Source organism: Candoia aspera, chromosome 11 (assembly GCF_035149785.1).
Source record: "Candoia aspera isolate rCanAsp1 chromosome 11, rCanAsp1.hap2, whole genome shotgun sequence".
NCBI classification, from domain to species: Eukaryota; Metazoa; Chordata; class Lepidosauria; order Squamata; family Boidae; genus Candoia; species Candoia aspera.
In genome coordinates, this window is record NC_086163.1 from 1,450,355 (window position 1) to 1,585,454 (window position 135,100).

At 48.7% G+C, this 135,100-nt stretch overlaps 6 protein-coding genes across 6 annotated transcripts; 3 read left to right on the top strand and 3 right to left on the bottom strand.

The window, feature by feature from the left end:
• Positions 1-548: 548 nt before the first annotated feature.
• CFAP263 (cilia and flagella associated protein 263) lies at positions 549-29,648 on the bottom strand. Its single transcript, XM_063312984.1, has 10 exons — positions 29,118-29,648; positions 25,227-25,350; positions 21,936-22,097; positions 21,449-21,604; positions 19,810-19,890; positions 13,090-13,245; positions 12,496-12,603; positions 2,852-3,007; positions 1,192-1,293; positions 549-900 (listed from the first exon to the last, which is right to left on the bottom strand). Exons 1-10 carry the CDS (start codon positions 29,384-29,386, stop codon positions 892-894), a joined length of 1,323 nt encoding a protein of 440 aa, XP_063169054.1. The 5' UTR covers positions 29,387-29,648; the 3' UTR covers positions 549-891.
• A 252-nt stretch (positions 29,649-29,900) lies between these two features.
• Positions 29,901-63,281, top strand: CSNK2A2 (casein kinase 2 alpha 2). Its single transcript, XM_063313034.1, has 11 exons — positions 29,901-30,290; positions 32,149-32,260; positions 42,963-43,064; positions 43,670-43,720; positions 46,572-46,631; positions 49,084-49,167; positions 50,560-50,670; positions 51,988-52,089; positions 56,835-56,935; positions 59,784-59,932; positions 61,986-63,281. The coding sequence occupies exons 1-11, from the start codon at positions 30,187-30,189 to the stop codon at positions 62,060-62,062; spliced, it is 1,053 nt and encodes a 350-aa protein (XP_063169104.1). The 5' UTR covers positions 29,901-30,186; the 3' UTR covers positions 62,063-63,281.
• CFAP20 (cilia and flagella associated protein 20) lies at positions 50,487-75,054 on the top strand. Its single transcript, XM_063313035.1, has 7 exons — positions 50,487-50,492; positions 70,693-70,789; positions 71,005-71,084; positions 71,351-71,462; positions 71,621-71,809; positions 73,460-73,570; positions 74,644-75,054. The coding sequence occupies exons 2-7, from the start codon at positions 70,706-70,708 to the stop codon at positions 74,647-74,649; spliced, it is 582 nt and encodes a 193-aa protein (XP_063169105.1). The 5' UTR covers positions 50,487-50,492; positions 70,693-70,705; the 3' UTR covers positions 74,650-75,054.
• A 16,764-nt stretch (positions 75,055-91,818) lies between these two features.
• On the bottom strand, positions 91,819-108,909 carry MMP15 (matrix metallopeptidase 15). The gene is made up of 10 exons (XM_063312695.1): positions 108,710-108,909; positions 108,154-108,302; positions 103,872-103,994; positions 102,503-102,810; positions 101,639-101,800; positions 100,405-100,589; positions 98,965-99,103; positions 97,259-97,409; positions 96,532-96,647; positions 91,819-95,256 (listed from the first exon to the last, which is right to left on the bottom strand). Exons 1-10 carry the CDS (start codon positions 108,806-108,808, stop codon positions 94,769-94,771), a joined length of 1,920 nt encoding a protein of 639 aa, XP_063168765.1. The 5' UTR covers positions 108,809-108,909; the 3' UTR covers positions 91,819-94,768.
• A 2,617-nt stretch (positions 108,910-111,526) lies between these two features.
• On the bottom strand, positions 111,527-121,934 carry USB1 (U6 snRNA biogenesis phosphodiesterase 1). The gene is made up of 7 exons (XM_063312711.1): positions 121,783-121,934; positions 120,345-120,505; positions 116,837-117,020; positions 115,755-115,808; positions 114,812-114,917; positions 114,344-114,427; positions 111,527-113,692 (listed from the first exon to the last, which is right to left on the bottom strand). Exons 1-7 carry the CDS (start codon positions 121,920-121,922, stop codon positions 113,588-113,590), a joined length of 834 nt encoding a protein of 277 aa, XP_063168781.1. The 5' UTR covers positions 121,923-121,934; the 3' UTR covers positions 111,527-113,587.
• Positions 121,935-127,634: 5,700 nt separating this feature from the next.
• ZNF319 (zinc finger protein 319) lies at positions 127,635-132,559 on the top strand. Its single transcript, XM_063312894.1, has 2 exons — positions 127,635-127,757; positions 129,903-132,559. Exon 2 carries the CDS (start codon positions 130,128-130,130, stop codon positions 131,874-131,876), a length of 1,749 nt encoding a protein of 582 aa, XP_063168964.1. The 5' UTR covers positions 127,635-127,757; positions 129,903-130,127; the 3' UTR covers positions 131,877-132,559.
• Positions 132,560-135,100: the final 2,541 nt, after the last annotated feature.

Here is a 135,100-nt window from a genome sequence, read left to right on the forward strand (position 1 = left end):
GCATGGGGGACAGTCCAGGCCAATTCCTCCCAGTCACCCTCAGGGGGCTCATCAGCCGCTGACCCTGGTGGGGTCCCTAATTGGCCAGACGCTCTCGGCCTGCCGGCCGGCCGGCCCATCTGGAGAAAGGTGCCTCCCCCAGTAGGCTGTTGGCTTGACTGGCTTCCTCCTTCACCTGGGTCCACCCCAGCAGCCCTTCCCTTGAAATGCAAAAAGCCCCAGGATCAGGCCACTATGGACATGCACCTGGACTGGGACCTGCCTGGCTCAAAGGTCCCTTTGCTCCCAGTCTTGGCCACCCTTTCCGCTTTTTCCTCAGGCACCAGCACCTGCCCAGGCTCCTGCAGAGGAATCCTTCCAGCAAGCCTGAATGCGCAGCAGTCCATCTGCTGCTGGTGGTTGCAGCTGCACTTCCTGTTTTGAGTTTGGGGAACCTATCTTTGGAAAAAGTACCGCATTCGGGTTTGTCAGGCTTCAGGCCCCCCTCTCCACTTCTCAAGATGCTAAACTTGAACCCAGTACACACAGATGGTCTGAATGCACCAGTGTACTTATCACTCTTTTTATTCATTCTCGTATTGCTGAGTTTGAACGTACCTCATACTCGGTAATCAAGCAGATCTGCTAACAGCTTAAAATAGATCAGTTCACTAACACACTTCAAAAACCAGTTTGCAGAGACATTGAAACAGAGGCCTTGAGATGGAAAAAGCCTCCCTTTTGGGGACATACGGGGCTTTGTGCCTGTCTGGAAGCCAGCCCTGCTGATATGCAGAGGGGCACCTCTGGCCCAGAGGGTCGTTAGGGCCAAAGCTCTGCACCAGGACGATGGGGCAATCGGTGCAGACAAGTTGGCTGGGTTTCTTTTCTGCCCCCTTTCTCCTCATTCCTCTAGAGGCCCTGTGGAAAAAAGATGCTGGTTGTGACTAACTCTGCTGTGCAGCGCTGCCCCCACTTTCTTTAAAGGAAAGAAAGGAAAAGTGCCACAGTGGGACAGGGGAGAGGGAAAATGCAGTAGGTGGAGGGGGACTAGAAAGAGAAATGGGGGGGTCTTTGGGGATGCTGTGCAGGCAGCAGGCCCCTAAGAGACAAAGCGGGGCCATGGAAGGCCACAGAAGCCCCACTGTGCTGGTGCGGCTCCTGCTCCCCTCACAGGCCACACAGGGGGCTGGTCCATGACCCCCTTCCCACCTCTCTCCCTCTGAGGCTCTCTTGTTCCGGCAGAAGAGCCTGCAGCTGACGACTGGCCATCCTAGCCTTGTGCCAAACGCTGCGGTAGCTCTGCAAGACCATCTGCAAGACAGAAAGAAGAGGAGGAGGACAGGCTGTCTCTCCTTTCAGAGCACTCCTACCAATAGAGGCCTCCTCCATGCCTCTGAAGGTTCCGGCATCATCCGAAATTCTGCCTCTATGAAGGACAGAGTCCGCCTCCACAGGAATCTCCATTTCTTGGGGGCAGGAGGGCTGATGCGCGTATTTCAGATTCTCAGAACACCCTGTGGATATTCTCACAAAATGGCTGGCAGATAACCAGTTAAAATCAATTTACCAGAACGTTACCCATCTGCCCCTATCCTAGAATGTTGCAGATCACCCTTTTATCCTTTCCCAGGTAGGGGGACAATTTCCAAACAAAGCAAGAGTTGCAGCTGCCCACTATTTCCATTACCCAGAAAAGCCCAGGGGACCCATTTGGAGCCTAGAGGAACACTTGGGAATGGAGATGTTCCTGCAGGTCGGCACTCTGCTTTGCTGCATGCCAGTTTGGTTTCGTGGCTTAAGGCGCTGGCCTAGAAAACAGGAGACCGTGAGTTCTAGTCCTGCCTTAGGCATGAAAGCCAGCTGGGTGACTTGGGCCAGTCACCCTCTCAGCCCAACCTGCCTCCCAGGGTGGTGGTTGTGGGGAAAAGAGGAGACGAGAGTATTAGATATGTTCGCCACCTTGAAAAGGCAGGATAAAAATATAATAATAATAATAATAATAATAATAATAATAATGCCAGCTTTCCACTTTCTGATTACAAAAGTGTTCTAAAATGTAAATGGTAAGGTAGACAGGGAGACCAATCAGCACCAAAGCAAGCATGTCACGTTGGAGACCCCAGGCCTAGTTCAAGGAAGACCTCTGCAAGGTGGGAATCCCCTTTCCCCTTTCAGCAATTGGCTGATCTCCCTGTTACTCATGGCTTTCTTTGTTGCACGGGTGGTATGAAGATCTCTTGGGTTCCAAAGTAGAAGCCAAAGGTCACAGGGACGATGGCCCAAGAAACTTCTGCAGGTCCTTCTCATCGACAAATGGCAATTGGCTCTTACAGACGATTAAAGACCATCTTGTCTTCGTTTTATTCCTTTTAGACCTCAAGCTGAGCAACTAACTTTGCAACTCCCATTCCAAATTTCTTTCTTTCTTGCATCTGTAAATGTTGGAGGATTTGTCGGGTGATGTCTAATCAAAGTACCCAGATCAGCCACGTCTACCTTTCACAACGAACACAAGTAAACACCATAGTCAGAACTTACCTGCCTCTTACTTTTCTCTGTTACTGACCTCTTCCAATTCTTGGAAAGTTTAAACAAAAGCTGCTCTACAAAACAGTGGAAACCAAGTTCCTGTCCGCAGTCACCAACTAGGAAACACAGTCCTTCGTAACACTAAGCCCGACACCTATATTTATTCCCATGATTTTCCTATGCTATTTAGGAACTTTCTCCAATAAAGATTTTTGCTTTTCTTCAACAGGATGCCATGAACTGTCCTGTGGCACATCAACTAGGCTGTCCTTCTGTGAAGGACACAGCCAAGCATCCAGTGTGCTTCCAACAAAAAGTAACCTACTCCTCACAGCTATACCTCAGCAATTTCCACCTTCCTCTCCCAGATCTTGAGGGTATTTTCTAGTTCATAAACTGCCATCTTCTCATGGACATAGCTGAGAACAGGAGGAACTTTGTATTCTGCCAGCTGTCTCCGTAGTTTTTTGTTCAGGATCTCAGCCATTTCCCATTCCTGTGAAAGAGAGAAGGTATTTTGATAGGAATTCTCATCTTTGGTCTGATCTTTTCCCTACCACTGGATTACCATTAACTGGGAGTCAGGATGCTTACACCCAGAAAATGGCACAGGGAAAGGATTAAACCCATCCCCCCTTATCTTACTGCTTCCTTAAAATGCTGAGCCCCTTCCTGCTTCTTTGAAGAAACGACATTAGTAGTACATAGTCTGGCCCTTCATGGGTCCCTAGGAAGATCTACTCTTAGTGACCTATGTCATGTTCTCATTCTAATGTCTGGTTAACATTGTAATGTTTCACATGTCATTCTTGGTTCCGTATCCCTTCACCCGGGGTTTTTCCATTCTTTCGCCCTCCCTTGTTTTGAGGGCTTGGAATGCATGTTTGGGTTTGCGCTCCTGTTCAAGGTTACTTTCCCAGGCGCGTCTAACGGCTTTCAGCACCTGGGAGGGGGAGCGTCCTGACGGGCGACGGGGCGGGACCTGCCCACAAGCAAGGCTTTTAAGTTTGTATTTGGCGCGCTTTTGCTCATTCTCAGCTTTCTCTGTATTTGCATACTATTCCTTTAATAAATCAGTTATCTTTAAGCCCGAGCTTGTGAGACTGAGTATTTGGGTTTAGGCAATCGTTACATAAAGCTGAGAATCCTTTTTATCCATTTTCCGCTAGCCCCATCCAATCATTGGATAAGAGGGAACGCTAGCGATGACAGAACCTCAACCTCAACTTCGCGCAAGTGAGGGAAGCGAGGAAGAGCGGGAGGCGGTCAAAAGCCGGCCAGTGCTAACTTCGAGAGCGCAAAGAGCAGCCCGTCGAGAGTTGCAAGATATCCAATTGGACGAGCTGCTGATATCCATGCAGGAGAGTCTCAGGAGTGAACATAGAACTGTCATGGAAAGAGCACAGGGGAGGGGGTCTCCACAATTGACCTGGGAGCACGAAGTCCCCTTGTCACCGAGGGTGGTGGTAACCAACCAACCCTCGGAGGAGCCGGTCACTCCGGCCCGTATGAGGGCATTAGAAGATAAAATGGATTTAATTGTGACGATCCTCAAGGATCTACCCAAAGAGGATCTACCCGGAGAGGCAGAGCCCACCCCGGAGGATTGGGAGGAAGAGCCGTCACAGTACCCCAGGCATAGTACCATGGTGACCCGGGGGAGAAGCAAGACTCGATCAGCCCGTCAAGGGGGGGAGCGAGAGGCAAGACCTCCTAGGGATCGACCACCCATGGGGGCTCGGCGCACGCTGACATTAGCGGCACCGCCACAGCCAGCTGAGCCGGCAAGATCCTTCCCACCATTTGGAGTGAAGTTCGATGGGGATCCCACCACGCTCTCCTTCTTTATTACTAATGCCAAGCACTACATAGAAGATTGGGGTCGAAATTTTCGGTCTGAACATGGCAAGGTCAATTTCATTGCTAACAAGCTGAGAGGAAAGGCAGCGGATTGGTATGTGCAACTATGCCAAGCTGAGGCAACTGAGTTAGAGGACTTCGATGACTTTTTGTGGGCACTTAAAGAGCATTTCGAAGACCCCTTAGCTCAAGAAACGGCCAAAAATGACCTGCGGAAACTTTACCAAGGGTCCCTCCCAGTTGCCAAATATGCGTTGGAGTTTAAAGCTTTGGCAGGAAAAGTGGAAGACTGGTCTGAGCCAACAATCATCGAATTGTTCAAGCAGGGGCTTGAACCCGAAATCCTTCGATGGGCTCTGGGTAGAGATGATCCTAAAACGCTATATGGGTGGATTCAGTTGGCGGGAAGCGCAGAAAATGCCCTACGAACCTATGCCCATACCAAGGAGCTTAGACAAACACGTCTCGCTAGAGGAGCGCGCACATCTGGACTTGCCAGCCGCCCTAAACCAAAAACCTGGGAAGAAGAGAGGGAGCAACGGTTCTCCAAGGGTCAGTGCCTCCGATGTGGGAAAGAAGGGCATCGAGCCACGTTGTGCCCGAGACGCCGTCCAGAGGAACGACAGACTAAACCCACGGTAAAGACGCCTGCTCCTGCTCCACCACGAAAACTGAAGGCAGCCCTCGCGGAACTGGACCCCCCAGACCTTCCCTTCGGTGAAGAGGAGGAAGAGTTGCAATTCGAGCAGCCGGCGGGAAAAGCCTACCACCTGCCCTGAAGGGCGCCCTAGGGCAGGTGGAAGAAACCGGGCGTAACCATGATTCGGTGAGTGGAAACTTCCCCACACTGACTGTTAAAGTTAAACTAAGCTCAAAAACCAAAACGGTGGAAGTGTGGGCCATGCTAGACTCGGGTTGCTCCCGTTCCCTGATGCACCCTGATGTCGTAGCGGCTCTGGAACTGCCCACGTTCCCTTTGCCAAGACCCATGATTTTCACCCAATTGGATGGAACTATGGCGGGAGGGAAAGCAGTCAATCTTTCCACGGGACTGGTCGCCTTGCAGATGGGCTCCCATCAGGAAAAGCTGCCATTTGTGGTAGCTCCAGTGGGGGGGCCTCTGGTAATCTTGGGGATGCCTTGGTTTGTGCAACAAAACCCTTTTATCAACTGGCTGCATAGAACTGTGACGTTTGCAGATGGATTTTACAAAGTACCCGAAAAGGACCTACTGGAGGACATGGAGGGTGGAGGGGTAGCGTATACCACTGTGCAAACGCTTCAACCTCTTGAGGGGCTACCCAATCAGTACCAAGATTTTGCTGAAGTATTTGGGGAAAAGGAAGCAGATTGCTTGCCACCCCACCGAAAAACGGACTGTGCCATTGAGTTTTTACCAAATGTAAAATTGCCTCACCCAAAAATATACCCCATGTCTCCCAAAGAGCTTACCACGCTAAGGGAGTTCATTGACAAAAATCTGGCTAGAGGTTTCATTGAGCCGGCAAATTCCCCGGTAGGAGCGCCTGTCCTATTCAGGCCAAAAAAGGATGGGTCATTAAGGCTTTGTACCGATTTCCGCGGGCTCAATGCGGTCTCAATATTAAATAAATATCCTTTGCCCCTGATCAAAGATATGTTATCACATCTGGCCAGAGGCAAAATTTTTTCAAAACTGGATTTGAGAGAAGCCTACTTTCGCATTCGCATAAGGGAAGGGGATGAGTGGAAGACAGCGTTCAACTGTCCTCTTGGGGCTTTCCAATATAAAGTCTTACCATTCGGGTTAGCTGGGGCACCTGGGGTATTTATGCAACTAATCAATGAGGTCTTGCATGACCACCTATTTAAGGGGGTACTGGTATATTTGGATGATGTATTGATTTATACTGAAACCATGTCAGAACATATCCACCTGGTGCGTCAGGTACTGGCTAAATTGCAAAAAGCACAGCTGTATGCAAAACTGTCGAAATGTGCCTTTCATCAGTCGCAAATTGATTACCTAGGGTACCGAATTTCAGCTCAGGGCATTGAAATGGACCCTGCAAAAGTAGAAGCCATCGTGGCATGGGAACCTCCCCGTACCAGGAGACAATTACAGAGTTTCCTTGGATTCTCTAATTTCTATCGGACATTCGCCCAAAATTTTGCGGAAATCGCCCTCCCCCTTACTGAACTGTTAAAAACTAAAGGACAGGGGGATACGCGACGTTCAAAGAACCCAGGCGCGCTCCTTAAATGGACTCCAGCCTGTCAGCAAGCGTTTGAAGCGCTCAAACAAATCTTTACCACAGAACCGATTTTACAGCATCCAAACCCCTCTAAACCCTTCGTTGTACAAGTCGATGCTTCTGATTTTTCCATAGGAGCAATTCTATTACAAGCTGACCAATCTGGCGCTTTAAAACCCTGTGCCTACCTCTCTCGCAAATTCACAGAAACAGAGAGACGATGGCATGTTTGGGAAAAAGAGGCTTTTGCTGTAAAAACAGCGTTAGAGACATGGCGACACCTATTGGAAGGCACTTCAAACCCTTTTGAAGTCTGGACTGACCATAAAAACCTGGAAGCTTTAAGCACCAGTCGAAAACTCAGTCCCAAACAGCTGCGCTGGGCTGAGTTTTTCAACCGCTTTGACTTCACCCTTAAATTTATACCAGGCAAGAAAAATTTCTTAGCTGATGCACTCTCGCGCAGACCCCAAGATGCTGGCCCAGGGCCAACGGTCCAAGGCACAGTCTGGACCGACAAACAATTAGGTTTGGCAGCAATGACTCGCAGCCAGACCCGAGCGCAATCAACTCCGCCTCCAGCCGCTCCGCCTTCCAGCCGCCCGCCTCCCTTGTCAATTCCCTCCGATTTGCAACAACAGTTGCTCTCCCACCTGAAAACAGATACTTGGTTGCAAGCCAATAGACACATGTTAACTTTCACCGATGATCTTGCCTGGCGCAACGATCGTCTCTATGTACCCGAACCAATGCGAAAAACCATACTCCAGCGCTGCCACGATGACAAGCTAGCTGGACATTTCGGCTACGTGAAAACTTTGCACCTCGTTCGCCGCCAATTCTGGTGGCCAACTTTACTCAGAGACTTAAAGGAATATGTCACTGCGTGCCCTGTATGTGCGGCGATAAAGCGCAAACCGGGCAAGCCCCAGGGTCTCCTTCAACCCGTGGCCACACCATCTGTCCCTTGGCAGGATATCTCCATGGATTTTATCGTTGATCTACCCCCTAGTCAACGTAAAACTGTCATTTGGGTCGTCAAAGACTTTTTCTCCAAACAAGCCCACTTCATCCCATGCGCTTCTATCCCCACCGCACAACAGCTGGCACGCCTCTTCCTCATCCACGTGTACCGCCTCCACGGTATCCCCGCCCGTTTGGTGAGTGACAGAGGCACACAATTTACGTCACAATTTTGGCGGGCATTTTTGAAACTTTTGGGTACGAAACAATCACTTTCTACCGCCTGGCATCCGGAAACGGACGGATCTACAGAGGCGGTTAATTCTACATTGGAACAATACCTCAGAGCTTTTGTTAACTACCAGCAAGACAACTGGGTCGATCTACTCCCATTTGCTGAGGTCGCTTACAACAATTCCATTCATCAAACCACTGGTCAAGTTCCCTTTAAAACAGTTTTTGGACGTGAATTTGTTCCGATTCCTGAACTTCCTCATCCTCAACCGCTACCAGCCACCCTCGCTGGCTGGGCAGACTCTCTCAAAGACTCATGGGCTAATATTCTACTCGCTCTCCACCATGCCCAAGCTACCTATAAACGCCATGCTGATGCAAAGCGTTCCCCAGAACCATCCTTTGCTGTCGGCGATAAAGTCTACTTGTCAACTAAGTTTATTAAATCTCCACAACCCTCTAAAAAACTGGGTCCTAAATTTGTCGGTCCTTTTTCAATTGTTGCTCAGCTCAACCCTGTTACGTTTAAACTTGATTTACCTCACAACCTTAAACGTTTACATCCTGTTTTCCATTGTAGCTTACTCAAACCCTGCCTGTCGTCGGACCGTTGGCATCCACAACCCGCTCCTCCACCTCCCCTCATGATTGACAACCAGCAACACTTCGAGGTGACATCTATCCTCGATTCCAGACGCCAGCGCTCCACTCTACAATATCTCGTCCGCTGGAAACATTTCCCTCATCCTGAATGGGTTGCTGCTCCAGACGTGCATTCTCCTCGTCTCGTAGCCCAATTTCACTCTGCCTATCCTGACAAACCGGCTCCCTAATTTCTTTTGGGGGGGCAATATGTCATGTTCTCATTCTAATGTCTGGTTAACATTGTAATGTTTCACATGTCATTCTTGGTTCCGTATCCCTTCACCCGGGGTTTTTCCATTCTTTCGCCCTCCCTTGTTTTGAGGGCTTGGAATGCATGTTTGGGTTTGCGCTCCTGTTCAAGGTTACTTTCCCAGGCGCGTCTAACGGCTTTCAGCACCTGGGAGGGGGAGCGTCCTGACGGGCGACGGGGCGGGACCTGCCCACAAGCAAGGCTTTTAAGTTTGTATTTGGCGCGCTTTTGCTCATTCTCAGCTTTCTCTGTATTTGCATACTATTCCTTTAATAAATCAGTTATCTTTAAGCCCGAGCTTGTGAGACTGAGTATTTGGGTTTAGGCAATCGTTACACCAGTCACGGTAGGGAATTTCTCCACTGTCACAATTTCTCCACTGTCACTATTTCCACTTCCCAACTCCCCGTAAAGCAGTTTGAAAAAGATCCACAATTGTCTTCACTTCTGTCAACTCAGAAATGCTGGGAACAAGGACCAAAAACCACTGGCCTGCTCCAAGCTGCTACAGTTCCCGCAAGAACAGTAATTCTTGACCCCCTTGAAAAAATGAAGCAGCTTCCCCAGTACAGGAAAGAAGGAAACGGAGAGTCTTCTCAACTTCGCCCCACTTGCTTGCTTGCTTGCTTGCTTGCATGAGCTATTGAGCAAAAGATGCCAAGCTGTCAAGGTCACATTTCCATTTCACAAATTGCCAGGGAGGGGAGCAAAGTAAGAGTTCCCTCCAGGGACTGAACGGGCCACCCCAAGTTCCGCAGAGCTCCAGCACTTCCAGCCAAAAACTGGCTTTGGAGCAGTTTCTCTTGTATCAAGTCTGAGAAGTAAAGGGGCAGCTGAGGCACAGGATCAGATTGCGCCTATGCAACCTCTTCCCTCTTGGGGATCCCATCACTCCCTATGGTTTACGGAGGAACTGACAATGATGAAACAAGAGACAAGATGCCTAGAGCGCCACTGGCACTCAACTAAGGACGAACCTGGCCAAACTCAGTTAGAGCTGCTATTAGGGCCTACCTTGTGTGGTAAGGGCAGCAAAGCAACAGTACTTCTCCACCCTTATTGCATCCGCAGATTGCTGCCCCACAGCTCTGTTTCGGGTGACACAAGCCCTCTTGGGTAGAGGGGGCCTGGGGAACCTTTTACAGGGACGTGCAGAGGAATTTGCTCAGCATCTGACAGATAAAATCACTGGGAATCGACTGCAGTTGGATGCTGGCTTTGCTGAAGGTTCAAAGGAGATGCCTAGGGTGGAGTCTTGCCTGGTTATCTGGGAACATTTTGAACCTGTTGGACCTGAGGAAGTTGACAGGGTCCTTAGGACTGTGAGCTCAGCTTCCTGCTCTCTAGATCCATGCCCCTCCTGGCCTGTGAAAGTGGCCCGGGGGTGTCGTGTGCGTGTTCTAGCAATGGTTAATTCTTCTTGGGTGAGGGGGTTGTCCCTTTACCTCTTTAAGGAGGCTTTGGTTCACCCCCTCCTCAAGAAGTCATCGCTAGACCCCACCATACTGGACAATTTCTGCCCAGTATCTAACCTTCTCTTTTGGGGGAAGGCGACTAAGAAGGTGGTTGCGCAACAACTTCAGAGGGCCTTGGATGAAGTGGATTATCTGGATCCTTTTCAGTAAGGATTCAGACCAGGGCATGGGATGGAAATGGCACTGGTCACACTTTTGGATGACTTCTGGCATGAGCAGGATGGTGGCAGTGCATCCATCTTTGCCTTACTTGGCCTCCCTACTGCTTTCAATACCATCAACCATGGTATCCTTCTAGATCGACTCAGAGGACTGGGGGTGGGCAGCACTGTGTTGTTCTGGTTCACCTCCTTTCTCCAGGGCCGATTCCAGTCAGTGGCGATTGGGGAGGAAAGATCCCGCCTTTGGCTCCTAGTGTGGGGTTGCACTGCCCCAAACAGACCCTGTGCACAACATGGGGGTCCTCCTGGACTCACAACTCCTGCTCAAGGAGCAGGTGGCAGTCGTGGCTAAGGAGGGCCTTTGCACAACCTTGTCTTGTGTGCCAGTTGTGCCCGTTTCTGGACCTAGAGGCCTTGTGCCCTGGTCACCTCCCAGTTCGACTACTACAATGACCTCTACATGGGGCTGCCCTTGAAGAGTATTCAGAAACTTCAGCTGGCGCAGAATGCTGCGGGGCGGGCAGTTATGTGTGTTTCTGACAGAACAAATGTTACAACTCTGCTTCGTGAGCTGCATTGGTTACCAGTTTGTTTCTGGGTCCAATTCAAGGTGCTGGAGTTGACCTTTAAAGCCCTTCATGGAGTGGGACCAGGTTACTTGAGGGACCGCCTCTCCCCGGTATCATCTGCCAATCCTACCAGATCCAGGAGGGAGGGCGTGTTGCAGGTTCCATCATCTAGAGAGCTGCATTTGGCGGGCCCTGGTGGCAGGCCTTTTCCCTGCGGTGGTGCCCACACTGTGGCACCTTCTCCCCCCAAGGATGAGGTCGGCCTCATCACTCCTGTGCTTTCTAAGGTCCTTTAAGACCCAGTTATGCCAGCAGGCCTGGGGACCCCAGGGGATGGGGGAACTAGTGAGGTGGCTCCATTATTAACATCCCTTCACCTATTCATTCATTCATTCATTTTTCAAATTTCTATCACTGCCCATCTCCCCTGAAAAGGGGACTCTGGGCGGTTTACAATCAAAATTAAAACACATAAATTACAATATAATAACTCTTTTCTTTTCTGTTTTTGGTTTTGCCTTTATACTTTTTAATGTTTTTATATATGGTTTTAGGTAATAATCGTTTATATATTTATTGTTTTATCAGATTGTTGTACGCACCCAGAGTCACTTTCATGAGATGGGCGGCTATGTAAATTTAATTAATAAATAAAATTAGCTTAACAGACAGACAATGGCACATGACCCAGGAAGGGTGCTGAAGTTCCCTTGGTCTTATGCCAAACGCTGGAGCTTTTGCTGGCAACCCCCTCTCCATTCCCTTTTCTACTCTGGGGAGTTCCTCTCTTTGATTATCCAGGTTTGCCCTCTAGAGTTTTTAACCTTTTATCCATGTCCCTGGAACATAAAAGATAGTGAAGCCAAGGGTTCCAAGGAGTACTATTTTCATTTCATGCCTGGACTTTACATAAGTGGTTCATACATTAGTATACATGCACATGTTTTTTTCCTTTTAGGGCCAGGATTTTTTTCCCCACTGGAACAATTTGATCTACTTTGATTGAGGTACCTGGGAAATCAAAGGCAACTGTTAAAAAAAAAGTCGAAGTGCAGTAAAAGCCAGCCACTCGGCTGGCTCCAAATATCCCATGGTGTCATGTTCGCCGTTTCAATGTGTTTGATACATCGTAACGTTTCGCATGTCATTAGCTGGATGCGTGTTTCATCTTTGACGGGAGGATGGTTCCTGTTGGGAGGGGTTTATCTCTTGGCTGTGATTTTGGAATGTATTTGGGTTATCTCCTGTGTTCAAGGTTACTTTCCCAGGCTAGAAGATCTGACAGTTGCCAGCACCTGGGACGGGCGGCTCTGCTGGTAGGGAGGCGGGGTTACGTGTGCAACGAAGGGTTTAAGTTTGTATTTGGCGCGCTTTCTGCCATTCTCAGCTTTCTCTGTATTTGTCCTAAGTTCCCTAATAAATCAGATTTCATTTAGCAACCTCTTGTGAGTCTGAGTATTTGGGCTGGGCAACCATTACACATGGAAGCAATAAGGCTGCCTCCACAGAGTAAACCAGCAGACGTCCCTGACGTTTTTCTTCTCCTAGGAACAGGATCCCGGCCCCTGCTGGGAGCCTCCCTCTTAATCCTACCTCTTCCACAAGGATGGCTTCACGTGCAATTTTGTCCAGGGATTCCTTTCTCTGAGCAATGTCTTTCACCAGGTAGGCGGCGAAGGTGGTTGCATGCTGCAGCTTCTTCTAAAATGTAACATGACCCAGAGGAGATAGACTCAGAGGGTGGAATCATTGTCAAAGTACAAGAATTTGGATGTGCCTTGATTTGACAAAATCCCATGAGATCCATTCTGACCAGAGGACAAAGGTCAAATGGGTCAGTCTGATGGCAAAATATGGGTTGGGCTCTGCCTGCTTGGGGAGGGACGGCAGCCTGCATGCCCTGAACCCCTTTCAGGCTTCCATTTTCCTCCTTCCAGTCATAGGAATTCTACTAGTTGGAAAAGCTGCAACCAAACTCCCAATGTCTGGCTATCCTAAACTAACGCTGATCTCTCCTACAGGGCCGAGGGGGGAGGGCCAAGGTTCTTCTATAGCCGATGGACAATGAGTACGTATGTGATGCGGGGACGGGGAGCATGTGGTGGATGGTATTTCAGGGCCCCGTCAGCAGCTCTCCTGAGCTACAGATGAAGGGCCTGAGCCAGGCGGATTATTACTTTGCCTTACTTTGTAGAAGTTGAGGATCTGGAGGGCGTTGCCAACCGTCAGCTTCAACTGTAGCAAATCCTGGTTTCGTTCATCTATTTTCTCCAGGAACTGAGCATTCTCAATCTTGAGCTGCTGGAAATCAACCTCGTGCAGCGCCTCTCCCAGCTCCTCCTTCTGCAAGTCAGCCACAAATTGGGGCAGTCAGTGTGACAGGCATCCACCCGAAACGTTCCAGAGCTGCAGCTCCATGACCTGACCCTTCGCTGGATAGTCCCTTACCACTAACGCTTCGCAGCAGTAAAGCCAAACTGCAAGAAAAGGCTGAAGAGCCAAGTCAAGAAAGGCCGAGAAAACCAAGACGGTTTCTGGGGCAGGGAGGGAGGAACATGGGGTGAGAGACAGCACAGCTTTAAGGTGCAGACCCAGGGATGATGTGCAAGTGCACTGCTCTTCCGTCCTGCAACAACGGAGGCTAGGCAAAGTTTTTGGCGAGCTTTATTCAAGCCTTAACTACTCTTGCTAAACTTGGTTAGTTTTAGCTCTGATTAGCTTTTTCGTGGTTAGTTTAGTTAGTTTGGGTTAGGTTTTTTGTATGATGTGCAAACTGGTTAGTCTACAGTTGAATGTATTGTGTAAATCCAGGAAATGGGTCAGTTCAGTAGCCTAGTAATGCATGTCCTACAAACACAACCCCAAACTGTGAGGCATTTGCAAGTGTCGAGGATCAGAGCAACACGGAGCTGCACTCCTAAACACGCCTATGCCCTGTAAGCATTGCAGGTTTTGATCCAGCATCGTTACCACAAGATTGCCAAAATTCTAGACAGCTACAGCTGTTACCTGATCTGTTCCCCCACAAACTGCACCTTCAATGGGCTCAGTCCTTGCACAAACTCCAGCACTTTTAACTAAACCCTACAACTCAAAATATTAAATATGACTTTTCCAAACAAGCAAGACCTCAGGTTGTATAAACATGCTCTCAGCCTCCCTAACTACATGGTTGATGGTGAGCTCTGTAAGACAAGAGTAGATTTAGCAGACATTAGATCAGAGTTCTCAACAAGGGTTCCGTGGCACCCTAGGGTTTCGTGAGAGGTCATTAGGGGTTCCCGGGGAGGTCGCAATTTATTAAAAAAATTATTTCAAATCCAGGCAACTTCACATTGAAGAGGGAAGTTTCATTCTTTATTTTTAGTTTAAGGACATCATTAATGCATCTATACAGGCCTACCCATGAAACGAATATAGTAATTTTGTAACGTCTGGCCGATATTTGAGCCTGAATGTGCAGGGGCTCCCCAGAGATCAGATTGGCGCCAACCCTGCTGGCCTTTCAAGACCCTGAAAACGTGATTTTGCCGACGGGGACCAGGAATTGTGGCAAAGTCGGCAGAGAGGTTGTATTGAGTATTACTGTGATTACATCAGCCATGAATGTTATGGTTTTTATATGATGGTTTTATATGCTTTTGTATTGTTTGCACCGTTTTTAATTGTATTATCTGGTTGTTTCATATTGTTTTATCTGTTTGTTAGTGGCCCAGAGTTATATTTATGTGATGGCTATATAAATTGGATGGATGGATGGATATAGATAGATAAGCAAGCAAGCTACAGAGAAAAGGCAGTTCACCTAATTGACCATTTCCTAAATTCTGAAGTGAAAATTTGCTTTTGTCTTCTTGGGACATTTAACCAATCAAAAGAAAAGTACAGCGATCGTGGCCCTCCATCACCTGCTCAGCCAGCCCTTTTCTCTTCCCCCAAACTCAATGGAGTCGGCTTCCAACCCGCACCGTCAGCAGAAAAGCACAAGCAGCTCCTTGTCCCTCTCCTGATCAGTCCAGGAGCTACGCAACCTTAAGTTCTCCCCCAGGAAGCCGCCCTCCTAAACTTGCTTGTCTGCTTCTCCTGCAGTCAGTCAAGGGCCTTGACCATCAAGCCCCTTGACCTCTGCGCCAGACTCATTTGCCGATTGCCAAGGGTTTTTATGTCAGCCCTGAGACTGGGAACGTCTCGGCAAGAATCTTTGTATGATTTGCTCTTCATCTTTCTCTCGGTGAAGCAACTGTATGAAATTCCCCCCAGACTGCTACCTGCCTGAGGTGTCTGTGCTAACCTTTAGACGGTTAAGACCCGATTCCCTGTAAATTGCTACTGTAACTACTGAATACCAACTCATTGGATGGCCTGGAATGCCATTACTTTCAAATACTTATAATAAATTGTAGTAATTAGTTACTAGTTACTAGTTTCATTTTTGGTCTCCAGGAACATGCAAGTCCATTTAATAAAGACCCAACAGAACTAATGCCTTCAACTCTAAATTCCCTTGAGTTTAGCGATTACGCTTCCCCCTTTTTCCCCCTATGTCAGAAGCATCACCAGATCTTCCTATTGGGTAGATTTTGCCTTCCGGCAAATGCACAAATCCTTTCCTGGGATTGGAAAGGATTTAAGTGGTTTCAGGTTTGCCTTCCTGAATCTGGGAGCCCTGCCCAAACTTTTGCTTTACTTCGTCCCTTGGTATCATAAGCCTAGTGCCCCAGTCCTGGAAATATTCTCAGTTCAAGGACAATATACGGAATGTAGGAACCCCAAGCATAGAGAACTGGTGAAATCATCCTGCCTTGGTCGAGCTTGTTAAGCCCTTTTATTGTTAACTTGGCTTTGGAACCTCTAGCCGCTTTGATTCAGCAATCAAATAATGTTTTGGTTATAAAGATGGGAGTTAAACATACATTGTTAATAAATGTAGATGGTATTCTCTATCTAACTTTGGGGTTGTCATAAAACAATGTGGTAAATTACCAGCTTATCTCAATTAACTAGAAAAAGTCCAATATTCTTCCATTTGGATTTAAGGCAAAACAGTGAGTTTTGTCTATTATATGAGGGAAAATACCATCATTTTTTGCATTTAAGTCAAATTTTGATATAATTAGATACTCAAAAATTAATTTATGGCAGAATACATGTTGTTAACATGAATCTTAGTTCTAGATTAATATTTTCTAAGGGGGATTCCTATGCTAATTACTCTTAAATACTCAACAGATTGATACATTGAGAAAACATTTATAGGAAGACATACACACACAAAAAGCTCCCAGGTTTTCTCTGTCTAAATTGTGGCTTCCATATAAAGATGGCAAATCTGAGTTTCCAGATTTTCAATGTACCACCAGGCTTATGTTTTTACTTGGTTTTTTTCCCAGAGCCCAGCGATTTGGTTGAAAAACCATTATTAGTATAACTAAAAAATTATGACCTGACCTCTCCAATACTTTGGCAAGGCTCGATTCCTCCTTTAGCAGCAATTCAGTTGTTTTTCCAGTCAAAGCTACAAGATATATTTGGAGGATTTTGGATGGAAACCGAAGCCTGATCCCACTTCATTAAAAAAGGACACTTTGGAATCATCCCAATTTAAACATCTAAACCTACAGTTTATTTCAATAGATCATTGAAGAATATTGCTAAAATAGAGACTACTGAAATATGCAGTTTGAGTATCTTATTCTAACAAATGAATAGTCTTTTATCTGGAAGAATGTCCAATGTGTTTCTTGCCATCTTCAGATTAGACTCAAGACTTTTTCTACTTTGCAGCTTCATTGCCAGCCTGCTGGACTCCCAGGCTGGCAATGAAGCCTTTTCCAGCTCTCAGCCACTCAGGCTGTGAGGCCCATCCACACTACGTTTACCCTGACTCTGACCGCTGGCCTTTATCACCTCTCTTGCCACAGAGGGGAAGGAAGCAACAATGGCTTTCATTTCCGGGGACGGTCCTTTAGGACATGTGATTTCAACAGAGAGCCCTTTGGATGAATCCCCCTCCCTTGTTTTCCCCTGCACTTCACCCCAGATCACCAGTGAACCACTTAAAGGAAAAAACACCCAACGTTTCACCTGTCCTGCAGCCCAGTGTCAAATTGCCAAAGAGGGTGACTACCAATGATGGTAGGGAAGGGGTGCTCCTGTCACAACACACAGTAACCAGCTGCGGTGGAGGGATTTCCTTACAATGAAAGGAAGCGCAGGTGGATTGGAGAGCCTGCCTGAGCCGACACAAATGGGAAAACCCTCTTTGAGGTGTAGCAGGAAAGATGGGCAGAACTTGCCTTCCTGGTGCATGTAATGGGCAGTAGGAATCACCACGAGGAACAAGAGGAAGAGCCACAATAAAGACAAGTCAGACAAAAGAAACTTGAGCCCCAGGCAGAAACATAATTTGAGAAGGAATCTCAGACATGACCCTCCCTAGTTCCCACAAAGATAGAGGGAGGGAGTGGGAAGCATATCCAGATTTGCAAGGTTCTGTTACTGTAAGCTTATAATAAAAGTAGTTTTAGTATTCATGACTCTGGTTTACCTCGAAGAGCTGACAATGCAGTAGGGGCAAGTAGAGGACACTATGTGTCCCTGCCCTTAAGGGGTAGTTAGTGGCCCTCATTCATGCTGGGACAACCCAGACCTGGGGATCAGTCCTAACTCATCAGAAGATTCTTTATTATTTTATGGGGCACATTACAGGTTGGGTGTTAACTTTTTTATGCTGGAATTTTGAGGGGATTCTAATACATATGATTTAAGCTATCCATATGGCTGTTCCATTTTTGGTCTAATGTTCACATTATTGTTGATAAGATTTGGGAAAGAGAAATAAGAATTTAAAATGTTAAGGTGATGTTCAATTATATAACACAATCAGGAATTTATCCATTTATGAAGAACTTTGTCTTATCAATCAATATTTATTCAGTCAATCACCAGCAAAATTTAAAAAGATAAAAGCGAAGTGAAGCAGTTAGAAACAATAATATACTAACAACTGGCAAAATAAATCACATAATAATATAGCATCCACTCCTCTATTCCTATATTGATACATTTATTACCCAGGTAATGTAAATCTGAAACATTAATAGGTATAAAATATAAATATACTGTATATCTCCCAACACACCTCGCCTGGCACAGGGTGGTAGGCGGCAGCATTGCAACCAAAAACTCTCCCCACGACCCGAGTTCAATCCCAGCAGAAGCTGGATTCTCCGGTAGCCGGCTCAGGTCGACTCAGCCTCCCATCCTTCCAAGGTCGGTAAAGTGAGTACCCAGCTTGCTGGGGAAGGTGACGGCTGGGGAAGGCAATGGCGAACCACCCCACTCTATAGTCTGACAAGAGAATGTCGCAAAAGCAGTGTCCCCCCAAAGGGTCAGACATCACTCGGTGCTTGCACAGGGGACCTTTCACCTTTCACCATATATCCCCTAACACTTTATTAAGATATAACAAACCAAAAGTAATATTCAGAACGACGGTGAATGCATCTTTAACTGGTTTGGCTTACTTGCATTGCGGCAACCCAAAATTTAGCTGCTGCACACGTAATGAATGGTTTTAAATCCTGAAGAAGATCGTTCCCATAAAAATTATCTGGACTCCCAGGAAATTTATCCATTGGGGTCAAATGTAGATTGACCGAATGTCCCGGTAAAACTCACAATACACGTGAGATGGTTTCACCTTCTTCACCACGTGAGCAGATATGCTCAGCTATACGGATTTTACTACACCTGCCTTGAAGAAGTGCAGATGGAAGAATTTTAGAGAATGCGATTCTCGGCCGAGGGAAAGTTAGCTTTTGCAAATAACTTGCTGGTTCCCATCCGCCCGTTTATCCAGATTCTATCGTGTTGGGGCAGCCTATTAACTTGGAACGCCGTGTCCCTTAGTTATTCTTTGAATAACTAATTGCTTGGCTTGATCGTAGTCTAATGATATTAAGAATAGTGGAGAGAGCCCATACAAACTCAGCCTATGCGCCTGCCTCCAGGGTGATGAAAATGTGTGTTAGCACTAGAGGAGTCAGTCCAACTGGGAAGAATTGTGTTTTGAGCCCGTAAGTTCTCCTCCTCCTCCAGGCCCTAACCTGAATTGACGGCATTCCTGTCTCGAGTCTTAACTGGGCATTAGATGTTCCATTGGGTGCAGCTAAAATTGATCACAGGAATTTTGTTTGCACTGTTTCTTCACATAAACTCCTGTTTGTGCCCCATAAACGATTTGGGCCAACGTTCTGGCTCAAAAAGTTTTAAAGCCGCAGGGACTAATTGTCCTCTGCCAGTGTAAAAGGAACTTTTAATAGCATTCATCGCCCTAAGGGGTGACTGCACCACCTAATTCTGGTGTGCATTCCAGGTGCCCTTACGAGTAGAAAACCACCCCAAGGTATTTAAATGTATTTCCCTGCTCTAACTTGTGCCTGTCTCCTCTCCAGGAATGTTGAGTAGCTCTTTTAGTGAAGACCAGAATTTTCAATTTCTCAAAGTTGAGAAACAAATCTGGAACTCTAGCTAAAGCAGTAATTGAACTCTGTGGCAAAAGGAATAATCACTCCAGATCTGAAATTGGAAAATGTTCATACTCCCAACCTTTGAAGCCACATTACAGACTGACCTATACAATTCCACCTTGGGCAAGGTTCAACTGGTCCCTTTTATGTATTTATTTTAATACATATACATTTCCTTTTGTTGGATTCCCCCCTCCCAACCATTTTTTTCCTCCTTTGTCCTTTTCTGTTTGCTGTTTGAGCTTTTAAAAAATATCTACTATATATATGTTGCGTATCTTGTAGGGATTTTTTACTTTCTTTTTTGTATGTTATATAAAAAAATTAAAGACATGGTTGCTGGAATTGTAAAGAATGTCTTGTGAAAGGACTGTACCTGCTTGAGCTGCATCTGCATCTTCTTCTTCTGAACTTTTAGAGAATCGTTTTTCAAACGAATTTTCTCTTTCATAACATCCTGAAAAATAAAGCAACTTGACTGATTTTTCAGACTTCTGCTTGCTTTGGGAGGATCACTTTCACTCCTGTGTTTGATCAAAATTCCAGGACATATCAGGGACCTAGGAAGCATTTGTACAGCATGCTAAACCAGAAAGCTGTTTGACCTGATTGGGGCCTGCATGATCTGTGCAGTTTAGGATTATGTCATATGAACCATATATGGATTTATATTAGGTCGTTTTGGTTGGACAGCCATGTAAATCGAATTTTAAAAAATATAAATAAATAAACCAAGTCACCACGGCTTTGAACATGGTGAAAATGAATCCTACTTATGCGCCAGGACTGTCTCATCTCAGTCATCATATATGACAAAGAAAATCTGCCTTTTAATTCTGCTATCCATATGACTACCACTATAATTTTTGAGTTTTGGAACCAATTACAATGTCCTCATTTTCTGTGAAATAAAAATATGTGAAACGTATCTATGTAAGATTAGAGAGAGAATATAACTAGAATTCATGAAACAGAAACCAAATACACCTTAAATGGACGGTTAAATGAATGGCTTGCCTTATGTTTTGATTTTCTACATTTTATATGGCAGCCACAGAAGTACTCTTAGGAAGACAGGACCTCCTAAGTGTAAAAGGAAAGGACGCTCGTTATCCCAAGATACATTACTTCCATTGATGCAGGGGTTACACTACTTTGCACAGCTTATAAATTTAATAAATAATTAGTACACATCAAGGGCTGCATTCCCATTTTGGGAGGGTGTTTCAGGAATTTTAAGGGGTGACACAGGCTTATTGCAATTTTGCAAGGCTTAAGGCACCCTGAAACCCCCAAGCCCAAACTTTTGACCTCCCCCGCTCTTGGGGCCACAGAAGGAATGCTGGTGGACCACACTTTTTGGACGCTTTATGGCTCCAATGAAAATTTCCTGTCTCTCCGAGCTGTGAGTTAAAGAGGGAGAGAAGCTGTGACTTCTATTAGAATACAGCTAAGAGTGTACATCGTATTCACTTTTTTTGGTTTAATCAATTTATATGACCAGTTCACCAGTTGCAACTCTGGGCAGCTTACATAAGATTAAATAAAAAAAACCACAGAATATAAAAACAGAAAGCAAAATACAATTAAGGCCAATCACGGTCATAATTTCAACCAGTACAAAAACTGTCTCATCCAGCGCCCTATCCTATGAATTCTGCAATGTCAGATGTCTAAGCAATATTGCTTGTTTCTATCCTGATATCATTTATACCCAATAAAAGAGGCTCAACTGAACCTAAGGGAAGAGATTCCCAAAATGGCAGTCCTATTTTTTTTTAATGGAGCTTTGTAAAATCAGATATATTTATTTTCTAGAATGATCTGATAAAGTAGGGATCCTCAATCATTCTCCAAAGGTAGATATCTGAATATGTTTCACTGTTTGGAGCACACCAAGATCAGGAATACTGTAAGAATGGAAGTGGGAAAAGAGACATTGTGTCCACATTCCAACGTCAATACAGTTTGCAGGAATAAAATGAGAACCAATTAACTGCCAACCTTCTACTGACCCTAGAGCGAATCCTGTCTTCCATGTATCGCAGCACCTTATCAGATGCAATGACACTGCCTTTCTTCTTAGTTATGGTTTTGACTATGTCTTTGTCAAACTCCATCATGGCTTTCTTAATTTCAACCATGCGAATATCTGCTTCCTCCAGGATAGCCTGCAGAATTCAAATTACACTGGAAATAAATAAATGTTATCTTTCGTTTATTGGGGGGGGGGCTTGGAACTCAGCCAGCCAAGCAAAACAGACACCCCTTGTGCTCTGTCACATCAGCAACCACCACCAGCCAAGGCCACAAAGAATACAACTGCTTGGCTCTGCTACAGCTCAGGGGTGGGGACCCGGGCTGCCACCCTCGAGGCAGCGAAGCACGGCCCTGACGACACAGGCTGGGAACTACAGTCCAGCCATACCTGGAAGACCACAGGCTCCTCATTCCTGAGCTACAGCACAGGACACAAAACAGCAATTCCATGGGTAACGATACCAAGTAATTCTGCAAGATCCTTTCAGAGTTCTTCTTCGTCCGCTGAATGTCTTCCTTAGTCTCTTCCAGATCCCGCTGGGCAAGGTCACATTTCTGTTCCACGGTCAGGCATATCAAACGATCTGCTGTGAGCCGGGATTTAGATCTGCGTCTGCCCCGCGGCTAGAATCCAAAGGAGCAGCGCTTAGTTACACTCAAGTCTGTGGCAGAAGCCACAAAAGTTGCTTTTCAATTTTAGAGTTTGCCAAACTAGCTTTTCACTTTTCTTTTTTCTGTTTCAGCATTGTTAGATTCCTATGAGACACTAGGTACCATACAACTATGACTTAAAATCTTACTTTACACACATGTACTTAGAAAAATATTTTCAAACAATAAATATGAAAACAACTCCTTCAACTCCAGTAGCAGCATATTCTACATTGGGCCCAACGTGGAAGAGTCAGAATTAACCACAGGTGTTGAATTTATCTACAGGGACACCCAAAAGGTAACTTGCTGATGATGTAAGGGAACAGAGTGGCCCTGTTAGTAGCTTGGGCCCTAAGCCATGCACGCCCACCCTTGTGAGCACCTTCCATTGGGCTGCTCAGCCCCCGTGCTGTGTTCTGGGCCAGCTGCAACTTCCCAAGTGTCTCCAAGAGCTGTTCCATGAAGACTATTATAAGACTCAACACAGGAGTCACCAAAGCCATGTTTTCCTCCTCCTGATCGCAAATTGCTTTCTCAGCTGAACCCAATAAAATGCCTTCCTTGCCACAGATGTACTGTTTGTGGCGGTCCAGCATCAATGCTGCATCCAGGAGGACCTCCAGTTCCCTAAGGAGAAAGCAACTCCTTCCAGAATAAGCATTTCTCCCAAATCCTGAAATGCAGCCCCATCCATCTTGCCACCACTGAGTTTCCATCATATCCAGTTCCTTACACTCTGGAAACATTCATTAACCGTGGAGACACCCAAACCTGAGTCCATAGGAGAGGAGAAATACAGAGGTCTATAAACAGTTCCAGAGCCGTGAATGATCCTTCCCCGTGCTTAATATAGATGTAAATATATAAGATATGAGACAAGAAAGAAGCTTGGACACACCGGGGGATAATTCCAAAGTGGTTGTGTAGAAGTTCTCCAGTATTATTTTCTGGGGACATAGGAACATAACCATCACAAAGTGGCACCTCAACCTGTAGCTCCCTCAAGCACTCCAGCAAGAAACTAGGGTCAACAACATCAAAAACCACTGAGTCCAAGAGTAACAAAAATATCACGTTTTTTTTTTCTCTCTAGGTGACAAAGTCTTGCTCCCTGTAAAGATCTGGGTGACCACTGTTGTCTCCATGTTAAATCCCAGTCTAAACCCAGAATGAAAAGGATCGTGATAATACTACCTCCCTGAGCTTGGCTAAATATGGAATACTGGACATTAGCCAATAGTTAAAATCAGCCAGATCAAAGGATGATTTCCTAAGCAATGATATCACTGCTGCATCCCTTAAGGAGACTGAGAATCCACCTGCAAAAAAGAAGCATTAATGAACACAATGACAATTGGTCAGATTTAATATTTGGAGGCCCTTTTATAAGCAAAGCCAGGGAGAGATCCCAAATACGAGTAAATGTGAACATCTTCTCCATTTCTTCAAGAGATGAATTGTAAATCTGATTCAAATAAACATTATTGGATGATGTGGTGGACACCATAGGTATGACATTGGTCAAACTGGCTTCAACGCACAGGAGCTATCTTATTCCAAATGAACTGCCCACATCGCTCACAATGGAGTTCAGCCAAAACCTGAGGGCAACTACCACGAGACTCATCATCAACCAACAACGTGAAGGAACTCCTTTGTCTGGTTCTTTATGGGTGCAACCAAGGAAAAGATCCAAAGCCGCTTCTCCTCTCTGACTGCTGTCGAGATGATCTGACAGTGCTGTTGCTGCTGTCCCACTTGTATACACCCTTGACGCTGTGCCATACCCAGTCAAGCCTTCTGCCCTCCTGCTTCACTGCTACAGGCTCCAACATGGGGTGGGGGTGCTTAGGGGCCACTTAATCAAGTGCTCAGGGGACTGTGATGTTTCATTTCTCAACCATGTTACTTATAGGAAGCCAGCCCAGTTTGAGAAATTACCCCATTTGGAATTCAGTAGAATTCATAAACCTCCATGTGTGGATCAGTCCAATTCAGTCTCCATCCCTGCCAAGGAAAAAGATCCCAGTAATCCAACGTTACCAGGAAGTGCTCCAACCCTGACAGGATGGGATATTGGTTTAGGCGTTGGACAAGGGATGGGGGAACCCAGGTTCAATCCACTCTCAGCCTGGAAGCTCACTGTTGACAGTCCAAATCTCTCCACCCAACTGAATTCACAGGGTTATTGTGGCAAAAAAACAAAAAAAACCTATACGCCACCCTGAGCCTGTGGAGGAATGGCAGTCTGAATCTAGCAAACAGACAAGGGCATCACTGCACTGCGTTTTCCAAAGGGTGGGGAATCATTGAGGGAAAAATGTGTTGCACAATGTCTTCGGTAGCACTATGGAGTCATGTTAAAGCCAAGCAACAAGCTAAGGAAATACTGGCTATCTCTGTCTTCACAGCACATCCAGATGGACCTTTCATGAGGGCTCCTCCCTGGGCTTTTTGCTGGTGCTGGGCAGCCAAACCTGAGACTTCTGGCACATGCTCCACCTGCCCTCTTCTCGGGGATCACCTGAGTTGGACAGATTTCGTGGGTTGTGAAGTTGCAGGAGCACGATGGAGGGTGCTGCTAAGCTTAGGCTAAAATTAACAGGTTGGGATTGCTCTGCCCATACGCAGATTCTGACTGCCATGGAGAAGCTATAATAAATATATTTAAGTGAAGTTTTTGGAGGAAAGCTTTAAGAAAAAACAAATACTTCGGGACATGTGTTAATAACTGAAGTAAAACAATAAAGAAGGAAGTGTTTCAGAGTGAATTGACAAACTAGATTTAACAATGTGGAGGAGTAAAAAAATTAAGGTATGTGTACCCAAGTATTAGATCGGCAAGCAGACTAGCTTTACCGGCACTCACAATGAACCAGATTAGTAAAAACCTAATGGCTGCATTTGCACAACATATTAGCTTTAGTTTTAACTTTGTTAGTGTTTATAAAGCCTAAGACTTGTGTGAATGCTGCCCGTTGTGGACAAACAAAGACTATGGGTAAGTTCTGTAACCATTAAGCGTGTGACATAGAACAGTCATTCTGAAACCCACCCCATCACTAAAATCACAACACAGTAAATCATTCCATAGCTTACATACTGTGCTTGTCCCATGTCCAGCGATGAACCATGTCGTTCTGCTCCCAAGTCTTTTGGCTCAAATCTAGCGAAAAATTTCTCAAACATTGCTGTTTCAATTTTGAGCATGGAGTTGGTACGGCTGAACACAGAGAAAAACTCAGTGAGTAAAGTTACAGGCATGTTAGTCACTAATCCTGATGTCCCAAATGAGAGAAGATGCCAGTAGCCTTTGAACTGAGAAAGGCAAATTCCTTGCATTAATTCAGCCCTTTTAAGGGTTTTAGGCCCTTAAAAGTGGCTGAGTGTAAACCACTCTGAGAGCCCCTTTCAGATCAGTAGTATCAATGTAGACTCTGGAATGATAATAAATAGTATCTAAGATGGGTGTCTCAGGATGTTCTATAAAACCTTCTATAATTTTCCACAGATACGATCAAAATCAGGCAGTTGAGAATTCAAGTTACCTTCTAGGGGACTTTCTATTTATCTGAACTCAGCTGAAAAGGAGAAAAGCCCTTTGTCAATCCTGTTTCCCCTTTTTCTCTGTTTCAAGCTATTATTTCCCAGCCATAAAGTCAGAGCCTTGGATTTCTTCTTACCAAGATAAAGGATCTCATTTTATAGCGCTGCAACTCACAAGGATCCTTGAAGAAGGGATGGGTGAGCTGAATTCCTGATCTTATGAATTCTGCTGCTGATCATGATTTTGTTTTTAAATTGATTATGGACAGTTCTTTATATATTTGTATATGGGTTTTTAACTTTTTATTGGATGGTTTTTACCCATTGTGAGCCGCCCAGAGTTGCTTAAATGAGGTGGGTGGCCATACAAATTGAATAAATAATCATTCCTTGATTCTGGGAACAAAGAATGTAAGCCAGGCATCACATGTGCTATTTCAAAATAGGACTTAGCTTCAATGGGTGGTAGCAGACTATGCAATACAAAGCTTCCCTAATGTTCCTTGTAGAAATACTGATATCCTATCCATGTTTATGTGCATCTCCCTAATGTTCACTGCAAATGTGTTTTAAATAAATGAATCCTGACTGCAAAGTTTTACATTTCCAAGAACTTTTTGTTCTCTCTCTTTTTGCTTATGGCCAATATGACTTTTATTATTTTATGGGACTTGGAATACTCAAATGTGGCTATTCACCAGTAAAATCCTAAGCAGACTATACACCCACTTTGCTGAGACTTTGTTATTTAACTTTGTTATCAAGTTGATTATGTGCCATCAGGTTGGTGTCAACTCTTAGCAACCACATATATTCTCCATGACAAATGGTCCCCAACTTGGTCTTTTGGGTCTTCCAACAGTGTACCCATCACCACTCTGAATCTCTCCACCTTGCTGCTGGTTGTCCTTTTTTTTTTTTCTGCCTTTCCCAGAATTAAAACCTTCTCCAGAGAGCTGGGTCTTTACAGAACATGTACAAAGTAGGATAATTTGAGCCTGGTCATTTGTGCCTCTGATAAGAAGGGACAAATTAGTTTGATGATCTATTTGTTTTCTTGGCTGTCCACAGTATTCTCAGGAGTCTTCTCCAAAGTTCAAAAGTATCAATACTCCCCCCATCCTGCTTCTCCAAAATCCAACTTTCCCTTCCATAGAGTGTCACAGGGAATTGACACTGCTTGCACTATTCTGATCTTAGTAGATATAGACACATCATGGCATCTGAACATCTTTTCAAAGGCCTTCCTGGCTGCTTCCCCAAGCGCTGGTCTGTGGTGTATTTCTTGACTGCTTGTTCCTTTATTATTACTGATGATTGATCCTAAAAGGCAGAAGCTTCAGTATCTTCATTGTCAATTCTAAGGCTGGCTGCTGAACATGCAGTCATTAGTTTGATCTTCTTTATATGTAATTTTAGTCCCATTTTTTCACTGTGCTCCTTGACTTTTATTACTAGAGTTTGCAGATCCTTTGCATTTTCAGCTATCAGGGTAGTGTCATCAGCAGGCTATTGATGTTTCTTCCTCCAGAAGAAAAACCACGCTCATCTTCTTCCAACCTAGTTTCCCTTAATACATATTCAGCATATAAGATGAATAAATATGGGGAAAGTAGACTTCCCTAATTTTTCCTGTTTCCATCTTTTATGTCTTACAGGTGTTGTTGTAATACTGCTTGTCTTTCTAACAGCTCTCTGAAACCCTTGTTAAGTTCCTCTCTGGGATTATCATCTTTCTTGGTTTTGGATTCTCTTCTCGGTAATTTCATGATTTATTCTGACATCTGTTTCTTCAACTTTGGCAGTATGTTTTCACATTCATCCTTAATGACTTCCTTAAGTTCATTCCACAGTTCCTCTGTCAATGAGATTCAGGACTTCAAAGCAATTCTTGATGTTCCCTTTGAAAATGGTGGGTATATGCTCAAGATGATATCATGAAAACTGACTGGCTTTCTTCTTTTTAGCTTAATGTGGAACTTCCACATAAGCCATTTGTGATCTGTTTAACAGTCAGCACCTGGCCATCTCTTTGATGCTGTAATTGAGCTCCTCCACCTTCTTTTAGCAATAATATAGTCAATTTGATTTCTATGTACTCCATGTGGGGATGTCCATGTATAGAGGAGTCTGATTTTTTCAAGACGGTGTGAGCTATGAGGAATTCATTGGAGTGGCAGAAATTGGTAAGACAGTCTCCTGTTCGTTTTGGTTTCCTAAGCCATACAATCCAACTACATTTTCCTCTCTCATGGCATTTCAGTCTCCAATCACAAGCAGCACATCCTGCTTGCATATTTTGTCAATTTCAAATTGAAGTTGATCATAAACTTCTTCTGCATCTAGTTGGAGCACAACCTTGAATTACTGTAATATTAAAGGGCTGTCCATGAAGTCTAATCAATATTATTCAGTCACTGATTGCACTGTAGCCAACTACTGTTCTTGCTAGACCTTCCTAACTATACAAGCAACATCATTTGTTTTCATGTCCTGACTAATAAATGATGTGATTTCTGACTGAAAGTGCACAATCCCAGTCCATCTCAATTCACTGGTGCCTAATGCGTCAATTTTTAGTTTTTTCATTTTATCTTTCACTGTGCTGAGCTTTCCTGTATTCATGCTTCTTATGTTCCAAGCTCCTACTGTAATTCTCTCTCTGCAGTTTTGGATTTTCTTTTCCTGTATGGCAACATCAGCAACTAGACATCCCGAAGGCTTTAAGGTAGCCACGTCATAAACACCATTAGTGCTCCGAAAGATCCTCAGCTCTTCCTCAGTAGCATGTTGGGTGCCGTCCAACCTGAGGGGCACCTGGCACTATATCATCAGTTGTTTACTATTTTCTACCATGCGATCTCCTTGGTAAAAATGCAGGCGTGGTTTACCATCGCCTTCTCCCCCACAGTAGCAACTGATGGCTTTGCCATTGTCACTAAAGTGTTCCTCTGCCTCCGGCATCTTCCTACAGCGCTGCCGCCCAGCATAGGTGCCTGCTGGCTTTGGCTGGGCAGCTGGGACGGCCTTCATGCCTCGGGTGACCCGGTTGGGAGTATATACCCTTGGCACAGGCTCCCGACCTTCTTTACTCATCCCCCCCACCCCCGACACCCCACCACCACCACCACTACGATGAGGCAGCACAGCAGGACTTGGGCAGGGGTGTGGGCGTTCTCCAAAACAATGGCTCAAACTGTCGCCAATTCGGTGAACACAAAGATGGGCTGGTCGCCTTCTCCTCTGCAGGGTGGAACGACCGCAGAGCATCCTCCCTAGCAGCTTCCCAGCCAGCAGGAGCGCAGGCCGAGGCGCTTCTCCTTCAAAGCGGCCCCCTCCCTTCCCCTCTCCCCGAGGCGGCGCGAGTGTCAGAGAAGCAAAGGCCGCGGCCGCGCCGCCTGGACCGCCGCGGCCCTTTCTCCCCGGGGCGGCGGGCCGGCGCACCTGTTCTCCTCCACCAGGGCCACCAGCTGCTCCGTCGAGAGCTGGGCCAGCTCCAGGTGCAGCTCCTCAGCCGGCTCGTGCGACTCGCCCGTGTGGACGCTGTCGCGCTCCGACTCCTCGTCCCCCAGGGGCGCCACCGAGACGCGGCCCAGGCCCGGCGGCCAGGGCGCCGCGTCCCCCGGCGCGGAGGAGCCCGAGGGCCTCTCCGGACCCGCGAGGCGCAGGGGGGGCCGCGCCGCGCCGGGCGCCTTCTCGCCGATGGGCTCCATGCCGCCGCTGCGCTCCGCCGGGGGGAAGGGCCGCGGCGTCGGGAGCGCCCGCCCCGCCCGACGGAGACGGCCCGGCGCCGGTTGCCGGCTGGCGTTCGCCCGGGCCGGTGCTCCGGAGGGCAGCGCCCGCCCCGCGCGAGGCCTCGCAGCCGGCTCAGCCGAGAGTGCGTCCGCGCCCGTGCAGGAGAGCCGCCGCGTGGCGCGACGAGGGCGCGGCCGGCCCGAAGACGCGCGAGAGGCTCCTTGCCTGCGACTCCCGTCAGCCCCGCCCGACGGGGCCGATGGCGAGGCATCCTGGGAATTGCAGTCCGAGGCCTTGGCGTCCTCCTGGGCGTCAAGGCGACCGGCAACAGCGAGAGCCAAAGAGGTCCCCGCAAGGGGTCTCCCTCCTCCCTGGGCCACGTGCCCAGCTCCGGGAGCGCGTCGCCGGGATCCTCCGCGCCAGAGGGGTCGCTGCAGCGCCGGGCGCGAGCCGGCTGGCACGGCGGGTTTCCTCTCGCGCGGGCCGGGCCGGGCCGTGTTGCCGCCGCCTTTGCCGCGTCCGGTGCGGCGGCCAACGCCGCGGCCAGGCCAGGAGCGCCTTTCCCCCGCCGCCGGCCGCCCGGCCGCCCCGCCCCGGCCTGGCGCCGCAGCCCCCGCTCGCCGCCGCCGCCGCTGCGCGCGCCTCGGGGCTGCTGCTGCTGGCGGAGCTGCTGGGCCGCCGGTGGTGCTGCCGCTGCGCGCCGCCCCGCCCGGTCGCGGCTCCCGCCCGCCGGCGCCGCCTGCTCGTCCTCGTCGCCGCGCCGCCGCCCGCCCCCGCCATGCCCGGCCCGGCCGCGGGGAGCAGGGCCCGCGTGTACGCCGAGGTGAACGGCCTGCGGAGCCGCGAGTACTGGGACTACGAGGCGCACGTCCCGACCTGGGGGTAAGCAGGCCGCGCGCGGGGGGCGCCTCCCGCCCGAGAACAGGCCCAGCCGCCCGGCGCCGCCCTCCGCCTCGGCCCGGGACCCGCGGCGGCGGCGGCTGATCCCGGCCCTCCCGGCGTTGGGGAGCCGGGCGGCCGCCCCAGCCCCCCGGCTCTCGTAAGCGGAGCGAGCGGAAGAGGCGACCGGCCCGGTGCCAGGCTCTGCTAACACACCCAGCCGCAGGGTGGTTCCAGGAGCGGCTGGGGCATCGCCGGTGGTTTGTGCTGCGGGCTTGCTGGGAAGTGCAGCGGGGCGGCTCCCGGCCCGCCACCTTCCTTGTCAGGGTGGTGATATAACGCCAAGGGATAGGAACTCCGGCTTAATGGCCTCGGGAACCCATAGGATGTGTCATGGGAACACCGTCTATCGGACGCGTGTTCTACCCACAAAGGGGAAGGTCTGAACGGCTAGAGCTTTCTGCAAAATGTCAGCCGTCTAACCTAATTACTGTAATAAATTGTATTAATCTTGTAGTCTGGTTAAATAGTTTTAAGAAGTATTACAAATATGGCTTTATTGCTACCACAGCAATATGTCCGACTTGGTATGTGTGGTCCTGATTCTGTCTATTAAGGTATGCATGCCTTACCAGTGGGCCTCCAGCATCTCTGCTTCTGAAATATGCTGAACTACGGCTAGAATTTTCAATAAGGGATTGATCAAATGGCACTTAAAATCAGAACTGGCAAATCCCAGGTGCCAAAAAGTTATTCCTAATTTTGTTATAGCCGTGAAAGAGTTTTTTCCCCCTTCTTTTGTTATAAAGAGCCAGTTTGGTCTAGCGGTTAAGGCATCAGGCTACAAACCGGGAGACCGCGAGTTCTACTTCCGCCTTGGGCACGAAAGCTGGCTGGGTGACCTTGGGCCAGTCACCCCTTCTCAACCCAGCCCACCTCACAGGGTTGTTGTTGTGGGGGAAATAGGAGGAGGAAGGAGTATTAGGTATGTTTGCCGCCTTGAGTTATTTATAAAAATAATAAAGGCGGGGTAAAAATATCTACAACAAAAAAAAAATCGACCTCACTGTCAGGATGTAATGCGAAGGGAGAATCTAGATTAGCATTCCTCATGGGCACTTTCCAGATGCCTTGGGACAGCAGCTTCAACTCCCAAAATTCTTAGCCAGGCTGAGAAGGCTAGCATAGACTCTTAGGGTTACTGTAATAAATTGGTATTCTTTTGATACTCTTTATAAGAGAAGCCTTATTGACAATCTACAATGCTATATAGTTTTAAACATCAGTTCTGTAGCAGAAATCTAGGTGAGAACTCTAAGCTTTCCTCTTGGGGCTTACTGTGGCCCTCAGATGTTGCCAATGATCCCATTTCACTGCTAGCCACTCCTTTTTTTCCTTTCCTCCCAAATTAATCTTGGGATTTGTCCTTATCCCTCTCACAGTGCTGCTGTTTGAACCTTTCTCCCCCATTTCAGTTCCCTTTCTTCTTCCTGCCAGTCAGTAGCAAACACCAAGGGCAAGAAGCCCGAATGCTTGTGGGCTGTCGTCTTCCTCCCCTTCAGCTTGTGGCATTTGTTTTATTTTATATCTTACGTTTTATTTAAGACTTGCATAGATGCCCATCAAATGCACCATAACCCTGGGCAGCTTACAGACAACAGTAAAAAAACATAAAAACCATCATGCTGACGGGATAGTCATAGAATTCTCATTTCCAGCAGGAGCAGTAGAGAGAGAGTACCGAAGAGGCATGGCTTCCGGCCGCCTGCGGATGCCTTTTTTTTAGTTCCTCACTTTGAGGGAGCAGAGATTCTCTCAGTCGAGTCACTTCTCAGTCATTTTCCTCCCTCACTGTTTGCAGTAATCAAGACGATTATCAACTAGTTCGGAAACTCGGCCGGGGCAAATATAGTGAAGTCTTTGAAGCTATAAACATCACCAACAACGAGCGAGTGGTTGTGAAAATTCTTAAGGTGAGTTCTCGTTGGATGCTTATTATGGAGGTTAGGAATGAGGCACTGGTGTCAGGTTTCCTAGTATTCTGTAACAGATTGATGTGACAAATGACTCCCATTTTGAATGTATAATGAAGTGCTGGTTTATACCTTTGGATCTTGGAGCTTTTGTGACAAGCATTTATTCTGTTTAAAAAAAGGGTAAAACCGTATTTGGAACACTTCTGTGAAGAACAACATTTTCCCATTTTGAAATGACATTATACTAGTTCAGGCAAATTTTATTCACAGTCATAGAGCAGTATTCTGGGTAAAATAGCAAACGTCAGATATATAATGAAAGTATAAAAGGAGAAATGCATGGCTAATTGCCTTCCAGCATGGAAACAATCAGAACTTAATTATACCCAAAGTTTCCCTACAACAATCAAGACTGAACAATATTTACTACCTTTTTGAGGTTTCTGAGGATTTATTGGCTAACAAAATAGCCATTCTCTTTCATTGTGCTGATTAAGTTAAGAATAATCGTACTTTGTGGAGACCAATGTTAAATCGGTCAGTTACTCTCTCAAGAATGAAAACTACAGTTCTTTGAACTAGGAGATCAGGCAGGTGGCTTTTGAAAAGGCAGATTTTCTCTACAGTGGTAATGTAATTGTGAAACATCTTTTCTATGTAGATGTAACTGGCACTGACATTATAGTAATTTCAATGTTAGTAAAACCCTATTTAATTGGATATTGAGCTGGATGTCATAGCACGCTATGTCCGTACAAATATCTCCTTTGGTATCCCTGCTCAACTTAATTTTAAGAAAAAATGAATCTAAGTACATTTGAGCCCAATATGGTCAGGAACATCTTCACAATCTTTCAGCAAAGCATTTTGTAACTACTCAAACCTAGTATGCTCGCCATTTGGAGTGGGTGGACACACAAATCGATAGCCACGTTGTGAAACTGCTTCTAACTTGCTCCCCAAAATTCCAAAATGAGTAAGGTTTGTTAAAGTTGCATGGCATGCTTAGTTCATGCAGTGTGCAAAAGGAAGGAGTAGAAAGACACAGCTGCTTTTCTGTGCAGTCTCTTTGGTGCAAGGTTTGCAGCCTTAAGGCTACAGGCCAAAAGGGTGGGGAGCCACTATTTTTAGGTCCCCCTTCCTGACTTACCATCTGGGATTCACAGAGTCAGTCCTATAGTCGCCATCTAGGCTTTGAGTTTTTCAGCTGGATCCCTTTTCTGCTTTTGAACCGCACCTGAAGGGGTGATCTGAGGAACCTGAAAGCGTGAGTGCTCTTCTGTGCTATTTTGGTTGCTCGTAATAAAAGTATTGCTCAATTGAGAGGTTTTATTTATTTTTCCCTCATGGACTGTTAGTACTATTTGTTTTTAACTGCTAAGACTCTGGCTATTTGGGCTAAGCCATTATTTTCTTGCTAAACTGCTTTTCTGTGTTATCACAGTCCATCCCTGTGGCACAAAAGGACCCTTGCAGAAAGGGTAGCTTACTCTGAATTCCTTAGTGTTAAGCATTTGGGGTCGTCATATGCAGCCCCTCCCTCTCCATAGTCTTGGAAACCTGATGTTGTGAAAAACAGTCCTTTCCTTGGTAGCATCCCTCATACCCCCATGCTGGTTTACTAATTTTTCATGTGAATGTGGTGGTTTGTGCTGAGTTAATTTGAGTTGGCACTGATTTTAAAGCTAACAGATTGAATGCTTGGTTTGCAGAGATTCAAGCATAGAAGTCCCATGGTCTAGTTTTTCAACTTCACATGAGCAGATTGTTTCCTTAATTGCTTGAGTTGTCCAGTCTTGTATAATAACCGCACTGGTGTGCAGTGTGCCCTAATTCAACACTTTATGAGAAATGTTAGGAGGATGGCTGGTGGAGAGTGGCAGATGAGTTTTGCCTCCATATCTGAAGACAGATGGGGAATGTTTAGGTTCAAAGGTTTGTTTGTTTGTTCGTTTGTTTGTTTATTATTCCAATTTTTAAAGCAGTCTCATATATGACTCCAGGTAGCTTACAAACAGATAAAACAATATAAAACAGCCAGACAATAGAACAATTAAAAGTGATAAAAACAGTACAAAAGCATATTAAAAACCATCATAAAATAATTACAAAATTCATAGAGGTAATCACATTTAACAATGACACTCAGTGCAACCGCTGTGCCAGCTAGAGTCTTTTCTCACCGTTCATCCAGTAATTAATTTTTTTTCTGTTTCACACACCTACACACTACCTGAAGGAAAAGCAATAGAGCTTCTCTTTCTCTCTGTCCCCCCATCATCATACTGAGCCTCTTCCACCATACGCATCTTCATATTTCTGCCCATCCTGGGTGATGTGCGCATGCTTTCTGTTCTGGCCTCCGGTCATGTGTCTTCTATTGTAGTGTTGCAGCCTGTCATGCATCTTTGATCCTGTGGCTGTACCCTTTTCCTCTGAATCCTGTCTGTGATCATTATCCATGCACATTCCCCTCGGTCACATAGCATTGGACATCTGTTGTGAGCGGCAGTGAGGGTCTTCCTAATGGATGGCCTAGTTGCTCCAGCATATTCTCTGTATATACAGCACTGTAATCATATCTATTTGATCGTTGCAGTGGGTGCTATTCATGCCACTGACAAAGTGTAAAGGAAAAACAGTTGAAAAGCTGAATGTCATATATGGCACCAAAGCCTGTATTAAACCTCCAGTGGCCATTCTGCCTGTCACCTTCCTATCTTCCTTTCTCCAAACCTCAGGGTCTTGAACTTCGATGGGTGACTGTTGTAATCTTACATGGAATGATTCTCCGACATCAAATTTAGCTCAAATTAGTTTGGTAATTCATATCTTGGTGAGTAGCCAGATGCATCCAAGAATTCTATTCAGATGAATTGTTGGGATTCTGTGTGCTCACTCACATGCTGGCAGACCAGGGATCAGTACTGATAGAGGATTCCTCTTGGATGGGAAGCAAACTCTTTATTTGTCTTAGCAGAGGCTAGTAGCCAGCATGTTCCTGCCTTATATGGCCCAGTTAAACTGTGGTGTAAAGGTTAATGTTTTGGTTTAAGCCAGGGAGACGTAGGTTGATTGCCACTTGACTTTGGAGTTCACTTTGGGCCTCCCTCATAAGATAATGGGAACATAAAGTAAAAGCAGAATATAAATATAAGAAATAAAAATTATCTATTTTCCTCAGCAGGTTTGTTTAAAAAACACTGTAAAGTAATAATTCCATGGGCTTGCTAACAAGACTGGTCTGTGTAACTGTACTAACAGTCAGTCTTGCCTCCATGTCCTCCAAGTGCGGATCCCACACCTGTCCCATTTGCTCTGAGTGGCTGTTGGAAGCACACACTGACTATCTGATAATGATCCGCTGGGTCTTGCTGTGCAGATTCTTCTCCATTGTGGTTGTGCTTCAAAGCAAGTCTTTGCTGTCCGTTGGCTGCTGTGAGTGTTAAAGAAGGCCACTCTTGTTCTTGACAAGAGTTAATACAGTGAGTTGAGTGACCAGGTTATGAGCAAGGAGGTCCCTCCTGAAATCATCTTTCAGCCATGAAGCAAGCTGCCATCTCTCATTGAGCCTGGAATAAGATTGGGCTTTCTGTTAAAAAAAATTACTGAGTTTGGGCACAAAATGGTTTGAGCATTTTGGGAAAGTCCTAGATCAATCTTAAATGCTATTAGGGTAATTGGTTTATCAGGTCAACTCAAGCCTATAAGATTTTGAGTTTTCAGAACTTGTCATTAGTTTTTGGGTTTTTTTAAGGGAAAGAACTGAGCAAGGAAAAAAAGAGTCCATGTCTGCACTCTTGCATGGACGATGGGAGTAATCTGCATACATGCAAATTGGGCCCTGTCAGATGTAGAGGTAGTGTTAGGTTTTTATATTAACAAGGGAACTATCTCATTTCAAGTTGGAAAGAGGTTTGACAATAGCTGGACCAGATGGAGAACCAAAATTGCTTACTTTATCCCAGCCAATTCTGAGAGACAGGAATGTCTGAGTCAGCCCTGAATCTGGCTATGAGGTCGTTACAATTGTGTATGGTACTGTAGGGGTGGCCATTTCTCAGCTTATCTGTTCATATGGTAAATTATATATCTTGACCTGGAGTAATCTGAAAAAAATTCCAATCTTAAGGGAGATGTATAAATTGCATCAGTGATAAAAGTTTTTGTGCCATATCAAATTTGGTCCTGTTCTGTTTTCTAAGAGATATCCAGCTGATGGTCTACAGAGACTTGTGTCCTTCTATATAATTTTCCAACCTTCCATTGAGGTGGAAAGGATGAAAAGCACTTCTTCAAATATGTTCTGAGTAAAGGAAACCTAAAAAATCAATATACAGGCTGTTGTTTAAAGGCAGCAAAATACTAGCCAATGATAAAGAAAAGGGGAACTCCCCTGTTCCTATTTTGGTTCAATGTTCTCTAAGAAGTGGGTACAACTAAAAATACACAAAAGTTCAGCCAGACTAACAGCTAGGTCCTTCAGCCCTAGGATGTAATTTATCTGGCTGTGGAGATTTAAATTCACTCAGAGTAAATAGGTATACTTTGACCAAACTATCAATGGGGTTAGGGTTAGTCAGTCAATAGTTTGGTCAAAGTATACCTATTTACTCTGAGTGAATTTAAATCTCCACAGCCAGATAAATTACATCTGAGGGCTGAAGGACCTAGCTGTTAGTCTGGCTGAACTTTTGTGTATTCTCTCTGAGAAATCCTGAGGAACAGGTGGAGCACCCAATGATCTGATGCAAGCACATTTTGTCCCTGTCTTCAGAAAGGGGAAAAACTAGGGCTCAGGGAACTACATGCAAGTGAGCCTGACACTAATACTTGTGTAGAGCAGACTATTAAAAGTATTTAATTTTAAGGAACTTATAAACACTTCAGTAATAGATATGTCCAGAACAAGTCTTGATAGGCTGGCCTAATTTCACTTTTGATCTATTGATTGTGTGATTTTAGTAAGATATTTGACAAAGTATCCCATGATCTTCTGATTAGGAAGCTAGTTAAAGGTATGCTGAATGGCATGACAATTTAGAAGGTACTTGAAGACTTAAAAATCATGTGATTCTTCATCAGATTGGAGAGATGCTAGGTGGGATCCTCCAAGGTTGGGCTCTATACTACTCAACATTTTTATTAATGACTTAGAGAGTTGAAAGAAATGTTTATCAGATCTGCAGATGACACCATCTTGGGTGGGATACCTAATGACTTAAAATACCAAAATGAAATTCAGAACTTGTCAGCCCCACCAGGTAGACCAGACCAGGAATCAACTCAAGTTAAAACTATTTTTTATTGAGAGTAGCTATAATAGCAGAATCTTGCAAGTCTGATTGTGCTGTGCCTCCTCCTTATACTCCAGGTAGCTTTCCTGTAGACTTGTGTTTCTAGACTTGTGTTTCTACCCACACCAACCAAGTGCTCCACTACCAAAGTAACAATCCAACCTGCCCCAAGAGAAGCTGTGTAAGAACATTATTCAGACGAGCACTTACACACTGCAGCAACCCAGAACACCAGAAAAAGGAAAAAAAATCATCTGTACAGCATCTTCCAACAAAATGGATACCCGCTCAACTTCATCAAAAAGTGCCTCACCACCCAATCCACTACAACCCAACCAACAGAAGCTATGAAAAGGATAACACTACCATACATCAGAAACATCTCAGAAACCACCAACAGACTGTTACAACCATCACCGTAGCACATAAACCAACTAAAACTCTTCAAAACATATTAAGTAACCCAAAAGACCCAATAGCCCAGGAAGAAAAAACAGGAGTTATTTACAACATACAATGCAAAGACTGTTCACAGCCGTGTAGGACAGACAGGCAGAAGACTAGCAGAGCGCATCCACGAACACCCAACTAGCAGTCAGAAGACACGATGAGAACTCTGTAATCTCACAACACATGGACAGACTCAACCAAGCCAAATCCAAAAACGCCAGAGAATTCCTGGAAGCCTGGCACTCAGACAAAGCAGCCATCAACAGACACATAGAGGTAAACAACATCTACATACCATTCCAAAGAGACAATAGAAAAGCCAAAAGACCAGGACACTCCCTTGCCAGCAATCAACACCCAGATATGCAAAAATCAACACTAGCATTAACACCAGATGAACCATCAAACAGCACAATACACCCTAATCAAGGAACTATTAACTCGGTCAGTCAACCAAGCAGCAAACAACAGCCCAATCAAAGAACTCCCAAGAAGAGAACAACACCTCCACCAACACAAGCAGGGCAAGCCACAGTATATAAACTGAGAGCAAGGCCCACTCCCTCTTTGCACTGAAGATGTTGCCTAGTCTGGCAATGAAATATCATTTTTGGTTCAAGTAAATAGCTGAAAATAACAGAATGCAAAGTTCTTCACATAGGAAAGACAAATCAAATGCTAGATACAGGATGACAGATGCCTGATTTGACAACAGTGTTTCTAAAAAGAATCTTGGAGTGGTAGTTGATTGCAACCTGAGTATTAGCTGCAAAAAGGCAAATGCAATTTTAGATTGCATCAACAGATGTATAGTTTCGAAAGCATAGGGAATAATAGTTCCTCTTTACTTTGCATTGGAAAGACCCTTGCATCAAGTATGGAATCTGAAGGCTTCAGACAAACCGGAAGCGGTTCAGAGACAAGCAACAGGGATGATTAAGGCAAACAGAAATTAGTCCCGCAAGGAGAAATGGTGGAGTATGAGAAAGCTTGTGAATCCCTTCTAACTATCTAATCATGTGACCTACAATCTAATCAGAAGTTCATTTCACTCCAATTAATAAAGAGATTCTGGTTAAACAAACCACTCAGAACAGTGCAATTCAAAGTCTTGTCTTTTTTTGGTCTTTGAATCCAAAGCCCTGCACAGCTCCACTGGTTTCCATGACAACAAAGGTCAGAAGAGTGAAGGGAGTATTTTTCACAGTACAGCTGTGAAAATTGTGAATGAGCAGGAGAAATGCTTTCAGATTATGGCTTTTGAGAGAGCTACTAAATAGATTACGAAGTGCAAGAATCAGGTAATCAGTCCTGGATCAAAAAAAGCCTTTCCTTTGAGGTGATGACCAGTAAGGAGAAACTCACATATTTTGGGCAAGTGCTCTGAGAGATGATGAATTAGTAAAACTATTCTTGGCAAAGTTGAGGGAAATAGAGGAAGGGAAGGATAGCGAAAAAAAGTGGATGGATGGGATGAAAGAGACTACAGAACTCTTTTTTATTTTATTTTATTTTATTTTATTTATCAAATTTGTCACCATCCATCTCCTCCCACCAGAGGGACACTGGGCAGTTTACAACAAAATAATTACTAAAATAATAAATGTATAAAATGCTTTATAAAATTACGTATCAATAATATAAATAAGAGTAAAGTCTAGATGGCTGTATCTCATTCAGGCTTCACATGGAAGGGGTGCTTCAAGGCACTAGTCAACCCCAGGCATGACTCCTCTCCTCCCCAACCCAAGCCAGCTGGCAGAGCCAGGTCTTCAAGTTTCTCCGAAAGGCCAGGAGTGATGGGGCTAGCCTCACCTCCGGGGGCAAGATGTTCCAAAGGGTGGGCGCTACTGCAGAGAAGGCCCGCCTCCTGGACCCCCCCAGATGGAATTCTCTTACAGACGGGGTCTGTAGCATGCCCTCTCTGCAAGATCGGGTGGGGCGGGTAGATGTAATGGGGAAGAGGCGGTCCCTCAGGTAGCCTGGCCCCATGCCATGTAGGGCTTTAAAGGTGATAACCATCACCTTGAATTGGACCCGGAAGCAAACTGGTACCCAGTGCAGCTTGCGTAGCAAAGGTGTTATATGCGCCCTTCTGGGGGTGCCAAAAATAGCCTGTGCAGCTGCATTCTGGACCAGCTGAAGCTTCTGGATACTCTTCAAGGGTAGCCCCATGTAGGGCGTGTCAATATCGCAGATAACAAGGGCATGACTGACCATTCAAAGGGCTTCCCAATCCAGGAAGGGGGGTAACTGGTGTACAACACAGAGCTGCACAAAGGCCCTTCTGGCCACAGCTGCCACCTGCTTTTTGAGCAGGAGCCGTGAGTCCAAGAGGACCCCCAAGTTACGGACCGGGTCTGTCTGGGGCAGTGCAACCCCGTCCAGAACCAAAGACGGCAAAGTCCCGGATATGGAAGAGCCCTTAACCCACAGCCACTCCGTCTTGCCAGGGTTCAGCTGAAGCCTGTTGTTCCCCATCCAGGCCCCCACAGCCTCCAGGCACCTGGAGAGGGCAGTCACGGCATCACTTACTTCACCCGGGATGGAGATATACAACTGAGTGTCATCGGCATATTGATGATACCTCATCCCGTGGTGATGGATGATCTCACCCAGCGGTTTCATGTAGATGTTGAATAGGAGAGAACCAAACCCTGCAGCACCCCACAATGGAGGGGTCAAGGGTTGGATCCCTCCCCCCCATCACCACCGACTGGGACTGGCCCTGGAGGAAGGAGGTGAACCAGTACAAAACCACACCGCCCACCCCCAACTCCCTGAGCCGGCCCAAAAGGATACCATGGTCGATGATATCGAAAGCCACTGAGAGATCAAGAAAAGCAAGGATGGATGCACTATCCCCATCCCGCTCCTGCCAGAGATCATCCATAAGTGTGACCAATGCCATTTCCATCCCATCACCAGGCCTGAAACCTGACTGAAAGGGGTCTAGATAATCTGTTTCATTCAGAACCCTCTGGAGATGCAACGCCACCACTTTCTCAACCACCTTCCCCAAAAAGGGGAGGTGGGAAACTGGACGAAAGTTGTCCAAAACAGTAGGGTCCAGCGATGGCCTCTTGAGGAGGGGCTGCACCAACGCCTCCTTAAAGACAGTTGGAAACAGCCCCTCCCTCAAGGATGTATTAACCATCGCCTGGACCCACCCACATGTCCCCTCCCGAGCTGCTTTCACCATCCAGGAGGGACATGGGTCTAGATGACAAGTGGTGGCATTTACTGTCCAGAGGATCCTGTCCACTTCCTCGGGTCCAACAAGATCAAACTGTTCCCAGATAACATGGTAAGTATGTTCCCTGGGTGTATCCTCATACCCTGTCTCATGCTCAGAGTCCAACTTGGACTGGATCCAAGCAATTTTATCCTGCAGATGCCCAGAAAATTCCTCAGCATGGCCCTGTAGATGGATTTCTGACTCCCCTTTCCCCAAAAGGGATTGGGTAATCTTAAACAGGGCCACTGGGCGGCATTCTGCGGACGCGATAAGGGTGAAGTATTGGCACTTTGCCACTCTTATCGCCACCAGGTAGGCCTTAATCACGGCTCTAACTAGTGTTTGGCCGGATTCGGTCTTTGTCTTCCTCCAGCTGCACTCTAGACGTCTCTTAGTCCTCTTCAGAACCCGCAGCTTCTCCGTAAACCACGGAGAGTTTTGGGTTCAATGGGGTAAGAGAGGTTGCACAGGCGCGATCCTGTCCAGGGCCCCGGCAGCCTCCCTATTCCAAGCGCCGGCCAGGGCCTCTGCTGGACCATGCAGCAGATCCTTGGGTGTAACCCCCAACTCCCTCTGAAACCCTACCAGGTCCATCAGTCACCAGGGGTGGACCAGTTGAATGGGTCCCACCTCCCTGCGGAGGGGGGCAGCACGGGAGAATCTCAGGGCCACCAGGGCATGATCTCTCCTGAGAAGAGCTATGGATTGTGGTTGGAGATGGATCAAGGAGGCAGGCCTTTGTCTGTGGGGTTGTCAGGAACAGAGCCTGACTCGGGCACCTAACTAATCAAATATGGGCACGCTGTGTCATTAGATCATGAGATGCTAAAAAAATAACTTCTAATAATGGTTTGTGGCTTGTTCACAGATAATAATCTACAATGTTTCACAGTTCTAAACTACCACAACTGGATTTGCACGTTATTCTAAGGAAAAAATGAAGCAGACCACTTTATGACTTACTGTAACATGCTAACCTCATCCTTGAAATTTGGTCATGTCTCCCAAGTTGTAAGACCAACAAGCTCTTCTGAAGTTATCTCCCTTCCTTGTTGATCTTACATCCTCCTCCTTTATGATACACTTGAACAGTAAAAATGCCCTCAAGTCAAGCTCAACTTTGGGAGAGTATATGGACAGAACTATGACAGTGTTGCCTTTGACACTGTATCAAACTGATACGCCATTGTCTGCATCTGTATTGTTGTTTGATTTCTCAGTTTAGCTTACAGCCCTGATGCACCTGGTGGTCTCCTGTCCTTCCCCTCCTAGTGACTTAAATATGTTTGTTTGTTTATATGGTTTATATGGCTGCCATATCACACCAGTGAGTCTGGGTGGCATACAAAGATTAAAACAATGACTACAACCATATCTATTCAAATACCTCTGGAATGCCTCCTTAAATCAAATGCAAATTTTCCTTAGTCTGCATGGCTGCTACCCTGTGAGCCCAGAGGAAGAGGCACAACTGATAGCTAGAGAGGGAGGGTGAGTGTGCTGGATCCAAAGCACTCTTGCTGGTTTCAGATCTGAATGATGCCCACTACTCATTCTTGTACATTTTCCCAGTTCAAGGGTAATGTGTTGGCCACTCGTGTGTTCTAACCGTTTCCTCCATGATGTTGCCAACATTGCATCAGCCCAGCTGAATGACTGACTGCGAAGTAATGTTGAAAGTAATCTCATTTCTAATCACCCTTTTGTATTTAAGCCAGTGAAGAAAAAGAAGATAAAACGTGAGGTTAAGATTCTGGAAAATCTGCGTGGTGGAACCAACATCATTAAACTGATTGATACTGTCAAAGATCCCGTGGTAGGTACCAGGATAAATTAATTAAAGATATTGGGATTCTTTGCCTTACCTGCACAAATGGAATTAGAAGATTTTAAATTACATTCTGATTTGTATCTATTTGTTTTGTGTGTGCTTGTGTGCACATACTACCACACACACATGCCTGCGTGCACACACGCACACACCTGTTGGGAAAGCTGAAGGGCCAGGTTGGGGTCAGATCACCCTGGAGAAGGTCTGACTGTGGTCAGCTAAGAATCCACGCTGACTTGATGGCACACAATCTGCATATTACCATATGGACACTCATTCTGTTATTTAAAGCAAGTTTTTCTTCGCTGCTCTACTCCAAAAGAGCAGTTAGATTTGGATTTCTAGTATTTTGGTTTCTGAGTGGTTTAATATTCCTTCAGACAAAACTCCCCTTCATCCCTTGAGACAGGTCAGGAAAGATGAGAAAACCAGCAGGTATGCAATAAATTAATGCTGCTTGTGGTATCTTTAATGGAAGAAACCATTCAGCTAGCTCTTTATTTTGAGTCTTGGATTCAAAAGAAACTTGTAATAATTAGGAAAATGGGTTACAGCAGGTTGTAATAAAATTGAACTCTTCTCTCTTTCAGTCAAAAACGCCAGCCCTGGTGTTTGAATACATCAATAATACAGACTTCAAGGTGAGTCAGAAATGCTTGGGAGATGAAATGTTGAGTTGTTCTTCTGGCAGAACAAAGCATACAGCCTTTGAGACAATTTGTAAGAAGCTGACTTGCAAAGGCAAAGCAGTTTTGTGGCTGTTGTGGCCCAGTTCAAAGAAAGCTGCACAGGGCCGGTTTATTGCATTGCTCGGTGAACCTGTCTCAGAATAGCGATAATCGCCCTGCAGGGTTTCGTTCCATGATACTCTCTGCGCCATAATACTTGGTTTATAGCTCTGCTCTTCATTTGGGAGCTGGGCTAATTTTTGAAATGAGTAGTTTTGGTGGATTTAATTCAATTTTGTGGAAAATTAAGACCATACTGTAGAATCTGGAACCAGTTTGTTGAATGTAACACTGCAAAGATTGTAAGAGTTTTTTTTAGAGAGAGAGCTGAAAGGAATTAGCTGCTTGTTCTCCCTGCTGTTCCTGTAGCAAACCCTCAAACTGGGAGTGAGTTTGTAGAGACATCAGCAGCTCTTTAATAGGGACAGAGAATTATGAATAAAATTTAAAGGAAATTTGGAAGAGGGTGTATAGATGCATCGGTTTGAAGAAGAGCAGCAAATCTGGAGGGATGCAGATTAGGAAAGCTTGTAGTGTACAGTTTTTTTTAAAAACATAGCTATTGTAGTTGCCTTAGAAGCCACATACATTGTTGGTATATTATTGAGAGAGGGAACCAGGTATCAATGAAATAATCAGTGGATATAAAATCTTACAGAAATACCAGTGAATGTGCCTTCTGATAGAGGGCATAGAGTCTAATAAAAGAGAAAACTGGAGTACAGCAGATACCTCCACAGGCTTATTGTGATTAAAATCCAGCAAGCCAGAGTAGTACGAGGGATATTCTGCTCCGCATGACAGCTTCTGAGGGTCGTTTGTGACGGTGGGAGACGCGGGATGGCCGGGGGTCACAATGGGCTGCTTCCGCCATTTGGGCAACGCTGGATGCCCAGGGCACAGGAGGAGGGGGGCCTCTCAGCATCCTCAGCCTGCTTCTTGACACTGTGGGTAGCAAGTATTGGGGAAATGAACCCGATTTTGGTATCAGATTCAGGTCTCCAGCCCTGGGCATACGGAAAGAGTTGGCTGCCAGTATAGCTAATTAATTAGTAAAAGAAATTAATTTCTGACACAAGCCAGGTATATATAAATACGACACAATTCTGGCAAAACAAGCTGAAGTCGTTAGTAATGTGAACTGGTAATAAAGCAAGAAGTGCAATACGTTAAAACAACCCAGTTTTTGTTTGAATAAAGCCAGCCAGCCAACCAGGTAGGCTGTTGGAGGATAAATATATGAAGAGGCTGCCGAAGGATGGGTTATTTTACCTGACTTTACTGAGTATATCGAGTGATGCCTAAACCCATTTTCTCCCCAAGGAAGGATCTGAGAAATCCTGTCCAACAGAGGCAACAAAGTGAAATTCTAAAACCTTGGATGGTAGCCAAGGTCCTTATAGAGCTAAAGTATGACACAGTTGGCCATGTAATAAAAATTCTAGCATTTATGGCACTAAAATCAACCTCACTGATTGAGAACTGGAATGTAGCCAAAGAAGCCGTACATTTGCGGATTTTAGATTTTCTGTGGCAAAGGTAAAGATGGAGGTGATCAAGGTGGATATCCTATTCATAAATCTGGCAGGAATTGGATAAGAGACCAGGACCTTTTACGGACTATAAGTTTTAATTGTGTACCACTCTGACTGGTTTTTGAGAGGGCTGCTGTACAAATGACTTAAGTAGAGAGTAGATAAATGCATCATTTTCAGAATGGAGGCAAGTGCGGTTCCCAGTGATCCTTTCTGCAAGTGGTGCCATTTAACTTGTTGTAAATTTAGACGGGGGTGGGAGCAGGGCAACACTGACGTGGCTAAGTTGCAGATCAGATTAAGGTGTTAAAGCGTCCAAAAAATTTCCTCCCCTCCAGGATAGAGGCATTTGTCTATCGTACAGGGTGCGATAAGCATTAGTGAGCAGGTTTCATGATGTGCCTTAACTACCAACTTAGGGCAGAGCACTAGGTAAATTGTAGAGTTCTGGCTGCTGTGTATTAATAGAACTTCTCAACTGTAATCTCAGTCTAATATTGCTGTTCATCCATGGTCAGCTTTGTGTGCAGGGAATTCCCTTCCCTGTACTCCATGTTAGAGTTCCTCCATGTTTGTTGTTTCTGCAGCAGGACTTCCTCTGCCTAGAGGTGAAAGGCCACTTGTCACATCCTTCCAGCATGAGTTCTTTGCTGTAAATACCATCCACATCTCCATGGCAGCCTCATCAGGCTACGTGGTGGTGGTGGATAGAGAAGGCGACCTTTGGGACTCTGCCCCCTAACCTTGCTTTCCAAGGTCATTTGATGCTTTCGTCAGCTTTGTCAGTCTCTTGCTTAGGTCTCTTGCAGGTCCATATAGACTTCCTGCTGAATGCAGTAGGGCACCTGCAGCAATCCAGTCAGAAGGCAACCTTTGACCCTGAAGGAACAAACCCTTGAAATATTTTTCAGGCCTCAGGGAACACCTGCACATTCAGGCTCAAAGGCCAGAAGTTAGAAAATTATTATATTTCTTTCATGTGTAGGCCTGTCTATATGCATTAACAGTGTTCTTCAACTAAAAATAAAGAATGAAAATTACCTCTTTAGTGTGAAGTTGCCTGAATTTGAAATAATCTTTTAAATCGTGATCTCCCAGTGAATCCTCAGTGACCTCTCACAGAACCCAAGGGTGCCACAGAACCCTGTTCGAGAAACGCTGGCATAAGGCATAAGATGTCATGGAGCCACAAACCTGACTGTTGTTGTTCTTTCTTATGTCTCTTTCAGCAACTTTACCAAATTCTAACAGATTTTGATATTCGGTTTTATATGTATGAGTTGCTCAAGGTGAGTGTTTTATGCTTTTATTTATTAAAAATTTTAAACTGCCTAATAGCTGAAGTTCTCTGGGTGGTTTACAATAAAGGGGTAGTGAGCAGCAGTTTACAAAGTCATTTGTGGTACCTGAATTTGAGTTATCTCAGATGGGGAGATACATAATGGTCAAAAATCCCTTTTAATAATTTTTTCTCCAAAACTAAAGAGAAAAGAAATAGGAAACTTTGCAATCAGGCTTGACAGTGACATAGACGTCTTTGCCACAGTGGTAATGACACGTGAATGTTGGTTGAGATCCAAAACATTGCAGAATCAGAATTTAACACGTGCCAGGCCAAAGCCTTTGATTGGTTCATATATCACTCTAAGTCATTTTTAGTTTAACCTTGGATTATTGAGTAAACTCCAATTGACCTGGTTTACATAATACACTAAACTTTAAAGAATGATTTACAATTAACAGTGATTAAGTCTGTGGAACACACTAAACCCAAAACAAGCAAATTGCATTTAGAATGCAGTGGGTGGAGAAGACCATTAAAAGGCAAATGTTTCATTGGATGTGCCAAGGTTCTCTCTGCGGGATGCGCAAAATCAATTGGCTCAGGCACAGAACTCCAGAATGACCATGCCTTTGAATCCCCAATAGGCTGAGGTATTTTAGACATCATGTTTCTGTAGAGTACTTTGTGGCCAGGTCAGTTAATTTTGCACAGGATGGAATCGTGGCGCATCCAACACAGACCCGTGCGTTTCAGTTTCCTCTTGTATCCCACTGCATCCCAAATAACTGCCAAGCATGAGATTGGGAAGGGGGTGTTTCTTCTGCCTGCCCTCGCCCATTGTTTGCTTCCACTCTGGTGTGTAGATGGTAAAGCGGATTCTCAACAAAGTGGGGAGGTTGTTAATACATTAGAAGGCACATGCACTGGTTTCAAATCCAAGACCCTTATAGGCAGAGGGACTTATGACCAGTCTCCGAAGTTACGCCCATTGCAGCACCCCCGCTGTCACGTGATCACAATCTGGGTGCTTGGCAACCCGTTTGCACGTATGACCAGTTGCCAAGCTCCCTGCAATCACATGATCGCCATTTGCAACCTTCCCTGCTGTAATGAGTAAGGATGGCGAGCAGGGGGCTCCCATCCAGGCCGTAAAGCGCATGCGTAGCACTGAGGAATTAGGTAGCCATTCCAAGAGACACAGATCGGGCCCGCCTTAACCTTTGGGGTTTATATGTCTGGGTTTTTCCCACGCTTCTTCGGTTTGTTAGGATTTCTGTTATGTAGCAGTAATAAAACACTAGAGACCTGTTCCTTGTCTCAGCGTGGTTCCTGGCTGGTAGGACACCTGCTGACTTCTCCAGAAAGTCGGTGGGGAGGCCAGCAGGGAAGGTCACAAGTCACGGGGGTAGGTCTCCCCCACCCACGCACCCTCCCCAGCCCCTCTGCACTGACACCGCACCAGCCACTTGCACCCCCCCGCACCCCTTCCCCGTGCACCCCCAGTCCCTCCCCCACCCATCAGCAGTCACTTGCCTGCCTGCTGGCCCAGGAGTTGCAACTTCCTGCCAGCTTCCCCATTGACTTTGGTTGTGGAAGTTGGCAGGAAGTTGCCTGGCCTAACAACCATGGGATTCACTTAACGACGGCAACTGGGACTGCAGGGATTGCTGTCTCTAAGTGATGCAATCACGCTTTATGACTGCATCGCTTAGCAACAGAAATTCCAGTCCCAATTGTTATGGTAAGTCGAGGACTACCTGTAGTATTTCTGCTTCAGAACTTTGTTTTGAGAACAGGTTGTTCCTGCCGTATTGATGAGGTTCCCAGAAGCATGGCCAGGGCAAAGTCCCTGAGAGAAACTTCCCCAGTTCAGATGTTGGGAGTGTGTGGTGCCCAGGCTGGTTTTGCTCAAGCTAAAACCTGGGAAACGTTTGGCAGATTGTTCCTCTCTCAGTAGCCAAAAGATTATTGTTTATTTAAAGCACTGAAACTTGAACTAGGTATCTAACAAGGTATCATGCAAAAGAAAGGGATAGGAAAAGAAGAACCCGTCTGGTAGAGAGCAGAATTGTGCTGTCGGATGCTGATCCGAAAAGGGAAAGAGTTGCTGAGGTCTCAGCGGAGCTGGTGGAAGGCTGTTCTGTCCCGCCTCCCTCCCTTCTGCAGCCTTATAAAACGGCCTTTGGAGCATAGGTGCTGAAGGGGGCTGCCCAGGCAGGTGGTCTTGAACTGGCTGCTAATTCCTCTGGGAAGAAGGTATGTATGTGAGGCTGGTTCTCGGTTGTTCCTTCCAGGTTAAACCATTGTGCTTTTGATTTTTTTAAAAAAATATTTTTGATTTTTTTTTATACTTCGATTTTTCTATACTTTGTTTGTAGTATTGTTGTTCATGGCCTAGAGTCATTTGAAGTTGGACAGCTTTATAAGTATAATTTATAAACAAATATTTTTCACAGGCCTTGGATTACTGTCACAGCATGGGGATCATGCATAGAGATGTCAAGCCTCATAATGTCATGATAGACCATCAACAAAAAAAGGTAATGGTTCCGAAAGACATTGGAGGGGTCTACCATCCCCCCCATTCCCAGGCCTCAAGCTGGATGGCATAAATGTCTTCCAGAGCAAATTCATGGCTGGGAGTCCTGAGCTGTGCATCCAACGGCACAAACTCCATCACTCGTCTACCCGTTGTTGTTTTTTTCCTTGTCTCATGTGAAACTGTGGATGGCATAGGAGCTGCTCAGCACATTAGAGGAATGCAGTATGGGAAATCAGCTTCTGCTATCCCCAGCACAGCCAGTTCTCTGCTTTTTTCTTCAGAAAAATCAGTAAAAAGAACAAAAATGATTTATGGAATAAAATAAATCAAACTACAAACTTGATATAATTTGCAAGAGAAGGGAAGATGAACTTACAAAATAATTTAAAAAATGAGGCCAAACAGATTGAGATATTTAAGAACAGCCAACCAAAACAAATTCATAAAACAATAAATCAGCTATAAAATGAACATGAATATGAAAGTATTTTCACCACTACCTGAAATGGACAGCTGGTTCTCCCCAGATCTCCTCAGGGAGAATATTTCATAATTTAGACAGTCGTATATTATTATTATTATTATTATTATTATTATTCCCCCTCCTTTTGATTCCTATCCCATCGTCTGCCAAAAGCCATTGGGACATAGTATCGGGCAAGAACCCTAACAGCATTCTTAAGGGCTGATGAGTTACCAGTCCCGAGCTTTTTCAGCCACTTAGGCGCTCAGCTGAACTAGGTAGCTGGAGGGTACGGAAGTAGCAATTGGGGGTGCTGCCGTCACAGTTCGCTGTTAGTGGTTCATCCTGTGAGAGGCCTGTAAAACCCTCAGAGGACCAGATTTTCATTCCTGGGCCAGCCGGCCCGTAGCTCCCTTTCCCCTTCAGCTGCCAGACCTCCCCTGCTCCCCCAGCAGCTTGTCTGCCTCTACTCGGCACCTTCCACTTCTCCTCTAGGTCTTTGTCTCCATTCCTCTTGGCAGCCTCTGGTCCGGTCCAAAGCTGAAAATGGGCTTCCTCCCCCTTCCCGCCGTTGCATCCTTCGGAGGAGGCGGGAGGCCCGCTTGTGCTCAGAGGCAGCGCTGGTGTCCGCTGTGGAGGATTCCCCCTTGCAGCTGACTTTGTGGAGGAAAGCTGCTGGGAGCCCTCTGGCCTCGAGGTCTCTCGCACACTCGCAGGCACCTGGTCCCTGTTTTCTCATAGTTAGCTTTCCTTTATACGCGTCTGGTGCGTTACGCTTAGCGCGTGAGTCCTCCAGCAGCTCTCCGTCAGACCGGTAGCACGGGGCTAAGCTTACAGGGCAGAGCAGACCGGCGGAGCAGCTGGGCAGCCCCCTTTTGGCCAGAGCGTTGCCTGTGCGCGGCAGCTGACGGTTCTGTGTGTTCGCAGTTGCGGCTGATAGACTGGGGCCTGGCCGAGTTCTACCATCCCGCTCAGGAGTACAACGTCCGGGTAGCCTCGAGGTACTTCAAAGGGCCGGAGCTGCTTGTGGACTACCAAGTAAGACTTGCCCCCCACGGGGCCTCGTTCTGAAAAATTGACGTGTGCCAGTGCTGCTTTCCACTCCTCCCCACAGAAAAAAGGGTTAGCAGGGTTTGCCACAAACAGATAAAAGAAATGAAATTTTAAAATAGGTTGAAAATACAAGACAGCTCCTCATGAGCTCTTGCAGGAGACAGAATGCAGGTTAGTGTCATTTTGTAGCTTTTTCTCCAGCTGTTTCCCCCCCCCTTCCCCAGCTAGTGTGGCTCAGATACACGGAGCTTAAGTTGTATGCTTGCAAGATATTTTTTAGAAGCCTTTGAGTATCATTTAGTTGTGCTACAGGTGTGACAGTGCCGGCCAGGACTGCCTGGCCACGTCCCTTTGAGCAATGTCTTGGGCCGGACCCTTGGATCTCTCCCGGCCCCGGCCTGGGTGTTTCAGAAACGGAAAGACCGGCTCCCTCAAAATCTGTTACTGGCTTATGTCAAGAGGGATGGCTTTGGCAACGCATCAGAACATCAGTGTGAACCATTAAGAACTGCCTGGCCCCAGACTTCTTCCCTCCCTCTTTCGTCCTTCAGGATTCACTCAGGCAGTTACTGTGTTTGAAGTAAGGACTTGCCTGAAGTGAGGCCACAGAGTTTTGGCAGAGGGTTTTTAACACTGAAGGCCTCTGTAGGAAGGAATTCTCACAGGTACTCATAGGTGTGCAGGAAAATACATGGTTGCCAAGGGAGGTCTCATAACTGGGTGGGAGGAAGGCAAAAAAGGGGCATGAAAGATATGAGAATACTTGAGTGAGAATAAATTCCTTTTGGGAGAGTCTTCCTTTTAACCGGAGTGCAGTGTCCTTTTTCAGCCCCATTAGTGGGTAATTCAGAATGCGCTTACCAGGAGCTTTGCAGAGGGGCATCATTCCTGAACCTCGTGTAGATCTGGGTAGAAGCGCAGAACAAAGAAAAGGAAGATCGGGAGGCAACATTAGAGCAGGAGAGGCAGATGGGCCTGATGGATGGGGCCAAACCTGGTCTGTGGCATGTGCTCCTGGCCCAAAGCTGCTGCTCTGAATCGAGGGCCGCCTGGGAACAGATGGCGGCATTCTGTCTAGATAAGACGCAGCCTGGAGGGAGAAACAAAGAGCCGTGGCGAAAGTTGGTTTTTGAAACTGCTCCATTTCCAGATGCTGGAACAAGCCCCTTATACAATGGTGAAATTAGCATGTAGTGTTTAAGCAACTGTGTTTTAACATTCAGGCTGACAGTGCAGAAGGCAGAGTACAAGTCACTGTGCACTTTCACAGTCTTCTTTCTGCTGCTTTCCCTCCTCCCCCAGATGTACGACTATAGCTTAGACATGTGGAGCCTCGGCTGTATGCTGGCAAGCATGATCTTCCGGAAAGAACCTTTTTTTCACGGTCAGGACAACTATGACCAGGTGAGAAACGGTGGGACAGATCACGTTGCAAAGAGCAGCTGCTCCTCTCTTTCCATAGCTGTTCAGTCAGGCTGGGATATCCGCTTTTGGCTCTGCTGGCAAAAGGATGCCCCGGCCTCCGTTTGCTACGCTTTCTCAGGGAGGCCGAGCCTTGCATTTTCAGTGCGGTGCAGGCTGTACTGTTGGAGATCAAAGCATGACCATCTCTAGAGTCAAGTGAGTCTCTCAGGCTGTCTGGAATGATCTACTGGGACATGGGGGCGGGATGTGTGTGACAGCCAGCCTTTGGCAGAGCTAACAGCAGGTATCTCAGTGAATGCTGTCAACGGCGCACCGAAGCTATAACTGGGGTGCTTTTTTGTGGGTTTCTGGAGCAGTGTCTGCCAGGGCTGCTCTTGCCATGGAACACCTGACTCTGAAATATCCTGAGAAAGGCAGCTTGCTTCATGGCTGTGGAAGCAAATGAGAGGCTCAGAGGACCTGCTTCTCAGTTGCTTCCTCAGTAGCTTTTCAACACTCCATTGTGAGGTGCCTTTTGGGGGGAGTACAAAATTGTGGGATGACTAAAGGACTGGTTTCTTATGACAGGTGCATTAGGAGGTAATAGAACAGCTGGGGGGACATGCGGTTGCCTCCCACTTTCTTGTACTGTACTGGGCCTGCGCTGTGTGGAGGCTTCTGGTCAGAGCCAGATCTGTGCCACAGAGGCTTCAGCCCCAGCCCAAGAGACCGTCTGACTCTGAAGAAAGAGGACTAGATCCTTGGCTAAATTGACATAGCTATAAGAATGACAATAGAGATGTTAAGATAAAAGATTTCTTCTGGTAGTTTTATATAATGAGCATTCATTTCATTCAAATGAACAAAAAGAGAAGTGCAGTAACCAGAAATAAGAAATAAGATCTTAACCAACATTCATCAGCAAATAAGACTTTAAAAGCTAAGTTTGAATTAACGACAACCCAGTACCACCTATAATTAGACAGAACCCATGTACATTTTGAAATACTTTGTTTATAATGAAGAACATCATGTTTCCAGAACACACACCTTTGATCTGCTGTGAAGTATTTAATCTGGACAGCTGGGTTTGATACTTGTTTTGGTTCCTCTTAAAGACAAATTCCACAAATTTAGCTTATTATATTTCAAATTACAATTATTTATTTATTTATTATTCGAATTTTGCTACCACCCATCTCCCGCAAAAGAGGGACTCTGGGCGGTTTACAGTAAAATTAAAACTATAATAATAAACAATTAAAATCCTATAAAAATAAAACAATTTACAAATATAAAATAGAATATAAATAAATGTAAAATCCAAGAGGCTAGAAAATTCTAATCAGGTGGGAGGGGCTCTAAGGCGTGAGCCACCCCCATGAATGGCTGCCCACCTTCCCACCCCACACGAGACGGCAGAACCGGGTCTTCAGGGCCCTCCTGAAGGTTGGAAGTGAAGGGGCCTGCCTCACCTCCAGGGGCAAGATGTTCCAAAGGGCAGGGGCCACTGCAGAGAAGGCCCGCTTCCTGGACCCCGCCAGAGTTCTCTTGCAGATGGGGTCCCTAACGTGCCCTCTGCCTGATCGGGTGGGGCAGGTCGATGTTGTGGGGATGAGACAGTTATAAGCTGGAATTGATTTTGGAATTCCCTTGTGGCCGCATCCAGATAATCTGTGTCTGCAAGATTAAAAAAAATCCAGTGTTAAGTTGGTGGTATGAATGACTTAACTGTCCTTGTTATGCTCCTGACGAGGCAACAGTCAACAAGACTCAGCCTGGGCCACTCCTTGTGCTTAAAGAGTCATGCTTCTACTCACAGTTTTTGACGTCTTTTTTTAATAAGAATTTTATTAATTTTCAAGCAAAGATAAAAGCTACAGAAAAACAAAAAACTACAAAGAAAAAAGTGTAGAAACACAAGGGAACATTTTTCAAAATTACAAAAAGAGGTGACTTCCAACTTTTAACAGCAAGGATATACAACGATTTTCCATAATCAATCCCTTACTCTGTATTAAACCAAAATCACATTATTTCTATAAATCATTCCATTGGCACATTATAAAAATCACTAAATACAGTTGCTCCCCCCCTTATATTAAAATAAAAAATATATATACCTCCTAATCAACTTTGTTGTTGTTTATTCGTTCAGTCGCTTCCGGCTCTTTGTGACTTCATGGACCAGCCCATGCCAGAGCGTCCTGTAGGTCGTCAACACCCCCAGCTCCCCAAGGGGCGAGTCCGTCACCTCTAGAATATCATCCATCCACCTGGCCCTTGGTCAGCCCCTCTTCCTTTTGCCCTTCACTCTCCCTAGCATCAGCATCTTTTCCAGGGTGTCCTGTCTTCTCATTATGTGGCCAAAGTATTTCACTTTTGCCTTTAATATCACTCCCTCAAGTGAACAGTCTGGCTTTATTTCCTGGAGGATGGACTGGTTTGATCTTCTTGTAGTCCAAGGCACTCTCAGAATTTTCCTCCAGCACCACAGTTCAAAAGCATCTATCTTCCTTCTCTCAGCCTTCCTTATGGTCCAGCTCTCGCAGCCATATGTTACTACTGGGAATACCATTGCTTTAACTATGTGGACCTTTATTGTCAGTGTGATGTCTCTGCTCTTAACTATTTTATTGAGATTTGTCATCGCTCTCCTCCCAAGAATTAAACATCTTCTGATTTCCTGGCTGCAGTCAGAGTCTGCAGTAATCTTTGCACCTAGAAATACAAAGTCTTTCACTGCCTCTACATTTTCTCCCTCTATTTGCCAGTTATCAATCAAGCTGGTTGCCATAATCTTGGTTTTTCTGAGGTTTAGCTGCAAGCCAGCTTTTGCACTTCTTCTTTCACCTGCATCATAAGGCTCCTCAGTTCCTCTTTGCTTTCAACCATCAAATCAACCTAATCAGCTTCCCCCCGCAAAATAACATTGATTTAATTATTTCCTTCCTACTACTGTTCTATACATTCCTGTCTACTATAATAAAGATCAAACTAAAACACATAAATTGTCTGCCATTGTACTTGATAATACAACAATTTTAATAATCATATTAAACCCAAAACCATCCAAACAGACATTTTTTATTATACCTTAATAATCTTAATTCAAATCATTAAAAGATAAATGAAATCAGTCAAACCCTAAAAGCAATCCAGATAAATATTCTTCAACCCGTATCCCACTTCAAAATAAACCAGAGCATTTACATAGCCCCACAATGCGCAGAGCTTTTTTCTAAAAAAAGGTCAAACAGCCCAACTGACCCCCTCAAAGACTCCAACTTCTCTTCAGGAAACCTCCCATACATAATAACCCCTTCTTTTCCATGGTGTTCCATCAGAAGATCAGTTTCACTTACAGCTTGCAACTCAATCTCTCCCTTAAATTTCTTCAACTCGACTATCCGATCTTCATCCAGCATTTCAACAGAAGTCCCAATCTCACTCTTAGAAGAGACATTTCTGTCGCTGTTAAATTCCTCAGTTTCATCCATGACATCCCCAACCAGATGACACATTTTAGACTTCATATTTTCCACAATGTCCTGAATGCCTTGCATAAAAACTTGGTAAGAGTCAGAAAGAATCTGTTTAAAATCTCGGTGGAAGTCAGAGAAAGTCTGTTTAAAATCCTCCATGTCTCAAGCAGTAGATTATGGTGCCCCCTAGGAACTTAACCAGCGAAAGTCAAAGATATAAAGGAATGTCTTTACTTTAGTGAAAGTGAGATTAGCAGGCAATTCCCCAGGAAAAGTAGAAGCAGAAAACTGAAAGTTCAAAACAGCCGATTCAACATGTAGGAAAATACTAGTTTCTTCAAATTTAGTACAAAAATAATAACAGGGAGACAATTATTTACTGTCAATCCTCCTTAATATTTGGATGGAAACAAAGTTAAAACGTTAAAAAAAATATTTTTAAAAAATTGATCCCAAAAATAACGATAAGCACCAAGTGAACCCCCTTCTCCTTGCTGTAGAAAACCTCTCTTAGGGTATGCGTACTTAAAAGAAATATATCTTGGGTGATTTAGAAATGGGGTGGCCGGTTTTAGTGTGCCTTTAAGGCTACAGCGCGGCTTGGAAATGGTGACGTCCTGCCCTCCCAGCTGCTCTTACCAGTCGAGCACGAATGCTGTTTACAATCTTCTGGCTGCAAGCAGCCATCCAGAGGACAGATGGGGTGATTCCAGGTGTTTTCCTTTTTCTGGAAAAACACTCCTGGGCTTCAGGAAAAACCTGCTTGAGCCCGAAGAAACTGCTGCATTGTCAGTTCTGCCCGCTGAGCCCGTGGGCACAGCTGTTCAGTCCGCCACATCCCCACCGGAAGTCCACAGTTTTTGACAAGCGTTGTTGACTAAGCTGAAGTGTTAGCATATCAGAGAACAGAGGGAGCTATCCTTGTCTACCAAGCGTGGTATGATCTGTACCACCATGGAATAGCTTCTTTTTAATGGAGTGGTGAGGCTCGAACCTGGGAACATATTTCTCCATAGAAAACACTCAGGCTGAAGCCCTTCCACGCGTCCTTACGTGTGAGAATAACTTATATGACTACCAAGCTTACTGGGGAAAGAGGAAAAACTCTGCATGTGAAAGTTGTATGGTTTCAAGCTGTTGGCCCAGGAAACGATGTCATTAACCCTTCCAGATTCTGGTTGCCTCCCAGTGGAAGAGCAGGGTAGGGTCTGGTGTTTTCTTTTTGTTTTCCTAGTGCTACACATCTATTCTTTATTGCAGTTGGTTCGCATCGCAAAGGTTCTGGGTACAGATGAATTATATGGTTATCTGAAGAAGTACCATATAGAACTGGACCCCCACTTCAATGATATCTTGGGACAGTAAGTTCATTGTGGCGTGTTTGTTCTCTTGTGTTACCCAGATTGGGGCGCTTAGTATGAAGGATGGCGCAAAGTGAGGTGGATTTCCTCGCAGGCAGGTCCTGTGACCTCTTTTGAGCAGATACAGCCTTTCCTTCTTGCGGCTCCTATAGGAAGGCTGCTCAGTATCGCATGTCCCCTTCTGTAGTGTGTGGAATCCCAGCACTCAATGGCTTTACAAGTTCTTGTTTTCTCTCCAGGTTTTAGGAGCTTTTAATTTCATGGAAGCTTGTGATTTAGCTACGTTGCTTACTTTGGGATGCCAGTAAATGTCTGAAGATATTTGTTGAGGCCTATTGATTGTTTGATAGAATTCCTTGGAATTTTGCTCTGCATTTTTAAAAGAAACGTAGGGTCACGCTTTTCAACATTTTGGGATGTATTGATAATACGAAACTAGTATGACTCTATGATGCTGATAAAAAAAGTTTAAATTGCTTGGATGGAATCAGAAATTGATTCCTGCACTGAGTAAGGGGCTGGACGCAGGGTCCTAAATGACCCTTTCCAACTGTGGATCCTAGCCTGATTATGTACCATGCTGAATTGTTTCCCCTTGGCTCTTAGCTGGGGTGCCCATGGTTAATTTAGGATTATGTGTAAAACAGGAACTCAGATGTACTTCTCTCCTAGTAAGTTGGAATCACTTGTGAATCATTACATTGCACTACACAAATCACAGGTAGAGCAACCAAGGTTTGTTAGCTGTGCCCATTTGTAGCAGGAGTGATCTAGCATTGTGTACTAGCATGCTGTTTGCTTATGATTAAGCCAGAATTCTATTTTAGCTATTGTAACATTCAGACATGGGTGTAAGATCCTTGACAAGATGTAAATTAACATAATATCATTGGCTCTCTTTGAGTGAATGTGTTCAGTCTCAGTTGTTGCAGCTGTGTCAGTTCTACCTGCAAGGCGGGGGAACAGGCTGAATGTGCAGCCCTGCCTCTCCATCCGTATGCTACTAAAACTCTCACTGGGTTTGTACCCTCAGCTTAGCCCAAATGGTGGATTATACTGCAACAATTTTTGAATCACGGTACCTAAAATCCGCTAACTTAAAGAACGCCTAAGAAATCCAGGGCCCGTGACTCCTTGGAATTGAAATTTCCACGATGTTCAGACCAGCTTTATTCGCAAAGTTGCAGCATCCCCGCGGTCACGTGATTGTGATTTCCGACGCTCCCTGCCAGCTTCCCACAAGCAAAGTCAGTGGGGAAGCCAGCAGCAAGTCGGAAGTCGCTCCCGCTCCTTTTTTGCCCACCCGTGGTCATTCTGTTGATCTGTTTAGCCTGAAATTTAATGTTTATTGTGGTCACATCAGACTGCAGTACCTTTCTCTCAAAGGATGACCCAACGGGTCACAGTTGTCTAGCTGTTCTTATCAATCCTTACCTGTGGAAGGCAGGCACCACTGAGAGTAATAACCAAACCTACCTTCCCAAAGAACGTTTCCTACAGGGGTCAGAGAAACCCAATGAGCAGCCATATAATTTTCAGAAGCATTGCATTTAGTATTTAAACAATACTCTTCAAATGTCAGCACTATCTCTCGATCAATTTTATTCTTGTGAAAACCTAAAATGAATTAAAGATCTTGCTTCAGGTCATTGCAGTTGATGCCTCCAGATCCAAGTTCCTGAACTGGAACTTGAAGGGAGATGCGCTGGGTCTCCCAGGATGCAGATGTCTCAGCCAAGCAGGCAACCGGTCTGAAGAACGGTGATGTGGAGATATCAGGAAATGTAGCAGGGGCAAGCAGCCTGCCACCAAGTGCAGGATACAATTTTCCTTGAACTGTTTCTAGGTCTGTTCTCAGTTTGCTCCTTGCTGCTGTGCAAATCGTGTGTCATCCTAGAGAACTGGTTTTTTGCCAAGCCTTTTTGATTGAAGAGCGAGGTGAAAATGCGTTAAATAAAGTATGAGAGGGGAACAGAGCTACAAAAAGCAGCGCTAAACAGCTTTGTTCCCAGAGTCATATGTCCCTTACGGTGAGCTTTATAGTTCACAAGCATAAAATGGTGGACCTCTCCATAGTAGGTCCCTGCTCTCAGGTCGTCTTGATTAGGACAGGCTATGAAGGCCCAAGGCATTTTTCAGTTGGGTATGGCAAGCAAAGGAAGGGCTCGGAATTCCTTCCCAGTCATTTTCATCTTGCTCCCCAAATGTAAAATTGTAGAACATTAAGGATTCTTTGCTGCTTATACGGAGGCTATCGTGTTACCCACATTCTACTCTGTATTTCCAAGGTGGTATTGAAAAATATACTATTACCCACAGGCAGCCCTGTTCTGTTATATTCCTTTGATACAGATCATTTCCAGACTTGCACTAACAAAGTTACTAGAAGGCCTTTCAGCTGATATCTGCAGGCTGGGTTATTATGTGGTTTATTTTACCTTTTTTTAAATCAGTGTTGTGGTTTTGCTGTATTATTTTATGGTGGGAGGTTCCTTAAGAATGCCATGAGTTTGAGAGTTTACAAAATAAATAAATAAAGGTGCCACCAGATATTTATTTCATGTTTAACACAGGAAGCTTGAGAATTGGGCTTAATGTACTTTCTGGAATTCATACTAGACTTGTCGGCTAGTTAAAATGTAGGTTTAAATGAACTACACAAAAACACTGAATTATTTCTGTGATTCTGTTGGTAAAAACTAACCGCCAGGGACATTTTTATATTGTGGCAATGTAAGAAGAAATAACAGCTTTGCTGAACAGCCCAACCTGCCAAGTGCATTTCTGAGCTGCTCCATTCCCCCCTCCGCTGCCTCCTCACCGCCCAGCTTCGCCCCTCTGCTCTCAGGCACTCGCGGAAGCGCTGGGAGAATTTCATCCATAGTGAAAACAGACACCTGGTCAGCCCCGAAGTCTTGGACCTGCTGGACAAGCTCCTGCGATACGACCATCAGCAGAGGTTGACGGCCAAAGAAGCCATGGAACACCCCTATTTCTGTAAGTTGAGCCGGGAGGTATGGAAATCAACTACCTGGTCCGGCACCTCTTTATCAAAAGTGCTGGCTAACCAACGGCTTTTCTTTGCAAACTCCAGTTGTTCTGAACTTTTGCTAAGTGGGAATATTTTCAGAAAATATTCCACATTCATATTTTGCAAAACCGTTTTACCATGAATGTTGTTAGTCTTAAAGTGCCACACGAGGCTGTTGCAGCCAAGAGATGGCGGTGCTGTCCTGGGACTAATTTTCCAGGGGGTTATGGGTAAACAGATGAAAAACTGTTTGGAAGACATTTTTTTAGATTTTAGGGTGCAGTCCCAATCTTCAAAAATACAAGACCTTCTAAGAGGGCTCAGTGTGAGATTTGATTAAGTTTATTTAAACGTATTTGGGTTTTGAAGTACCTGTTTTCAAAGTTGAAAGGTTCTGGGCTTCAGATTTTTCCTGCTATACAGGTAGTCCTTGCTTGACAAACATTCATTTAATGACAGTTCAGAGATATGACAGGGCTAAAAAAAGTTACATACAACCCATCCTCAAAGTTACAACTGTCGCACCACCCTCATGGTCACATGATCATGATTTGGGCGCTTGGCAACTGGCTCGCATTTACGACCATTTGCAGAATCCCATGGTCACATGATTGCAATTTGTGACCTTCCCAGCTGGCTTCCAACCCAAAAAATCAATTGGAAACAATTGGTTTGCTTTACGACTGTGTGACTTGCTTTGTGATCGCTATAAAAATGGTCATAAAATCAGGTCCAGTCGCATGGTGCCTTGCTTAACTGCATCGCTTAGTGGCCAAATTCCAGTCACTGTTGTGGTCGTTAGGCAAGGACTACCTGTATACCTTACAAGTTGCTAGTGTGCCCTGTTTGCCAAAGCCCCAAGCACTCTGTAGATTTAAAAGGCAGCAGCTTTTGCAGCGACCACCTCTGAGGTAACCCTTCCCAGGAAAGGCCGTGTGGGTCTAGCCCTTTCCGTTCAGGCCTCGGGGGAAAGCGGAGCAGCGCTGCCCGGGGAGGAGCAGCGCTTCAGATTCTCGGCCCAGGTTCCAGCAGAGCCTCTTTGGACTGATGAGTTAAGCGTCGGTTTGGATGGTCCCATTCCAGGTTGCTGGGACTTGTTGCGTTTGTTGCTCTTCTTACGATGTAGTGTTATGTATCCACATCATCAACTCACTGCCAATGGCTAGCTGGAAATGCAAAGGTAGCAAGCAGAAGGAGAAAGGGGAAGTGCAGGAGACCACAGGATCATTGTGAAAATGCAGTTGTCCGCACCAGGGCTTTGTTTTGGTCAGTCTGCTAAACATCCGAAACTTACAGAGTTGAACAATTTTGTGTGGCCTATAGCTTAAAGGTAAAGGTTTCCCTTGACGTAAAGTCCAGTCGAATCCGACTCTAGGGGGCGGTGCTCATCTCCGTTTCTAAGCCCTGGAGCCGGCGTTGTCATAGACACTTCCGGTTAAGTGGCCAGCATGACGACTCGGAACGCCGTTACCTTCCCGCCGAAGCGGTACCTATTGATCTACTCACATTTGCATGTTTTCGAACTGCTAGGTGAGCAGGAGCTGGGATTAACAAAGGGAGCTCACCCCGCCGCGCGGTTTCGAACCGCCGACCTTCCGATCCCTGCCTATAGCTTACCCGTTGAATAATATGTTAGCACAGCTTCACTGATTTCATTTGAAGGCATTAAAGCAGCTTCAGACAAATCCTTAAAAACTCCAAGTTCTAGTGGTAACCTAGGTTCCATCATAGGTTTTCTTAGTGTCTCATACTCCTGAATATGAGCTACGTAAAAGAAGTCAAAAGTGAATGGTTGCTTCAATGCATCATTTCCCCACAAAATTGCCAGGTGCAGTGGATTTCCGGGCAGAAGTGAGGGGAGGAAATGTTCGCATTGGATCAGTCTTGCTAGTTGTGTCTCCCTGGAGCTCCAACTGCCCGTTTTTGGTGGGTTGAAAATGTCTGCAAAGCAAGATGCATTATAATAGGCTCTCTGGTTTCCATCAACTCTCCCCTCCTCTCCTCTCTTGTCCTCCTCAGACCCAGTTGTGAAGGAGCAATCCCAGCCTGGCTCAGACAGCCCTGTGCTCTCCAGTAGCCTCACAGCAGCACGATGAAGTTTGGGGGACAACGGGCAATGCCAGCGGTTTACGATACAGACACGCCCTTCCGTCACCTCGGAAAGGGATGAACCCAGCCCCTCTCTGCTCAGCAGAAGCCTCATCTGGAAGGGGGTTAAGGCTTAGCTGCCCTCCCTCTTCAGCACTTGTGGCTATCCCAACTTTCTTTGTGTGTTACCAAAGTCCTGATCCCAATGGCTGTGTACGATTTACATGGATCCAAGGGTGTCCAAAGGTCTGCATGACTGACTCCAGGTTGATTCTGCAGTTTCCCACCCTGCCTTTCCTATCTCCCATTGGGTAACCTTTGATTTCTCCCCTCTTGTTGCACTGGAATATAGCCTGTCTGCATAGACACAGGCCCCTGCAGGTTATTAGCAAATGCAGACTTGTGCATGAGGAGGCCACCCCTCCTGTGACTTGGGGCCCTTCACTCCCCCCACCCCCCTTAAGCAAGAAGTCTTGGTAATGAATTGAGTCAGTCAAGTTAATCTGCTTCAAGACCCATTCAAAACAGGCAGCCATTGAGGCAAACCCAGTTACTTTTTTCCCTTGTAGGGAACTGCCAGCCTGAGCTTGAAGAAAAGTTGTTCTTTGAGATGGAACAAGAGCTTTTTTCTAGTGAGGCATGTTCTTATTGCTAAAAAAAAGCCAATGGGGCCATTCCCATCCATGTCCAAATTTAGAATTGCTTTGATTACAGCAGGTTTGAATATGTGAAGAAGCAAAGAGGAAGGGTTTCTGCAAAGAAAACAGTGAGGAATTCTGGAAGCAGAAACAGTGGGTCGCTCAGAATTGGTCTGCAACAAACCTGTCCTGTAGCATTTGTACATGCCCAGCCCTGTATTGGAGCCCTTGGTAGAATCCTCTCCTTGGGGGATGGGTGTGTGAGATGCTCCTTTCGGTTTCTTCCCCCCCCCTCCCCCATTGGGTCTCTTTTGAGCCCTTTAGTTCAACCCCACCTTTGGGGAGATTATATTGTGTGATTCTGGTGACTTCGTAAACCTAAATTCACACATTTTTGTCACCATGCCTAAATGCAGATTTTTTTTTCTTTATTACATTGTCAGATATTTAATTTTAAATGATGCAGTTAGACTGTTTCTATTTGAAGCATCTGTTTACATTCCATATCCCAGTAATGATATGTTGGCATTGACATCAGGTCAGATCCATTTGTACGATTCACTGGAACCAATAAATCTCTATGTACAAACTTGTGTTTTCCTTTGTCTGGTCTCTGAGACTTCTCTGAAGGGAGAGGGCTCGTTCAGGGCTGGGGATTTAAGAGGAACATCTTATTGTTGACCTCCACTTGAAAGCTAAAGCGTTGAGTTTGGCAGTCTAATTCAGCCGCTGCTTTCCTGAACAGTCCACTCTGCTTCCCAAGCTGAGGCTGTACGTGGAGTTTCTAGTGGCTGCAAGTGAGGAAAGGTGTTCCTCAAGATTTCAAAATAGGCTGAGCTGTGACTGCTTCTCTCTCGCTGTTTTGGCACCAACTGCTTTTTGCTTCAAAGAAAAAGTTTGGAAATGGTCTATTAGAGAGGGAATTTGCTCTTTGCAATATGTAGTAACTTCAGTGGTCTTCAAGTTTTTCAAAAACCATGATTTACATTTATAAGTTCCTTTAACTTTGAAGAAATCAGTTATTCACCCTGAGTCTGCCTTTTTGCATAATTTGTGTAAAAAACTTGGGGATTAATATCTTGCCCATCCTTGGCTGACGTATGTGCTAACCTTATCTGGGGTCTGTCAAAGGCAGGCAGAGCTTGAAATATGAAGAAAAATGCAGTATTACTTCTCAGCTCTCGGATCACCAAATCCTGCATGTTCTCCACATGAGCAAGATTTTTCTCTGCCTGGGAAGAGTGAGAACGAAACTACTACCTTCTGGAGCTCAGGCTGGTTGAAGTAGCCCTATATTTGTATAGTCGAGAACATCATCATCTAGGATGCTGGAATGATGGGGTACTTCCCAAGGTACATGCATTCTTAGAACATTCAGGTCAAGGCTGCAGAAACAGTTTAGGCTTTTGCCTTTTCACCAGCTCCTTGTTCCCAAGGCTTAGGAAAAGCATGTCTAAGGGGGGATGTTGTTGGGATAAGTTTTGAATTAGATCTGTGGCACTTTCAGTAGGTATGTATGTCCTGGGACAAATGGCACCCGGTAGCTGTGCTTCCTGCTGCTGCAGAGTTTTGTGCAAATGCACTGCGTGGACAGGTACGCTGTGGCAGGTGCTGCTGCTAATGTGCTGATCAAGGGTAAGCACCAGGTTTCTGGACGGCCATAAGAGGAAAATTGTTTGTATTCTCTTAATGAAAGAAGAACTTCTCAGGAAACTGCGTGCATGTTTTTTCTGCAGAATTCACAACTCGGTGCCATTCTGTCACCTGCATGTCTACAGGAGTTGCAGGAGTTGTCCCTTGGCAAAATTCAGCCAGAGGACCTGCATTTTTTCTTTTAATAGAAATGAACGTGTCAAGGAAGCATTCTGTCCTAATTTGAGGTAGAAATACATAACTTGGAAGGTATGCTCACTTTGCCATGCTCTGATCTGCTGTACTGGTTTGCTGTCCCCTTCCTGAGTTCTGCCATTCTCACTGCACAACTGTTACCAGTTGAGAGATGGGTTGGCCCAAAAATTGAGATCCTCAGTGGAAAACAGCAGCATTTGAACCAGCCTTGGAGAAATGCAGCCATTTGCCTGTGATCCTTGTTTTCAGTTGGAGGGAATGTCGGTGGCTCAGGCTTGAATTGTGGAATCCTTGGTGCTCTCTGAGCTTGTGTTAGCTTGCACACGTTTCATCACCCGACTAGGTCACGTCATCAGTGCAAGTTGACTCTCTGATGATGTTACCTAGTTGGGTAATGATACGTCGGCAAGCAAACAGCCAAACCCAGAGAGCACTACAGACTCCGTGATCTTGTTTTGCTGTACTACGTATTGGCTACACAGTGCCATCCAACGCGTTTCACATCTCTCCCCACATCTGTCTGATGACATTCCTTCCAGTTTTCCATAAGCAGAGCAAGAACCAAAACAAAGTTTTAATCCGCTTCTGTGCAGCTTCCTGATGCCTACCCAGGGGCAGGTTATCAGAGCAGGAACTGCACCAGTCGAAGACACCCAGGAGCTTTAAGAACACAACTCTAGGCTTCTGCTCTTGACTTTCTGTTGCCCTCTTCCTGACCAAGAAAACATGGGCAATGAGAAGGGGTGCCAACCTGCTGTTGACCAAGAGGCCTTCCTGAACCCAGCCCGGGGGGGGGGGGGATGACGGTCAATTGGCTCCAGGTCAGCTGGCGAGGGAAGAACAGCACGGTGGACAGTTGTGGACCGAGTTGCATGTCCCTGAGTCACGTGTTAAAAGGAAATGCATGAAGAGTTTTGAGCACTGAAGAAGCTGTGTGCTGACACGCTGCTGCTGTGGAGCAAAAACATTTAGAGAGCCCCCAACTCGCTCTTCCTAACTAGTTCTGCAGGATTTGACATAGCTGTATGACAAGATGACATCTTTTGTTTTACCATTTTCATCAAAGCTTCAAATGTAAGGAAAGTGTTGAAAAGGAGTAATAAAGTTCCCTACCAAGTCTCACTCAAGATAATTAGATCCAGTGAATCAAGTCTAATTCCTCCCTAAAATTCTGTGGCCCACTCCTCCATCACCCGCAAGTGGAAACAATAGTTGGCTATCAGTTCATCATATACATCATACACAGAGCAGAAGAGAGCAAATCTAAAAGGAAGAGAGGAATGAGGAGATAAGGTAGTTTGAGAATTGAAACTTCGTTCAGTTGCCTTCTTTTTAGATCTAATGTCCTTCACTGTGTCTTTACAGTTGAACCCCTGCTATCCCTGCATGATCTCTTGCGGTCCCCATTCTACCTACAGGGAATAAGTGTGAGGCCTGGCTGACGGACTAGACAGATTTGAATCCAGCAAGCAATGGTAGAAAGTTTCTCCCCGTTGCTCCTGTTCTGCACCGATCAATTGCTTTCAAGCTGCATTTGTCGCAGATCTAGTGTTGACCTGCAGAACGCTCACCCATCCAATTCTGGCTGCTTGATTCTGCAGTGAGCTCCCGTCATCCCTAGCCATGAAGAAGCCACCCAGCCTGAAGGGAGGTGCTGTTGCTGTTAGCCTTGAACACTTGGAACACCTCTCTGGCCAGGAAGGGCTCTTGCTCCTCAGCAACTTAGGCACTGCTGCTTGGCTCTGGCTTACATGCCTCCTACTTGCATGGCTTTCTGTTCCTTGGGATTCAGTGGATAATTTTTCCATGGCCAGGGTGGAAAACCTGCTTTACTCCTTCCCCCTCAAGTCTCAGGAAAGGCATTCTTCCTCTGGCCCATGTTGAAAAAAAGAGACTTACAGGCTGGAGTGTGAAATCCAGCTGGGGGTGAGCTGGCTGGTGTGCACATCAGGGGAAGTGCAGAAAAGCTGAGCACGAGAAAGCAGGCAGTCGAAAGATCCCAGTCTGAACCCAAATTTCTTGAAAGCCATGCCAGACATCGGAGTGAAACAAAAGAGGCTGCATGCCACCAGTGGGGGGGTGGGGGTGGCAGACCTGGCTGGATGCAGCCCATAGGGCTTCCATGCATGCACCTGTGACGGCAGTTATGCCTGACTGGACTTCCTTTGGGGAGGGTTGTAGCCGGGTCCCTTCAGAAGTGGGACAGGTGACAGGTGACAATTGAAGCCGCCTTGCTACCTGGTTGGGGGGATAAAATGTGGGTTAATGGGAGGGGTGCATGCACATTAATGATCCTGTCCACATGGGAATACAGCTTCTGAAAGGTTACATAGCATTTAGGATGAAAAATTTCCCTACCCTTCCCCTATGCCTCTTTTGCTTTTTAAGACCAAAAATACTGTTTATCTTGAACATGAAATCCTGCTTATGCTCTGGATTAACAGATGATGGCTGGATTCATATGTTATGCCAAATCCAGCCGTGGAATCAAATGTTGGTTCTTCCAGCTCAATACCTTTGAGTGCCTGAGGAGTCTCCCAGGGTGGCGCCCTGCTTGGCCTAAAGACTGAAATTGGAGCCGTTTGCATGTGGCTCAGACTTTACTAGCAGCATAGTTAGATGTTCATGCAAGCTTGCCAATTGGTCACCTCTGTTCAGAATGGTCCTATAAGGCTCTGGCAGGCCACTTTTGCCCTTCTCGGGAGAGAAGCTGTGCACAGTAGAGGCAGGGTTTGGACCTGTCTTGTAGCTACCTCAGTTCAGTGTCCCCTCCATCCACTCCCTCACAGCAATTAAGTAATGGACACCTTAGGATCTGGAGACCATAAGGAAGCTGGCACCAGCCAGATGAGAGAGCCACCTTATAAATTTGGGGAGATGTGGGAAAGCCTGGGGAATACCATGGGAACTGTAAAGCACGTAGGACCAAGAAACCAGGACAGCTCTAGAGCTTGCTGAATTTCTTTTGAGAGCCAGTTCCAAGTTTTGCAGCAGCTTGATCCACCCTAGACAATGTCCAGCGTACTGTCTGGCTTTGCAGGAAGTTTGTTGCACCAGAGCTTCATTCTCCCATTGACCGGCATGGGACACACAGGTTCAGGCACCCCTGGTCAAATGGTACATTCCAGTGAATCCTTTAGTGAACAGAAATTGACACAGCCTCTACATGGTGTAAGGTTAAGTACATGTTTCTGACATTTTAAATGCATACTTGCTATTTATGTGCAATTCTTTACAGCTTCAAAGTAAGAAAATGATGAATTTGGTAGGTGCAGAAGTTTGGACATTGTTTCTGTCACCACTTTGTAGCCCTCCATTGACAGATGGAATAGTTTCGAAATGATCCCTTGTGGCTGGCTAAGACCCTGCCTATCTTGCTTCTGGAACTTTTTTCCCATTCTTCCTTGCAGATGTTTTATAGCTCAGAAGTATTTTCATGCAGGCGAGCTCCTCACAGATTTTCAGTAATATTCAAGCCTGCAGACTATGAAGTCCATTCCAAAATCTTAACCGTTCTTATACTTCATGGTGGATTTGGAGGTGGGTTTCAGATCATTGTCCTGCTCTTTCCAGTTTGGTTTCCTCACCAACATAGAAGGGAGTGGCACGCTGCCTTCTGTGACTTGCTGAATCTGTTCTTCCTTCCACCCACATTGTGTGCCCCGCATAATAGGGCCACGCGTGCTTAGCCTTTGGAAGTTTTTTTTCCCTCCAAATGTATCTCATGTTGTGGCCAAACAGTCCATTTTTGGTTTCGTCAGTCCAAATACTTTGTTCCAAAATGTTTTGTGCTTGTCATGGTTTTTGGGGCCCTCTTTAAACTACGACTTTTGTGATGGGATACAAAAGATTTCCTTCTGACAACTCTCCAGTGGAGGTAATTGTTACCTAAGCAATGCTTTGCTGGGACAGCTACTCCACGCCCCTTTGTTGATCCCAAGTTGCAGTGCCCATCAGAGCGATTCTGGACGCAATTTGCAGTAAGTGGAAGAATCTGCAGTCACCTGTCCAGTCAAGAAGGATGCTTTTCTAAAGCAAATTGAGGATCTTTCAGGGAGATGAAGTTGGAGTGGCTGGAGGACTTTGATTAACCAACAGCTGCTCTGGCTCTCTGGAGTTGCAGGGAGGTGTTCCCAGGGAACACCTTTGAACCTGAAGCACTGCCCAGACCTAGCAAGGAGGATCCAGGGCAGGAGAAAAGTGAGGGGAAAAGAACTGAAAGTAGGTGGGAGCCCCCCCCCCCGAACAATAAGAGCACAACTGCAGAGCAAAATGAAAGTCAGCGGAAGAGGCCAACAGGGTGACAGAAGCATAATTAGATCTCTTAATAAAGATCCCACCACCACAAGCACATAGGAGGGGAAAGGGGCAGAGCGTGGAGCTAGAGAGAGAATATGTAGGACTCAAAGGCTCAGAGTGAGCAGAAGCTGCTGAGAACAGCAAGAGGGGCTGCTTCAGATTCCTTCAAATGAAAGAGAAACAAATGCACCAACCACTGGGAAACAGAAAGCCACAGGCGGGCCACTCAAGCATCTATACCTGTGGAAATTCTAGAGGGGGTCAATCTGCAAGCGCCTGGAAAGCTGCCTCATAACCAGCATGGACGATGTGGCAGGCCATCCTGTGTCTTGCCTGCTTGACCTCCAGCACAAGCGCTGGATGAGATGCACCAGCAAGGCCTCTACCCACTGCCCATCCCAAGTTGCCCCTTGAGGGAAATGAAGTGGCAGAAAAGACTCCTGGAAAACCAGGATTGGATCCAACCGAGCACCATCAGCACCTCAGCGAGAGTGGGGAGCAGCTGGGTCACCCAAGCTGCCAGGAGTTGACGGTTTCTGTGACCCAGGCCCTCCCCCACCCACCCCCCGCCTGGCTGCCCATAGGAGCCAGCTACTTGGGCAGCTTTTGCCCAGTCCCCCACCTTCGCCCTGTGTCCAGCTACAGAGGATCCTAGAAGAAACCAGTCTCCGCCAGGCAGGATTCAAGCCTGGTTGTACAAGGAACGGCATTGGCATCCATGCAGCCCCTTCCAGAAAACACTGCTGCATGCGAGGCCTTGCATACCCATGTTTGGTGCAGTCCGTGTTTTGCAGGGCCCACGCTGCCTGTAGGGATCGCAGCCTGTGCTTAGCCTGGCAACAGGCATGAATATGCTCTGAATGTCACAGTTGGTGTGAAATGGATGTGGGAGTTGGACCAAGATGGCACGGAGGGAACCATTTGGATCGGCCTTCTATTCCTCCGTCTACCCTTGAAACCTTGGTTCGGCCACACCTGGAAGCCTACGGCCAGGGAGGCGTTTTTTCCTGAGACCTGGGTGCCTCACCCCGATCCCTGGCTCTGCCCAACACAGGGCTGGGGGCAAAACCACGCAGCACTCCAGAAGGTTTGGCGGGAAGGCGAAGGCAAAGTCTCAGCCCCTGGGACTCAGCGGCGGTTTGCGGTTGCTCCTTCCATCTGTGGGGTCTGGCCTACAGCCCTGGGATTCCTGGGCCCCCCATCCAAGCGCTGGCCTGCTCAGCCCGCCACAGGCTGGCCCTGCCGCCCACTGAGCCTCCTCCACTGAAGGCAGCAAATTTGGAAGTTCCCCAAAGTGGGCCCTCCCTGTCCATGACAGCGCAGACCAGCGCCAGGCAGTGTTCCAAGGATAGAGCAATACTCTCCTTCGCCGGAGGTGCACCTGTTGGCCTCGTGCGCGGGGCAGACTAGATGGCCTCTAAGGTCCTTCCAGAAATCCATTCCATTTCCTCCTGCTGTGAACCGACCTGGAGGGCGCCGAGTTGGGGAAGCGCCTTGGAGCGCCTGCAGCCCCGCCTTCCGGCTCCCGAGGGGTCCCCGTCCCCTTCCTCGACCTCGGGGGCGGGGCTCGTAAGACCCTCGCCCCGCCCCTGGTTGCCGGGGCTGCAAGAGCTCGCCCGACAACACACGGGCGGGAGGCAAAACGAGTCCCGTTCGGAAAGTAGTCCGTCTCCTGGCGACGGGGGCGCCCTTCGAAGGCCGCGGACCGCTCGCGGAGCGATTTCTTCGTGGCGGCGGGCGGACCTTGCGCCCGGCGGCAGTGGCGTCTCCTTCCGCGCCGGAGCCCCGGCCTGAGGACTGGCGCGCGGCGGCTGACGGGCGGCGCGTCCTGCAGGCCCGCCGGCGGAGCGGCCCCGCGGCCCCGGGATGTTCAAGAACACGTTCCAGAGCGGCTTCCTGTCCATCCTCTACAGCATCGGGAGCAAACCGCTGCAGATCTGGGACAAAAAGGTGCGGGCCGGCGGGCGGGCGTCTGGGCCTCGCGGGGCGGGCGGGCGGAGCCTCGCTTCTCGGCCTCCCGCTCCCCTCCGGCCGCCTCCGGCTTGCGCGGCTGGAACCGAGGAGGACGGGACCCCGCGAAAGGAAAGGCCGGGGGGAGCGAGGCCCCGGGGCTCCCGGCGGAAGGTCCGGCCGCGCGCGACGGTTGCTCCTCCGGCTCCCCGCAGGTGCGGAACGGCCACATCAAGAGAATCACCGACAACGACATCCAGTCGCTGGTGCTGGAGATCGAGGGGACCAACGTCAGGTGCGAAGGGCTGCCCGGCCGCGGGCCCTCCTGGGCGGCGCAGGAAGGCGGGGGCGCGTCGGGCTCGGGCCGGGGGAGTCCGGCCGGACCTTTCCGGCCCGGAGCAGCAGCAGGGCCCGGAAGCCTCGGGGTCGCCGGCCGGCGCGGAGGGCTGGGCTCGCGGGGCGCGGGCGGGTGCTGCGGCGCTGGCCGGCGGGCCCTGGAAGCGGGGGCGTCGGTTGCCCTGCCGCGGCGTGGCTCGCAGCGCGCTGTTCTTGCTCCTCCAGCACCACCTACATCACGTGTCCCGCTGACCCGAAGAAGACGCTGGGGATCAAGCTGCCCTTCTTGGTGATGATCATCAAGAACCTGAAGAAGTACTTCACCTTCGAAGTGCAGGTTGGCCCGCAGCGTTGCCCCGGGGCCCTCCGAGCGGGCTTCCCCTGGTTCTGGTGGCTTCCTGCTGGGGGACCGGAGGGTCGGGCTGTTTCGCCTTGAACAGCTCTGTTCCTTCCCACAGCACCTCTGCTGTGGCTGAGGGTGTCTCTCTGTGCCAGGTGCTGGATGATAAAAACGTGCGCCGGCGGTTCCGTGCCAGTAACTACCAAAGCACCACCCGGGTGAAGCCTTTCATCTGCACCATGCCCATGCGCCTGGATGACGGCTGGAACCAGATCCAGTTCAACCTGTCAGACTTCACTCGCCGGGCCTATGGCACCAACTACATTGAGACCCTGAGAGTCCAGGTCAGTCCAGTGGCTGAAAGCTTCCTGGGCTGTGCATGATAATTCTGAGCGACGCTGGCGGAGTTACTTTTCTTTAAGGAGTTACGGTGTGTCAAAGGGGGAGGGGGCAAAGAAAAGGAAACGTGTGTTTCTTACGTACTTAGTGGACCTAGTCTTACGTGTACATGTGCATTTTGTCACACAACTGAATTATTAGCGTTTAATAAAAAAGAAACTGAGCATACAAAGTAGCATCCTGTATTATGCCCAGTTTCTAAATAGTCCTTCAAACAGCAGTAAAATGCTGGCATGCACATATACATAAATGGAGAGGTGGGTCCTTCTGACTTTCCTGGAATTATTGGATAATTCTTCCAACCATGTTGCATTATAAAAACACATTCTGTAGCCATTCCCGTTGTCCTGTTAATTCCCAAACTAAGAAGGTGAACATTTATTAAAGCCAAGGAATCTTCTGAGCAAAATTATAGGAAAGAAATCTGTCTTGAGGGACCACAAGAGCACACAACCACCTCGTATGAGCCAGTGTTGGATTTTGAAAATGACATTTCCAACAGTTATCTGAACTCCCAAGATGTCAAACTGACACAAAATAATAGTTGTATAATCTAAAGAAGCAGGATTTGTTTTTCATTGTCAGAGGGCTGAGATTATGCTATTCCATGTTATAAAGTTTGCCAACATTGTAATATGGTTGTCCTATAATTTCATTTAATGCTTAAAATGGCTTTTATTTTTTTAAAAATTAGTAATACCTAATTTTAATTCAAAATATTCTTTTCCTTGAGAATTTTTAAAAAGCACTATAATCGTTATTCTTTTCCAAAAGCAAAAGTGAGAATGGGATGTTATCTACCTTTTTTCTTGGAGAGAAGCGTACCACAAGGTTATCCTGTTTCCTTTGTGACTTGGTGTGTCTTTGGGCAGAGTGGAATGCAGCAGCAGGCTGAGTTAACGTTTGGGGGGGACCCAAATTTTAAATGGCAGACTATGCTGAAGAAACGGGTTGGATGTGGAATGAGTAGCTCAGTTAATAGTAAATAGGCAGTAAATATTGTTACTTGAGCTGCAATATAACTCCTTTGTCAGGGAACACAGAGCATCACTTTTTATCTGTCAAAAAGTTCAGAGAGGCGATACGTTCCATTAGAGCATCTTTTGATAGAGATCAGTCAACAGCTTCAGAACTGGTGAATACTGGAGGATCAACATACTTTTCCTCAAAGGACATTTTCAGTGAGATTTGTGCCACTTCAAGGATGCAGCGGTGGAGGAAACCCATAGCCCAGTGGAAAAGACGTGCTCTGGGCTCAGGAGTTCTGGGTCACTCTGTAAGGGAGTTCTCGGGCAGGGGATCAGCAGAGCTGTCACCAGAGGTTCACCTGCAAGGTCTGAAAGGCTTTTGCCATGGCTGTTGGTGGGTGGAAGGCATCTTTTGTGTAACCCCTCTGTCTGAGTACCCAGAGGTGAAGGCCCAGCTTGGAGGTGGCATCCAGTGAGCAAGTGGCTCTTTGCCTGCCTAATTTTGTTCCCTTAGGAACTAGGCTGTAAAATTTTAGTATTCAGTTTGAATGAAATGCCAAGCATTTTGAGATGGGGTAGGATTTGGCATGACTCCTGCTGCACCTTAGAACATGGTTTCCTTTTCAGATCCATGCAAACTGTCGCATCCGCAGAATTTACTTCTCTGACAGACTCTACTCTGAGGATGAGCTTCCTGCTGAGTTCAAACTTTACATTCCTGTCCAGAACAAGGCAAAGGTGAGCAAGCGGGGGATGGACGGGAAGATGCGTTCCACAAAGAGTCACGCAACCCTCATTTAGGGCAGTTGTAGGTTGGAGACAGATACAGGTAGTCCTTGACTTACGACCACAAGAGGGACCAGAAAATCCATCAGTTAAGCAGTGCAATCATTGTGAGGCATCACGTGACCGCACCTGATTTTACAACCTTTTTTGCCATGGTGGTTAAGCGAATCACTGTGGTCGTTAAATGACTCTCATACTTTTCCATTGACTTTGCTTGTCAGAAGCTGGTTGGGAAGGTCGCAAATGGTGATCATGTGACCCGGGGACACTGCGACCATTGTAAATACATGCTGGTTGCCAAGTGCCAGAATTTTGATCATGTGACCGTGGGGATACTGCAGAGATCATGAGTGTGAGGACCGGTCATAAGACACTTTTTTTCAGTGCCATCATAACTTCGAATGGTCGCTAAAACAAATGGTCACAAGTTGAGGACTACCTGTATTTGCATTTGGTGCTCTGAGCGAAGATGTTTGAGGCCAAGAAATGGCCTCACGTGCTCTCTGCTGGAGAGAATTTTCCAGTGAGCAGGTTGTGCTCACAGAAGAAAGTCTGGAAGGCCCCCTCTGCCTGTGTTCAACCATGACTCAGGGCAGGAATTCACTTAGGAGCCTCTCCCCAGAGAAGTGGCTGTCCAGCCTCTGCTTGAACACACCCAGTGAGGGAGAGACCGCACTTCTCTTAACTCTACCACTGAGCTGCTCTTCCTGTTAGAATGTTTTTCCAGCATTCAGGCTGGAACAGTAAAGGAACTGGCCTCTCAGAGCCGATGGGCACTGCTGCTATTGTGAGATTGCACGATGCAGGAGCCTTGGGGGGATTTAGGGAGCCCAGCAGGTTCCCCCTCAGAAGGTCACATTGCAGATTCCAGTTTCACTGTGGTCGAGCGGCACGTCCCAAACAAATCCTGTCTTGTGCTGCTAGGAGGACGTGCTGCCCAAAGAGTTGTCTTTTTCTGCCCAGGTAAAAGTTTGATACATGTGTTTTGAATAACATTGTCTCTTTGCACATATCACCCAATGCAGCAATGATGGCATGATGGGAAGCCCCCTGGCAGACACACTGTGAAGATGCTGATGGAAGAGTATTTTTTTTTAATTAGAAACAAATGTAGGTGTGGATTTCCTAGAGTAACTATATTTAATAACAGTTGGTATCTGTAATGCTGGGACCAGACAAAACAAAGCATATCATTGTTCCGTGTGAGAGATGGTTTGGGCTCAACTTTGTAGTTGTGGGTCCCTCCTAGGGAAACCATGAATCGTGGAACTGATTTGGCCAGCAAGTGGGCGGCTTTGTCGAAGCAGTTCTGAGACCCTTGCACCCTCGCAGATGCCAGTGGTTTTTTTCTTTGCTCTGTCTCTGTGTATGCCCTAAATATGTGTGATCTACTCTTCTCCTGGAAGCTGCTATTAAATATTTGATTTTCTTTGTAAGTCTGTGCTTGCTCTCTCTTGGCCATTTGGGGCTGAAGTATCCTCCCCTGCCAGTGGGATGCAAAAGGGCAGGGGTCCCTTTAGACCAGGGATAGGTGCGGAGGAAAGGAGCAAGATTCTTTTGACTGAGTCCACAAATTGAACTAGACCATAACAGCTGGGTTTGTAGAGCATGTTAAACCATAATACGTTTTGCTTCGATGTTTACGGGTCCCTCCAGAAAGTAACAGAAACGGGTATTTTGTGGATTGGAAAAATGAAGGCGGCCTGGCAACTTTGGTAGTTTAACAAGGAGGCCTGATGGGCAGGGTTCCCGCCAATCCCTCTGGAGGGGAGCCAGGCTGTGGGAGGTTCGGGCAAGGAGCCTGGCAGACCATGTTCTTCGTAGGCTTGCTGAGCTCCCACGGATGAGGGCTCCCTGAGCAGCAGGGTGGAGCTCTGGGACGGGCCCTTGCTAGTCTGGAAGGGATTTCCTCGGAAAGGCATCCATCTCCTGTTGACTGGCCAGTTTTTTCTAGCAGAAGGGAGTGGCTTCCGCAAGCTGGTTTTCTCTGATACCATGTGGGCATTTTAAAGCTTCGCACCCCAGACTTTGCTCTTTCATTAGCAGAGGACCATCACAGATGCCTTGGCTTTTGCTGGAGGCAGGCAAGCTGACGCGTGACAAGGGGCAGAGCTGGTCGTTTTCACTGTGGTCCGTGTGGGGCTTTTTGTTTGCAGTAAGATCGGCTTGGATGAGGTGGAATTTCACACACTGTAATAAAACATAATTGACCAAGCATGATGCTGATTGACCATGATTACCTTGGTTTAGTGATGCTGGTTGATTCATATATTGCAACCAATTTATTGACTATGGCTTGCAAACCAGAATAGCTGGGCTCAGACAACATGCAAACCCAGGGCCAAGGTCTGCTAGAGCTCAGCCATGGTGAGGTGAGGGTTTCCTGTGGCGCTGGAGCTGGGTGTGCCAGGGGTGGCTCTGACATGGAGAGCAGCAACAACTCTGACCTTGCAAGGGAGTGCAGGAAGCTGTTGGCAATGCAGAAGGTGGGAGCATCGCTTCTGCTGGAGCTGGGCTGGGCCGCCCCCACCCTGCCCTGGGCTCCTGGATCTCACCATTGTGCCCCAAGGGGTGGGGGAATGAGGCTGTCCCAGCCGGGCAGAGCTCCTTGGTGCAGGCTTTAGCATGGGGGAAGTCCAGCGCCGTGAGACTTGGGAGATTCTGCTACTGTGGCCAATCTCAGCTGAAGTGGTTTTAGCCTTCCTGTGGAGTTGATTGCCTGGCCTGGCCTGGCTTCCTCATGAGGTTGACATGCGCCCTCACGCTGCACCTGCCCTCCAGGGCCTCTGCTGCAGTCAGTCAGTCACAGGGAAGATTGGCCACTGCCGCCCCACTTTGAGCCGTTGCCATCCGCCCACGAGCGGTCAGGTGCTGGCCAGACAAATGAGCCGGAAGGGCGTAAGTGTAAGATACACACCTGCCCACCATAAGTTACAAATGAGCGAGTTGCCGGGAGCAGTCAGGTGCAGGTGAGCTCTGAGTCCCCCATCCTTGTATGTGTCTCTGCCGGGGGAAGCGGGGGATGGAAGAAGTTGCCCCTGCAAGTGGGGCAGGAAACGAGCCCCCGGAGGGTACCAAGCAGCATTTTCCAGGGATCAGGGGATGCAGTTTCTGGCTAGATTCACACCATAACCAAGTCCTAACTTTTAGACAGAGGTATAGATACATTGATTTGCAACCTTAATTATGTTCCCACGATATGGAAAGCCGAAATCAAATCACATGATGGCTTAGTGTGTTTTGTAACCTACGTTACAAAACACAAGTTCCGTCACTTCATCTGAGGAGACGATTAACAGAACATAATGCTTTGAGCAATTTATTCTTACGTCCTTTATCTGTGGGGAGTTTTTTAACATGAAAAAAATCCAAGTAAGAAAACAGCTGCATTAGATGGCAATGGTTTGATGCCAGGGTGTAATTTAGGACAAAGTGCTGAAAGGGCTGCAGTCTAAATGCAGTGGCAAGTCACCAGAATAGAAACACTACCACCCCTTTGTGGGCAAAGGAGGGGGCTTGATGGACAGATGTCTGAAATTCTGTCCCCACTTCCTCAACACTTTTTCTGCTATAAATGGAAGGTGAACATCATGAAGGTGCCATGAGGATCTTGGGTATTTTTTCCTGCAAAAGATTAATGCAGTTCTCTTTCTGGAAGAGCATGTTTGTGTAAAATTAATGCAGTTACTGCTGTTCCTTTTGAGGAAGGATTGGCAACGGAGTTTCAGCATTTTCTGCCCTTCGGGGGTGGGGGGATGAACATCTGGGCACATCCTTGCTGGTGAACAAAGTGGCCACCAGGTGACGCTCTTCTGGTGTGTGCTTTGAGGACTGTCCAAGTAAGACCATTGCTGTTGGTGAGGTTTCCCCTTGAGTCTCCCCCTTCTAAATCGGGGAGCGGGGCCGCACAGCCTGCTTGGCCTCTTCCCCCCTCCTGAGTGCTGGACAGGCTTCGGCATCTCTTGCTGGCCCGAGACTCAAAATGGTAACCTCCCTGCCAGTCGGTTGAGGAGGAGGCCCGGAGAAAACTCGTGGCGGTAGGGTGATTCTCCACCCCTGGGCTGCCTCATCAGCTTCCCTGCTTGGCTGGGAATGGTCCAAGGTGCAAGGTGGGAACAGCTGGCCAGCTTTTCCCAGAGGTATGTGTTGGTTAGTGGAAAGCAGCTCCAGAGCCCAAGTGCAGCCAGGGAAAAGACATCTTGGTTACTGAGCTATAAACAGATTTCTGAAAAAGCCCAGGTTAGAATTCTGTAGGGAAGGCAGAGTGGCTGTGTTTGCGCAATAGGGCCTAAGTTGTCGGCTGTCTGCTGAAGTCATAGGCTGCTGTATGTTGAAGCAGCCTCCTGTATAGGTCAGTTCCACTGGAAGCGGGTGTTGGATGAAACCAAACAAACTCCTTAAGATGGTGTGGGGAATAAGGAATTGCAATATTGAGTTTCAGAATTCTTGTGCAGCACAGTTTTTTCAAACTCCAGAAAAGAGGTTTGCAAATTACTAATTTATTATTACGGTATTTTTGTAGCACAATGATGAGCAACACATTTTTGGTTGCCCTCTGGACGCTCATTTATTCCTATAATGCAAATCAAATTAGTATTGTTAGCATATTTGTACTAACAGCTAAATGAATGTCATGGCAGAGAAACATGCATGCATACGAGACCTGGATAGTTTTTTGGGGAGGTGGGCTGTTCAGAGGGGAGTAATTAGGAATTTTCTTTGCTTTAAGCCTGTCTCAGATGTACAGTATAGTCTTCATCAGCTCCTGCCTTAAACCTCAGCAGTGCTGTTGGAAATGGCTTACAGGCTGAGCCCAAAGAGGTCGGGGGCTGCAGGTTGTGCCCTCCCACTGTGTTGAGCCAAACACTTTCAGGTAGGTGTGAATCCAGCCAGCCTCTCCCTGTCTTGCTCTTGGCCTGCAAAGAGCCGCCTCCTTGAGGCCTCTGCCACTTCCCCATGTTCAAAAAGCCTGGTGCTGCAGACCTTCCAAGAGACCATCGGCCCAAGTCTATGTCCAAGTGACCTCTCCACCCTGACCTGGGGCTTAGGGCAAGGGGAGCTGTTTCCATGAAGGTACAGCGTGTACAGGTGGTATTGGCACCACTCCACTTTTCCCCTCGAAGAACCCCAATTTGCCCTGAAATAAATTGAAACTGACACAAGCAAATGGCATTCACCATTCTTTATTCCATAGTCTGTAGAAAAACGCTTTGCTTTTGATGTATAACTTAAGATGGCTAGGAGTCGGAAGTGACCTGAGGGCACATAATCCATTCATTCCCAGATTAGCCTACCCTGACATGTTGCACACTCAGACTGCAATACGTGTATTTCTACAACCAATTTAGGGAGCAACTGCAGAGCCCGGCTTCTGGAATTCCTTCCACCCCCTTAACAGAGCTCTGCCAAGGTCCCATGACCAGAAGCTGCCCCGCTGCCACGGGAGAATTTCTGGGGAGGTTTTCTGACCCGCTCCCTTTTCTCTTGCTGGCTTGTGCAGCCACACTAAATTTGGTCCTCTTCTATCCTATTTTGGGAGAGTTACCCTGCTGACAGGACTTTTACATAATTGCATCTTGGGGGTTGGGGAAAAAAGCCAATTCATGAACACAGAATGTCCATCTCTAACTTAAATATGTTAAATATATGTTAATAATTATGTATAAAGGAACTGTAGGAAAGCAAAAAATGGCATACTTTGTGCTAGATGGCAAGTCGTGAACACCAACCTGAAGCTTCTGCAGGAGAGGCTTCGGGTCCTCCCATGGAAGCTAGAAGGGAAAAGGTGAGACTGGGTTTATGGACTCGCTTTGTTGTTGTTGTTTATTCGTTTAGTCGCTTCCGACTCTTCGTGACTTCATGGACCAGCCCACGCCAGAGCTTCCTGTCGGTCGTCAACACCCCCAGCTCCCCCAGGGACGAGTCCGTCACCTCTAGAATATCATCCATCCATCTTGCCTTTGGTCGGCCCCTCTTCCTTTTGCCTTCCACTCTCCCTAGCATCAGCATCTTCTCCAGGGTGTCCTGTCTTCTCATTATGTGGCCAAAGTATTTCAGTTTTGCCTTTAATATCATTCCCTCAAGTGAGCAGTCTGGCTTTATTTCCTGGAGGATGGACTGGTTTGATCTTCTGGCAGTCCAAGGCACTCTCAGAATTTTCCTCCAACACCACAGTTCAAAAGCATCGATCTTCCTTCGCTCAGCCTTCCTTATGGTCCAGCTCTCGCAGCCATATGTTACTACGGGGAACACCATTGCTTTAACTATGCGGACCTTTGTTGTCAGTGTGATGTCTCTGCTCTTAACTATTTTATCGAGATTGGTCATTGCTCTTCTCCCAAGGATTAAGCGTCTTCTGATTTCAGTCAGCATCTGCAGTAATCTTTGCACCTAGGAATACAAAGTCTTTCACTGCTTCTACATTTTCTCCCCCTATTTGCCAGTTATCAATCAAGCTGGTTGCCATAATCTTGGTTTTTTTGAGGTTTAGCTGCAAGCCAGCTTTTGCACTTTCTTCTTTCACCTTCATCATAAGGCTCCTCAGTTCCTCTTCGCTTTCAGCCATCAAAGTGGTATCATCTGCATATCTGAGATTGTTAATGTTTCTTCCAGAGATCTTAACCCCGGCCTTGGATTCATCCAGCCCAGCATGTCGCATGATGTGTTCTGCGTACAACTTGAATAGGTAGGGTGAGAGTATACAGCCCTGCCGTACTCCTTTCCCAATCTTAAACCAGCCCGTTGTTCCGTGGTCTGTTCTTACTGTTGCTACTTGGTCGTTATACAGATTCTTCAGGAGGCAGACAAGATGACTTGGTATCCCCATACCGCTAAGAACTTGCCACAGTTTGTTATGGTCCACACAGTCAAAGGCTAGGGTAGTGCAATTTTTGAGCGGTGCAGAGACCAAGTTTTGAATATAGAACGACCTATAATTCCACATCTCCTGGAATTAAGAAAAAAATGTGTTGGCGTTTGGCCTGAGACTGGGAAGATGCATAGAAGCTGAGGGGCCCGGGCCTTTCTCCTGCTGAGGCTGACTGTGCCAGGTCCCGGGGATTCCTGGGCCTTCTGGGCTGAACGTGGCTTTGGAGACCATGCCAACCCACAAGACCGGCGAGAGCCCCTGACCCACTGCTGCCCTGGTTCCCAAAGGGGGCAGCTGGTTCCTCTCCCAGACCTTCAGCAGTTCCTGGGCGAAGGGCTCATCCCCCCTCCCTGGATGGCCCCAGGTGCTGGCCCTGCCCTCCGCGCGACCCACTTGGGAACTCCCAGGCAGCCCGTTGTTTCCCTCAGCAGGCTTGCTCCTTCCTCGGAATCCCCCAGCACACCTACTCGGTTGCTCCTGCCCAACGCGCCCTGGGCTGCTATCGGGAGGGGGAAGCCTCTGCAGACAAATGGACGTTGCGTGGTGAGGGGGGTGTCTTGCCAAACGAGGGGAAGGGGCCTGGCTGTGCAGCAGAAGGCCCTCATTGTCCCCAGGCTCAGCATCTGGTGCCAGCCCTCCGTGACCTCTTCCCGCTTCCTGGCGCCCTTTCTCCCCGCCCTCTGGGCTTGGCAAGGGGGCAGTCTGGGCCCACTTCCCTTCTTCAGAGAACCCCTTTCTTCAAAAGCCTCTGAGGAAAGAAAGAGCTTCTTTGCTGCTTCTGACAGAGCGGAGGGAGGAAATAGGCCACGATTGTCCTCCGTGGTAAATTAGGAAGGAAAGGGCACCCTGATGAATCTTGCTGGCTGGCATAGCAGCTCTGCTCCAGGCCCACAGCATGGAAGCAACGCCCACTGCCAGTGGACGGCCGTGGGGGGCGGGGGCGGGAGGGCAGGGGGCAGCTACTGGTGGTTCTCAGGACCCAGATCCTGTGGGCCATGAGATGCTGGGAGGGGCAGGGAGGCACTACTGGCCATACTGCAAGCCCTCCTGGCAGAGTCGGGCAGCCAGGTACCCCCCCCCCCCATCAGCAAGCTGAGCTGCTTCCGGTCCTGCTGCTGCCCTAACAGAATGGGGCATCCTTCCAGTGCAGCCCCCTCCCGAGCACCAGCTAGGCTGGGCAAGCCAGCCCTCCCTCCCAGTCCCCAAAGCACAAAGGCACCCCAGGGTGCAGCCTTTGTAAGGCCATGGAGGGCATGGCAAACAGTGCAAAATGTCAACTAGCCTGCTTGATATGAGGGCCCTCCTGGAGTCTTACCGTTCTGCTAAACATGACAGACAGCCTCCTGGCTGTTCCTCCCCGGGGAGGCTGAAGCCTTTGGCTGGGGGAGCCATGTGGAGCAAGCAGACAGCAAACCCCAGTTAGATGGGGCAACTGGTCATCCTCAGGAACCTCATCCTGAGAATATCCGTTCCTTCTGTGTAATGTTTCTTACAAATTCTCCTTTCTTGATAGATACTCAGGCTTCAAAATCTCAGCGGTCTAGTGCATAAAAATAAATACACATTTTTTGCTTTCAAAATAGAGGAGATCACTGATACAGCCTGGCCCAGCACAACCAGCATTTTCTTGCCATCCAGTTGCCTGCAGGAGTGCTTTGGGAGATGGCGTTCGTGGCCATCAAAGGCAAAGACACCAGATGCGGTGAAACTTGGAGCAGGGCCGAGCCGCACGAGCACCTGTGGTGGTCCTCATGATGGCAGACCCCTCCTGACGCACAGGCCCATTGCAATGGCCAGACCCTCCTCAGGGGAAAGCCACCGGGCGTGGCTGGGATACAACAGAGCCAGACCGCATCTGGCCCAGCTTCACCTGCCTTCTCCACAGCCCGGTCCTCAGACAAGCCCTGGCAGCCCCGGGGCAAACAGGCTTTATGGGGCTGCCAGCAGAAGGCCAAGGGGTCTTCATCCGCTCGTGTTGTCTGCCAACTGACTCTGGAGTGCCAGCTTTCAGCACCGGATCATCAGATTGCCTCGTACACATAACCCAGAGGGCGGATGAAAACGGAGGAGTGGACAACGTTGGGAAAATCGACTTTGGGAGAAACGTCCTCACCGTGAGTGTTAGCAGCAGAACAGGGATGCCAGGAGGGCCAGGTTCCCCGATCCTGGAGGCTCCCGGGCAGAGCAGAGGAAGAGCAGCTGTTCTCGGCTGATCACACCACATTTCCAAGGACTGCTGCAGAGGACAGCGCTGGTTATATGCTGGGACGCAGATCGCTGTATTCTTGCTCAGCTCGACCCCTTTTATACTTTCCAGCCCAACAGAATTGTTGTCTGTCAGCAGGATATACTCCAAAACCTGAAGCAAACTGTACCATGTCTGGTATGACAGGAAAAGCTGGCAGAAGAAAGACTGTGTTTGAAAACGGGCTCATTCCTTTTTCCAAATCGATAAGCAACTGCACACAAATAGCAAGTTTGCATCCAAATGTGCAGAAGGACATGTACCGGGCAGACATCGCATCGGTGTTGGTTCCTCGAGCAAATTTTGCATGTGTGCTTGGACATCCGCTTGCGACTTTGGGCTCCAGCAGCCATGTGGGCTTTTGGCAGGTGTCAGACAGGCCTGTTCGTGCATGGCCTGCTGAGTTTCTGTAATTAAGGCACCAAAAGTCTGGCGCTGGACTAATACCCACATTCCAGTGTGTGAAGTATGCCAAGGATTTAAACCCATAATTAATTCCTCCAATTGTGCTTATCACGTCAAGCTGTGGAAAGTGCTCAGAAAAAATGGGAATCCAGAATATCTCACTGTCCTCATGAGAAACTTATATACAGGTTGGGAAGCTGCAGATGGACAGAACATGGTGAAACAGACTGGCTCCAGGTTGTCAAAGGAGTGAGACAAGCCTCCTCTTATTTATTCAACCTGTATGCAGAATATATATTAAGGGAAGCTGGATTGGAAGAGGCTGAACATTGTTTTAAAACTGGAGGAAGAACCATCAATAACCTGCACTGTGCTGATGACACAACCCTGATAGCCAAAGATGCAAAGGATCTGCACGCCCCACTACTAAAAGTCAAAGAACACAGTGAAAAAAATGGGACTAAAATTAAAACTAAAGAAGACCAAACTGACAACAAGCAGAACAACCAGCCTTAGAACTGACAGTGAACATACTGAAGTGATAGATAGCTTCTGCCTTTTAGGATCAACCTTCAACAGGAAAGGAGCAAGCAGTCAAGAATTATGCCTCAGAGGACTTTGGTGGGTACATGGAGGACTGAACAGCTGTGCCTGTGAGCTCAGCAGGCAGAACTGACAATGCAGCAGTTTCTTCGGGCTCAAGCAGGTTTTTCCTGAAGCCCAGGAGTGTTTTTCCAGAAAAAGGAAAACACCTGGAATCACCCCATCTGTCCTCTGGATGGCTGCTTGCAGCCAGAAGATTGTAAACAGCATTCGTGCTCGACTGGTAAGAGCAGCTGGGAGGGCAGGACGTCACCATTTCCAAGCCGTGTTGTAGTCTTAAAGGGACACTAAGACCAGCCACCCCATTTCTAAATCACCCAATATATATTTCTTTTAAGTACGCGTACCCTAAGAGAGGCTTTCTACAGCAAGGAGAAGGGGGTTCACTTGGTGCTTATCGTTATTTTTGGGATCAATTTTTAAAATATATATTTTTTTAAGTTTTGGACTTCGTTTCCATCCAAATATTAAGGAGGATTGAGAGTAAATAATTGTTCCCTGTTATTTTTTTTGAAGGTATTAGCATTTTCCTACACGTTGAATTGGCTGTTTTGAAAGTTCAATTTTCTGCTTCTGCTTTTCCTGGGGAACTGCATATCTCACTTTCACTTGTGTAAACACATTCCAGAATTCTTTCATATCTTTGACCTCCACTGGTTAAGCTCCTAAGAGGCACCATAAATCTACTGTTTGAGACATGGAGGATTTTAAACAGACTTTCTCTGACTTCCACCGAGATTTTAAACAGATTCTTTCTGACTCTTACCAAGTTTTTATGCAAGGCATTCAGGACATTGTGGAAAACATGAGGTCTAAAATGTGTCATCTGGTTGGGGATGTCGTGGATGAAACTGAGGAATTTAACAGCGACAGAAATGTCTCTTCTAAGAGTGAGATCGGGACTTCTGTTGAAATGTTGGATGAAGATCGGATAGTTGAGTTGAAGAAATTAAAGATAGAGATCAAGTTGCAAGCCATAAGTGAAATTGATTTTCTGATGGAACACCATGGAAAAGAAGGGGTTATTATGTATGGGAGGTCTCTTGAGGAGAAGCTGGAGTTTTTGAGGGGGCAGTTGGGCGATTTTTTAAAGAAAAAACCTCTGTGCACCTTGTGGGGATATGTAAATGCTCTGGTTTATTTTGAAGTGGGATAAGGATCGAAGAATATTTATCTGGATGGCTTTTAGGGTTTGGCTGATTTCATTCATCTTTAACAATTTGGATTAAGATTATTAAGGTATAAGAAGAAAAAAATGTTTGGTTTGGGTTTAATATGATTATTAAAATTGTTGTATTATCAAGTATAATGGCAGACAGTTTATATGTTTTTAGTTTCATCTTTATTATAGTAGACAGGAATGTATGGAATAGTCGTAGGAAGGAAATAATTAAATCAATGTCATCTTTGTGGGGGGAAGTTGATTAGGAGGTGTGTGTATGTGTGTGTGTACATATATAAATAAAACAATATATAATATAATATAATATAATATAATATAATATAATATAATATATAATATATTATATTATATTATATTATATTATATTATATTATATTATATTATATTATATTATATTATATATATTCTTTAATATAAGGAGGGAGCAACTGTACTTAGTGATTTTTATAATGTGCCAATGGAATGATTTATAGAAATAATGTGATTTTGGTTTAATATAGAGTAAGGGATTGATTATGGAAAATCGTTGTATATCCTTGCTGTTAAAAGTCAGAAGTCACTTTTTGTAATTTTGAAAATTTTATCTTGTGTTTCTACACTTTTTTAGTTTTTTTCTTTCTCTGTGGTTTTTGTTTTTCTGTAGCTTTTATCTTTGCTTAAACTTTGCTTAGGAGCAGAAAAAAAGAATTATGCCTCAGACTAGCACTCAGTAGAGCAGCCTTGAAGGCCTTGGAAAAGATACTCAAAGGCCGCGATGTGTCTCCACCTACCAAGGTCAGAATCATGCAAGCCACGGTCTTCCCTGTGACACTCCATGGAAGGGAAAGTTGGACCTTAAAGAAGCAGGAGAGGGAGAGTATTGACGCCTTTGGTGTTGGAGAAGACTCCTGAGAATATTGTGGACAGCCAAGAAAATAAACCAATGGATCATTGAACAAATCAAACCAGAGTTCTCACTTGAGGCACAAATGACCAGGCTCAAATTATCCAACTCTGGACACGTTACGTGAAGACCCAGCCCTCTGGAGAAGGCTCTAATGCTGGGAAAGGTAGGAGGAAAGAGAAGAAGAGGACGACCAGCAGCCAGGTGGATGGATTTCAGAGGTGATGAGTGCACTGTTGGGAGACCTGAAAGAACAGGTTAGGGATAGATCATCTTGGAGAAGATCTATCTATGTGGTTGCTAAGAGTCGAAAATGACTTGATGGCAAGTAATCGGTCAATCAATCAATCAATCAATCTCCTTTATTTTCCAGGAAGATTGTACTTCCAGTTTCTTTATAACTGCATCATGTATTTCTTAAGCTATTTTTGTGTTTTCGGTGCTAGCACTTTCCTAACTCATTAATCCCCGTCATTTGTTGGAGAGGAAAGTTAGTCTTTCAAAGTGAAAATTCAATAGGGAAATTGTAAGTTCATTCTTTTTGCCCAAAACATTTTCTTTAACTAGGGTTAAGATGTTTGGAGGGATAGGATTCTAGCATATTAACATTACTTATGACGAGTCATCCTTCAGCACCACTCTGCCTTCACCCAACGCTGCCAGGAAGTCAGGGGCTGACTGGTTCTGCTTACTAGGCTTTGTGTCTTGTGTCATGGTCAAGAAGAGTTTTCCTGGAAGCCTTTTCTTGATCTACCAGCGTAATAGGCAAGGCCCTCCAAAGTGATGTGTGGCTTTCTGCTTCTCTCAAAGCTTAATTGTTAATCAAACCCTAAGAACACCTGAGATGCAGCTTTTGTGGGAAGTCTGAAGGTATCTCTTCCTTCCCAAGCCTTTTCATCACCCTTTTGTGCTCCCTGGTGATCAGCGGTAAAGAATGATGACAGAGACGTAGGAGTCTACTTAACTGTTGGAGGAGTTACAAATCACCCAAAATCATTATCTGTTTTAACCATATTTGTTGAGTCAACCGCAAAAGATGGGATCACACAGCACCACCGTAAGGTAAATCAAATTAGCCTTGTTATGTGAGAATTCAGGCAAGCGGTCAGGCTGTTGAAGATGCCTATTGTCCAGTCTTCCTGACACTGGGTCATCCCTCTGGCAGATATTTTTCCTGGCCCTACCTGGTGATGCTTTGGGGGACTGGGCTGGATCCTTCTGCATTTTTGTGCTCCGAGGGCAAAATAAAGGCCACAAGGAAAGGTGGCCATGACACAATTACTTCAGAAAGAACTAGGGGCAGTGGTGCAACAGACAGTCTTTGCCTCCTTCCTGGCAGGGTGGGAGTCAGTTCCCCCAGTAAGTCAAGGCCTGTATCTTTTTGTCACCCCAGCAGCAGATCTATGGAAATCATTTGCAGAAGGCAACACCCCTACAGGGCTCCATGAGTGATGGTGGCAGCCAACTAATGTCCCTGGAGACCCTGGAAAGTATGGTCTGTGGGGTAGCAGTGGATCAAGAATACTGCTGGAATCAGGGCACTGGAAGCCATCTAGGGCAACCCTCCACCCCAAGGCCTCCAGAGAGGGCAGTCCTTCTCCCAATTATCTAATTGCCCCACTGCTGGTCCAACACAGGGGTGTCTCTGGAGGATTGACCAAAAGCCCTCCTTTCATAACTTTACCTCTTTCGATTCAGCTCTGTTCTGGTGCAACTGTAATCCTACTGCTGCCTCTTTACTATGACAACACTTTGTTTCAAAAACATTCTCATTCTCTTCCCAGTGCCTGCTCTTGTCCCCGTTCCATTAAGCCTCCCCCAACTGGCTCCTTTTCATACCTTTGTTGCCTTCTCTTCAACTTCTCTCTCTTTGCAGCACAGTTTCATGAACTGGACATAGGATTCCAGGTAGGCGCAGAATGAAGTGGAAATATTAGCCTTTGTGTCTTGAAAACAATGGATGGATCAGATTTTGTCCTATTTAGAGCAGAACTGCTGAAATCATGGGACTGGATTACACCTAATGGGTGGTAGGAGATGGGATCAGTTCAGGATCCTGCCACCAGTTCTATCAATGCAGCCTAAACTCACACTTCTCTGGCCACAAGGCATTGTGGCTGTGTGTTCAGCAGTCATCCTGAGAACTTTTGCTTATGTCCTTGCCTCATTCTGTACTCCTCCATCTTCTCATGGTCTCTTTTTCACCTCCATCCTACCAGACTTAGAGTATATTTATAACAGCATAAAAATGGCTATACTTAATCTGCCAGCAATTTTGCCATGGAAATTCCACTTACATACGGACTCATCCTGCCAATCTGGAAAGAACAGTCTGGCCTTTGTTCAAGGAATGTTTGCAGATGGGCATGGATGGACTGCCTTTTTTATTAGCTCCATTAGCAGCTGGATGCATTTGATTTGTGCCATCCAGATTTCTTTCTTAAGGAATATTAAGAGGATGCAGATAGTATAGAAAAGAAATTCCTGGAATGTCAAACTATCAGCTAGAAGTTGAAGACAAAAACAGCTCAGTGTCAACTTCAGTACAACCCTGGATCTGTTTCAATTCCTGCTGTCCTTCGGGGGAAAGAAACCCCATCTTTGTCTTACACTAGTTAGCCAGTTTGAGACTAAGAACTGGACAAATTCCTTCCTTCCTACACTGTTTTTCATCACAAGGACTTCCCTTTGCTTTGGGGGGATGGTGTGGGCAATGGCATTTTGACTTCTGCAACTGGGGCCCCTGAAGTTCCAGATTCCCAGGCAGATCTAGAAGGTTGTGTTTGCTCACAATACAAATGTTTGAGGAACCGTAATATCATAGAGTTGGAAGAGACCAAAGAGGTCACCTAGTCTAAGCTCCTACTCAGTGTAGGATCCACTAGATCATCCCTCACAGATCATCTGGTTTCTGTTTGAAGGCCTCCAGCAAAGGACAACTTAATTTAGGATGTGGCAGCTTGTACAGTCCTGATGTCTAGCCAGAACCTGCTTCCTTGTAGGTTTAATTCCAGTCCTGGAGCAAGAGGGTAAGTCCTCTCCGCCTCCTGTGCGACAACCTCTCAAATACTTGAAAACTGTCATTAGATGTCCACTTAATCATCTCTAAGCTAAATATATTTAGATTGTTTGACTCTCATAGGGCTTAATTTCCAGACCCTTCCCCATCTTGTCAAAGCTGGGCTTTGAACTTGTCACTGTCCTTTTTTGAACGGTGTTCCCCAGAACTGGACATGGTAGTCCAAATAGGAATTGACCAGAGCAGAGTAGCATGGAAGAATTACTTGTGACCAGCGTGTTCCTATTAATCCACCTCAAGGTGACATTTGCCTTTTTAGCAACACATTGCTCATGTTTACACTTGCTCCCCTTGATTGCTGTCCATTTGAACTGTGGTGCTCAGAACTGGACACAGGATTCCAAAGGGGTCTGATGAGCACAGTAGAGTAGAACAGTATTTTCAACTAATCTGGACTTTATACTCCTATTAGTACACCCAAGTGGCATCACATTGCTGGCTCATGTTTAACTTGCGGTTGACAAAGGCACCCAGATCCCTTTAACAGATCACCCAGATCTTCCCCATCCTATATTTGTCCCTTTATTTTTCCTACTCAGGTGCAAAACTTACTTCTCCCTGTTCAGTTCCATCCTACTCATATTTCAGCCCACTGCCCAAGTCAGTTGGGTTTTTAAAAGTCTCCTCTAAAGGATTAGCCACCCCTCCGAGCTTTCTGTCATCTGCTGAATAAATGTCCCTTCACCTCATCGATCAAAATGTTGAAAAGCAGAAGGCTGAGGACAGAGTTCTGTGACACTCCCCTTGATACTTCCCTCCATGCCGAAGTGGAGCCATTTCTGAGCACTCCTTGGTTGTGGTCCTTCAGCCAGTAATGAGTGTCTAACAGCACTGTCTTCTGCAGGTAGTCCTTGCTTAACAGCCATTCGTTTAGTGACAGTTCAGACTTACAATGGTCCTGGAAAAAACCCAACTTGTGACCGGTTCTCACACTTATAATCGCTGCAGTGTCCCTGTGGTCATGGGATCACAATTTGCCATTTATGACCGTCATAGCGTCCCGTGATCACGATTGCCATTTTTGACCTTCCAAGCCAGCTTCTGGCAAAATCAATGGGGAACCATGTAATTCACTTAACACCTGCAGCAATTCACTTAATGACCACTTTGCTTAGCAACTGAAATTCCAGTCCCAATTGTGGTCGTTAAGCGAGGACTACCTGTACCCCATGTTTTATTAAGGAGAGTGTCATGAGAGGCTTTGTCAAAGGCTTTGCTGAGGTCCATGTGCTCATGACATTCCCCTGATCTAAGCAAGGAGGGAGGGTCTTGATGGTTCCTGCTGATTGTAGCGTGCCTGTCTTAAGTGCTCACAAACACACTGTTTAATAATCTGCTTGAGGACCTTGCCCCTTTCCTTCTTGTAGGAATCGCTTATGACTGCACCTTCAGCATCTAGCAAACTTGTTCAGTATAGAGGTCAAGCTGACAAGTCTCTATTCTTCCCCTTTTTGAAGATGGGAACAACATTCGCACTTCTCCAGCCTCCTGAGACCTTATTAGTCCTCCAGGAGGTCTCAAAACACATGAGAGCAGATCTTTCATGGCCTTCAGTACCCTAGAAGTCCATCTGGCCCTGGAGACCCAAATTTGTTTAAATTAGCAAGTGTTTCCCTAACCTCTTCTTGTAGAACCATAGGTTCATAGGGTTGGAAGGGATCCTGGAGGTCTTATAGTCCAACCCCTGCCCAGGGAACCTTCCCAAACAAACGACCGTCCAACCTTTGTTTGAAAACCACCAGTGATAGAGCACCCATGACTCCGCTGCTAAATAGCTTTGTCAGGAAATTCAGTAAGAATCAAGTTGGGAACTGTTGCTGTGAAGCTTCTACCCATTAGTTCTTGCACCCTGGAGAAGGAATCCACTCACCCCTGAGACGGCCCTCAGGGACCGGGAGGCTGCCATCACGTCTCCCCTTGTCCTTTTCTGCTTTCCTTCAGCTGCTCTTTGCAGCCCTCTTTCCAGCTCCTCAGAACCTTCTAGTGTGGCAACCCAAACTGGACCCAGGCGTGGCCTGGGCCGCACAGCCCAGAGCGGTGCCCCAAGCAGCCTTCCCTCCCTCCTCCAGCAACACAGCCGTGGTCAGCCAGGGCTCCCCTTCCTTTCCAGAGAAGAACTCCATGAGGAAGACTTCCTGCCATGTGCAGCCTGCAAAAGCATCTTGCTCTCTCCAAGCAATCAAATAGGCAGCACAAGATCGTTATGGCCCAAACTGCTACCATCCATGTCGGAATCCAGACTGGGGGGCAGCGTGGGCCCCACCCTCTTTACCAAGTGGGTTAAAACCGTAACAGCTGTGTTTGGGCACCATTCGAAGCCCGGTCAGCTTAGCCCGCTGCGTGAACTCTCTGGCACATGAAGGGCAGCCCTCTGGCCTCAGGATTGCCGCATCTCAGCAGCAGCAGCCGAGCCAGCCTGTGCCTGATGGGAGGGAGGGAAAGCAGCTGCCTTGACAGGGTCTATTGTACAGGGACCCAGCGCACGTCAGAGAGGGAGGGAGGGGGAGAGGGAGAGGGAGAGGGAGAGAGTCCCCCCCGTGTCCCCATCCAGGGGGGTCTGGAAAAAGGCTGACAGAGCAGGCAGCCAGAGGATGAGGCAGCCAGGACTGAAGGGGCTGTGACTTCCTGCCCCCTTTTGGACCCTCCCAGGCAGCCGAGGCGACCGAGGGACGCTGGGTGGAGCCGGGATTGTGCACCAGCTGGCCAGGAGGGGCTGGTACCTGGCCTTCCCAACTTGACCCCTCCAGGCAGCTCCGAAGGGACCATCCGGAACTCCCCCCAGCCTGGCTAGCACAAGCTCTTCTCCCCCCAGTCCCTCCGTGACCAGGCTGGCTCAAAACTGGCCCCAAAGGAACAGCTGGCCTGATCCCCAACTCAGGTCCGCCTACGCCTAAGCCTCTTCAGAAATACAACCAATTTGGGCATACGAGGAGGTGGTTCATGTGAAGCATCGGCACAAATGTTTTATTGACAGATGAGGGTGTGTGTTCATGCATGTTACATGGATGCAGTTCTTTCAGCCTTCACAATCAGCAGACAAGCTGCCTGATCCGATGCACAGAAAATGCCTTTCATCAAACCCGTTACCCTCCCTAGCATTCCAAATACCAACCACAGTGGATCAGCTTCTTTCCCCAAAAGCACACCAGGCACTGAGACAGGAACAAGGTGGCCCCCACAAAAGGGAGGAAGGGGCTGCTTTGACCTCAGGCTGCAGGAGGCAGCCATTCTCCGAGGAACGGGGCCACCGGCCCCTGCTGCCTTTAGCCAGGCTGACTCCCTACGGAGAATTTGGCAACAGCAGGGAGGGAAGGAAGGCAGATGCTTTTGAGCTGTGGTGCTGGAGGAAAATCCTGAGAGTGCCTTGGACTGCAAGAAGATCAAACCAGTCCATCCTCCAGGAAATAAAGCCAGACTACTCACTTGAGGGAACGATATTAAAGGCAAAACTGAAATACTTTGGCCACATAATGAGAAGACAGGACACCCTGGAGAAGATGCTGATGCTAGGGGGAGTGGAGGGCAAAAGGAAGAGGGGCCGACCAAGGGCAAGGTGGATGGATGATATTCTAGAGGTGACGGACTCGTCCCTGGGGGAGCTGGGGGTGTTGACGACCTACAGGAAGCTCTGGCGTGGGCTGGTCCGTGAAGCCACGAAGAGTCAGAAGCGACTGAATGAATAAACAACAGGGAGGGAAATGGCAGCTAGCCAGGGAAGTGGCCAAGCCTGACTTGAAGATGGCCACTGCAGCCCAGCCCCCTCCCGAAAGGCCAGCAGGGCACCTTCAATGGCCCAGCACAGGAGGAAAACAAGGCAGGGATTCCTGGCCAAGCAGGGAAAAGCTCTGCGTGTGGATGGTCTCCCCAATCCCACAAATTGCCTCCCATCACTTCATTCATTCTACTTCCAAGATGCCATTTTCAATTTTAGCAAAGAGATTATGCTGGCTTTCCTCTGGTGCCCAAAGACCACCCGCTTAGAAGCAAGCCCTGAACTCTCAGGAGCAGCACTCCAGCAGAGCGTCCTGCCGGATTCATGTTTCCTCCCTCGCCTCTCGAAAGGCCACTGAAGAAGCGCCACTTCCAGGCACATAAAACCCTCGTGGCAGTGAAGCTTGAACAGAGAACCTTTGAAGAGCATCCAAATTATTTTTCCAGGGATACAGAGAAGGGACCAGCAAGCTCCTCAATCCCAGCGGTTCTACAGAAACAGGATGAACAATGAAATCAGCAATATTTACATTTGTATACCCTATATGGGCTCCAGAAACCAGTTTTCCTTGATGCAGAATTTAGACAGACCATTTCCTCTTTACAAATCCAACACCAGCTAGGATAGAGAGCCCATAGCCATTGACTATGCCCTTCCAATTGGCTCAGTGTGCCTGGCCTGGCTATGGCTTAATGTGCAACAGGAAGAAAGCTCCAGGCAAGCATGTGGGCAGAGCAAAAAGCAGCAGCAGCAAAAGTCACACAGGTTTTGGGGTTCTACTCCCACCAGCTTGGGAGCTGGTGAAGAACCTGCCCAGCACGTGTCACCAATGATCGTGGGTACATGCTTACGTTGGGCAGCCTCAGAGATGCCAGTTATGCTTACCACAAAAAGTGGGAGCTGTCATGCAACACTGCCGGAGCACATCAGGTTGAGGAAAGCCACAACCCAAGCAGTGACTCAGAAATCCTTCCTGAGAACCGAGGGGCTCAAGCCCAGTTCCACAGCTGCTTCTGACCAGCTTACAGAAAGTTCTCGTCTTGGGGAGAAGGCACGTGAACAATTCCTGCACATACAACTTGCTGAGCAGGCAGTTCCTTCCATCCGCCTGTGCCCCGGGGACCTTCTCCCCCTCAAGGGAGAGTGGTCAGGGTATCATCTCAAGTGGGCTCCTGGTGGCCCTTCAAGTCTGAGAACTGCTGATGCCCAACGATCCAGGAACGGGATCGTTCTCATCACCCCATTGCCTGGTTTGCTGGATGGCTGCCTCAGGAAGAACCAAATGGCCCTTCCTTGTGGAGAGCTCACCCCGATACCTCCCAGGGGTCTTCAAGCCAGATATGGGGGGCAACTGGTGGGCCTGGCCTGCGTGCCTGTCAAGGACTCACTCCAGTGTCTATGAAGAGAGAACCAGGAGCAGAAAAATAGGGGGGAGGCCGGAAGGAGCGACCCAGAGCTATGTAGGCAACCAGACCAGGCCTCCACGGAAGCCTGAGCCTCATCTTCAGAGGGTTCAAGCAGCATTAAATGTCAGTAGGAGCAGAAACACGTTTACAGTAGAAGGAAGTTTTCCAAGTTTAGCTTTGCAACCAGAGACGCTCTGGAAAAAGGAATTTACAAAAATAGACTAAGGTTTTCAGGATGTCAGCCCCTCAACCCCTGGCCCATTGGCCACTGACTGATGCCCACTGCTGGCCAAGCCCAGCTGCCGCCACTGGCCATGAAGCGGCTCTCCCTACCCCCAAGGCCCAGCTAGCAGCTCTGAACGCATCTCTGGAGCACATGCAGAGGAGACTCAATAGATCCCAAACAGTGAAGCCCAGGCCTGGATCCCCAAGGATGGACTAGATCTCAGAGTGCAGAGTAAGATCTACAGGATTCCTCTCCAGCAGCAGGTCAGGAAAAAGCCACTCATCACCGGCTGCCTTTCCTCTCCTTGCTCAAGCGGGCCAACCGTCCCTCCGTCTGCAGAAGGGGCTCAGCCTCCAGCATCTAAGGTGGTGCCGGGCTGCAGCAGCCATGTTTGGGCCACAAACCTTTCCTGCAACAGGCCCCAGAGTCTGCCCAAGACCCCAGGGTTTCCTCCAACTGAGCAGCCAGGTTGCCCGGAGGAGGCGGGAGAGGAGGCAGCGTTTCCCCGGCCCCAGCCTGCCCCATGGCAGCTCTCTGGCTTCAGACCCACTCCTGCAGGGACCGCTTGCAGTAGAGGAGCGCATGGGGATGGCCCTTCCGCTGCAGCCGCACAATGACGTAGGCCAGCCCCAGGACACACAGCAGCAGGAGCAGCAGCACCACTGCCATGGCGATGCTCACCATCAGTGGGTAATCGTTGATGTGCACCACGATGTCCATGTCCCCGCCCCCCTCCCCACCCCGCCCCCTGCCCTCCCCAGCATCCTTCTCCACAGTGGATTCCTCCTCCTCCTCCTCCTCCTCCGGGCCTGGGGCCACAGCACCCTCCTCCGTTTCCTTGTCCTGCCGGGGCTTGAAAGGGGGCTGGCCGGCATCAGGCCAGCGATGGCCGGGGTCCGGGTCCACAGCTGCCTCCTCCTGGCAGCCCATGAAGTCCCGCAGAATGGATTTGGGGTAGCCAGGCTCTGTTTTCAGCCGCTCGTTGTTGAACTTCCAATACAACCTGCCCTTGTAGAAATACGTGTGGGCTGGAAGAAAGCAGGAGAGGCGACGTGTCAGGAGGGCCCCCAGCCAACCCCCTCTCAGCTAAGAGGCTGTCGGGGCCCTTGGGCGTGGTATCCCCACTGGGCGTCTTTGGCGCACAAAGGTCTCTCCCAAGAATTCCTCGGACAGCGCATATCATGCACAGCGTGGCTGTCCAGATCCAGCCCTGACTTCTGGAAGGGCAGCTCCACCAGTGGCACCAGCAGCAGATTTGCACGTTCAGAAGGAAGGGGAGGAGGAACAGGAGGAGATGGTGGGAAAGGGAGAGGCACGCAGGAGGCACCAAGTCCCAAGGCCTCGGCGACTGTGTTCGCAGAGCAGGTCCAGCCAGGGTAGATAAAGACCCAGCATCTGCTTTTGCACAACACTGACTGCTTTTAAACTGGGTTACTTTTCCGTGGCTTAAGGGCTCTGTAGAAGCCTAGTCCTTTAGATCATGTATGGTTCAGGAACCTAGAAAATGAGTTACTTCCATGATATGGCGGTGTATTGGGGGTGGACAGCCAACGGTCGGTCCCCTGAAGAGGGAACCTTGCCGCTGCCTGCCAGAGGCCTCTGAAAGCAGCAGCAGGCCGGTCAGGTGGCAGCAGCTTCTTGCCCTGATCTGCCACATCAGCAGCAAAGGGGGGCTCTTCACAGATGGGTGCCGAGTCTGCACATCCCTTTCCATGACTTCCTCTAACGGCACAACCCACCAACCTCTTGATGTCCGATGGGAAAATCAGAACTCTTTCCTTTCCTTTCCTTTCCTCTTCCCGGAAGACGCAGGAGTGGAGTCGAAGACAGCTCTGCTTAGCTGCACGCTTAGCGCCATCCAGCCTTGCTGAGCCTCCCCTCCCCTCCCAGGTGGCCTTTCATCTCACAGGGAGACTCAACCTTCCCTGACCTGGAGCTCAATTCCCCAAATCCCCAAGGCCGGCATGGATATTCCATTCGCCAAACTGCTGGAAGACGCTCGGGTTGCTGAAACCAGCCCAAACGGGTGATTTGTTTTAATAATGCTGCCCCCAATTTATGTAGGGCATGCATTAAGCAAATTGGTCAGTGATTTCCTACAAATCTTTTTTCAATGAAGAATTGGTGTTGCACGGATGACCCTCTAACCCTGCACCCCAGGTGTTTCTCAGCCACCCCTTGCCCCAGATTCCCACGCCTGACAAGCCGGTCCCCCTCCTTCTGGCCCAGGATGACCTTCCCATCTGCAGTCATTTGCCCCCCCAGTTCGCCTGCCATATTCCCAGCCTGGTTCGTCCACTCACCGGCATCAGGGCTGAGAAAGGCGCCCTTGGGGGCAGGAGGGACCCCGGCCCAGACGCTGACCTTCCTTGGGTAGCCGTGGTCCACAGAGTCCCTGTCCTCATCAAAGCGCCAGTACCTGCAGGAGGAAAGGGCCTCCATGAACAGCTTTCCTGGGCCCAGAGAAGCTCAGGGGGCATCAAACCCCAAAGGGCCCCACTGCGGCCCCACGCAGCTCTTAGCATAAAAAACCCTTTGATTCGTGTCAGAGCTGGTTGCCATCTCTTTCGCAGCACTGGCCAACTGTCCCAGCTCGTCCTCTGAGTCCGCTTCCTCAAGCGGATCAATGGCCTGGAGATCTCCCCCAGTTCCAGCCCAGAAGGGCCAGAGGCCCGCAGGCGCCATGCAGACCATGGCCCTCTGGGGAAGGGGCCCCTTTACCAGCTGGAGGCACGGGCAGGCCCCCCCTTGTCCAGAGCAGCTGCAGAAGAACTAGCTTAGCTTCTCGGGCTCCAAAAAGAAAGGCTCCCGCTGAGAAGAGGGCTTTGGGGAAGCAGCCGGGGCAGTCCTGCCCATGAGGGAAAGACAGCTGGCCCGCGTGGGAGCCACGCTGCACATGCAGGCTGGCAGAATACCCCAAGCAAACGGTGACCTCTGCCACAGCCCCGAGGTCCTTCAGAAATGCATCCCAAGGCCGTGGGACACGCCAGTCTGAGGACGACGGGGCCGCTGCTGCCAACCGTTACCCACCTGTCTCCTTGGAAGAAGAAAGTGTGGCCCGTGGGCTCCCACCAAACAGCAGCATCCACTCTGTCGTGAGGAATGCCCAGCCCATAACTGCTCAGGGGCTGCGGGTAGCCAGGTTCCAGGTTTGCCTCTCGGAAGAGCCAGTACTGGCCCCCTGAAGAAAGGACATGCAGGGACATCAGGCCAGGCCAGGGGATGGCAGCAGCTGCCCGCTGGGAATTAGGCAGCTGTGGGGCGTCTGTGGGCAATCTAACCTGCAGCATCTGCGGTGGCAGAGAGAATGACTGGAATCCCTCCTTCGGCCTCAGCCTCCTCTCCTGCCAAACTCCTCTTCCCCCACTTAAGAAGCACCTCGAAGGAGGAACCCAAATCTGCTCCCAGCATTCTTGGCACTTCTCCTCCTCAGTAACAGAGGGTACCTCTGCTCCATCTGAAGGCTGCTACTGTTTCGCCTTCAAAAATCTTCCCTTCTCCAGGCTAGACGTACTCGTCTCTGCTAGATCATGGCCCACAGACCTCGGTTCCCAGATGACGCGCGCTGGGGTGACCATGCTTTTTCAAGTGGGGCATCTAGAGAGGGACCCAGACGCAACCAAGTGTGGAGGAGAACAGGCAGCTCCCACGGCTGTTAGGGCTATCGGGCTTCTGCTGACACAGCCAGCCGTAGCCTCGTCAGCAGCAGCATCACGCTGCTGGTCATACTCAGTTTAGGATCTACTGCAACCCCAAACCTTCTCAATATGGCAATCCACTTCTCATCAAAAAATCCTATTTTCCTTTCTCTGATCTCCTGGAATCAAATTTCCTGAGACATGGATAAAATATTTAACGATGTTTTGTTTTCACTACGCTACCATAAAATCATAGGGTTGGAATGACCTTAGAGATCTTCTAGTCCAACCCCCACCCATAATTCCCAGATGTCACGCTTACTTTACCCCAACGTTCCCACCATTTTAAGTACATCAACTATTTTTTCCCTGTTAATCACAACTAAATCTAGCAGAGCGTACTGTAACTGTGGCAAGAATACCATCTGTTTCTCTCATCGATCCCTACCCAAAGCGCTTTCACAGAATCACGGCCTTTGTGCCAATGACATTGTTTACGTACCTTGCTGCTCCTCCTTTCTTTCTACAGTGTCTCTTCTTTTTGAATCAGCCCTATCCTACAAGTGCTTTATTTTAAAAATAAGTGTCATCCACCAAGCCCCAGCAATGCCTTGTATTAGGATTTCAGATCCATTCTGGTTGACTTCTGTCCTCCAGGGGATGGGTCCTGGAGTCTAGGACTGGTGAAAATTCCCAGATTCTCTGCTGCTTTTGCCTGCCAACTCTCAAGTACCACCTAGACATCCTGACTTCCTTCTTGGTCATGCATGACCTCGCCCCAACGGCTCTGAAGCTCTGCCTCCCTCCAAGGGAATTTAGCATGGAGGGCGGTTGGACACCAAGAAGGGGCCCAGCTAAGGAGCTGCAGAAGGCACCTCCAGCATGTGCCACTGAAGACATGATCCTCTTTGGAATCTGACCCTCTGGTGCCAAAGAACAAGGCTGCAAAATCCTTGCCCTACCTGGCCCCAGGGGGAGCATCTGCCCAAAAAACCCAGGTGGTGGAATCTGGAGAAGAACCCTCTGCCCCCTTTTTCCTGACCAGACCCAGCCAGAGAGCTTGGCTTTCCCCTTCTGCCCACCGCTAAAGCCACTCACCTTTAAAGAAGGCAAATCGCCCGTCTTGCCTCTCGTAGGCAGCATCAATGTTTCCAGGGAGCCCCCTCCAGAAGTACCCAATGGGCATGGGGTAGTTGTCCAGCACCCGGTTGTGGCGAACCCGCCAGAACCAGTGGCCCTGAAAATAAGCAAGCATCCACCCGCTCCTGACTTGAGATAGTGACCGTGGCCTCACCTCTGCAGCCTGTTGTTCCGCTGCTCTCCCGAGGAGAATGAGATCTTGAAATGGCATTAGGATACAAGAATGGAAAAGTAACAAGGCAGCGGTGCCCATCCTCCTCTCCCCCTTTCATCCACCCAAGCCCTCAGCACTCAGATGGAGCAGAAGTCTGGCGCTTTCCGCCTCCAGCAGCGCAATCTGCCCAGGGCCGGCCCCCGCCCCCGCCCCCTGGAGAGCAAGTGGGCTCCCCTTTTACTGCCCGGTGAGCAGAGAAAGGGCCGGAGACGCTGCAGCAACTCAAAACAAAGCAAAAACCTGCACTCCAGAAAAAGGCCATCAGAAATACCAGTCAGGGCGAGTTGTTTTCCTAATTTGGGCAGAAACACTTTCCAACATTTTTGCCAGAGGGGAAAAAAAACCAGGGCAGTGTTCCAGAAGTGTGGCGATCCCACCAAAGGGAGGCAGGAAGCAGGGCTCATCCTGACAAGCAGGTTCCTGGCAGAGAAGGAAGCCCCCTTCTCACGCCACTAGATCCTTCCAGCGGGGAAGGCAGGATTGGATCTGGGCCTTTCTGCAGGCAAAACGAGGGCTCTCCTCTCTTTATTGCAGAGTGTGCTGGCAAGGACAGGCTGAGTACTTCCTTATTGCATCACAGCGATTTCAAATCTTTTTCATGTGAAGAAGTATGGTAGAATTCATTACTAGGAGATGTGATGATGGCCACAGACTTGATTAGCTTTAAATAGGGACTGGGTAAGTTCATGATCCCTCAAGAGTTGTTAGACTTGAATCTCAATGTCACCTCTGGGCACATGCCCACTGGAAGCGACCCGTGACAGGGGGCAGAGGGGGCTGTGGCTTTCAGGTACCCAAGAAAGCTGGTTGGTCACTGCGAGGGACAAACCGCTGGACCGGGATGGGCCCTGGGCCTGACCCAGCAGACTGTTCTTCTGTTCTTCAGCTGGCATTTGAGCTGATTTCATTTGGGGCCGGGCACCAGGAAAGTCCTGCACCCAGAGCACAAGGTGCCAAAGGCAGGCTCGTTTGTGTTCCTGGGGAAGGGCCTGCTTCAGAACTCAGCACTGTAGTGCTGAGCCTGGAAACCTGCTCGCATTAAGCCCAGGGGAGCTCTCCGGAGGGGGCAACTGGATTTCAGGACAAACTGCCCAGTTGGTAGAACTGCCAGGGTTCCCCACCACAGAAGCCACAGCCCAAGACCTTGTGAGGAGCAGCAAGGGGTACAAAGCAAAGGGAAGCACCTTGAACACAAACATCTCTCCGCGCAGAACAGTGACCGTATCGAAGTTCCCTTCGCAGATGTTGGGCTCCGGTGGGTCTGGGGGGCCGGGCTGGGGAGGCTGGTTCGGCTTGCCTGGAGGCTTCTGATCTGGCTTCCGGGGCACCATGGTGGGCAGGGGCTTGGTAGGCTGCTCTCCTGGCGTCCCTGACAAAAAAGGAAAGACCAGTGCAGATGTTGCCAGGGGGGGAAGCTTCTTTCTTAAACATTGGCCTCTTGGTGGTTTATACTTCACTGAATATTGCTGTTGGTATCCATACATTACTCAGATGTTAACAAAGACCAGTAGTTTTTTAAATGACATGATACATTTAGTTACACAAATTAATGAAATATTGAGAAATTTAACCTATCTCTACGATGCATATGAGCTCCCTGTTTATCTATTTTGTGTTTTCTTTTTTCTTTCTCCTTTTCTTAAAAATGCTTAATAAAAAATGAAACGAAACAAAATAAAATTTGCCCTCCAAAGGCCACAGGCAGCATGGCCAGTGACGGGCTAGGCCCACCTTTGTGAAGTTGCCTTTACAAATTGCTTGCAGTGGAAGGAAAAAAAACAGGTTTGGGGGAAGGCTGTGTGTTTTTCAAGGCTGAAATGGGTACCTCCTGCCCTGCCACTTGGGGGTGCTCCGGAGGCCTTAGGAGGAGTGCCAGGGCAGGCAGAATGCAGCCCAAGTGCCACAGGTTGCCCACAAACAGAAAGAAACTTTTGTTTAGCACCAAGTCACCCTCCTTCTGGCAAAAAAGCACCCAAATTATGCCCAGGAAGAAGCAGGCTTGCTCTCCCTGTGGCTGTTTTCTGATAGACCAAATACCAGATGGGTCACCTAGAAGTGAATCTTCCCACCTAGAAGTGAATCTTCCCACAGCCACTATTTAGCCTACCATTTACCCCTCACCAGGCAAGGACATTTTCCAGCCTCTCCTATTGTCCACCAGATGCCAGGCAGTTCTTGAGACAATGGCAAATATCATGAAAATGGTTGCAAAGATCATCTTCAACACCTCCACTTGGTCACTGTTGATCAGGAGATGAGGAGGCAAATGGCATTCCTGACAGGCAGAGACCTGGCTTCTTCCGTGCAGCATCTTTAGACATCAGCCTGGAGAGTGGCTCTGGACACTTATCCTGCATCCCTCCCTCCCTTTTTTAAACTGACCCTACACAGAGACATCATCACTCAGTTGCCACTCACTATACAGCTGCTGGATCCCCCGAAGGTCGTCATCTGGCAGCTTGAAGTTCTCTGTGTCCATCCACTGGTAGAAAGGAGCCATGATGGCACCAGGGTTGCTAGAGTGCTCTAGGCCCAAGGAATGGCCCAGCTCATGCATGGCCACCAGGAAGAGGTTGTTTCCTACAGATAACAGCAAGGGTCTGGGGTGTCTCAAGGCCTCCAAATTCTGCATCCCCTGATCCACACTTGCCCAGCTACAGGGCAGGAAAGCAGAAGAGGGCCCTTCGCGCTTGAAGGAGGAACATCTACAGTGAATAAAGATTCTCTGTTAAGAATCACATGGACCTCTAGTCAGAGGGGCGATCAGGGCCAGCAGCTGGCTTCAGGGAAGGAAACTGAGCCAGGAGGTAGATGGAACCATCACAACATTTTCAAGCGTAAAAGAAAATAAAAATCCAGGATGCTTCACCAGTTTAATCTAGGCAAGTGTTCGCTGAAGACCTGATAAATGGGAATCATTTGGAAAGGGCCATTTAATTCCCCAGGCTGCAGCCAACACAACTGCCTTTTCCCCTTTCTTCCCCTGTCCTTCTGCTAGCCCTTCAAGGTAGACCAGACTAAGGAAACCAAGGCCATGCAGGTCGGGACTTCTTTTATTGTAAAGCTACAGGAGCAGAATCTTGCAAGTCTGAATGTGCTTCCCCCCTCCCTCGCGCTGTCTTCAAGGGAGGGGCTCGTCTGAGACATTCACTCAAACCAGCTTCTCGGAGTGGGCTCGAGCCCCGCTCGTTCCACCGCCGCCTTGGCAGTGGCTCTTCCTCTGTCCTTCAAGGCCGTTCCCTCTGCCCTCCACACCTTCTCCTACCCAAGACACTTCCTTACCCAGCACCTCTGTGTTCTCTAGTGTCCAGGGCTCGTCCAAGTCAAAATGAACATCTCCTCCCATTCCAGGACCTGGAAAATACGCATGTGCCAGAAAGCCCCCGGTGCCGTCAAAGGGGGAACTGTCCCCATGGAATCCCGAGGCAAAGAGCACCATGATGTCAGCCTCTCCTCTCCTCGTCTGTCTAATTTCATTGTATGGGATCTCCTGGAAGGCCAGCGGGGTCACTTGCCCCCATACACGGATAGCTCGGCGAATGGCGTCATACGAATGGAAGAACCCCAGCTTCTCCGTATGGTTCTGGATGCTGCCAAAAGAAAGGGGGGGTGGGACATAGAGAAGTTCTACTACCTCTGGTTAGGGGAGCAGGTGGTCCTCCAGGGAGCCCCCCCCCCACTGCTGCAGTGCCACACCTTCTCTTAGCCCCCATGCTTCAGCACCTGGGATGCAAGCCCCAAAGCTTTCAGAAAGTGAAAGGCAAGAGGACAGCCAAACTTAACTGCGGAGGTCAACAGCAGCTTCCCGCAAAGCTGAAGGGTGGTCCTGTAGCAGAAAAGCAGCTGAGGACAGGGCTGAGCTCCAGAGAGGGCAGAGAGGAGAGAGTGCCTTTGAAGTGTACACCTTGCTATAAGGACCCATCGCAGCTTTTTATCCACAGGCCTCACCTTTGTCGCTCGGTTTTTCCACCACTGTACCTCAGTTCACGTACAGGTTTAACACGCCACTGCTGCCACCCCTCTGACCAGGGCATGGGGGGCATCTGATGAGGGGGGCCATTTCCCACGAAGGCTCATGCCACAAAAAACTGCTCAGCCTTTAGAGTCTTAAGAGAATCTATAGGAAGAATGTTTCTTCCAGGGGCTCCAGACACCGTTGCTATTCCAAGCATCTGGAAAATCAGCAGGGACCGAACTTGTGACTGTATAGTCAAAGCGCCTTTGACAATATAATCCAGGTGCACCTCAGACAACTCAAATTCAAAATGCAAGAATAAATCTGTAGACTAATGTAAGATCCTTATTCTTCAAAGACTCCTGGAAGCAGAGAAATGTCCCTGCTGGTCTTGGAAATTTTCAAGCAAACACCCCAACAAGGAATTGGACTTCTGAACTGAACATCCAGGGTCCTCTCCACGGATCACACACACTGCCTCCCACCCTTATCCTCCTCCTCTGTAACCCTCCCTTTGGCAAAATCTTCTGAATGTTGCAGTCACCAGATCCTGGCATCAAGCAAATTTATGCAAAACTCTACCATGCATCTTTTCACCCAGCATTTTAGGGGGTTGCAACTGAGCTACGTGATCAGGTCTACAGCAACCCCTGGCTCCCCATGTTCTCTGCTTCAGGCCTCAACAGCTGGATGTACCTAAAGGTCAGGTGCGTCTGGCTCCACCTCCGTCCAGTCAGAGCGTATCGCTTCCGCCGCATGTTAGCTTTGACCTGAGCCCCAATTTTGTCAGGAACTCCGCACCGGGGACGCTTCATCCATCTTCAAGTTACAATAATCAGGGAATGGAAGGCCAAGAGCAAAACAAAACAATTAAGCAAAACATCTTCCTGACTGGACTCTCAGCATGTTGACATTTCTAGAATCTAATTGGGGAGCTCGGGGAATGTAGTGGAGACCCACACTGAAACTCACCCTTGACCAGAGACCTCACTGGTTGCTCTGGGCCTTCCCTTCTTCACAGGGAGGTCATTGCAGGAATAAATTCCAGGATGCAAGGTTTAAAACAGAACAGCCTAATTTTTTGAGACTGGGGCTACATTCCCAAAGTGAGCAAAGCAAATATTCAATTTGATTTAATTGAATTTATAGTTCATTCCCTCTGGGCGTTCAAGGTAGGCTGGAGACTCCACAAGGACTACTGAAACTTTTTTTGCTACAGGGTGTAACAACAGAATCTTGAGTTTCCCTCTGCCCCACTCTTATACCCAAGCAAACCAAGACAGCACAATCCTGACCTCCTTTCTCACCCCTGCCTCCTTCTCATGGCTAAGCTGATGTTTACGCAACCGCTCTTGCATTCCTTCTTCATGGCTATCTCCATACTCCTCTACACCACCTCTCCCAGCAGTCTCCCCTTCCATGCACAGAGATAAGGTACTATGGGAATCAACTACAGATTCACTCCCCACACCCTTTTTTGGCAGTTCCCCAAAGTCACTAACAAGGCTTGCTGCACAATGGCCTAGAGTGGAGAATCTATCATGGCAGGAAGCACAGAGCCCTTTTCTTCCTGGGGTTCACTGTCTGGTGAGAGTGGTGGCAGACCATGGAAACAGGACTGGTGTGGGAGTTTCAGATGAGCAAGACATGGGGCATAGACATCTGTTGTGCTTTCCCATAGTCTTTCGGATTCAGGATAGCCTTTCCAGTGAGTTGGATGTTCCAAACATCTCCTCCTGCATCTAAAATCCAGAATACATTCTGCTTTGTACAGGTAGTCCCCACTTACCAACTGCTCATTCAGCAACCGTTTGAAGTTACAACAGCACTGAAAAAGGAAATTTACGACCAGTCCTCGAACTTGCAGCCATCACAGCATCCCACGGTCACATGATCACCATTTGTGACCTTCACAGCTGGCTTCCAACAAGCAAAGTCAATGGGGAAGCTGGCAGAAAGTTGCAAGTTGGGGTCATGTGACATTGTGCTTAATGACCATGGGTGATCTGTTCAACAACTGCAGCTGGAACTGACATCATAAGTCGGGCGCAGTCATGTTTCACTTTACAACTGCATTGCTTAGTGACACAGTTGCTGGTCCCAATTGCAGTCAGTAAGTGAGGACTATCTGTATTCTTTTTTCCCATTCACCAGCATAGGTGTGGGAGGAACAGTTTTAAAATCTAAGAGGCAGGTGGGCTCCTCATGAATAAGCAGAGCCCAACAGAATACCAGACAAATCTTCATCAAAGTAGGTAACTGCAAACGAAATGCCATTGGGTTAATTTGCTGTTTAACTGGAAAGGGGCCAATAAATGCCAAGTCCAGCTTTTTAGATAGGCAGGCAGAAATTTAAAAAATGTATGAGAAAAACCACACTGCAATCTTGGTACCCTCTCGCCTGTGTGCGTCTTCAGCCTGCTTGCCAAACTGAGCTGCTCCCTTAAGAGGAGCTGACCAGTGCACCCACAAAGCCTGGATGATTCCAATATGATAAACGAATCTGAATGTCTTAACAGCTGAAGCGGATTTGCCAAAAACTTGGATGTAAATTGAGAGTTGCAATCCGCAATCGCAGGATTGACTAATCTTCTGTACCTGAAAGCATGGTCTAAAACAGAGTTTCTTTAAAAAAATTTCCCACAGGACCCCTTCCTGCTTTTAAAAATTATAGAGGACCCCAGAAGAACTTATATTTGTATGGATTGTATTTATCAGTATTTACCGTATTAAAAATTAAAATTGACGCATTTGCTGCCACTACTGCTTCTCACAGTTGTTTGATGGGATTTTAATATTGTATTGTCTTTCAACATAGGCTGGCAAGTAATTTTGATTTTGCAGACCCAAGAGGGTCTTGGGGGACCCCCAAGTGTCTTAGGATCACACGTTTAAGGAACACTGGTCTAGAAAAAGTTTCTCAGTCTGACAGAAGGCCCTTGCGAAAATTAAAAGGAGCCATCTTGGTAAACACCACCAGCACCACCACAAAAACGGCTGTGCGGCCCTGCACGGGGAACGGTCAGTAACAGAATCCATATAAACAAAACCCTACGGTATACTGCTGAAGGGAGGAGCTGAAGCAAATCATCCAGCTTCCAAGGAACAGGCTTGGCCCAACACCAAAGATGAAAGGATGGAGCTCTGCCCTGGGCATTCGGATCCTCAGCCACCAGAACTCTCTAAGCACCTGAGCTTTAAACACACCCTGCATCCAACGGCTCTACTGCCACGAAAGAGTTGCAGTATCTCTTTCCCTAAAAGAAGGGAATCGAATAAATGGTTGTTGTGAAGCAACTGTGAAACAGCTGAAAAAAAGAAAAAGGTGAAGCAGCAGCATGTGGGTCTCCTCTGAGTCCAGGCATATGGATCCTGTTGCAGCTGCTGCCCTCTAATCTGATCTGGCAGATCTGCCCCCTGCCTCCCTGCCCCCTATCCTCCTGGAGGGTCTGTTCTCTGGGGAAGGGCAAGGTTGCTTGACTACAGAATTATGGCAGGGAGGAATGAGCATGAAAGATCATACCCAGGTTTACTGTGTCCTGTGAGCCAGGCCAGGCCAGGCGATGCAAGAACAGGAGAAAGACTGTCCAATTGATCTGACAAATTGTGAGGGATTGTGCTGGTGAGGATAAAGGATGAATGAGTCTTTTCTCCAAATGGTCACCTAGAAACTCATTTAAACCGGCTAACATGGAACGCTGCCTTCTAGCTGGGATCTGGGCCGCAGGCTTCAAGTCGATGCAAGGGCCCCGTGTCAGACGAAGGGGCAGTGCAGTTCTTCCCCCGTCCTCAAACAAGGAAGGGGATTGAGAGAGCTGAGTAACGGAGGGAGAAGGATGGGAATGGGAAGCTTGTCTGGGGACATCTTTGAGCCAGAAAAGACACTGCCTCTGCTAAGGGCAGGGATCTCTTGACTGCTCCTATTTCCATGGGCTCCCTGGTGCTGGGTTCCGGGGAGGGTCACAGACCATGCAGTGTCCCCGTTTTTCAGCCGACTTTTAAAAAAAAAGACATTTTGGAGTGCTCGGCAGGAAATTCTGTCAGCCGGCCTGCAGTAAAGGATTCCCGCTAGCGAGAAATGGATCCCCAGCTCGTCCAAACTTCTCTGGCAAACCCTCAGGAGATGCAGACACATTGGCTGGGCTGCCCCCTGCTCTGCCCCTCCGGGCTGAGGCAAACCTTGCCCCAAATGCTGCATTACTTGTCCCACGCATGGTGAGGTGCAGATCCACCAACGGTAAATCCACTTGCTGTTGGTGGTGCAACTCACACTTCAGGAAGGTGCCCAACAGCATGGAGGGTGCCTGGAGGGTCAGATGCCTCTCCGAATAGACTAATATTAGCCCTGCAAGGTAGGCCAGGACAGGAAACAGACTCCCCACAGGGCCTCTGGAAACTCTAGGTAAGGACAGAGGCCCGGAAGCCTGTCTTCCCCCCAGCCTGCCTGCCTTCCTGCCCTTGTACCCAGGAGAATCAAGGCAAGGCAATTCTACAACTCCCAATCCTCCTGCTGCTTTCCTGCTGCCTAAAAGTGATCACTTGATAGGAACGTTTGGAAGAGCCTTGGGAGGTTCATCCAAGGTGCCCGCAGCCCCGGCACCTCAGGGGACCCCCGACCTCAAGCCACACCAAGGAGGGACCCGCTCTCTGATGCTCGACAGTGGCCTCCAAGGTACTATCAGCGGACCGCCGGGGAAGATCTGCGCTTCGCTCCCGTCGCGAGGGCAGGTTTCCCTGCAACGCCCTCCCCGCCTGCGGCCCATCCAGCAAACCAAAGGTGGGCAGGGCTCCGCCGGCCGAGGGCCTGCATCCAGGCACGTACCCCCCACCGGGCCCGGGTGAGCGGGCTGGGGGGCGGCGGGCCTTTCCGTCGCGGGGAAGCCCCGCAGCGGGCGGGGAGGCCGGCGCCCGCCCGGCAACGGAGAAGAGCCCCCCGCTCCCCGGGGGAGGCGGCGGCCCGGAGGCGGCCGGCACTTACGCTCGGGTCTGCTCGTCCAGCGCGCCGGTCACCGGGATGCCGTAGAAGGCCTGCATCTCCGCGAGGGCGGCCGAGAGGCTCCGGGCTGCGCGCAGCGGGGACAGCTGCCGGCTGGGCGCGGGGAGGTAGCCGTAGGACTGCAGCCAGGCCTGCAAGGCAGAAGAGTCGCGCCGCTGGCAGCACACCGGGGCCGGACGCGGCGCGGGCCAGCGGGGAGCAATGCCCGGCCCGGCCCCGCTCGCCGGGCGAGAGCCGGCGCTCCCGCCTCCGGCCCGGGCTCCAGTCGTGCATCCCCGCCCGAAGCAGCAGGTGGGCGCGGGCGAGAGGGGCGTCGGGCCGGGGAGTTCTGCCTCCGCGCTCAGCCGCAGCCAGCCCCCCCCCCGCCCCGGGCGTCCTCCAGGCCGGCCAGCGGGCCCCGCCTCGCCTTCCCAGGGCGCTCGGCGGGCAGGCTGCGGCGGGGCAGCCCGGAGCAGGTGCTGCGTGGGCAACGCCGGCGCTCTCCCCCCGCCCCCCGCCCAGCCCCGGGGAGACGAGGGGCGCGGCCCGTTCGACCCACCTCGGCGTCCACTTCGCCCGGGACTGGCCCCGCCGAGACCCGCAGGAGAAGCAGCAGCGGCAGCAACGGCAGCGGCTGCAGCCGGCCCCCGCCGCCCATGCTGGGCGCGCGGCTCGCTCTCGACCCGCCCCGCTACTGCTGCGGCCGCCGGTCTCCGGCCCCGACCATCGCCGCGGCCCTCTGGGTCTGGGCGCCGCCGGGCTAAGTCCCGCAGCCCGCCCCGGCGACTGAGCCGGAGCGTCCAAGCGCCGCCCGCGCGCTGCGCCCCTCGCCCGGGGCTGGGCTGGGCTGGGCTGGGCTGGGCCGGGCTTCTGGCGGCCGCGGCGAGGGCTGCCGCCTAACGGCCAGCCGGGTCGCCGCCAGGCTCCCGCAGGCTTTGCGCCGCGCTCTCGGAGACCCCGGAGGGCAGCCCTGGCAAGGCGGGCTTCGGGTAGCGGCGTCTCTCCCTGCCCGAGGCAGCCGCCTGTGCCGCAGGCAGACCCGACGCGTGGCCCCCCTCGGGCTGCATCGAGCCGACCGGGAGTCTAACGCAGCGGGGATTTCCACGTCCGGCCGCCCCGCTCCGAAGCGAGACCTCGGCCTCGAGCACGCAGGGCAAGCCGCGCCGCTGGGCAATTCGCGTAGTCGCGGGGGAAGCTCCCTCGAGTTCCGCTGCGCTTTCTCCCGACCAAGCACCGGTTTGCTGGAGGGTCGCCACAGCCGCCTCCGAGGGAGAGCATCCCAGAGGGTGTCCTGGCCCCACCACGTTGCACCACACGTAAGCGGGTCACCGGGAGCTACTTCTAAAACCAGTTGCGGCTTTTTGTGTCAAACTATAAAATCCATCAGGACGTTACATCTCTAACAAACCGGACATAAATTTCACAGGACAAAGAAATAAGACGCAGTTTTAAGAAGTTCTAGGAAGTTCAGTGCAAATGCAAAAACTAATTAAAACTTCAAAATACAGTTGAGCACAAGTGCTGTAAGGAAAGAGCCAATTTCAACCATTCTTCTAAGAGCAAAACACACCCATGTTCAACTCCAGGCATTTACACCAATGTTTGATCTCTTTGGTCTACTGGTGTAAATTTCTACCAACAGCTGCTGCTCTTCAATTGCAAGAGAACAGCATATTAGTGACTGGAAGAATTCTGGCTTAACACTGACATTTAGTTCTGGCTTAACACACTTCCTGCCACAAGATATATTATTTATTTCAGTTTATTATAGCTGCCCACTCCCATAGGTTCTGGGTGGCTTACAAATACAAAACAGTAAGAGTTAAAAACACACCCACACACACCCACAGGAAGCCCAGACTAAAAGAATCCAACAATAATAAACCAACCAGGGGTCCCCCAAACACATCAGCCCCAGACCAAGACCAAAGCCGGGTCTTCAGGAGCCCCAGGAGAGAGGGGGCTGTCCCTATCTGTGGGGGGGGGGGCACACTTCCTCAGCCCCATGAGACAATATTTAATAGGAGGGACCTGGAGCACACCCACTTTGCCAGAACATCCTGGGCAGGCAGAGCCAGGAATAGTCTTGCCCTTCTGGCCAATACAGCCCCTTGGGGGGCCAAGCAAGCTCTAAGCCAGCCCCCAAAGGCAACGGGTAACACCTCTGGGAAACCCCTCCTCCTCTAAACTTCTGTCTCTGGCTCTCCTGGCACAGCTCAGGAAATGGCTCTTGGGTCCCCAGCAGGCCTGTGACTTGGCCCCAGAATTTCCAGGAGAGTCCCCAGAGCCTCTGGCCTTTGGCCACAGTCTGAAACCTCTGGAACTGCAAGGGCATGAGGTCAGTTGGCACTCCTAAAGCACCGCGGCTAACCAGAGCAGGCAAGAATTAGTGGGCTGGACTTCCTGCGAGTCCATAAATATCTGGGGGAGGAGTGACCCTCAGGAGGATATTGGCAATAATTCCCATCATTCCCAAAAGGCAAGGCTAACGTTGAGGGATTATAGCAGCTGAAGTCAGCACTACCTGGAGGGATCCAGATTAGGGAGGGCTACTAAAAACTGACTAAGCCAAGGGCTTTCAACATTTTAGTTCTGTAATCTGGCCCTACCAAATTTCTCAACCAGTTTTTTGATTAATTGCATTCAGTGGCTCCCTTCTTGTGCCTTGAGAATGTGAGGGGAAAATAATCTCCAAATTACCTAGTTTCATGCTCTTTGGGGAAACGAGGTTAGTCTTTTCCAATGGCCTGCCAGGTTCCTATCCAGAATGCAAGGAATTAAACACAGAGAGCACTGGGTTTACCTTTTCCATGGAGTCCTTGGTGCTGAGCCTTGTTTTTTTCTTGCAGACGTTTCATTGCCAGACTAGGCAACATCTTCAGTGCGAAGAGGGAGTGGGCCTTGCTCTCTTTTTATATACCATAGAGGACAAGGCCCACTCCCTCTTCGCACTGAAGATGTTGCCTAGTCTGGCAATGAGACGTCTGCAAGAAAACAACAAGGCTCAGAGAGCACTAAGGACTCCACAGTTCAACCCTGAGCTAAAATTTTCACTTTGATTTTCCTTTTCTTCTGAATTGGGCCCAAAGATTAATATGTAATTGAGACCAGAGGCTTTTCCTCTGGATTGATGGACAAACAGTTGGAAAAAAGGCGTGGAACTTTGTTTTTGTACATGACAACTGCAGCAAGGTTGTTGTTTGCACAAAGATGGAAAGATTCGGCACTGCCCACAATGGAGGAATGGCTGGTGAAGATGATGGAACTTGCTGAGATGGCTAAATTGACTTCTTTGACCATAGAAAAGACACTATTTATGTTTATTATTGACTGGAAACCCCTTATGGAGTTTTTGCATGAAACAGGAAAAAAAGGATTTATGGTTTATGGTTTTAATAATTAGACAGGATTATAGAAAGAAGAGTTATACTGTAACCAAAGAGTAAGAGGCAAATTTATAATTGTACTTAAAACTGCTGTAAAGAAAATCAGAAGCCAGTTCTTTGTATCATTTTTCTATTTCTTTTACTTTTTTCCCTTTCTTGCACTTTTAGCTTTCTCTTTCCCTTTTCTTACTTTATAGTAGTTTGTATTAGTTTTCATCTTCCTTTTAAAAAATCTTTAATAAAACTATATGAATGCCATGGTCCAATCAAGGCCACTGCTGTGCCTTTGATGGACAAACAAAGGGTTGGGATGCTTTAGTTTGGATTTTGGCCTAGAGGAATCAAGTATTTTCCTGCCACGTGCATGGGAGATCTCATCTAACTCCAGTGGTGGGTATAGGTTTCTTATTTTGTTCCTGTTTATGGTTTTTTTTCCCCACAATACAGTCAAACTCAGCCCTCTGAAAGCAGGTCCAGAACAGGAACTTATCCAGGCCTCTTTGGAGATCCACCTGCAGCTCCTCCTTCCGTCAGTCAGAGACGGAAACGAGGCAAGGCAGCCTCCAGGCCTGTCCTCCGTGAGCCTTGCGGTCGGCCGGCCGGTCTCCTGACACTGCCCGACAGACCCCTCTGCCGCTGCCCTCCCAATGTCAGGGAGAAGCTGGCCTGGGGGCTTTAGGGCTGAGCCAACTTTCATGTGCATAGAGATGTGCCTGGCTTTGAGACAAAAAGGCTTTCTGGCCCTCAGGCTAAAGACCCCGGAGGCAAGGGAGAGGAGCCAGGCCTAACCCAGCATCTTCCCAATTATTTTTACATGTGCAGCCCAAGCTTGGTGGGCCCAAGAGGGCTGGATTCGAACAGCTGCTCGGGAGCAGAGAGTCTAGATTGATCCACCCCGTTTTCCCCAGCTGTCCTTTGGACGTTTCCTTCCTTTTTAAGCTGAGTCTTAAACCTATCAAGGCAGAGAATGAGTTAACTGATGCTTGGTCCTTTTCTCCCTGTTCTGCTTTAACCAGGGAAGCCTTCTGGGCACAAAGATAGGCTCAGCCCACCTCGTAACCACCACACGCTTCTCTGTAAATGTATACGGAGCTAGGCTAATGTCTCTCTACAAACAAAGCTCTGTAAATGAACCTTAGATTACACATCAAGGCACAACACCAAGCTTTATACCTCTGCAGAGCTGCATCAACAGGTTGGGCCTGGCCCTTCATTGCTGTGCAAAAGATGCAAGAACACGAATATTCAGTTTTTCTAACAGAGCAGCCACACCAGCGCTCCCTTAGCTGGACACTTTGCAGATGGCCAATTGCTTCCTCCTGTAAGAAGACAGCACCTCTGTCTGTAAACCATTCTAACTGCCACATTTCCCCCACAGAACTTGGAAACCTGGGGCATGTGAGACGCAGAACAGGGGGACCTCGGGGCTGCCTGGGGGAGATGGGACACTCTTGACCAGCACATGGGCTTCCAGAGGCTTTAGAAAGCCAGCACTGACTAGTGTGGCTGTTTGACAAAGTAAGTGTAGCCCATTAAAAAGAAAGCCACAAAGTTTCTGAAACTGACCATGAAGAAAATTGCCTCTCCTTTTCTTCATTCACTCTCAGAATGGCCAGACACCAGCAGGCTTCCTACTTGAAGAGTGCTGACAGGCCAGATGTCTCGTGTTAAGGACAGGCAGCATCTCCAAGGCATCCCAGCAGGACCTGTCATCCTCCAGATCAGCCTCCTACAGGACAAAGTCCTGGAGCTTGGAGAAAGATCTGACTTGGCTCTCTCCGTTTAGAGAGCTGTATTTTCAGTTTCCCCAGGCAACTGAGAACTGGAGTGGAACGAAATGGAAGTACATTCGATAGGACCTGGACTCGCAGAGGCCTGGAGGGCACTAACTGCCTTGGCCCTGAAATGTTCTCATTGGAAGAGCTGCTGCTGTCACACACAGTCGAGCTCCAAATGGGTTTCGTGCGAATCCAGCGTCGTCGTCTCTGACCATCTTTGGAAAAGGGCTGACAGTGCCCATCCCAAGTCGGCTGGTTATTGTTCCTGGGCTTCTATTGCAGAGGGAATGAGAAAACCTTATTGCCAGATTTGCAACGGACTTCGGTCCCAGGGATTCGCAGAAAATACGAAGAGTCCTCAAACCCATCCACAATCTCCTGCAACAACAGGAAGGCAAATTAACACACGCCGAGCCCCAGGAAGAGAGTGGCAGAATTTGTCAGAACCACCTTTCGCCTCCTAGCTTTGCTCGGCTCTTTGGTTATCAACTGGTCCCAACCCCATTCCAAGTTGCTTAAAGCCTTTCACAGCTGGATACCTGTAGATGTCAGGAACCTTCCTCACATGTGCCCTCATCCCAGGACCCTGCTCAGCCTTCTATCACTAAAAAAATTTAGAGGGCCAGTCTCCTGGAAATTTCCTATGAAGGGAAAATGCCAGGCATGCTTTATTATCACAATGTGCTATCTTGGCATATCTACAAGTTGAAAAGGTGTGTCAAGAAATGCAAAGATTTTTATAAAGCCAATCAATAGTATCTCATGCTATCCTGGTCGTCGTCTTCCACTGTAGTCCTCAAAGCCAGGCGGCTTTAAACCCACTCCAGGCCCCACCAAAGAAAGGTAAGCAAGCAGGATCTTCCAACCTTACTAGTAGACATCTGAGCTTAACATGGACCCATCCCAAACTTCTCTCAGGCTTGAAACAAGTCCATTTCCAAAATGGGACACTTCTGGTATGGTCAGAATGACCTGTGTGGGGTCCCAACTGTTTTGTGTACATCCGCTAAAGGCTTCCAGGCTGGTTACCTGCAGCTCCTGAATACATTGGCCTTCAAGTGCTTCCAACACATTCCCCACACACCAGGCGAGGCTGAGGTGGAACGAGGGATCCTGTGAACACAGCCAGTGGCCAAGATCAGAGGAAGGCCCACCCACCAGCACAGCCAAGCACAACAAGCAGCAAACCACCACCCCAGGCGCAGCAAGTTGACTGCCAACATTTCAATTACAGCAAATTAGAGCCCTATCTTTTATTCTGCATTCCAGTAAGAGTTCAGAGTTCATAAAAAAGAGGGATAAAAGAATCAAATGCTGCTCACTGAATACTGACTACCCAAAGCACAGTGAACAAAAGGAATGAAGCTGCTGGAAGAGCATTTAAATAGTCACTTAATGGATTATTCAACCCTTGCTGTTCAGCTTCCCTCAGAGACTTCATTGTAGAGCAGTAACTTCTTCCCTTTCTACCTTCCCTGAGAAAGCTGCAAGCCTCACCTTGTAGAAAGGCATTAGGTTAAACTCCTCCATAACTTGATCCACTTCTGAAACCAACTCCAAGATTTGAGAATGTCCGGAAGAGACTTCTAAGCCAACAAAAGTCCTGCAAGAAGATTTTTTGAGAACAGCTCGCAGCAGCTCTTCCGCAGTTGACCTCTTGCGTGGACGGCCTCTCTGTTCCCAAAGGCAAGTGGAGGGGCACGTGGCAGTGAGGCACTTGGAGAAAACCCACCTGGGGAGGGTTCTCTTGGGGATATGTGGTAGCCTTCGGGTAAGTTCGGGGGAAAAGGCAGAGGTAGCACAAAACCAAAGGATCACCTTTTGGTCAGACGACGACTTTATGAAAGAAGCACCGTCTGCATTGGCAGAGGATATAATGGAGAAAATCTGCTGGGCAGGGATGCACTGGACACCGGCGGTGGCTGAAAGGGGGGGAGACTCTGGGAAAACTGGGGGGCTGGTGGAATATGCTGTGCCTGGAGCTGCAGGGGGAGTTGCCCTTGCTAAGGTTCAAGGCACCGCTCACCCCAGTCTGTTCAAGGGAGGGCTGCTTTGTACAGAACACCTCCAAGAAAGTGCCTCTCCCTGCCTGTGACGGCAGCCGCTCATGCCCTGGCTGGAGGCCAGCTTCAGTTCTCTTCAGGGCAGAGGCGTCTCTGTTCAGGCACCGCAGCATGTGGAACCTTAACATTGGCTGCAGACAAGACACGACCAGCGGCTGTCCTGGAGCGGGAGCGGGCACTCGCGGAGACCGCACGTGCTCGCCCGCTCTCAACACCGCATCCTCCAGTCTTCCTCTGCTTCACCTTCCAGAAATATTTTGCTAACGCAAACGAGGCAAAATTCCCACACGAATAGCAGATCGTTATTATTTATTTCTAGCCCATGGCACAATACTCTCCATGGCTCTTTGAGGGGGAAGATCCAGTCATTCACCCACCTGGTTTTGGTCTGATTGGTATAAACCTTCACTTGATCTGCTCTGCAGATGAACCTGAAACACGGTAGAGAATCCATCTAATCTGGGAAATGAAAGGCAGAAACAAAGGAGGCCCGAGAGAGCTCCCAGCCACAGCTGCTCCTCTGGTCCTCCATGACTTCCTGCTGACGCTCCCAAGCTCCAAACCCAACTCAGTTGTGCCAATTTAGCAATAGTGCTGCCTTTTCCTCATTCGCTGCAGACTGAGATTTGGGGGTGTCAGAGGCAATCTTATGCGGCGGCTCACCTAATTTTTCAAAGATGATCATCACAGTTAATGGTGGTGATAGAAGCTTGCATGTTGCAAAGCAAGTCGCCAGTCTCTAGCCCGACGCTCATCTGCAGCCACACCTTGGCCCCGCAGGGCCCTGCTGGGACGGCAGACAGCGTTCTGCTGCATGGTGAGCGGCAACTCAGTCATGCTGGCCTTGCCCTCCCATGGCAGCCATCTTGCAAGGGCGCCCCTACATGCCATCAGAAGTCCAGAAGTGTCCCTGACCCCCAAGGATTGCCGGCCTCCATGCGACAAAGGACACCTTAACAGGCGGCTCTCAGGCATCATGGACTGCTGAGCAGCGTTTATAAGTTCAGCAGGAGGGAACCAAGCTTCTACAACAGAAAATGGCGCTGCAATTTTTTTGCTCCCTTGTCACAACCCTTCATAGATGCAGCATATTTTTTTTTAAAAAAAACCAGAACCTTCTCCTTGGAAAGGCCCACACAAAGCACAGGAAAAAAGCAGAACCTTCTGGCCCCACAGACACACTCTGCATTATCGTTTTCCTGCTCTTTTGTGAACAGAGGGAAAGTGCCACCGCTTGCAGCCACGGTGCATGTTCTCTCTCTATCCCCACCCCTCGCTCAAAACTGGCTGTTTACCGAACACCGGATGGGCCTCTGCTTCTGCCTTGCCCATATCTGAACTGCCTCACCTGCTCTTCCCAGAAGCCTCCCTACCCTACAAATGACCTCCCCAAATGCAGCCTGTAAGCAGGCGTCACACACGACAGGAACTCATCGCCTGCGTGGCCCACGGGCCTCACCTGTGGCAGGAAGCCAGGCGTTCCTTGAGGGACTGGACGAAAGGGTCAATCCAGTGATGGCGCAAGACCACCCCTTGAGAGAGACTGATGTGAAATTCCCCCTGTCCCTTCAGCAGAGGCACGTAAGTGCGCCCACAGAGCAGGAGGAGCTGCAGTAAGTCCAGAAAGTCCTCCCCAGCTTCATCTGTAGAAAAAGCAGGTACCCTCAGATCAGCGGCTCTTAAACTGTGTGACCCCATGACCCCCCTTCCTGGTCTTGAATTATATCATGACCCCACCCCAAAAATACCAGACTCTCTTGTTTTGCACAAGCGTCTTGGTGGCAGCAGTCCCAGACTGGATCCTCAACTCGTGAATAAGCAATTACAAAGTGCCACAGCATTTGCCCAAATTACCCCTAGTTTAAGAACCACCTCAGATGCTTTCTGCCCCAGCCAAGAATACCAAAAAGGCCCAAGTTGTACTTAAGAGTCCTAGGGCTGGGAGGGGGCGTGGAGGTCTTCTGGTCCACCTTCTGCCCAATGCAGGTATCCTCGCATCCACCCCAGATAAATGGTTGCCCAGTCCCACAACTCCAGGAGCCAGGCTGTTCCACTGTTTAATAGCTGTCACGCCCAGGAAATTCCTCCTTATTTGGAGTCTGGATCTCCCTCTGCGAAGCTTCCACGGGTTGGCTCCTGTCCTGCCCGCTGGAGCTTTGCAGAGGAAATCCACCGCTCTGCCCTGGAAGACTGGACGTCTGCATCCACACGCCTTCTCTCCTTTGGGCCAGACGGACCCAGTTCCCGCAACGCTCTTTGCAGGATTTGGCCCCCAGGCCCCTCACCCTCTCGGTGGCTCTGCTGGGCACACCGTCCAGTTCCTCGGGCCCTTCCTGCCTCGTGGCGACCAGAACCGGACACAGGATTCCAGGGGCGTCTGACCAGCGCAGCCCAGACTGGAACGATCCTGAGTCCATCCCTCTGTTGATCCAGCCCCAAACTGCACTGGCTCTTCTGGCGGCTGCGGCACACTGCTGGCTCGCACTTAGTCTCTGGTTGAACGAGACAGATTCTTCCCAGAGGTACTGTGCTGCGTCTTGCACCTGTGCATCTGTTTCTTCCTGCCAAAGTGCAGAACTTGACGTTTCTCTCCACTGAACAACTTCTTGTTGGATGGGGGCCACCGTTCAAGACTGTCAAGATCCTTTTGAGCCTTGAGCCTGTCTTCTGGGGCGTTAGCAATCCCCCTGCAGCTTTGTGACACCCTCAGATTTTATGAGCATCCCTTCTATTCCCTCATCTAGGTCGTCCATGAAGATGCTGAGGAGTCCTGGAGCCCCAAAGTACCCCACGGCACGCCTCCCTCCATGCGGACATGGACCCATAAGGACCGCCCGTTGGCTATGGTTGTTCAGCCCAACCGTGACTCCATCTGGTAGTGGGACGATCCATCCCACATTGTTACAGTTTATCAAGGAGGTGGCTGTGGTCTGATTTTTCAGATGCCCTGACTGAAACCTAAGTACACTACATCCACAGCATTCCCTTGGACCACTAATCTAGTCACATTGTCAAAGCAATAAAATTTGTTTGTCAGAACTTCTGAACAAACTGTTTTTGCACATATTGTGTTATAGTAAAAAGTCTACAAGAAACAAAGCAGGAAGTTCTCAGACAGATATATCTCCCCTGGAACCTTTGCTTTGGTCTTGTGTGTACAGCACTGGTGTAACACTGCCAGCTGAGCCTAACACACAGGGCTCTTTCAAGGCTACAGTACACACAAAACACTTTCAACCTCAGAAATTTGTAACCACAGTTCCTGGGAAGAAATGGCAGACTGTAGACAGCTCCGTGAAAAGTGAAGCTGACACCTGTGGCTAAGAAAAAGGAGCTGACAAGTAGATCGGCTCCTTCGACCCTCTCTGGAGACATGAGATTGCCCATATTGTGCTCCATACAGTTGCTCCTCATGAGGAGACTGCAAGACGGAGGTCTCTGGAGGGTGGGAGAACCAGGAGATGAGGGAATTTGCCATTCTTGCTCCAGCCTTCAAAGGAGACTAAGTTCACACTTCCTTTGCTAATCACCTTCTGAAATTGCCTATTAACTGCTTTAAAGAAGTTAGACACATTCAAAATGACAAGGCTGGAAACAGGGTGAGTGTCTTTAATCCTTAATGTAAGAAAATGAAACTGCATCTTTATAAGCTTTAAGAATTCAAAATAAACAGCAAAAAGCAAGACAATGTTTTGGCTCTAGAAAGTTTTAAACAGATTAAGTGCTCAGAAAATGTTGGAATATTTGATTTTGAATATTTTGAAATTGATTTTAAAGAATATATGCATTTTGGGGGGAAAGAAAAAGTATTTTCAATACTGTAGACGTAACGAGAAACTTATAATGGCATTCAGAGATATTGTTGAGGAATGGCAATGCAACTTTGAATCAATAATGTCAGCTAAGTTGTGCCTTTTTACGAACACCCTGTTCCCAGAAGAAGCTGTTACACCAGAAGATGCTGTTACAAAAAATATTTGGAACAAAACTTATCTGACGTGATTATGGAGAACAACGTGAACAAGAATTTATCATTGGATATAGACAAAAAGTAGGATGAGGCTCTAAAAATTAAGAAGGAAATAAAAATGCAATTCAAGAAAGATATTGGAATAATTTCTTCCTGCTGGACTTACAAAAGAGACTTGTTAAAGTTTTGAAAGTATTAGAGACAAGGGATAACGATCATTCGAATGGATTAAAGAACAAGATTGTTTTATGTAAAAGGAAGGAACACAAAGTTGGCTTATTTGATCAGGATTAAGATGGGATATGTTGTTATTTGGGGGGGCTCTTTCTGGACTTGTTGACTGGAAAGGAGGCGTACTGGATTTGCTTACAGTTAAGAGCTGAGCTCTGGGATGAAGCGTTTTAGATCTGTTAATTAAGAGGAGGCAAAGAGAGAGCAAAACTGTTTGTGCTTGCCATGATGAGGGTGGGAAGTTGCTTTTAGTTTTTTCTTTTCCCTCTTTCTTTTATTCTTTTCTTTTTGGTTTGTATTGTCTATTATTGTAGTTAAATTTTAATAAAAATATTATTTAAAAAAGGAAGAATTTGTAACCACAGGTCCTTCTCAGTAGTGGCATTCTGATTCTGAATGGGGAGAAGTTAGTATTGTTTATGTTTTATTGCACTACCTGGGCATAAGTAAAAAAAGTGTTTGCAGTTCCTCAAATTTTGCAGAGCATTTCTCCAATCAACAAAGTGCCAATTAGGGAAAAGAACCCACCAACCATTCAAGGAAAAATACACAAGATCTATTGATTTTCAGAAACCTCAGCCACCCAGAGTTTTTTCACTGCTTCAAAAATGTTTGGAAATGTTAGATCTCTAGGCAGACCGTGAGCACAGAAAGCCACGCCCCAGTGTTCCACTCTGCTCAAGGCAACCATGTAGATTCCCAAGGGAAGGGCCAACCTTCCACTCCTGTCTCAGAGAAGGGGGAAACATTGAGAGTTAGAACTTACATGGCATGTACACATGGGTCGCCCAGTTGCCTCGTTCATGAGGAAATGTTCGCAGACGGCCTCCGTGTTTGCTGCTGTCATCCACCACCATTTCCTTCTCTTCCTGATCTCTGAACATCCTCCGCACACTGTCGGGCATGGGGAGGGAGGGCGCTGCAGCTCTGCAGGGTGGATGGAGAGAGTTGACGGCCTAAACATTTTCTTCTCAAAGATCAGAAGACAAGCAGCCGCTAGACAGAAGTTGCATCCCTGCCCAAGAGCAATGCAGATGAGCACTACTCAGGCAAGTAAGGAGGAGACACTGGAAGCCATACCATGCGGGGAAAAGAAGCATTCCAGGGTCAAGATGCAGAGGGACGGAGCCTCCTCCCCACTGATGTCAAGTGAGGAAATGGGAAAAATAGGTCAGAAAAAAATAGTTCCAATTCTGGGCGTGCACTATTGTAGCATGTCCACTGAGGAAATTTCTCAGTCTAAAAGAAAAAGCTTCCGGTCATAAAAAGTGTGACTTGATGGCTAGGTTGCACATGTTTAACTGGGTTAGAGACTGAAACTGCTTTTTTAGAACATACTAATCTTGGGTAGTGTGAAATATGGTTAGCTTTTTTGTGGTTTTACATGTTGCGTTTATGGAGTTTATTGTACAAACCCAAGAACGGTTCAATTCAATAGGCAAGGTACGCAGAGATTGTGGTCACAGCCTTCGTAATCTGAGTTCTCCACACCAGGATCAAGAAAGAACAATCTGCCTCCAGATATCTGGATGTTGCCTTTGCTGTTAATGGAGCTCCCAAGCCTTTTCAACGAGCTTTTGGAACTTGAAAAGTTGTAGCACAGGATCCCCACTTATCTTCCTCTCGATGCATTATTTTAACTAAAACAGATTTATGGCTTTGGAGCCTCATGTTGTGGCTTTAGGCATTATTACCGTAAGCCACTCCAAGTTGGACCAAGACACCACCGCACTCTTGCCCCGCTGCCAACAGCAACGCCTGCAAGGGAAAACTGACCCTGCTCCGGTTGGGCGGCAGCGTCGGGTTCACACGCTGACACGCGCCCTCCCCCGCTTTCACTCAAGGATGGTTTACCCAGTCAGCCCGGCTGGCTAAACTTGCTCAACGCACCAGGGCCAGGGCGGCACCGCAGAACGGGGGCTCGGACTCCGGAGGGCTCAGTAAGAGCCACGCTGCCGGGCGGCTCCCGGAGGGAGGGGGCGAAGCCAGCGACTCCGCGAACCCGGCCCGGCCACCCCACCGGGAGTGGCGGAGGAAGAGCTGCCTCCCTCCGGCCGGCAGGACGGGCGCGGGAGAGCGGAAGGCGCCGGCGAGCCAGAGGCCCGCGGCTTCGTCCCCGGTCTCCCCGCTCTTCGGAGAAGCCCGAGCCGAGGGGCCCCCGGTGCCCTGCCAGCAACCCGCGCCGGGAAGCGCCGCCGGCTCACCTGCTGCGCGGAGAGGAGGAACCGCGGCCGCCCGCCGGCGCCCGCCGAGCGTCCCCGCTGCTTTTCTCCCGGGCGGCGGCGGCGGCCTCGCTCTCGCCCTCCGAGCCGGAGCTGCTGTAGTCAACCAGCCCCGCGTTCATGGCCGGAAGCAGGGGAGGCGACCCGGAAGCGGAAGCCTCGCGCCTGCGCAGAAATGACATCCTGCCCCGCCGGCAAGGACTTCCAGTGTAGAGTCGTCGCCACCGGCTCGCTTCCGGGTTCAGTTCCAAAGATCGGGTGGACTGCCCGTTGAGCAGCGGGCGTCGTGTGAACTGGGCGTTCACGTGCCACCCTCAGTCTCGGCGCTATGGCTCCCGCAGCAACCAGGGGCGGGACGAGAGGAAGCGGACCCGTCCAGCCCAGCCGCAGGGGGGAGCCTTGTTTCCCCGAAGCCTCTCCGGGCAGGAGCGGGGAGCCCGGCGGACGGAGGGGTTGAAGTCGCGGGAAGGCGATCCCGGCTCTCCTTCGGAAGCGCTTCCAGCGCCCGGGATCGCCTTCACGTGGGGTGGTCTCGATGGCCTCGAGGTCCCGCCACCTGCTTTCAGGAGACCCAGAACCGGCCTGATGGCGGTGGGGGGGGCTTGGTTCCTCGGTTCCGCGTGTGCCTTGCAGACGCCCCGCAATCGGAACGGAGCCGTCCCCGAAGATGGGGAGCGGCTGGCCAAGGAAGGCTGCTGTGCGGGTGGGAGGTTGGAGGGCCATCTTCGCCCACGTCGCCGGTGGGCGGAAGCGCTGCCAGGCGGGAATCACCCTTCCTGCCAAACGCGCCCTGTTTCCTGAAACAGAGAATCTCTACTCAAGTTTGCTCCGGTGCATAACGGATTTGTTAGCTAATCGCGTTAAAGAGAATCTGCTTGGTGTGCATATTCTATCCCATACACTGTGTTATTCCAGTAGAGCTAAATTAAAAATGGAGAAGGGAGCCGGATATGGTCTTGGTGCATCACAGCTGATGGAGAGCCAAGAGTATGATGAAAAATAATAAATGCCACCTTGGGTGCATCGATAAAAGTGCAGGGTCAGGTTCAAGAGAAGTCCCAGTTCCTCTCTGTTCTCTGTTGTTCGGATGGCCCCCTGGAAAGTTGCACCCAATTTGGGACACCCCTTATGTATGTATGTATGTATGTATTTATGCATGCATGCGTGCATGCATGCCACTGCCCATCTCCCCCAAAGGGGGACTATGGGCCATTTACAACAGAGATAGAAGCATTAAAATACCATAAATAAATATAAATACAAATATAATATTGAACATAAATTGTGATTGATATTCTGATTGATTAATGGCTGTATTTATGATTTTATGGAATTTTTAATTGTTTTTATTGTGAACGGCCCAGGATCCCCCGTCTGGGGGAGATGGGCAGTGATAAAAATTTGATAAATAAAATAAATAAATAAATAAATATAGTATAAAATCCAGATGACGATGATAGTTGGAATATCACTCACGTGTATCTAAAGGGCCCATTTTAGGGCGCTAACCATCTCCAGGGATGATTACTTCCCACCCCAAGCAAGGTGGCAAAACCAGGTTTTTAGTTGTTTTTGGAAGGCCATAAGGGATAGAATCTGTCTTATCTCTGGGGGAAGGATGTTCCAGAGGGCGGGAGCCACTGCAGAGAAGGCCCACTTTCTGGACCCCGCCAAATGGAATTCTCTTACAGATGGGGTCCGTAGTGTTGGGAGTCCTGGCAAATCCAGCATGCCTCATTAGCATATGGATGGTTGCTCTAGGATGCAAACTCTGTGCTATTGTGGAAGCTGTTTGTTGCCACTCCCACTTCCTCTCTCTCTCTCCCTCCTTCTTCCACCTACTGAGGGAGCAAGCATGCTGCTCTCCTCTGTTTCCATCTTGGGCCTAAAGCCATATGCCTAGCCCTTTCTTCCATGCAGCTCTTGGCAGCTATAGGGCTAAGAGATCACTAAGTATAGGTAAAGAACAGAAGAAACAAGGAACATCACTTTTTCACTAGAGATGGATGTAACAGAACCAAGAATAAAAGTCAGTAAGACTCTTTTTACTTTACTTTTAAAACCTACTCTGTCTAAGCATTTGATTCTTTATGCTTGGGAAGGCTAAGTGTGTAAAATCAATAACCTGTATTTCTCTGACACGCTCACTGAAGCTATTTAAGATAATACTATTTTTCTGTGTGCAGCTTCTCAGATGTGTTAAGCTCTGCTCCATTAAGTGGTTCTAGCAGACCACTAAGGGCTTCACATAACATGCCCTCTCTGCATGATCGGGTGGGATGGGTTGATACAATGGGGATGAGATGGTCCCTCAGATACCCTGGCCCCATGCTATGAAGGGCTTTAAATGTAGTAACACCTTGAATTGCACCTGGAAGCACACTGGTACGTAATGCAGCTCATGAAGCAATGGTGTAATATGTACCCCTAGATTGCTAGGGGCACCAAAAATTGCCTGCATGGCTGCATTTTGGACCAGCTGTAGCTTCCAGATACTCTTCAAGGGTAGTCCCATGTAGAGCACATTGCAGTAGTCTATATGGGAGATGCCCAGGGGATGAGTGACCATGTGAAGAGCCTCCCTGTTCAGGAAGGGGCATAACTGGCGCACAACATGAAGTTGCGCAAAGACCCTCCTGGCCATGACTACCTGATCTTTGAGCAAGAGTTGTGAGTCCAGGAGGACCCCCAGATTCTGCACCGGATCTGTCTGGGGCAGTGCAACCCCATCCAGAACTAAAGATGGTAAATTCCCAGATACAGAAAAGCCCTTAACCCTCAGCCACTCCATCTTACCAGGGTTCAGCTGAAGCCTGTTGTTCCCCATCCAGGCCCCCACAGCCTCCAGGCACTGAAAAAGGGCAGTCATGGTATCACTTACTTCACCCGGGATGGAGATATACAATTGGGTATCATCAGCATATTGATGGTGACTGATGATCTCACCCAGCAGTTTCATGTAGATGAAAAAGGAGCGGAGAGAGTACCGAGCCCTGGGGCACCCCACAAAGGAGGGGCTGTCACTCCCTATCAACACGGATTGGGACCAACCCTGGAGGAAGGAAGTGAACCAGCGCAGAACTATGACACCCACCCCCAACTCCCTGAGCCAACCCAAAAGGATACCACGGTCAATTGTATTGAAAGCCGCTGAGAGGTCAAGAAGAGCCAGGATGGATGCACTGCCCCCATCCCGCTCCTGCCAGAGATCATCCATAAGCATGATCAAGACTGTTTCCGTCCCATATCCAGGCCTGTAACCCGAATGAAAAAGGTCCAGATAATCCGTTTCATCCAGGACCCTCTGGAGCTACAATGCCACCACTTTCTCAACCACCTTCCCCAAAAAGGGGGGGTGGGAGACTGGACAAAAGTTGTCCAAAACAGTAGGGTCCAGCGATGGTTTCTTGAGGGGGTGCACCAGCGCCTCCTTAAAGACTGCCGGAAACACCCCCTCTCTCAAGGATGCATTTACCATCGCCTGGACCCACCCACACATCACTCCTGAGCTGCCTTCACCAGCCAGGAGGGACATGGATCTAATCAGCAAGTGGTGGCATTTACAGCCCGGACGGTCCTGTCCACTTCCTCGGGCCCAACAGAATCAAACTGCTCCCAGATAACAGGGCAAGTCCATTCCCTTGGCATCTCCACAGACTCTTCCTCATGCTTGAAGTCCAACTTAGAGTGGATCCGAGTGATTTTATCCTGCAGATGCTCAGAAAGCTCCTCAGCACGGCCCTGCAGATAGGTCACTGGTCCCCCCTTTCCCAGAAGTGATTGAAGTGACCCTAAACAGGGTTGCTGGGCAGCATTCTGGGTGGCATTTTAGGAAGCAGAGTGTCTGAACTGGGGCACCTCCAGAGGAGAGCAGCCAAGATGACAAGGGACCTGGAAGGAAAACCCATGAAGAACATTTAGTGGCCTTGGAGCTGCTTGGCTGAGAGAAGAGAAGACTTGGGAAGCTGCCTCAGCATATCTGAAGAGCTGTCCTACGGAAGGCAGGGCAGGAGTGTCTGAAGTTGTTCCAGAAGCCGGGACAAGACACAGCTGGCTTGGATTGCAAGAAGGCAGCACCTGTGGGATGTGAGGAAATACTTCCTAACAATGAGATCCATTTGGCAACAGGTGAGCCTACCTCTGGAGGTGGTGGACTCTTATTGGTGGAAGGGGCAGGCGGCACCCGCCAGGTAGTGGGTTGCTGCACTGGGCAGGGGGTTGGGCAAGATTATATGACGCCGCTTTCCATGTGTCCTGCCTAACCCCCAGAATCACCATCAAAGTCTCACCTCTAGGGACCAGGCATCCAGAGTCATGTTTAGCAGACCCTGTGGGCATTTTACCAGGGAATAAACCTTTCTCTTGGCATGCACAATGTGACGGTGTTGTTCAAGGGAAGGATGCTGGCCTGTATACAGAGTAGGCAGTCAGGACATTGCCCAGTGGCACATCAGGATCAGGACAAAGAGGAGAAAGGACTCAGTACTCTGGGACTGTCAAGGCGGAACTGAGAGAAAGGAGTCACTGCTGGGCTGAAAGCCAACATTCAGCCCCCGATTACCTCTCTAAAGCGATGGTTTTGCCCCAGCCTGTGGAACATTAAAGGGTTCCTTGAGCTCGAACTTTTGGGAGCCAGAACTGTTCACTCACCAACTTCTGGGCCCAAATTGCCCAAGAAAAGCACAGGTTGCAGCCACATGACCAGAGAGCAGGCATTTGGGTATTTCTGCAATGCATGTTGCACCAGCTTCACATCTATGGGATGGTCTGGTTCAACCTGCATGCAAAGCCATAAGCTGACTTCTTTAGTTTTGACTTTGACTCACAGGAACTTTGGGGAAAGAGTAGCTGAGGGTTGGCATGTCAGGCTTACCCAGGGGACGTTGCTCTTCAGCACTTTTCCTAAATGATTTAGATGAGGGGATAGAAGGGAGGGTCATAAAATTTGCAGAGGGCGCAAAGCTGGGAGGGGGGTGCTAACCCCTCAGATGATTGGATCGGGCTTCAAAAGGACCTTGCTTCACTTGCGTACCGGCCCCCATCTAATAAGATGCAGTTCAGTGATGAGAAATGCATTTGTGGATTCTGCACTTGGGCAACAAAGACCAGGAGCCCGGGGACGTGCGAGGGCGGTGGGACCGGGCTCAGCAGGACTGCTCCTGAGGATCTGGGTGTTTGGAAGACCGCAGGTCAGGCCAGGGCCAGCTGTGTACTGCCGCGGCCAAAAGAGCCGATGCAACCTTGGGCGGCGTCAAAAGAAGCGCAGCGGGGCTCCGTTACCGCCGGTGTTCAAGAACGGCCGGGCGGCCATTTGGCTGGGGTGGCCTGAGGGTTCCTGCCCCAGGCAGGAGGGTGGATTACGCGACCTCCAACCCTGTCATTCGGTGGTTTACTCAATCAACCCAATTTAATGGAGTCCTCACACTGAGCCAAAAATCAACCGTCCTGGCTTGGCTGGCACAACGTACTAGCCAGCTCAGCCTCCTGCCCGCCCACCCCCTTCCTTTGGGTCCCATCGCAGGGCAGCGAAAGAAAGGGGTTCGTCGGGGCGCCCCTTCTGCGCGCGGCTATGAGCCAGGGGTCGGGGGAAGGACTGCCACCCCCGGATCCAGCGCGGTCTGGAAACGGCGAAGGCGCGGAGCACCTCCTTGCTCCCCAAGCGGGCGCCCGCGAGCGAAGCCGTCTCCCGGAGAGGCGGAGCGCGCGGGCGGGCGGACCCGCCGCCAGGGGGCGCCGAGCCCCCCCCCCGCCCGCAGTCCCCCTTCGCGTCCGACGCGGCTGCCCCTGCGGTCCGGCAGGGGGCAGGGCCGATCCCGCGGCTCTCCCCCGACGCCGCCCCTTCCTCCAGGCGCCGCCTCGCCCGCCTGCCCGCCGCCGGTGCCCGCGCCGCCTCGGCCGGCCAGCCTTGCCCGCGCGCTACGCGAGCCCGGGGATCGGAGCGGCGCGCCAGGCCCCAGGTAGGCAGGAGGGCGGCGCCGCGGGGCCTCGGCCGGGCCGGGCCGTCCCGTCGCGGGACCGCGGGGCCGGGCGAGGGGCTCCGCCCGCCCCGGCCAGGAAGCGCCGGTCTCCGCCTCGCCTCGCCCCGCCTGGGAAGCGCGCAGGCCTTCGCCGGCCCGGCGGTTGGCGCCCTCGGCCTCCGGGCCCCGCCGCTCCCCCGCCGCGGTCCGGAGGCCCCTCGGCCTGGCCTGGGCCGCCGCGGTGGATTTTCCCTTTGGCTCGGCGAGCCCCGCAGATAACCGGGCGGGGGGGCTCCGGTGCCCGCCCAGCAGGGCCGCCAGGAGGAAGGGCGGCCAAGGCCGGCTCTTGCGCGGAGCGGGGTCTTGGGGGGTCCCTGAAACGGAAGGCTGAGGGGCTCTCGGTCCAAAGGCAACGAGCCCTGCCCGGATGTGGGTGGCGCGCCCGCTTTGTGGCATCCGAAGTTAAGGGTGCCCCTTGCTCCCAAACGTTTGCCTCCCTCTGGCTCCGAGGGCATAGTCCGGGGGAGAAGACGCCCCCCTCCCCCCAGTCTAGATGTGGGTTTTGTGCTTCCAGGTTTCCTTCCTGGCGAATCTTTCCCTCCCCTGCATTTGGAAGAACAGAAAGAGGAGGCAGTTTCTGGAGAGGGGGGGCAAAGTGGGTTTATAGCTTCGTTAAACATGTGAGAGCTTTTCAGGCTGAGGACCACAGAGGGCTTTGTGTGGCAGGCCAGGGGCCCCCTAAGAGTACATTTGGGGTGGAACAAACACAAACTAGGTTTGCTGTATTTCTGATGTATGGCAAGCTCTGGAGGGACTTTGGGGTTTGTTCCTGTCCTCAGTAGTACAGTAATCCTTGGCAGAAGGATCTGGGTGGGCCACGGATTAAGCATGAGGCCATCTGATTCTGCAGCCGCCAGAAGAGCCAGTGCAGTTTAGGGCTGGATCAACAGAGGGATGGTCTCAGGATCATTCCAGTCTGGGCTGTGCTGGTCAGACGCCCCTGGAATCCTGTGTCCGGTTCTGGTCGCCGCGAGGCAGGAAGGGCCCGAGGAACTGGACGGTGTGCCCAGCAGAGCCACCGAGAGGGTGAGGGGCCTGGAGGCCAAATCCTGCAAAGAGCATTGCGGGAACTGGGTCCGTCTGGCCCAAAGGAGAGAAGGCGGAGGGGAAACAGGACGGCAGCTTCAAAGACTTGAAGGGCCATTGCAAGGAAGAAGGTGCGGATTCCTCCTCCTCCGGTCTCAAGGGCAGGGCAAGAACCAGTGGGTGGAGGCCTTATAAAGGGAGATCCAAACTTGAACTCAGGAGGAGTTTCCTTGCGTGAGAGTTTCTGAACAGCAGAACAACCTCCTCCATCTGTGGAGGTTTTCAGGTAAAGGCTGGACAGCTCTTCGTCTAGAATGGTTTGAGATTCCTGCTCTGGGTAGGGGCTTGGCCTTGAAGACCTCCAAGGTCCGTTCCAACCGGAGGATTCTGTGTTTCTTTTGGTGCTGACGTTTACTAAAGGCAAGCAAACAGGAGAGGCCATTTGAATATTCCTAGGTGGTCTGTTACTTCCTTTGAATGAAACTGGGTTGGTGCTAAGGCTTGAGTTTTCTTCTATGTTTCCATCAGTGGCCCTTGCAGTGAGTATTTTTCTTACTGTAATTTAGCCCACCAGCAACTGAGCAGAGAGCTCTTTCCACGTTGGTAATGATAGGTCCTAACTTCCAATCTTCCTAACTTCACAAAAGCTCCCAGGCTCCCAGTAACAGGCACCATCATTTTTGCAGATCATTTGGCCTCTTGGTTTCAGAACTCAGTGAAGTCCCGATGGCGGAGAAGTGAGGTGGGATATTATAAATCTGCTAAGCAGAGAAGAAAGCAAAATATTACAGCTTCAGGGACTATAGAAACATGTGATGGGGAGGCAGATCCTGAAATATGCCAAAGGAGGATCCCTGATTGGCAAAACACTCCCACAGCCCCTAACTGCTGGTTCGGATGCCCAGCTGTCAGGGCTGTGGTTCATGCAAAGGGACTTCGTTGTGGAGAGCAGAATGTGATGCTTGGCAGCTCTCACACCCTGATCCCAAGATAAACTAGGCTTCTGAAGGATAAGCAGCTGTCTGGTGGTTCTTACTCACCTACTCTCTTTCCTTGCAGGTTCCCCTCAAAAGCTTTCTGGAAGAAGGACAAGGGGCTGAGGAGGCCAGCAGGATGTCTGGCCTGCGCTGGCCTGATGTGTCTCGATTGTAGCTGGCCCCCTCCTGCAAGGATTTGCACCGCCACTCTAGTGATTGATCTCTGGGAGCAGGTTTCCTCAGTTGCTCTGCCTCAGTTGAGAAGCGGAAGCTCTTATTGTGGAAACCCCCATTTTTTCTCCTCAGCATGTCAGAAACCTGGTCGCAGCAGCCCCCACCCCCCCAGCAGCCCCCACATCACAGTGCCACAGCTGCCCTCCCGGAGCACCCCATCCCGTCCAGCGCGGTCACCGAAAATCCCTTGGGCTGTGCTGTCTACGGCATCCTCCTCCAGCCAGAGCCCAGCGGGCTGCAGCACCACACACCTGTCTCCACCGGCGGCGGGGAGCCAACTCCCAAATGTGGGGCCTGCGGACACGACCTGTCACACCTCGCCAACCCCCAGGAGCACCAGTGCCTGCAGGGGGGCCACGACCGGTCCTTCCAGTGCACACAGTGCCTGAAGATCTTCCACCAAGCCACGGACCTCCTGGAGCACCAGTGCCTGCAGGTGGAGCAGAAGCCCTTCGTCTGCGGCGTCTGCAAAATGGGTTTCTCCCTGCTCACCTCGCTGGCGCAGCACCACAGCGTCCACAACGGCAGCGCGGCCGTCAAGTGCTCCATCTGCGAGAAGACCTACAAGGCAGCGGCGGCGGCGGCAGTGGCGGCTCCTGAGGAGCCCGCCCCGCCACAGCAGCCGGCAGCCCTCAACCGGACTCCTGTGGAGAAGCCCTACGGCTGCTCCATCTGCCAGAAGCCCTTCAAGCACCTCTCGGAGCTGTCGCGGCATGAGCGGGTGCACACCGGGGAGAAGCCCTACAAGTGTAGCCTCTGCGACAAGAGCTTCAGCCAGTCCTCGCACCTGGTGCACCACAAGCGCACGCACAGTGCCGAGCGGCCCTACAAGTGCACTGTGTGCGAGAAGGCCTTCAAACACCGCTCCCACCTGGTGCGCCACATGTACGCCCACTCAGGCGAGGCCCACCTCTTCCGCTGCAACGTTTGCGAGCTGCATTTCAAGGAGTCCTCCGAGCTGCTGCAGCACCCCTGCACGCCCAGCAGCGAAAGGCCCTTCCGCTGTGCGGCTTGCCACAAGACCTTCCGGCGGCCCTCGGACCTCCGGCAGCACGAGCGCACCCACAGCACAGAGCGCCCCTTTCAGTGCGACCTCTGCCAGATGAGCTTCAAGCAGCAGTATGCACTCATGCGACACCGCCGCACCCACAAGGCTGTGGGCCCCACCCCTTCTGTGGAGCAGGAGGCTGCGCCGCCGCCTTTCAAGTGCTCCTTATGCGAGAAAGGCTTTGTGCAGCCAGCCCACTTGCTGTATCACCAGCATGTCCACGGCATTGAGAACCTCTTCAAATGCAATGCCTGCCAGAAAGGCTTCAGCCAGTCTTCAGAACTGTTGCGCCACCGCTGCGTCCAGAGCGCTGAGCGGCCTTTCAAATGCACCGCCTGCAGCAAGGCCTACAAGCGGGCCTCTGCCTTGCAGAAGCACCAGTTGGCCTCGCACTGTGCCGAGAAGCCCCTTCGCTGCACCCTGTGCGAGCGGCGCTTCTTCTCTTCCTCGGAATTTGTGCAGCACCGCTGCGATCCTGCCCGCGAACGGCCCCTGAAATGTCCGGACTGCCAGAAGCGCTTCAAGTACGCCTCTGATCTGCAGCGCCATCGGCGCGTCCACACGGGGGAAAAGCCGTACAAGTGCCCCTCATGTGAAAAGGCCTTCAAGCAGCGGGAGCACCTGAACAAGCACCATGGGGTTCACACACGAGAGCAGCACTACAAGTGCATGTGGTGTGGCGAGCGCTTCCTGGACCTGGGCCTGCTGCAGGAGCACAGCGCGCAGCACACCTCCACGGAGGGCACTTACACGGTGGCTCCCTGCCTGCCCTGAGCAGATCCTCTGCCAAGCCCAGCCCCCCATGCCGTTCTGGGGCTGGTCCCAGCTTGCCAGAAGAGCGCCCCCTGATGTGCAGACCTGACACAGTAAAGTAAGCCACAGGAGCGAGGGAGCCGTGTAGTGCCAAGTCTGAGTTTGGCCCTGCCTTCTTTGCCACCAGTGGAAGGACCTGCTCTTTAAGCCTGCCAGCCACTGGCCGCCTCCTGCTATGATTCCATAGTGTTTGTGGAGCAGAAGGCTGTCTCCAAAATCCTGATGGAGCAGGACTCTGGCTAAGAAAGGGCTGTGAAGAAGGGCTTGGAAGGTGTGCATGCCAGGCTGAAATGCCTCCTCTTGTTCATTGCCATGGTTTCTCCATGCGAGATGTTCCAGCAGGCAGGCCTTTTGTGATGGTTTTGGCTTCAGTGGTCCAAAACCATCAGGACTGAATTTCTTCCACTCTATCCATTGGAAAAGGCAGCAGGAAGGGCATGGAGGAAAACTCGATTTATCTATTTAAACATAATATAAAGCTAGAGCAGACCCCCAGTCCCCTCCCTCCCTCCCTCCTCACTGGTATAAATAGACAGGCTTCTCTGTGTAACTTCTGAGAAATGTAAACATTCAAGACAGGGTTCTTACTGACATGCAACTAAAGAGCATGGACAGAAAAAATGAATTAAAACTGCACTGCTGGATCTGCCCTGGAACTGTGATCTTTTGGAACCTTGTGTGCTAAAGGGGTGCAGTTGCCAGAGTTGGGATAGTTGAGCTTCTGCAAATGTCTTCATCTGAGACTGCTGTGTGTGTGGAGCAGGTGCCTGTGTATGAGATGTGTAAAAAACACGGCAAACTGGCAGCAGAGTCACTGTAAAAAAGCAGGCGGTGCTACTTTTTTTTGGCCAGGGTGGGGGAGAGGCAGCCATCTATCCTGGATCCGTTCCACTGGCTGCGTCACAGTGAGATGGGCAGTAACGAAATTCTAAATATAAATACGTAAATATTTGGAGGAGGATAGAAGTGTAGCCTGATTTGGGGGGCTGAGCAAGGAGAGCCGCTAATTTCTCTCTGTGCCTCCTTGTGGGTCCTTGGGCGTTTCATGGCACCCCATCAGTGCAGAGGTGGCTTTTAGGGAGTTTTTCTTTTTTGGGATTGCTTTTTTAGAAGTCATGATTAACCACCATGTAGCTCAGCTGGATGTCAGCTTTGCAGTCCGCAAAAGCTGTGACGAGTCCCCTCATTCTGATCTTGACATCATTCAAATTCATCAGTTTTGCAGACAGGCTTCCTTTGTCCTGGGGGACAATGCCCCAGCCCCATTTCCCTCTGCAGTGCTGGGGGGGTGACTTGAAAGGCTTTGTCAGAGCCCACCAGGCAGGATGTTGTGAAATGGAAACAGGTCCCCAGATCCCTACCTTTCCTGAGAGTCAAGAAGGCCCTCCCTGGACGGCTGTTCTTTCCGCCACCTTGGTATGCTTCCTTTCTGCGGGGCTCCATTGTTTCTGTAACCTTCTCAACCTTCTGCTTAGTTGCCACCTCTCCTCTGCCAGAGCCCGTGTTGCTTTCCTTTCTTGTTTGTCTGTGCTGCACCTCCCTTCTTGCTTGAGCCTTGCCTTGGAGCTTAATTCTGAATATTCTTTGGGATGCCCAGATCCCAGTCAGAGAGTCGGGCACGGCTCATCCAGTTTTTGTAAGAAGCAAGGCCAAATCGGCCAAGGACTATTACTGGCGACTCGTTCTCTGCTGCCCTTGCCCCGTGGATTGGACAGGCTGTCTGGTGTAAAGCAGGGCTGGTCCTTCAAGGAAATGGCCTTTCTTTGCCCGTGGGCCCTACTGAAGTTCCAAAGGGGTAGAGGTTGGAGGGTCTGCTCGATCCCAGCAGGCATCCCCCTTTCTGCCAAAAGCATTCTGTTTTCCTGGGGAAACTTAATACACGCTTAGCATTCAGAAAGTCACAGGCAGTCCGTGTCCTGGTGAAGCAGCTGCAGCGGGAGCTTGAAATCCCCGGCACGAAGGCCCGTGCAGTTGTCTGCCTTTGAAGCTACAGTCCCTCAGGAGACCTTCCTGCTCAGGCTGGCCTACAGGCTGTTCCAGGCAGGCAAAATCAAGCAAGGAGCCCAAACCACATCTTTGTCCATCAGGCTCCCTCCTGCAGGATCTCATCTGGCACTTCAAGCGACTTCAGTACTAGGAAGTCCCTGCTTCATCCTCTGCTTAAATCCTTTCTTGGGACATCTCAGTGTGCAACGAACAATATATTAAGAGCTAAAAATATGCAGAACCACAGAAAAGCCAATGAAAATTGTCAATTTTCATGTTACAGAATGGAGTCTTAGTGGAAAACAATCCATGGGCTTCCACTCAACCATGGTGGGAGTTTTAGGCTCACGCATCTAGCAAATGGGTTTTCATGGTCAACCCTTGGCTGGTCCTTCCACCTGGGATGTAGAAGCAGGCTCTCCCTGCCGTTGCCATCCGAGGCAGAGTGCCAACACTGTTCACAGAGGAGAGGGGCAAAATTCCTGCCGCTTTGGGGGAACCGATTCTGCCCTCCCCATTGCCAGGGGCCGGTGTGGCTGTGATACTTCCCTTTCAAGAACACAGGAATCACTAGGAAAAAGATTTCACAGTTCATCTGCTTACTTAAACAGTGGAGGCAACAAATGATCCCAGTAAAAATGAATTTGGCTTGTTTAGGTTTTATTGATTGATTGAATGGCTGCCCATCTCAATAAGTGACTCTGGGTAGTGAACAAAATTAAATTAAAAAGTTACAACCAACAATACAAAAATTAAAATACATAGCAGCTGAGGAAGGTGTCAAAACTGTGCCCCCAGAGATGGGCCCCTTCACACCAGGCTGGCTATAGATACAGGTCTTGTGTGCCTTGCTTTTCTGCTGTTAAAATATTCCTTGCCTGGTTCTAGGCAAAATTTGGGAGATAACACTTTTACTGTGTCCAAGGTAGATTTCTCTGTATATTAATTAATCTTTTTTTTAAGAAAGTGCTCCTGTTGCCAGGAACTTGGCACCTCTGTTACCCTGTTGCAACAGTCCTTTAGGTTCGGTCAGGATAAGAAAGTGAATTTGCCCAAGAATTTTTGCATATGCTGAGTTTTAAGCAAGGCTTCTGTGGACAGGGATGTTGGGACACACAGATGGTAGGTACCAGAACTGGGCACTGGATGGGTAAAATAACGATGAGCTCTTTTTAAAGCATTCAGTATCTTGAGAACAG

Coding starts and splice junctions, on each gene's coding strand:
- CFAP263 (XM_063312984.1), bottom strand. CDS start 29,386: ATGGAGCCCATCGGCGAGAAGGCGCCCGGCGCGGCGCGGCCCCCCCTG. Junction 25,351..29,117: donor GCCCTGGTGGAGGAGAACAG/GTGCGCCGGCCC, acceptor CTCTGTGTTCAG/CCGTACCAACTCCATGCTCA. Junction 12,604..13,089: donor AGATCCTCAACTTCTACAAA/GTAAGGCAAAGT, acceptor GTTACATTTTAG/AAGAAGCTGCAGCATGCAAC.
- CSNK2A2 (XM_063313034.1), top strand. CDS start 30,187: ATGCCCGGCCCGGCCGCGGGGAGCAGGGCCCGCGTGTACGCCGAGGTG. Junction 49,168..50,559: donor TAGACCATCAACAAAAAAAG/GTAATGGTTCCG, acceptor GTGTGTTCGCAG/TTGCGGCTGATAGACTGGGG. Junction 56,936..59,783: donor TTCAATGATATCTTGGGACA/GTAAGTTCATTG, acceptor CTCTGCTCTCAG/GCACTCGCGGAAGCGCTGGG.
- CFAP20 (XM_063313035.1), top strand. CDS start 70,706: ATGTTCAAGAACACGTTCCAGAGCGGCTTCCTGTCCATCCTCTACAGC. Junction 71,085..71,350: donor ATCGAGGGGACCAACGTCAG/GTGCGAAGGGCT, acceptor TTGCTCCTCCAG/CACCACCTACATCACGTGTC. Junction 71,463..71,620: donor ACTTCACCTTCGAAGTGCAG/GTTGGCCCGCAG, acceptor TCTCTGTGCCAG/GTGCTGGATGATAAAAACGT.
- MMP15 (XM_063312695.1), bottom strand. CDS start 108,808: ATGGGCGGCGGGGGCCGGCTGCAGCCGCTGCCGTTGCTGCCGCTGCTG. Junction 108,303..108,709: donor CGGGCGAAGTGGACGCCGAG/GTGGGTCGAACG, acceptor TCTGCCTTGCAG/GCCTGGCTGCAGTCCTACGG. Junction 100,590..101,638: donor GGGGATCCAGCAGCTGTATA/GTGAGTGGCAAC, acceptor CTTTTTTGTCAG/GGACGCCAGGAGAGCAGCCT.
- USB1 (XM_063312711.1), bottom strand. CDS start 121,922: ATGAACGCGGGGCTGGTTGACTACAGCAGCTCCGGCTCGGAGGGCGAG. Junction 114,918..115,754: donor ACCAATCAGACCAAAACCAG/GTGGGTGAATGA, acceptor ATCTTCTTGCAG/GACTTTTGTTGGCTTAGAAG. Junction 114,428..114,811: donor ACCTAATGCCTTTCTACAAG/GTGAGGCTTGCA, acceptor CTGTGTTCACAG/GATCCCTCGTTCCACCTCAG.
- ZNF319 (XM_063312894.1), top strand. CDS start 130,128: ATGTCAGAAACCTGGTCGCAGCAGCCCCCACCCCCCCAGCAGCCCCCA.